Here is a 137,198-nt window from a genome sequence, read left to right on the forward strand (position 1 = left end):
TCATCTTAAATTACAAAGTCTGAATTCAATTTCTGTTATATTTAAGTGTATTTAGCTTAAATAAATTGATTTATCAACTTAAAATTTTTTAGGTAATTAGTTTTCCTCAAATTTTTTGAGTTAAATTAATTTTCTGGTTTTACAGTGTGGAACGTTGAGTTGAACATTTTGTTTTCACTGATTCTAATGTTGGATTTCTCATGAATAGGAAATTAAATATCATTGGAAAATGGGCAAAACCTGAGCATCATCCCATATTTAAGTTTTTTTTCCCTCCTATTGAATGCCATTGTAACTTCTCACTACAATTAGAATCAGTCAACAAATTATCACCAGAATCGCTAAGCACATATAATATTTCAATATAAACACATGTAATGTGTTCCAGTATGTAATTTTCCTTTAGTGCTGCTAGCGAGTAAGGAAAGCTAGTTTAGCATCAATCAAACTGCAAGTCTAAACCATCACATACTCACTTCAATAGACATTGTTTTTCCCAGTACTACTATGTGAACATTATTGAAATTCATTAAAAAATAAATCTGCAAATCAAGTATATTTATGTGCTTATATTCTATACCTATGCCTATACCTATACGCCTATACCTATACGCCTATGCCTATACGCCTATACTCCTACACCTATACGCCTATGCCTATACGCCTATGCCTATACGCCTATACTCCTACACCTATACGCCTACGCCTATACGCCTATGCCTATACACCTATACCTATGCACCTATGCTTATACACCTATACCTATGCACCTATGCTTATACGCCTATACCTATACGCCTATGCCTATACACCTATGCCTATGCGCCTATGCTTATACACCTATGCCTATACGCCTATGCCTATACGCCTATGCCTATACGCCTATGCCTATGCGCCTATGCCTATATGCCTATGCCTATACGTCTATACCTATGCGCCTATGCCTATACGCCTATACGCCTATACTCCTACACCTATACGCCTATGCCTATACACCTATACCTATGCACCTATGCCTATATGCCTATACCTATAGGCCTATGCCTATACACCTATGTCTATGCGCCTATGCCTATACACCTATGCCTATGCGCCTATGCTTATACGCCTATGCCTATACGCCTATGTCTATGCTCTATGCCTATACGCCTATGCCTATGCGCCTATGCCTATATGTCTATACCTATGTGCCTATGCCTATACACCTATACCTATGTGCCTATGCGCCTATGCCTATGCGCCTATGCCTATACGCCTATGCCTATATGCCTATGCCTATATGCCTATGTCTATGCGCCTATGCCTATACGCCTATGCCTATACACCTATACCTATACGCCTATGCCTATATGCCTATGCCTATATGCCTATACGCCTATGCCTATACACCTATACCTATACGCCTATGCTTATGCGCCTATGCCTATACGCCTATGCCTATACACCTATACGCCTATGCCTATACGCCTATGCCTATACGTCTATACCTATACGCCTATGCCTATACACCTATACCTATGTGCCTATGCCTATACGCCTATGCCTATACGTCTATACCTATGCGCCTATGCCTATATGCCTATGCCTATACGCCTATGCCTATACGCCTATGCCTATACGCCTATGCCTATGCGCCTATGCTTATACACCTATGCCTATACGCCTATGCCTATACGCCTATGTCTATGCACCTATGCCTATACGCCTATGCCTATACGCCTATGCCTATACGTCTATGCCTATACGTCTAAACCTATGCGCCTATGCCTATACACCTATACCTATGCGCCTATGATTATATGCCTATGCCTATACGCCTATGCCTATGCGCCTATGCCTATACGCCTATGCCTATACGTCTATGCCTATACGTCTAAACCTATGCGCCTATGCCTATACACCTATACCTATGCGCCTATGATTATATGCCTATGCCTATACGCCTATGCCTATGCGCCTATGCCTATGCACCTATGCCTATACGCCTATACCTATACGCCTATGCCTATGCGCCTATGCTTATACGCCTATGCCTATACGCCTATGCCTATACGCCTATGCCTATACGCCTGTGTCTATGCGCCTATGCCCATACACCTATGCCTATACACCTATGCCTATACGTCTAAACCTATATGCCTATGCCTATGCGCCTATGCCTATGCGCCTATGCCTATACGCCTATGCCTATACGCCTATGCCTATGCGCCTATGCCTATACGCCTATGCCTATACGCCTATGCCTATACGCCTATGCCTATGCGCCTATGCCTATGCGCCTATGCCTATACGCCTATGCCTATACGTCTATACCTATACGCCTATGCCTATACGCCTATGCCTATGCGCCTATGCCTATACGTCTATGCCTATGCGCCTATGCCTATACGCCTATGCCTATACGCCTATGCCTATGCGCCTATGCCTATACGCCTATGCCTATACGTCTATACCTATGCGCCTATGCCTATTCGCCTATGCCTATACGCCTATACTCCTACACCTATACGCCTACGCCTATACGCCTATACCTATACGCCTATGCCTATGCACCTATGCCTATATGCCTATGCCTATGCGCCTATGCCTATACGTCTATACCTATGCGCCTATGCCTATACGCCTATGCCTATACGTCTATACCTATGCGCCTATGCCTATACGCCTATGCCTATGCGCCTATGCCTATGCGCCTATGCCTATACGCCTATGCGCCTATGCGCCTATGTCTATGCGCCTATGCCTATACGCCTATGCCTATACGTCTATACCTATGCGCCTATGCCTATTCGCCTATGCCTATACGCCTATACTCCTACACCTATATGCCTACGCCTATACGCCTATACCTATACGCCTATGCCTATATGCCTATGCCTATGCGCCTATGCCTATTCGCCTATGCCTATACGCCTATACTCCTACACCTATATGCCTACGCCTATACGCCTATACCTATACGCCTATGCCTATACGCCTATGCCTATGCGCCTATGCCTATACGCCTATGCCTATACGCCTATGTCTATGCGCCTATGCCTATATGCCTATGCCTATACGTCTATACCTATGCGCCTATGCCTATTCGCCTATGCCTATACGCCTATACTCCTACACCTATATGCCTACGCCTATACGCCTATACCTATACGCCTATGCCTATACGCCTATGCCTATGCGCCTATGCTTATACACCTATGCCTATACGCCTATGCCTATGCGCCTATGCCTATGCGCCTATGCCTATACGCCTATGCCTATACGCCTATGCCTATACACCTATACCTATGTGCCTATGCCTATACGCCTATTCCTATACGCCTATGCCTATGCGCCTGTGTCTATACGCCTGTGCCTATACGCCTATGCCTATGCGCCTATGCCTATACGCCTATGCCTATACGCCTATGTCTATGCGCCTATGCCTATACGCCTATGCCTATACGTCTATACCTATGCGCCTATGCCTATTCGCCTATGCCTATACGCCTATACTCCTACACCTATACGCCTACGCCTATACGCCTATACCTATACGCCTATGCCTATACGCCTATGCTTATACACCTATGCCTATACGCCTATGCCTATGCGCCTATGCTTATATGCCTATGCCTATGCGCCTATGTCTATACGCCTGTGCCTATACGCCTATGCCTATGCGCCTATGCCTATACGCCTATGTCTATGCGCCTATGCCTATACACCTATGCCTATACGTCTATACCTATGCGCCTATGCCTATTCGCCTATGCCTATACGCCTATACTCCTACACCTATACGCCTACGCCTATACGCCTATACCTATACGCCTATGCCTATACGCCTATGCCTATGCGCCTATGCTTATACACCTATGCCTGTACGCCTATGCCTATACGCCTATGCCTATACGCCTATGCCTATGCTCTATGCCTATGCCTATACGCCTATGGCAATACTCCTATGCCTATGCGCCTATGCCTATACGCCTATGCCTATACGTCTATACCTATGTGCCTATGGCTATACGCCTATGCCTATATGCCTATGCCTATGCGCCTATGCCTATGCGCCTATGCCTATGCGCCTATACACCTATGTCTATGCGCCTATGCCTATACGCCTATGCCTATACATCTATATCTATACGCCTATGCCTATACACCTATACCTATACGCCTATGCCTATGCGCCTATGCTTATACACCTATGCCTGTACGCCTATGCCTATACGCCTATGCCTATACGTCTATACCTATGCGCCTATGCCTATACGCCTATGCCTATGCGCCTATGCGCCTATGCCTATGCTCCTATGCTTATACGCCTATGCCTATGCGCCTATGCCTATGCGCCTATACACCTATGTCTATGCGCCTATGCCTATACGCCTATGCCTATACATCTATATCTATACGCCTATGCCTATACACCTATACCTATACGCCTATGCCTATGCGCCTATGCTTATACACCTATGCCTGTACGCCTATGCCTATACGCCTATGCCTATATGCCTATGCCTATACGTCTATACCTATGCGCCTATGCCTATACGCCTATGCCTATGCGCCTATGCCTATGCTCCTATGCTTATACGCCTATGCCTATACGCCTATGCCTATGTGCCTATGTCTATGCACCTATGCCTATACGCCTATGCCTATTCGCCTATGCCTATACGTCTATACCTATGTGCCTATGCCTATACACCTATACCTATGTGCCTATGTCTATACGCCTATGCCTATATGCCTATGCCTATATTCCTATGCCTATGCGCCTATGCCTATCCGCCTATGCCTATATGCCTATGCCTATACACCTATACGCCCATGCCTATATGCCTATGCCTATGCACCTATGGCTATACGCCTATGCCTATACGCCTGTGCCTATACGCCTATGCCTGTGCGCCTATACACCTATGCCTATGCGCCTATGCCTATGCGCCTATGCCTATGCGCCTATGCCTATGCGCCTATGCCTATGCGCCTATGCCTATACGCCTATGCCTATGCACCTATGCCTATATGCCTATGCCTATACGCCTATGCCTATGCACCTATGCCTATACGCGTATGCCTATACGCCTATGCCTGTGCGCCTATACACCTATGCCTATGCGCCTATGCCTATGCGCCTATGCCTATGCGCCTATGCCTATACGCCTATGCCTATGCACCTATGCCTATATGCCTATGCCTATACGCCGATGCCTATACGCTTATGCCTAGATACCTATACCTATACGCTTATGCCTAGATGCCTATACCTATACGCCTATGCCTATATGTCTATGCCTATACTTAGCAACAGTGTCGTGTGTGATGTGTTTGCCATGTTTCCTGTTCAAGCCCATCACCACCTTGTGACGGCTTCCCGATCCAGCCATGAGAATGATTTCAATACATTCTTCTTTTGTCAAAGGTGTTTTTCAAGGCTATCTGAAAATATATATATACAATATAAACTGTATGTATGAAACATTTCGGAAGACATTTTGCTAAAAAGTGTTAATTTACCCTACGTACGGAGACTTTTGGGACACCGTGTATATGCCCAGGAAGAAAAATGGCTGCTGCTTTTGTTTTTAGCTCATCGACATCCTTTTGAAACGTTAGCCTCAGTGCTCCAGTACAAAACTAAATAAGCAACAAATTACTTATAAGTAGAAAAGAGTGTACATTTCACATTATGTTTTCCGAGTCATGAACATTATTGGTATGGTGAAGACGTTTAGGCTTAGGTAAATCCTCATTAGGGTTTGTGTTAGAGTAGCTGTATTTGTGGAAGTTTGTTGAAGTCAAATTTCATTGATGGTTTTATCCTAACCAGGCTTTTCAATCTAATTTTTGCCCATTCAACATTACCTACAGTACACTCTAGACATATTTAGATGCTGATTCCATTTCCTAGTCTACGGCGTCCATTCTGAAAGACTGTACTGTAACTACAACATCTCGATCTGCCGTGATTTTAATAGGAACGTGATGTATTTAACAAATTGGAGCAGCTTTTGTGTTTCTTTAAATATAGGCACTCTGGTTTTCTTATCTATCCTACTGGATACAATTTGCAGTAATGATGGATTGGTGATTGGTGAAAGAGAGCGAGCAAGGGATATAGAGAGAGGGAGGGAAAGAGAAGTGGGGGGAGGGGGGAGGGGAGAGAGAGAGAGAGACAGAGCTCCTACTCAGGGGAAATCAGTGCTCTGCACTCATAAACAGATTCATCATCAGCATTGACAAGCCATACGCACATAAAGATGAGCTAAAGTGCAGAGAGAGAGAAAGAGAAAGAGAGAGAGAGAGAGAGAGAGAGAGTTGATTGATGTGTTTCATCCTAAATATAAATGCACACAAACATGCTGCTAACAAGCCAGAGTCGCTTATAGCCACCAGCATTAGTGATTCTACATTAGAGCCTATTTAAGGGGTTCAGCCCCACTATGATTGATCTCATCCCCCTTAAAATGTTCAGTCAATCTTTCACTAACTCAATTAAATTCCTATAATTTTGTAATCTCTCTTTCCAGGCGTTAGCGCTGACAAAAGCACTAGTGCAGCATTAAGCAAAACTGTCCTCAGACTCGTTTTTTTTTGTGTGTGCTATTGTGAAAATAAACTGCTGCATGATCTCTGTCTACTCACCGATGGATGTTTCGACGGCGTTTACATGGACTGTGTATGGTGAGTCTTCCCCTGCATGAAGCCTTGATTTGCTAGTCGTAATTTGGAGGTCGCCTTCATTGGTGTTCATATGAGTTTTTTCATGTCACACAGCAAGCTAGAAAAAACTTTAGTAATGTAAAGTCTGAATTACAGGCGTGGTAAAAGTAAGGGTGCGTTCACACTTGGTGCCTTTTCTGATAACACTTTACAAAATAACAGTACATGGATAATCATACCTGAAACAAAGGATTTTAAAAAGGTACAGACACCAGTGTTTTCTTTTTATTTATTTTTTTTTTTATTTTTTTTTTTTTTTTGTTCACAGTTGGGTACTTTGCAAATTTCAGAAACACACCAAATCTTATCTCAAGCACTTTTTCACCAGTCAGGTCAGAATCTGGGGGACAAAGTCAGTGTTTTAATGTTGCAAGGTAACTACGCAATACGATATCCCACTTTAACTGTATCTGCATAGTCACTGCGAGTCACACAAGCAGTTCCTTATGGTTACAGTGTGATTGTAGTTCTCTAAACCTGAGAAAGCTCCCTAAGCTGAGAAGCAAACATCTGGATAGGTCTTCTCTAAAGTTCAATAATAAACAATGAAGCCAACCACCAACCTAAAACATTGAAGGTAAGTGAATAATTATATTATTACAAACATGCTGCATATCTCAATAAGACTTCTAGTACAGGTATAATGTGTTGTTATGATTATAAGCAAAACATTATACCTGTGTACCAACATTGTTATTGTCACCTTACAGTACGAATACTGTAGCATTTAACAAGCTGAAAGCAGTGGGGTGGGTGGGGCTTTGTTACATCTCCACCCCCTGTCAGTGGTCCTGATAGTAGTAGCTGGCACTGTTTGGACATTCTGTGTGTGTGTGTGTGTGTGTGTGTGTGTGTGTGTGTGTGTGTGTGTGTGTGTGTGCATTATTAATAAGGATGAGGCCTTGATGTGAACTGCTTCTCTCTCAGTCTGTTAATGACAGTAAATGAATAGTAATTACAGCCTGTCAGTCAGGCACACACACACACACACACACACACACACACACACACACACACACACACACTGGTAAGAGATAGATATTATCACTGAGTGTTATTAGAGTGTTGTAGCATGTTATTATTGTGTTATAGTGATTAACAATAATGGTTTATGTGTTTTTCTCATATGATCATACTCTAAGTGGAAATAGAATATAATTGTGTGTGTGTGTGTGTGTGTGTGTGTGTGTGTGTATGTGTGTTTACATCTGTCAAAGTGCAGGTACATCACCTCCATCACCTCTGCCCTGTCGGTCGTAAATGTGTACTCCACACTTCTTCTCCTTTCACTCCAGCAGTGAAATATTACAACACAGGTTGCAATTCTCCGTCAGCGGACAAAGATGGAGTAGAAGGAGAACAGGACACAAGATATTAAATAAAATAAATAAAATAAATGAAAAAGGCATAAAACAATGTGGCGGTTCCACTTGGAAACCACATATGTTTTAGCATAGGGCTAACAAATCTGAAATGTCATCCTAGGTCAAAGGGGTGTGAGGAGCTAGTTTGGAGGGCCAGGGCATTGAGGGCTGTAGCACCGAAATTTTTTTTTAGCCCAGAATAATTCTCCACTTGGAGCGGTTTGTCACTACGTAACTAAACGTCAATCAAAGAAGGCAGCAGGGTTGTGATTTTGTATCTTCAGTGAACGGAGGTGAGACCAATCAGACAGGGTTCACAGGAAAATACGTGAAAAAAAATTTGTTTTGTAAATGGTCTGCATTTATGTAGTGAAGTCATGTGGGCCGGGAACCGCCATCGAACCGCCAACCCTACGATTAGTGGACAACCCGCTCTACCACCTGAGCCACAGCCGCAGTATTTGTGTCTTATTGGCTGACAGGTCTCAATTCTGCCAAACAATCAGTACAGGGGGGAAATGGATATACGCCGATTTTAAAAAATCGTTGTTGTTTGTTTTTTTTTAAACCAGTAAAGGTGTTAAAATTGAAACACTCGATAACATCCCCTGATGCTGAGCAGGAAAAAAAGGTGTGTAAATGTCTATACGAGTTCCAAGTTACGTGAACATGATATGAGCAGAGCATAAGGACAGATAACGTGTGACAAATCACGTGTGATAACATTCTCCATTTGAATACATTTAATACATGTGTTTTAATAACATAGACAACATAAAGGCATAATGTAGAATTTGTAAGGTAAAAATATCATATGGAGCAGGGTCTACTGACATCCTGCACAGCCATATTAGACCTGTGCATCCAACAGTGCGGTGAGTGTGAACTGTTTAGATCGGTTTGTGTTTGGGATAGATCAATATAAATAAAACGTTCAATACATATGTGTAATAGTGTTTGATGTTTTTACATTATTTAAGGTTTTTATGCTACACATAATTCAAAAGTATGTACAATTAAAGGTTTAGTATATAATCATAATTTAAGTGATATATGTACACACATAGTAATCATAGGTCAAAATATTGCTAAATTTGGCTGCATTATAAAAGCCAGAAGTGGCACTCAATGAAGAGTCGTTTGGGAGCTGAAAGAGTCGGTTCTTATTGCTGAGCTGAGTCAAATGATCCGGTTCAATAAAAACAGCTGGACTTCCCATCACTACCGCAAAACCCATACAATGATAGCTTATTTGTTTTTCCTCCTTGGCTAGCGACACCAAACTCGCATAGTCTCGTGTTAGATAGTCAAAAAGTTTGAGATTTTATCCGTATGGTATTCCTGCAAACAGTGATAACACCTGAGGCAAGTTCTATGATGAATCCAACTTTTTGTCCAGTTTTCACATTTTTAAAGCAATTAACCCTCACATGCAAGAAAAAAAGAAAAACAGACTGTGTAGAAGTATGTTTTTAAAAGTTTTTTCATGGACAAGAATCTGGGCTCAGATTTTAATCATCAGAAGCCCCGGATGATTAACTGTCCAGCTAACGCCCCTGGTTTGGAGGCCATCTGACAAGCCTAATCAAGACCCAAAGAAAGTATTATTGGAGGGATTCTTAAAAATAGATAGAATTAATAATTTTATTATTGAAAAATAAACTATTTTCTCATTTTTCTAGTATAAATCATGTGAGTAGTGTGTTCACACTGAAAATTCTAACAAGATGAAGCTCTCGTGGTTTTGCGCTCACTTAGAGGGAAGAGTCACTGCAAATCAATACCAAGTTATTCTCCCTGATCACTTTTATCTGATGGTGATGGGAGTGCTCTCTTCCAGGATGGCCCCGCCTCTATCCACAGGGCATGAGGGCTCACTGAATGGTTTGATGAGGATGAGAATAATGTAAACCATATGCCATGACCATCACAGTCACCAGATATGTTGTTCAGAGGCTTAAATTTCCACAGCTACAGTGTTAATGACATAACCATCTGCTATATCCACTCCTTTTTTCCACAATCTTGCACTGCTCAGTAAGTTTCAGTCCGACCCAAATCAAAGCATTCGCGTCGCTCGCTTCGTTCCACAGCTCTTCAAATCATGCATGACCCTGTAGAGATAAAAATCACACTCTCATTGTCCCTAAGACTCTCTTTGATGAGTGCATGTGTTTGTCTCCATCTTAGCCCTTCTTATGATGAGGCCCCCGGGACCCCCTCTTCATCCTCACTCTCAACCCCCCCCCCCCCCCCCCCCCCCCGCCCATACCTCGGTCCCCCACCCACCCACCCCACACCCCATCTCATCACGCTGGGCTCCAGGTGTCTCCTCCGTCCCCCGTCCCAGCTGCTCCAAATGACGCATTCCAGTGCAGCCTAATGACCGTTGGGACACTTGGGACATTGGGCATCTCTCGTCTCAGCCCCTTGTCCTCTTCACTGCCTCCCAGGGGCCCCAGAGCTGACACAGATAAGGCAGGACACTCCAGGTGGTACGAGAGCACGGGGGACTGAAAGTCATGAATACATTAACGGAGTGGGGTAATGAATTCAAATTAAATTATATGTGCCGAGCAGTGTGCAGCAGCAGGGCAAGAGCAGCCGGTGGGATATTTTAGGAGTCGAATAATTATACCTTTCAGCTAAGGATGTTTTTTTTTTTTTTTTTTTTTTTTTTTTTTAATAAATGGATGGTATTGGAGAAATGCATGGCTTTTTTATAGTCAAATGGAGCAAAAAGAAGAAAAAACAACAAACCACCGATGACCTGAGTGTCCTTACTGCAAAGCATTCTGGGTATTGAGCCAAGTGACCTGTCTGAGCTCAGGCTGGGAGATGTGAGGAGGTGAGAGACTCCAGCTGTCTCCATGGGCACTGTAAGCTCAGACCTCAGGGATGGAATTGAGGGGCAAGAGGGGGACGCAGACTTGCCTCGAAGACATGCCAGTCTTTTGATGAAAGGAAATATGGAAAGAGAATGCCTACTTTCTCCTCAGCGCCTGGGGGAAGACAGGCTTGATTGTCTATCTATTGTTCAGCTCATGCCATAAAACAAGCTCATAGGAAAATGCTGCTTGAGTAAACACACTAATATCTCCTAATCGGCCAATGGCTGCCTCTCACAAAGGAAAACAGAATACACTGCAAAATGTGGACATAGAAAGGCAGAGCCAAAACAGTGTGAAAGATGCTTGTTTAAATTATTTGCTACAGATGTTAAAAGCAATAGTTTAATCAAAAGTACAATTTGGCATATTCATCTTACCATAAATGTCAAAGACATGTTTACTGTCTGAAGTAGATTTGTACTGAAGCTAATGATGCTAATAATTATCTAAACATTAAAGTACCACTATTGCTTAAAAACGTCACTAACCCCCATCTCAAAACCGATTTTACGTTTTAAAGAGGTTGATGTACAAATCACAATACTACGCCAAATGATGTCTTTTGAGGCGTGTGATGCAGTCTGTATGATGCGAAACTGGTAGCTTTAATCTTCCATAACCTTTTAGCTACAGTAGTCTCATAGCTCCAGTGCAAAAGAAAGAAACAAACATCAGACACCATTTATGTTGACTATATTTAGTGTAAGAGAAAAGCATGTTCATTTCAAAGAAAGATCTTTGCATGCTTCATACACTACTTTAGACTAATGAATACTGTCAGATGGAAGACAGATGAAGACAATTGAATTATGAGTCTCTGGTATATATTTGAACATGTGATCGAACTTGGAAGGTAAAGTTGAAGATGGTTAAGGTGAGGTGGAGGGGCAGGGTCAAAGCTTGTAGCTTTTCTTACAACTTCATTCATATGAGGTCCAATGTTTCCAAATCATGCTAGAAATTTTGTATGAAATGAGGTTTATTATTCTTCAGTAATTACCAGCTCACAGCTTTTCATCATCAAAAAGATCTCTCTCTCTGCCTCTCTCTCTCTCTCTCTCTCTCTCTCTCTCTCTGACTTTATATGCAGTTAATTTGCTTTGGCATTGTGCTGCATTAGTCTTTGGTGCGTAGCTCTTTAATCAGACAGAGAACCCGAGATTTGCTCTAGATGTGAGAAATGAACGGGAGGGGGATCTGTCACGCCGTAATTTTCTGTTGCAAAGGCGTAATGTGAAAATGACAAGAGCAATCAGAAATTAATGGACGACAATACACAGGCAGCACGCGCAGACACAGTCTTAATTACAAATGCTGAAAGCCAATTAATCCGGTGCCACGGTGCTTTCTGTTTTCCGGTCTGATTTGGCGAGATGCAGAGATGCAGCGATATGACAGTGCAATGAAGAAAGTCAGAGAGAGAAAGATACAGCGGGGGTAAACATCAAATCTAAACAGCCTAAAGCTTCACCCTTCCGTGCTTTGTTTCTCTCTCTCTCTCTCTCTCTCTTTTCTCAATGCTCCACATCTCTTAGTTTTCACACCCTCCCGTATGTCTGCTGTGTTCTCCTTCTGTCATCTTCTACCCTCTCTCTTCCCCTCCCCTCGCTCCCTCTTAGGCCTCTCTTCTCCTTTTTCGCTCTGTTATCTTGTTGAACAGCTCATACCCCCTGCCTCCTGCTCAGTGGAATTACAAGGATTAGGGCCTTCTCCCCAGACGGCACACTACACACACATACGCACACACAGGGTGCAGCCTTGGCCTCTGGCTGCTTTACACAGCTTGCCTGCAGAACAACAATAACACGACCCTGCTCTTTCGTCCTTGCGCTCTCTCTCTCTCTCTCTCTCTCTCTCTCTCTCTCTCTCTCTTCCGCTCTCCTCTTTCCCCCTCATTTTGTCTCTGCCTCTCTGCCCTTTGACTCTGGCTGGACAACATAAGCAGGCAGTCAATAAATCAAACCCAGGACGAGCGGTGATGGAGATTAATGCACTCTGCGTCACAGTAGCTACGTGACCCGTGTAGGTATTAAACTGTAATAACCAAACCATCACTAAGCAGTTGCTCAGGTGGGTCATTAAAGAAGCAGTTAGGTCAAGAATTAAATCTTTGCTTCACCCCAAGCATAACCAATCAGGCAGAGCATGTCTGATGTCTGGAATATGTTTCTTTAGTTTTGCACTGGAGCACTGAGGCTAATTCTCATCTTAAAAGACAACTGATATTTCTGTGATTTTATGATATTGAGCCTCTGTCAACATGGCAGCTACAATATTAGATTTATATATGCTTAAGCAACTTCTCAGACATATTCAGTGGAATGTAAATAAAAATGTTTTTAACCAAATAATAATAATAATAATAATGCACATATTTATACATAAATACAATGTATTTCATATAGTTTTCTACATAATAATAACAATAATATGCAAATTAACCTTAAACATTGGAAGTGATTTCAACTTAATGATGGCTGAAACTACTGTTTATTTGAAAATTCAGATTTATTTGTATTTATTATTATTATTATTATTATTATTATTATTATTATAACTACTACTACTACTGTCGCTTTCTGAAACGCAAGCTAATTTTACAACTGACAAAAACTGAAAACTGAGAAAACTGAAAGAAAAAAAACAAAACCTAACTAGAGCCCTTACTGGAGGCAAAGAAAGGTAAAGTATTGGGAGAACAGAAAAGTTTTCAGCTCGGCTTTAAAAGAGAAGCCCTGTGATTGAGGTTGTGTGTTCCAAAGATTAGGTGCTAAAACACTAAAGACCAGCCTCCTATAGAGGACAGTCTAAACTCCGGGACAGCTCAAAGTCCAATATCAGAAGTCCTGAGAGTACATTAGTGACTAAATGATGTCTGTTAGCAAGATAAGATTTTAACCAGGCACGACCTAATCCTATAACCCCAATAGCTAAGAGACTTGTAATGAGTATTTCGTGATTCACTGCATCAAAGGCAGCACTGAGACCATGGAGTACAAAGCTACGTCAGTTTGATGTAGTGTTCAGAAGCCAGACTGAAAAGGTACGAAAGGTTTAGTATTATTTAGGAAGGTTGGTAAGTATGGGGCTACAACCTTGTCCAAGATTAGAAATTATTTCACAGATTTTTTTCACAGGACGCAGAGTCAGTATCATATTTCGTAAGAACGGGTGTGATAGTTGTGGTTTTCAGAGCAGTACAAGCATAACCTGCATTAAGTGACATGTTAATGAGATGACAGATGGGTGTGGAGATGATGGACAGACACTTCTTAAGAGGACATGTGTGGCCAGGATCAAACAGACAGGAAGATTTAGAGGTAAGGTCAGAGATGGCGCTTTTCTCAGTAAGAGAGGAAAAGCTTTTCATTCATTCGGCAAAATGACATCACAGTAATCTCATCAACTAATATGAAGGGTGTTATTGTAAACAATAGCAAGTCCACCTTTTTCCTTCAACCTGGGCTTCACTAGATAAATACAGAGTGTCCCAAAAATCTCCATACATAGGGGACTATATTTGCCAGCACTACGTCGGTTGTGCCTTCGTCAGTGGATGTTCGAGGACGTCCGTGTCTCGGTCGGTCCGCAACACTTCCAGTCTTTTTGAATTCGCTAATAAGTTTAGCAACACTGTCGTGTATGAAGTGCTCACCATGTTTCCTGTTAAAGTCCATCACAACCTTGAGACAGCTTCCCGATCCAGCCATGAGAATGATTTCAATACGTTCTCCTTTTGCCCCAGACGTTCTTAAAGCCTATCTGGAAAATATATATAATATAAACTAATTATGAAACATTTTGGAAGACATTTTGGTTAAAAAAAAAAAAAAAAAGTGTTACATTCCTCTACGTATGGAGGCTCTTGGGACACCCTGTATACCCACAGTGTCAGAGCGTTGAGATGTATATCCTAGTAAACAATTCTCACTGATTATAAAATACTACTAATGACTTATGAAGCACTGAATGGTCTTGCACCGCAGTACCTAACTGACATTTTGGTCAATTATGATCCGTCATATCTGTTTCCTAAGGTGTTTTATCAGTACCTAGAATAATGAAGACTACAGCAAGAGATAGAGCTTTTTCCTACAGAGCCCCTCATTATTTATTTATTTATTTATTCCTTATAACATGTTCCCAGTGAAGACAATATGAAGGTGAAATATTATGACTCCCACCAACTAAATGATTAAGACACATCACGTTTTGTAATTCCCAGACGTTCTCAAAAATGTCGCGATTGCCACACAGAGACAAAGAAATATGGTGTGTATTGACAGTGAGGACAACAATAAAGCAACAACATCATGTAAAAATGACAAAGTGCGGGACTAACGTGATCTGCCCACTCTTGAGTTCATCAAAAAAACAATTTGCTATTTTTGACAGGACATTTTTCAGAGGTAATATAAAGACAGAAGAACTGACACTCTTAATACAGATGAAAATGAATCTGATCTCCATAGAAAAGTGTAGGAAATTGAACACGTAGGCAATGTCTTAGGATTTCATTCAGTCTAATACAACCGAAGTCAGTATCAATGCTAGGCCCGGCCATCACATCTATTAACGTCAGTCCTATGAATTGTTACAAGTTTGTAAATGTGAGATGGAAATAAACCAACTTACAGGACCCAAATTTAGCCTTTTTGTTACTTGTGATAAGCAACATCTGTGGAAGCCAACACACTAAATGTGCAGTTGCTGTACATTCAATTTGTTTTTATTTTATTAAAGGGTGTATAAACTTTGCACTTAATTGTACAGCCATATATGTTTACATATATCCAATACAATGCCTCAAATGCAGTTACAGCCACTGAAGCTCACAAAAATTCATTACTTTAATTACCAAAAACAATTTGCCCAGATTTCATATTAATGAATTCGTATAAATGAATCTTTTTTTCAGAGTCCAAGTTGGCGTGCGCTACGAGTTTACCGTTGTGCAGCTGCATTTGTTGTCATGTTTATTTTTAGAGCGTGGAGGATGCAGAAATTGTGAAAGCCTCAAAATGCCCAGCACTAAACAATAAGCACCATATGGACGACTTAATCTAACGTATGAAATGCACGCAGACACTTCCCTTTATCTCAGCACACACAACCACATCGTAGCACATACGCCATTGGTGTAAATTTGGTGTGTGTGTGTGTGTGTGTGTGTGTGTGCAGAAAGGGTTGGGGCAAAGATTAGAAGGTGCGAGACAGCAGATGGTTACGTCTAAAAAAGCGCAGAGTGGTTTGAGCGTGTGCGGTGGGGGATTAGGGGCAAAATATTTCAAGATGAGGCAGAAATATTAATAAGCATCCAAAGGCCCTAGTGTCTTTTAATATGTCAATAAGGAACAAGTGAAACAGTCGCCGTCTTTACACGACAGACTCACACATACAGTATATGCAGCATGTGATCTTTTTTTTTTTTTTTTTTTAACCACAATTCAACTCATTTGCATAATTTTTTTTAAAGGCGTGTGTTATAGTAGTATTAAAACCTGATTAGAATAAATTCCAAATGAGAGGACATATACAGCCGTCTGAGTCACATTCAGCCTTTTCATTCTTTTCTGACAAATCTGACAAATGACCCAATTCTCATATATATATATATATATATATATATATATATATATATATATATATATATATATATATATATATATATATATATTTCAGAGTGTATATAATACCATCCATATACAGTAACTCAGTGCTGTTGATTTGTTTGGACAATATATATCACAATATAGCACAATAAACACAGACTTGTAACTTGTATGATGGAAGCTCCGCATTAACAAATTGTAAGTATTGGTATGATGAGGTCTTCTTTAAGGAGATATTTAGCATTTTAGCAAGGAGCCTCCAGTGTCAGAGCTTTTTACCAGTCAGAAGTAAAGCTGTTCTTTAGGGAAAGTCTTCAGGACAGACCAGTAACAGTAACAACCCATGCTTTATTATTTGTCTTATTAATTTCAAGATAGAGGGGGAAAAAGAGGCTGCTGAGAGAACAACTATTTATTGCTGTTATATAATAATTAACTTGTTTTGCAGTACTTCAAGCCATGTGGCTTTATTGTCAGCTCACCAGTTTGTACAATACACAGTCAAATGAAACAACAGTCCTCCAGGACCACGGTGCTACATAAAACGACGCAGGACTACAAGAGACTACACAGAAATAAATAAGACATAAAGTGCACATGCAAAATGTGTGCAAACAGCACAAGACAGTACAGTAACTGCTAAAACACTTGTTTTATATGTAACTATAAAAAGTTAGTACTTTTTTAAAAAAGTATTAAATATAATTTTTGAATTAATAACAAAACAAGTTATCATTGGCACACTGCTTTGGGGTGGGCTCACACCACCTCATGGTCGAACAGTTTCCTTTAACATAATGTTTCGTAATCTTCAATGAAAGTCCAACTTTCTGGTTTAATTTGCTTTTAAAACTTGGCACTACACTGCGCTAAGAAAAAAGTGATTCAGATTGTCCAAACTGGCCTCCTTACTCTTACATCAACAAACTGAGGTTTGGTTTGTGTTTATAGATTACACACAGTCATACTGGATCTTAAACCACATAAAAAAAATACCTGCTCATTTATCTATAGAAAAGCTTTTAAAAGAGACCTTGATTGTTTGTAACCTACAAGAGCCATGTCTTGGTTGATTGACAACATTTGGGGTAAATGGAAGATGATTACATTTGTGTAAATTTGATTACTATTTATTTATTTATTTTCCAAATTAAGCTCCTGTTCAAATGATAATGAGAATAGCCAAGTCAGTTTAAAAAAAAAAAAAATGACTGGCCTTTATGGTTGGAAAAGACTTGTGGTTCCATTTCCATCACTTGCTCGTGCTTATATTACTAGAAGATATTATTGTGAAATCTAAAGCACAGTCTTGGTCAATAGGACAGAACCTTGCTAAATAGTGAACAGACCATGCCTCGCCATGTCGTGATTCATCTCTGCTTTAAGCAGAATGGAAGTTTTCCAGTTTAGCAGTCAGCCGCCTCCGAGTCGTGAATCCCTGACCATATGGAGGAGTTTTGTCCTGTCTTTGGCACAGATGGCTTCCAGAGCGGTCACAATGCCACTGCGCCTATTGTTTTTCCATCTCACCCTTAATAAGGTGGCAGCAATAATAAAGGACAAAAAGCGAGAGAAATGAGCTGTCCTAGATTGGCACCCAGAAGGACCTTTTCCGAAGAGAAAGCATCCAGAACGGTAATGAACGATATGATAATGAATGACTAATTATGCCCTGCGTTGGCTGTGGAGGGACGCACCCTCGACCTGCTTCTGACAGACTGTCATCAAATCCCTGAAGGGCTTATCAAAACCTGACCCTGAAATCTGTCCATCCTCCACATCACACACTTCCAGACATGTAGGCGTCCAGTAGGTGCATGTGGACATGATGACATTCGGGTTAGTGTCACCTCACTGTTGGACCTCATAATCAAGTAAAGAGGAAGGAATGTAAGAGAGGGAGGGAGGGAGGGGAGCGGTTGCTGGGATACAGCTGGCTGTTGTTACACAAGCGTAATATGCGTACATGTGTTGCAAAATGAGTTATTGCTTTGAGCTAAATGTATTTCCCATTCGAGCATGTCATGCTCCGTCAGCCTTTGGCTCACTGCGTGTTGCCTACGGACACAAATGCACATGTTCTGATTGGCTGGAGTCACCAATGTGATACACTAAATAAGCAGAAAAGCTGCAGAGATACAACTGTCATTCATTATACAAAGCTGAAATGCTCACCGTATTAATTGGGTGGAAATGTTAGTTGATCAAAATGTTTTTAAATTGTACTCAAGGATACATACTGTACCCTGTCCAGGGTGTACCCCGCCTTGTGCCCGATGCTCCCTGGGATAGGCTCCAGGTTTCCCCGTGACCCTGCAGGATAAGCGGTATAGAAGATGGATGGATGGATTTGTTTTTTTGGATTTGTTACTGTATTTCTTAAAGCGACTCGACAAGCCTATTAACGTGACATATTGACAGAACGTTTCAGATTTTATTTCAGAAATAGCTAGTGCAGTCACAGTTGAGGTCATAAGTCTTGGTACATACCCCTTGAAGAATCTGCTAAATATTCATAATAAAAAAGTAAAAGGGATCATAAAAACTGCATTTAGTTGTTTTTTATTTAGTTCTGCCCTGAATGAGCTATTTCGCATAACAGATGTTTACATATAGTCCACAAGATACAATAATAACTGAATTTACACACATGAACCAGTTCAACAGCGGGCGGTTTAACTGCTCAGGACAAACAAGGGACTCATGAAGAACTCTCACAAAACATAAACACACTTGCTAATCATCCAGGTAACGACACACAGGATTAAGAATCGAGTGTAAATACAATTTCTATGATCGCTCTTGCTTGTTTGTTTTTCAATTATTAACATTTTGCCAATTCTGCAAGGCGTATGTAAACTTAAGACCCCAGCCGTATTTGCTGCAGCAGTTATGTAATTACTTCATTTCATCAAGCCAAATGGACCTTCAGTGCAAGTTAGCAAGCTAACTAGCTTATAATTTACACATAGCTAGTTTATTTTTTACAGATGTCGTGGGGAGTTAAGTTTATCATTTGTAATTGTTTTAACTTACAATTTTATTTTTGACAGGAAGAGATGCGAGGGTTAGCTTAAAAAAAAACAAAAAAAAAACCTAACTTCGAATCTCAAAAATAACACGCTATCCATCAAGAGACAAAACATCATGATTTGAGATAACAGTGCTCACATTGTATCTGTTTCTCTTGTGGTCTCTCTCTCTCTCTCTCTCTCTCTCACACACACACACACACACACACTCACTCACTCACACAGTGCATGCTCCTCTCTGGCATATATTATTCATCCATCTGTAGTGCTTTCTAATGTTTCTCCTGCGTCTCCACAGGGAAGCACATCTGGAGCTGCAAGCAGTGCGCAGTGCACACACACACGCACACACACACACACACACACACACACACACACACACACACACACACACACACACACAGAGTTTCTCACTTTATTCTATTCTGCAGGTGGAGGTGAGAGGAGAGGGTGTGATGGATGGGTAGAAGCTCCAGCTGCACTGAGTTGGGGTGTCATGGTGGCATCGCTCCCTCGACAAGAGCTGCACAGCGACAGCCTTTGTTTTAATGGATGATAATTAAAAGAGAGAGAGAGAGAGAGAGAGAGAGAGCGAGAGAGCGAGAGAGAGAGAGAGAGAGAGACAGAGGGAGAGAGAGAGAGAAAGAGAGAAATGCTAGCTCAGGGGAACAACCATTTTGTGATAGTGTGTATGTTATAGCGTGTGTGTGTGTGTGTGTGTGTGTGTGTGTGTGTGTGTGTGTGTGTGTGTGTGTGATAAGGCCTGTCCAGATAGCACTGCCCCCCTGCCTCCAGATGGCCATCTTCCAACAGGTGCTGCAAGGATGGGGGAGGGTGAGAGCTCTGACATCTGCTGCCCACACACTTTACACACTCCCTGTCCTCTCTCTCTCTCTCTGTCTCTCTCTCTCTCTCACACACACACACACACACACACACACACACGCACACACACACACACATCTAAATCTCATTATACAGTCCTACATTTTACAAATTTCGCCCCATACACCTGGTAGCAATGCGGTATAAATATATATATATATCAGTATCAGTGGTATCATTATTAGCACACTTTTCACACCTGCATACTTGTGTATCACGTGTTGCTGCATGACGAGAAGAGACGCTACAGTTCGTGTCCACTTGCGAATCCACACCACACCCTGTTCCTTCCAGATCGGTGCAGTGCCCCAGTCAGGATTTCAGGATTTTGCGATCGCAGAAATGAACGCAAAACCAAGCAAACTCCGCAACATTCGGAGGAGCTCGCAATTTTTTTAATTACCGCAGGTTTAGGCGTCATGTGACATCATCACAACGCACATTCAACCGAAGGCCTCTTCGATTCATGTGCGTCGAACATGAGTACAGCTAGAAGTTCTCATTTACTTACAAACATCACTGCAAAAGACCGTGCAAAACATTTTCGTGCAGTTCAATCAAACCCTGAAATCCTTTACGGACTGACCAGAGACCTGGATTTTCAGTTGGACCCCCTCTGTAATATATTCATGTTTTGAATGCTCACTCATGGGTGATTAACACAACACACATATAGTACAGCTCACTATATGTAGATATACTGTACTGTACCTAATGATCATCATTATAGTACACTTACAGTCCAAATATGGCTACTATTGGCTATGGTGAGATACAGGATTAACCAATCAGAATAGTGCATTTTCACATTTCTATTTGAAAGCCAGCTAGCTACAGTCTGAGCTCAGGAATACTGAGGTGAAAACCGGTGAAGTACTATGGGATTACTGCAGGAGGAAAAACACAAGCATAGATCTGGTGATATAAAATAAAATGTCATTTCATGTATTACTTTAATCTTACTACAATCATTTTCTATGATATGTCATATCATTAAGTGTTATTAATATGGCAGGATTCCTTGATGGTAGATCATGGCTTAAAACTATTTGAAATGATTTCATAGCATCTCTTGCCATCACTGCTGTCTGACATCCACCTATAACGCACGAGCTCATCGCACTTCTCGTTTTCATTGTACAGATCACACGGTCATGTTTTTGTACATATATTTCCTCATCCCTCCTGAAACGAACTCCTGGCTATGCTACTGCAGTGCCTCATGGTAGCACTATGTTGAAATCTGGAAGCAACATTTCAAAAGTGCACAACATCACGCAGTCAGGCGGCAGGGACGGACACGAGTGCAGGTAAACAAAAGCTTTATTTAAAAAGCTTGCAGACAAATCCAAATCGTGAGACAATCTCAGGAACAAAGCACAGGCGAGGGTCAGGCAATTGGCAAACATATAGAGCCGGGTTAACCAGAAACAAGATCAAAATACCAGAGTGTCAGAACACCAGGATACAAGGCTTGGTAACGATTAGCAACAATCACAGAGAACATATAATTGGCAGGTTTGTATGAGGGTGTGTCTCAATCAGCTCCAAAATCCTTCCAGTGCACTGAAACGTTGCATTTAGATTTATATCATTTGGCAGACGCCATTATCCAGATCGACTTCCATTTATCTCATTTATACAACTGAGCAATTGCATGTTAAGGGCCTTGCCAAAGGACCCAACAGTGGTAGCTTGGCAGTGCTAGGGTATGACCTCCTGACCTTCTGATCAGTAACCCAGAGCCTTTAACCACTGAGCCACCACTGCTCCCTAAAAAACCCCTCAATGTACCGCAAAAACCAGGGCGCATCAATGCTCACTGTGTCTTATTTTCGGCAGCCTCTCAGCTTGAAGAAAAATGGCGGACGAACTCTCAGCCAACGTCATCTACAAATGTAAGTAGCTTGTTATCCTTGCTGTAGCTCTCAAATGATTACTTACATACATAGTGATGTCGTCGGAAATCGAGCCATCAGTGACCCAATGTGTAGTGAGCCAGGGTCCTTACCGGTGCCTGAACTCGTGTACACAATATACTGATTCATGACCCAGTCATCACTTATTGTCTTCAAATTATTTAATAATCATTAAAAGGTACCATTGTGTCCTGCGATGGATTGGCACCCTGCCCAGGATGTACCCCGCCTCGTGCCCGATGCTCCCTGGTATAGGCTCCAGGTTTCCCCGTGACCCTGAAAAGGATAAAGCGGTATAGAAGATGGATGGATGGATGGATGGATGCAAGGTACCTCCATCCATCCATGTTCTGTACGGTTTATCCTACACAGGGTCGTAGAGGAACCTGGAGCCTATCCCAGGGAACTCGGTGCACAAGTTGGGGGACACTCTGGATGGGGTCCCAACCCATCGCACGGCACAATCACACACACATTCACAGACTACGGACAATCTGGAAATGCCCACAGCCTAGAGCGCATGTTTTTGGACTGGGGAAGGAAACTGGAGTACATGGAGGAAACCCCCGAAGCACGGGGAGAACGTACAAACTCCTGGCACACGGGGCGGAGGCGGGAATCAACGCCCCCAATGAGGCAAACATGCTAATGTGCGAGGCAAACATGCTAATCACTAAGTCACAGTGCCTTTGGTAAAAAATTCATGCTGGATCAACGGGTAGACCCAAAATCGCATATTAGCATGCTATACAATATGTTAGTACTTAATTAAAAGTGTGACCATATTAGATGAATCATTAGTACTATAGCACTATAATTAATATAATTATAATTATACAGTAATGTATTAATGTAGATTTACTGTAATTATAAGTATTTAGCAACATATTAAAAGTAATATAGCACTAAAGGTGACATTCTATGTAGGATATAGTTTAGTAGTGTGGTGCCATTGTAGTAGTGGTTTAGCAGTAGTTTAGTAGTTTCAGCTGTGTGCAGATTAGGATATAACCTAATTCATACCAGATATACAAATTCACATCAATCCGTACAGCCTCTCATGAAAAACTGCAGATAGAAGAGCGTAACTCGTTATAGTCCTGAATGATTAAGGCTTATTTCTGAGCCCGCTGACATGAAAACCAACCGGACCTGACCATAACTTATGTGTAAGATCCATTAAGATCCTGGGTTCAGTATATAATGTTCAGAGAGGAGGTCGCTCTACCATCTCACCCGAGCCAAACGCAATCACATTGCACAGTGAAACACAATTTACACACACACGCACACACACACACACACACGCGCGCGCGCCTCCATACTCCCTCTAATCAGGGCCCCTTTGTTTCTTCCCAAATTATCTCCCGTTATTATGCATTCTGGTCTCCAGCCTGAGCTTGGATTGTTTAATTGCTTATTCAAGAGAGCTATTTAGGAGACACACTCCACTGATATAGCCACAGTCACACAGGAAAGTGAGTCTCCTCTGATTCGTCTCTAGCTCCTTCTCCAACTTATTGGTAATTACTCGGCAGAGCTCTTGCTTTTCGGCTCTGCTTTGTCATGCTAAGTGAAGTGCTACCCAGCTATAACGTGCTTATTTCCCCCCTTCTCTTTTGTGGAACCGTTTACATCCTGCCTATTTGTCATACAGTAATGAACAGGACAGGGGCAATATTAGTACAGGACACATGGCCACTTTAAATATGGTGTATAGCAACAGAGTTATTTCCAGGCTGTAATGTAATAGCCCTCATTTCATGATACAGTAAAAATGAAAAAAAGCAATATATCATTTTTATTGTTCACAACAACAAGGCTGTATAATGGTTTAACACCTAATGTGGGGATTATTATAAGCATCTCCAGTGGTGCTCCATTACTCAGTCCCCTAGTGTGTTACTAGCTTATTGTGTGTGTGAGGGTGTGTGTGTGTGTGTGATTGCAAGGACTTATTAGGCAGATGACGCGTGCCGTGCTCTGCACTCCTTAACACTATAAGCGTTTGGTTAAATTGGGGAGTGTGTGTTCCTGCTCTCCGCCACACAGCTGTCACTCAGCATATCACACACTCTTGCTAGGGCATAACAGACAAGAACAGAGAGAGCCGACCTTGTATGGATCCATCACTCCATGGCTTTTTTGCCTTTCATTCATTCTTAATTTTCCAGTTGAATCTCCATCTTATTGATACTAGACATTGAGATACTGAGCAAGGGAACTTCTGACTGTAACCATGCTTTCTTTCTCACACCCATACACACGTTGTCATATCTCACAGCGGTGTGTGTGCAGCAGTGGGGGGAGGTTGACAGATGGCATATGGCGTTTATGCATGGGGCAGAGGGATAACGGCTGCTTTTGACGCACCGGCCATGCAGACAGAGATCCATTTAACCAGATCAATAACTCTGGCCGTGGGAAAGCAAGGAAGCTGGTGCGTAAGGTTCCTACTGCCCTCTGCAGCTCACACACACACACACACACACACACACACACACACACACACACACACACACACACTATACCGTGTTATATGGCATTTAGTGTTATCATTAATGAAAGTAGGGTATTGTGACACAAAACCATGATAATAAGTCACATGACCTTACCCCTAGTTTACATTTAATTGTTAGTATCTGTTTAGTTTGTCTTATTTGCTGTATAGTTCTTGTCACGTTGCGGTCCCTTTTTTTTTTTTTTTATATATAGAGCTGTGACTATATCTATCAGGCAAATAAGGAAACCTTACAACTGATGGGAAAGACACAAAAAGAGAGAGAGTCTTGATGGGTGGGGTCTATGTGAGGTCATAAATTTTGGGGTCAAATTGGGTGTAAGAATCAGGTCGGGGGGTCAGACTGAACATTTAATCCTGACCTCTTGACTCCAACCATGCAAACCTCCCACCAGCCTTAGTGCAATATTGATATTACCACCAGTGATGGGGAAGCTACTTTACGATTTAAGCTAGCAATCCCAACTACTCTTTTCCTGAAGCAGCTAGCTAAACTACAAGCTTCTAAGAAATACTTATTTAGAAGTAGCTAAATACTGTACGTTGAAGCTACATTGCCACACTGAGGAAAATCAACTACGTCATTTGCATTTTATTGTACAGCTGCTTTTAAGTTTTTTAGGTTAAACCATACCTGAGGTCGTCTGTCATGCTCGACCGAAAAAGTTACCTATTCATATCATGTTCATGTAACTTATACACACAGTAAAATCCATAGTGTTGAATTAACACCCAGAGTGTGTATATGAGTCCAATGGACTCATATAAACATTGAAGGGTGTGAATTCAACACTGTGGATGTTAAGTCAACACTGGTGATTTTGCTGTGCATATTCACGGACTCATATAGACGTTTACACACCCTGTTTTCCTGCTCAACACGAGAGGATGTTACTGTTTCACTTTCAGCCCCTTTACTGGTTTAAAAAACATTTATTTTCCTCACACTGACTGTGAGCTGGCATTCAGCAGAATTGAGAGACTGTCAGCCAATAGGACACGAGTATTTCCACATATTTCCCTGTAAACCCTGTCTGATTGGTCTCGCCTCCGATCACTGAAGATATAAAATTACAGCACCGCCGTCTTCTTCTACCGCCGTTCTTTAAGTCTAGCATTACGAGCATTCTGGATTACTACCACTCCTCGTCTCTTCTCCAGTGCTTTCTCGATGAGCTTTTTAGCAAAGCATTACATCACCATCAACAGCAACACAGCTTGAAGTTCCTCCTTGTTGTCGTTGCAGTGTGGTTATCAGATTTCAGAAAATAGACTCTGTTTTTAAAACACGATCCTTTAACTGAAGATAAAAAAAAAATCATTCTGTTACCGGGAATCGAGCCTGGGCCGTGGCAGTGAGCGCACCAAATCCTAACCACTGGACCACCAGTTTGGGCTTCTGTTACTGTTCAAAGGTTTGTGTTCCAAGAAGTGCCTGCTACATGTTTTTATCAGCTGAGCAAACATTTTACATTATTACATCATTAAAATCAGACAACAAAGGTCTGGTCCCTTGAAAAAAAGTTCCTGGGACTAATTGTTCCGTGTAATTTAGGTGGAAACGCGGTCATACACTACTACAGACCTATATTTTAAACTCAATATATAATACTAGTGTGTTCATTTATTTGTGATTTAATGTCATGTTGTTTTTTTTAGTAGTATTATTACAAATCAGCTATAAGCGTTTTTGTCAGTCAAGCCGATATTAGACTAAAACTCTTGTCTGACTGACAAGCTATGTGCCCTTTCGAGTCCAAGTTGAAGTTCTTTATTGTCACATGCACACAGAAACAATTCATGCATGACATGTTCTTGCTTTGGTGCCATAGATAATATTATGAAGACAGAACACAAATGCAAAAACTGTAAAGGTTACAGTGCGGTGTCACAGACCGATAGAAATCAAACGAGCTGATAAAGCAATATTTTGACAAAATCATGATCAATCAGCCATGTTATTTTGGGTGAGAATATAACGTATATAACAAGTAATCAGTTTAGCACATTAGTCTTGTGCGTACGCAAATCATCACATACTTACCTCAAACACACAGATATCTATGAAAAATGGACGGAGGGAAGTCTCAGAGCAGTACCGGCACATAGTTTCGTATTATTTCACACAAGCATCATACTCAGGTAGGAGGTATGACCCAAAGATGTTAATTGTACAATAAGATCGGTTTTAAGTTGAGTATTGCATTGTGTTTCATTGCAATGAAATATTCTCTTGCTTATCCTATCTCTTTTTATACTTTGCTTTCTTTCTTATTGTCCTCTCTCTCTCTCTCTCTCTCTCTCTCTATCTATATAAATTAGCATGACCTCCAGCTCCCAGGCCCAGCACAACCTTCCATTTGAACAGACTCCAATAAACAAACAATTAGAAGAAAGAAAGACACATCAGACTTTGTGAAGGCAAAGCGTTTAATTTCTGATTTCACACTCTGCTGGAAGAGACGAGAGGAGGCCAAGCCGAACAGGCACGCACTTTCCCAGCACCCATGTGTGCTGCATTGGTGAGCAGAAAACACACATGCACACAAATTGGAACTTGATTGTCAACCAAAGCATTTCCATCCATCCTTTTACTGTACCACGTATACTACCCAGGGTCACGGGGATCCCAGAGCCAGGAGACTAGGGGCGTAAGGCGGGGGACAGCCTGGACGGCGTGCCAATCCACAGGGCACAATCGCACACACATTCAAAGCATGTCTTTGGACTGGGGAAGGAAACCAGAGTGCCCGGTGGAATCCCCCGGGAAAATATGCAAACCCCACACACACACTGCAGAGGCGGGAATCAATCCCCCAACGCTGGAGGTGTGAGGCAAACACGCTAACCACTACGCCACCAAATCACTTCTAATGACGATCGTGACTTAAAACTTTTCCACAATTCCAAAAATCCTACCATAGTGTGATTCATAGAGATGGCCGCTACAACAGATTTTCTTTTTATACCTCTTAAGCGTCCTTTAGAACATTCCTTCATGGAAAATCACATGCATTTCACATGTGATTAAATCATACGTGTAAAAGTACATTAAAAATATTACTTGTGAAAAAGTCACGTGAAAATAGTCAAATAAGTCAAAATAATAAACGAATCATGTAAAACTCACACGCGAAAACAAATGAGTCAAAATCACACTTAAAATAAATGAATCATGTGACGAAAGACATGTGAAAAAAAAATATATGCGTTGTGAATATCACATGAAAATAAATGAATCGTGTATATAATCGCATTTAAACAAACGAACCATGAGCAAAAAGCAAATAAATTAAGAAAATATGATGTGAAAACAAATGTAGAAATCACGTGTGAAAATACAAAAAAAAAATAATATGGGGGGAAAAAATCACTAGGTAAAGGTCATGTGACCTTTCTGTAAAGCTTTTTATAGATCACAGGGAGTGAGACAATCGACAAAACTAAAGCAGACCAGTATCTTCCTCTCTCCACTGTAAAAGTATATTACAGTCAGGGGATGCCATTCATCTCCCTCACACACCTCACCGTCCACCACAAGCTGACCACACACTCAATTACAATACATTTCAGTCTGTGGCCAAGTGCAGCTATTAAGTTTTAGTGACCACAGCTTTAACAGCGCACTAATGGACGGCAATGTACTGCAAGGGCTTAACCTCATGTATGGACACGCTGCTGCGGTCGAAATCTTGGCCTGCTTCATCCTACACTTGCACCTGTAGCTGGAGCTGGTTTCCCATCCACCTGTTTTATTAGGATTTTGAATTGGTGTATAAGAACACTGAAAATGTCGTTCTGGAAGTATGGATAAAGTAGCACACTAGTGGCATGCTGTACTGTAGAAAGATTTCAACAAATCAATCAGTCGAGTCAATATACTTAACAATTTGCTTATAATAAATCAAAAGAAGGCACTTGGGACACTTTCCTAATACGGATATTTAATCATGTTATTTTTTCCCCCACGTTAACCATAACAAGAGCGCCGTAGTCAAGAAAAATACGTACAACAAGCAGTCTGCTCTGAAGCCAGAAGCCTTGGCTATTTCAAATTTGGCAGAGAGAACAGGAGAATAACTTTAGGATTGTAATCCCAATATACATTATATGGCCAAAAGTATGTGGACAACTGACTGGAACATCCTATTCCTGATTTAGTCTCCCTTTGCTGTTATAATAACCTTCACTTTTCTGCAAGGTCTTTCCACTAAATTTTGAAAGGTGGATGTGGGGATTTGCCCATTCAGCAACAAGAGAATTAGTGAGGACAGGCAGTGATATCAGGTGAGGAGGCCTGGGATGCATCCCAGTTTATCCAAAGGTGCTCAGTGGGGCTGAGGTCAGTGTTCTGTGCAGGCACCTCAGGTTCTTCTAGTCTAATATTGGCAAACAATGTCCTCATGGAGCTCAGTTTGTGCGAAGGGGCATTGTCATGCTGGAACAGGTTTGGGCCAGATTTCCAGTGAAGGGGAATTGTAATGCTACAGCATACAAAGACATTCTATACAATTGTCTGCTTCAACTATTTTTGCGGAAGAACCATATATGGGTGTGATGGTCAGGTGTCCACACACTTTTGACCATATAGTGTAAAATGGACACATCCACTGTGGTACACCCTCAATGCGCCGTGTACTACTGTATTTGTTTATCCTTATCACCTGTGCATAGTTAATGCTGGAGTTTACAGCATATTTCAGCTGTGCGTTTAGTTTTGTCATGCCTTTTTTCTTTTCTTTTTTTTTTTTTCCGTCTGGCAAGTTTATTGTTTTCTCAAACTATTTGAACGTGACAATTTTGTATTTTGTGTTATATTTTTATTTTCACAGGCATGATTAACCTTGTTTCTTTAGTCCAAGCAGGTAGTGCTGGTGATTTTTTAGAGGTCAAAGCACCTCATGCTAGTGTCTTTAAAGGAATACTGTTTATTTATGGCGAACCCATTTGATTACATAGTGAAGCTCTATAAAATATATATACTCGTATATAATTATTTTCATGATTCGTTTTGTCGAACTTTTAAAATACACATATTTCTGTACAATAACAGTTGTTTTTTTTCTAAATATGTAATTACTGAAATGGAATTTGTGTTGTTATATTACAGTAAGAATTAATATAATGACAATTCATTATTAAAATGTAAATTACTGTAACATAATAGGAGTTGTCCAATTTCCTGAAAGGTTAATTACTGTAATGTCAATTTACCATCTGGTAAATTACTGTAATTTAACAGTTTTGTACTACCGCTGCTGCCAGTCTATTGACTTTTTTTTTTTTTTTTTTTCTTAACAAGATATTTTTAACAGTGTACTCTTGTACATTAGTTCAGACATTAGCTTGGATTCATTCATGCGTTTTTCTTTAAACATTTTATCCTAGTAAGAGGTCAACCTAACCCAGATGAAACCCAAAAGGGCATGGGAAGAACATGCAAAACTCCACACATATATTAACCCAAGTGCAGGCATATACCAGGTACCATGGAGGTGCAAGGTGACAACACTACCCGCTGTGTACCTAAGACAAATTTAAACGGGCGACCAATTGAAGGAAAAACCAACATAGAGTGTTGTCATAAGATGTTGGACCATAACGTGCCACCAGAACAACTCTGCAAGTCTCTAGAGCTGTTGTATTCTTCCAAAGAATATTCCCTCACTTTGTGTTCTAAAAGCTCGGTCTAACACAACATTCTAAATCTCCCATAGGTGTAAAACTGGTCTGAGATCCAGTGATTGTGAAGGTCATGCCATCTGATTTTCATCATTTTCCTCCTCTTTAAACCGTTCACTGTGTACTCATGCCCATTTTTCATCAAAGCATAAAGGTGATTAGTCAGAATGTATTGATTTGTAGTAACTCTTCCCTCTAAGAGGACAAGTAGTCATAAACCATGCCAGCAAAATAACCCCCTGAATCCTCAGGTCACATGACCTTCACAGGTCAACTGAGCATCACCATTACAACATACTGGGCAGGGGTCAGGGAGACTCGGAAAAAGCAGCTGAAACACCAGTTATGATCCAGAAATGCATGTGTGCGTGCGTGCGTGCGCGCGCGCGCACACACACACACACACACACACACACACACACACACACACACACACATACATATAGTAACAGCCAATCCCTTTGTGCTGGTAATTGTATTGTTCTGGAGGCCGTGTGACATCTGCCAGCACTGAGCCATTTGCCCCCTGCTGTTTCTCTCTCTCTCTCTCTCTCTCTCTCTCTCTCTCTCTCTCTCTCTCTCTCTCTCTCTCACACACACACACACACACACACAAATAAAGAAGCCCAATCAGACAGGCTGGGTTCTATAGAACATCATTTCCCCCCTCTGCAGTCACACACTGCTATAAATAGCACACAACCTGAACCTTATCACATTAACACTGAAACCACAAAGAAAAGCTGAAACCCCACACATACACTGCATAATAATAATAATAATAATAATAATAATAATAATAATAATTATTATTATTATTATTATTATTATTATTATTATTATTATTATTGCTGTTGTTATCCTGTTCTGCCATCTATGTTAATTGTGCAAACATGGCAGTCAAAAAAGTTGTTAATATTTATATCAATAAAGCATTTGCTGAATTATTTAAAATGATGGAGCGATATAGAAAGAGACAGAGAGAGAAAAAGAAAGAGAGCATGAGAACACACATTTGCATAAACTTGCGCACAGTGCATTTGTCTAATCATGACAGTCCTGTCAGGACAGATCTGTGCGCAAAGCTCAGATTCTCGAAGTCTGGCGCTGCAGGCGAGGACGACCTCAGGCGTTACCCTTCGACCCCAAGCTGCTGCCACGCGTCATGCCGCTCTGAACAATCTTGTTAGTGGGCTACTCTGCGCCGCAATGAAACCACTGACCTCATTAAAGGCCCCATCAAAGTTCTGTTTAGGCCTCGCTCACAAACACCACATTAGCGACAAGCAAGACAGCGAGAGAGACGCATAAAAGCGTTACAGGAAACCCCAATGAGTGACTCCATCAGTGCTGAGAAATGACCAATAAGATATTAAATTGGTTTAGTGATCAAAGGATGGTTGTAATATCTACCTTCGATAGATATTGACCAAGCAATTGTCAGAGAGCGACAAAAGCATGAAAGCAAGCCCAAGCTGGATGTACGCAAAATGACGTAATAAATAACATAAAATTTTTACAGAATTCCTGTAGTATCATCGTAACAGTGTGTATACTAGGCTAAGGCAGAAGAAAAAGACTACAGTAGATCAGGCTGAGACATGTTTTCACTAAATCTTGTTCTCACGGATTTTTGATTTTCACTTTAAAAATTATACAACTCCTTTTTGCGTCTGTCAGCAAATCCCTGCTCGGGATGTCTTAAACCTTTACGCACTACGCATTCTACCTTTCAGCATGCCTCCATTCATGTTCACCCATAACATACACTTTAGGTCCATTGACAATGGGATGTCCAGGTTTAGATAAGCCACACTGGGAATAGCTTTAGCGTATTAGCATCTACACCGCAAAAACGACACCACAGTAAGTGGACATACCTCAAAAATAGTCAAATTTATCGAATATTTCTTAAAATAAGATCGCAATAAACCAAATATAAGATTATTCAACCTATCTCAAGCCATTTGTACTCATTTCAAGCTTGACATAGATTTGTTCTAATTTTACTCATTTACTCATATTTCTAGAAAGAAGCAAAATGCTCTGCCAATAGAACAAAAGAACAACAAGCTTGAAATGAGTAATAATGTCTAGGAATAGGTTTAATGATCTTATGTTTGGGTTATTGTAATCTTATAATAAGAAATACTAGCTAGATTTCACTACATTCAACATATTTTCACTTGCTATGATGATTTATTATTCATTGTTTCAGTGTAAACTCTGGATTATGTTATTATAATCATCTACTTGCTGAAAAAATTCCTGTTCTCGGAACATTTTCACTCTTCCTCGATTCACATCTGTCCTTTTCGTCCTCTAAGAAAGGCGCTACGGTATGTAAAGGAGCGGTTTGTAATTATTTGTGCCTTTGGCTGCCTGCAAGGCAAATCGCAATTGCAATTAAAACATTGACAAGTCTCCTCCTTCTCCCCAGATGACCCAACCCCCATCGAGTTAACTACATATGCCTTTTGAGTTGTCTTTTATAAACAATGAAAAGCTGAGCGCCTCTCGTTCGGTAAGGGCATGGACTATTTCTGGGCTGGGAATAATGTAATAAAAACCCCAAACCAAAGTAAATAATGAGCTCTACTGCACAGCCATTTTGCAAAGCCAGTTTTTCTACCTATCTCTGAATCGGTCATTCTTGATTTAATGATACAAAATCACACCGTTAAACTTTTGCTTCATAGCAAATATATTTAACGTTTGAATGAAATGTTACAGGAAAGTCTGTATGTCAGTAAAGAAAGCAGAATACTACATCATGAAGTCTGCCGGGTTTTGCTGCAAAAATATTAAGTGTGACAGTCTTCTCCAGAAGAACCGCGTCTGGTTCTGTAAGCTCAGTAAAACTTGCACCTCGATTCCTTATAAAACTGCGCAAATTGTACCTGAGAGTACTTTTATTTTTTAAAATCATCACACCAAATATTGACTTTGTTTCATTTATTACTCTTTACCTCTCTTGATAGTAATTTTTTAACGTAGAAACATTTCAGATCATTATTTTTGAAGGCTTTCGCACAGTGCTGCATATCGTTAATGTAGATCGTTCAAAATATCTCCACTACCTCTGTGTTTTATTAGAGATGATGCTGATTAGATAAGCAGTGAGATAATGTACAGCTATCTTGCTTTATTATGCGGAACATTATACTGTACGTGTCCTTCTCAAATAAGAAGAATGCTATAGAGGCTATAAAGTGACCTGTTGTAGTCTTAAGATAAAATACGTAACGGAACTGTGGCTTTAACTCAGAGGGAAAACGCTACACCGAGTGTAACAAGTGTATGCAAACAGCACAAGAGACAAAAAGCCAATGCTGAATGCTCTTACTTCAGTCCTCCCATGCTAATTAAAGCACTCTGATGGAATATCTATCAGCTTGTCACCGAGAGTGCTTCTCTTAATCTGCTCCCAAACTTCACGGCTTAAAGAGCACAGCTAATTAACCACACGCCAAAACAGGAATACATTTCAATATTGATTCCTCTGCCTCCCTGGTGCATCGAGTATGATTATGAATATTTTAAAAGCACATTTAAGTCGCAGGAGACACGGAGCTTCAGAGAGAGAGCGTCCTCCACGTCCAGCCTAAGGCTAATGACCCCGGCCTCTTCCAGCAAAAGCGGGCTTCATGTTTTGAAGAAAGTCAATAGCGCAGGTGCCCCGTCAGCAACGTTAAAGCGTGTACAGACACCACGGGAACGGAGCGGGAGAAAAATAATTAATTACGGGTACCTAACAATCCTTCGTGCGGTTTAGTGGGGCGCTGGGCCACTCGACTTGAAATGCGAAGTATTAATGAACGTGTACACAAGACGAATTCTGAAACCCTTCCTGCTCTGCAGCATCGACGACAAATTTACAACTCAAGTGCTCAAAATCTACCTTTCCTCTAAGCAAATTACTGAAACGTTGGCAAAAGAAAATGTCAAAATCTCATGAGGTGCCAAAAGCTGTTTTCATATTGATTTAGCTTGTAAATTCTTCTCTTGTTTGTTTTGTTTTTTTTGAGACTTTTTCTAAATGGTTCTTCTTAGTTCATTTTTACCCATGTACATTTAGTTATATTGATGTATGTTTATGTCTACTATGAACTGTAAGCTAATCTTGGGATTGACTTTTTCATCTTAAAAAAAAGAAAAGAAATCTTAATACTGTAATGTTTAGACATTTGATATACTATGAAGAAAATAGGAAAAACCTTAGGACACCTTAGAACACATGGATTCAACAGAAAGGGCATTTCAGATAGATTGACAACTAACATTCATGAATAAAGATCTGTCACTCTTTCATTCTCTTTCTCTATCTGGGTTATCTGTCGCTTCATGGTGGTTCAGTGTCTTTTCTGCATCATGGCTGAGCCACTCTCCCTGAGCACCGAGACAACATATGGTGCTGTCTATCAGTGAATACACCACCAGAACAGCGTGACAGTCTCACAGAGAGAGAGAGAGAGAGAGAGAGAGAGAGAGAGAGAGAGAGAGAGAGAGAGAGAGAGCATGAGTAAGAGATGAGAAAGTGCGGGAAAAGCATGACAGACACATGCCAAGCTGAGAAAAGCAGAGGAGAGCATGAACAGGAAGGATGAAAAGCTGCAGGGAGTAGGGATGAAAGAGAACTGATTTCAGACAGGAAGTGTGACCTAGGAGATTTACTTATGACCATGGCACATAACCAGGTCCTAAACCACATCATCACTGGCATCATTGTCCTGTGAGCGTGGAGGAACATTATCAGGCGCATGCTCATCCAAAATTAAATCAGAACTGCTGTGTAACAGGACGACTGGATTGAATAAAAGAATCTAAGTCGCACCATCTGGAAGCAGCTCTGTCATGTTGTGAGGTATAAAAGCCTGAACCGTTCCCCAAAATAAATGAACAAATAAGCAAATAAACAAAAGAGAATGAGGCTCAGCTTTTATGCAGCGACCTGCTAGCAGTGGGTCTGATTAGGAAGGGAAGGTCTTGATTGTCTCTCCGCTCACTCATTTCCGCAGCCTTCGGAGAGCGCTGAAAGGGAACGGGGCGGATCGATAACTCATTAGAGAGAGACCATCAGCAGAGCCGGCGTGTGCTGAGAACTCAGTCTGCTGAGGCAGAAGACATAGACTAGAGCAGCGCTGGAAGATAGAGAAAGTTTCCCTCACGTTCACAAACCCCTGGTCTCAAAACATGATCTCAGAAGAATTGCAATGAGCTACAGCTATTTTGTTGACTTTACTAGGAAAGACATGACACAAGCCCTCTAAATTATCCCGTAGTCCTGACCTTAATATACTAAATGGAAGTCTTATAGAGTTGGGCATAAGTCTTTTTCTTTAGCCTTTTCCAAGTACCATCATCATTAATGGCTGATGATTTAAGGATGATCTGTTGGACTGCGTGAGTTGAATGAGTTGGATGTTTATGAGAAGGCATCTAGCACTCAAATGCAGTTTTATGATTGCCCTCAAGGTAAAGTTACCACAGAAATCCTGTCACTGGCTCATCTTACAAAGTAAAGATTATGAAGATTTATGACTATGACTTCTCAGAAATCCACTACTATAATTAGTAGTGAAGATCATAATGATTTATGAATATGACAGATTCTCCTGTCAGAAATCCTGTCAGCATAGACAAGTATTATCAGTATATAAACATTTATAAAGAAGACATTAAATCTTACAAACCTTGACAGTTAACTCATGCCAGTGAGCTCCTGTTAGCCTGCTTGCTAGCTACCATTAGTAGCAAAGATCAAACAGATCATATGGATTACTATAAATAGCAATACCATTGGCTGTAAAATCTCTCAGAAATCCTGTCAGAATAGTTGTGTTAACTAGCTATAGCTAGTGTTAGCAGTATATATCATAATATTTATAAATAATCTCATAAATCCTGAGAATTGACTCATGTCAGCTAAATCTTCTTAGCCAGCTAGCTACCATTAGTAGTGAAGATCATACAAATATGTCTATATCAGATTAGCTTAGGTAGTAGGTAGGTAGTGTTGATAGTATATAGGGTGTAATAAATCATTGAAAGTTAACTCATGCGGGTGCTAACTCTGTAAATGTAGCCTACATGTGAGTATATGAAAGGCAACACTTTCCTTTAAAGACCAAGACTGTGATTTAGCGACTCAAAGACACAGCTCAAGTTGTCTGTGATCTCCTGGCAGATCTCATTCTTTCTTGTTCTCTTTGAGTTAATTTTTTAACATCACAACAGAAACTATACACACAAATACAAGCACAATCATGACAAAACTTGCTCTCCATCATATTTCCCACCTGTTGTTTAGACTAGTGCATATAAATATATGTCTCTCACCATTTTCATCATCTGCCATTTTTAGGTGATAAACACATACCGTCTCCTGTCTTTGATTCCCAAACGGAGTTGAACCCATGGTGTTTGGGAAGTTTGTGAGTGAAAATGTCAGTCTTATTGCAATTGTAATTGTGATCAGTTGCAAATGTGGCATATTATACACCCACCCACCCGATATCTATATGGTCTTATAGCCTTAAATACAGATTGTTGAGGGTGCTCGGTATTGTAGCCCGCACATTATATCTAAGTAGTGAATAATAATACTAAAAAAAAAAAAAAAAAAAAAAAAAAAACATGCTATGTTTGATAAACATAAAAGGCAAGTTGGAAAGTATCAGATCAAACGGTTAAGGAGGTACGGCCAAGGCAGTGTTTATGCAAAGCGCCAAATAGGAAGCGAACAAGTTGTCTTCATGATACATAACCATTCTGAGACTTTCCTTCTCGCCACTCAATCAGCACTCCTTAGCCAATCACTCCCTGTGATTAACACATCATGTCACATTCCCTGATCGACCAAATCCTGCTTGGCTCTGTTTTGAAATCCTGTGAGATTTTCACATCACACCTGCTAAGCATGATTCATCACTGATTCGAGACCAGACTGCATCAGCTGAACACCAGAATGGAGTTGCATATGTGGTTCACACACTGTGGTCCCAGCGGGCATGGGGTCTGTGCATTGATACCCTCCACATGGCTGCCCGTGTGTGGCACTAACGTCTGGGCAATTTCCTGCTTAACTGCCCTGGTTAGACGGCTAATTTCTGACCCTGCCAAGGATTTGCTGGCAAAGTTCGCGAACCCATGGCTGGAAACAGGAGATCGTGCTTTTATGAGAAAACTTTTTTCTATTTTTAAACTTTTTTTAAAAAAAAAAAATACAAACTAGGGATGTAACACGATAGTACTATCTGCATTCGTATATGTTTAGCGCTCTCAATATTCATATCTGTATGCGGAATTAAGCTGGAAGTGGGTGTGGTCTAAAACATGTCTGCTGGGAAAAGAACTACAAATGGTGTAGCTTTACTGAACTCTTGAACGTCTGCAATTCCTTAACTTCAACTAAATCACTTGAGTTAACAATTGCAATGCGGAACTTTCTGAAAAAAATAGAAATAGTGCATCTTCAATTCGTATCTGCATTTGTGTCAGTTTAGAACACGTGATCTGTTCATTCAGAATAATGCATTCGTATTCAGTTACATCTCTAATATGAACTAAAGGTTCATGACATTTTAAGTCCCACAGCTTATACCAGTGCGAGTAGTGTAACCCAAAACCAAGTGTACAAGCGAATCAGAATTCAATGTAAACATACAGCTTAGCAGATTTCCTCAGGTGTACTCCTGTGGTCTGAACTCACAACCTTCTGTTCACAAGTAAAGAACTATAGCTATTCATCGACTACTGCCACTATGGAATGTATAAACACCAACATTTGTTCTCCAGAAGAAAGAAGACACTTAAATCAAGTGTCATTTTCAGCCACAGACACCAACACACACTAACACAATAACTTCTAACCCAATGTCACAACTAAAGAACCCAATACACCGAAAGAGACAATTTTCTATGAATACAAATATGAAGTGGTAAAAAAAACAAAAACGTAGATTTTTCTCACAACAGCATCAATATGTGACACAGAATCATTTATACATTGCTCTTACATGCTTGTACATTCACATACATTCATAATGACCATATATAATTCTCTCCCCATGCCACCTAAAAGGAAAGCCCTGTAACAGAGGGCAAAGGCAGGGTCTCCTCCATCTTCAAGATACGCGTGTCCAGCATCGCTAGCATATGCTACTGAATAGCTAGCGTCTGGAGCCTGCTCTGGTTTCCTAGCAGCAGTACGTTGCCTCATGCCGTGCCTTGATGATCGCTTATCCCCCTGCCACCACACATATGCTTGGGACACAGAGCAGTTGGACATGGCCGTGGGCTAAAGTGGGTCAGCCCACCACAGATGGAGCCAAACCCCAGTGGGTCATCATCAGCTGAACACAAAAATAACACCACCAAGCTGCTGCCTATTTGAAACTTCACAGAAAGCATCTGCTCTCCTTCGCGAAAATATATAAATACAACATGTTAAAAAAATTCCAATCTGGGTCATGGAGCTCAAAGCGAAGCCTCACAAGGCTCCCAAATGAAACGGATGTCTGTATCTCTTAAATAATGCCCATGATATGCCTTTGTCAGATGCTATTCCTGGTACTGATGTAGCTGCTCCACTTAGAGATAAACAAACCATGTAATTCACTTGAGGGTTATGCTTTATTCAAAAGTTCTCCGCATGTCGGTCCCTCCTGTGGTTTTAGCACTTTGGCAACATTTAGAGAACATGACAGGATTATCCGTAGAAAAAGACACGTATCCTTTCTGAGTACTGAGAGCTTTGTAATTATCTCAGAAGCAATGCCATTTGCAACGATAGGAAGCGTTTGGGATTTTCCTGGAACAGGAAACATGTGCATCCCTCATGGTAAACATTTTAATTAGCAGCATCACCAGTGTGGTAGAAAAAAAAACAAACAAACCCCAATACATTCAATGATTTAGAAAGAGCTGTGGAAGTCTTGGAAGTCTAAAGAGTAAAGAAGGCCAGAGAAAACCTTGAATGATCTCTGATGAGGATATCTCCACAATTATGCTGGCCTTGTCTTCTGAGTCCAATCATTTTGTAGAAGAAATGTTGCAACATTATTGGGAATTCCTTCGCTGTCTGTTGACTCCTTCCACATTTCAGCCCAAAAACTGACACAGACCTTTAAGGCTTCAGCTTCACTTCAGATAAGAATCCTTTAGCAAACTCAATTCGGTCCAGATCTGTCATCGCCTCCCGTTCATTCGGCGTGTGCATCAGTATGCATGGCACGAGTCTGACATGTGTTTCCTACGCTGCTGCATTTCTTGGAAAGAAGTCAAGTTTGCAGCTGCACCGCCGAATAATTCATAGCCCCCCCCCCCCCCCCCTCCGCACCTGGGAGGAGCTACAGGTAGTTGATGAAGTGGCAGTGCCAAGCATCCCAACTGGCGAAGACAATGCGCAGCTGGCGGGAGTCAGCTCGGCCAGATGCCACCACCACCACTGTGCCATGTGTTCTGAGCAGGGCAAAGAAGGGTGGGGGGTGCTAGGCGGGGATGAGGAGCGTGCCAAGAAATTCTGATCTGGTGCCAACCCAATGCGTTCTGGCACACGGTTCGATTTCTGAGCCATACTAGTAGCATGGTGGTATATAAAATGAGGTATCTCCGATCACTCTCTTTGTCTCAGTGCTGTTCCTATAATCCTGTGCCAAACTACCAGAAAGTTGGCATCCATTGTTTTACCTTCTGAAAGATCATCCAGGCTTAGAACGTCAACACGGCAGATACCCATCGGTCGGCGGGACTATAGCCGGGCTGGACAGCTTCCCATCACACATCCGCCGCGATCCTTTTTGGTTATTGTATTCCCTTTTTCCGTGAGGCTTTTGCCAAGAACATGACTGAAGCCCATGAGTGCAAGTGCTAACCATGTCACAGAGACTTGGTCACATTCCAAATAGTCCTCAGGAAAAACAAGAATCACATATTACGCGCTGAGGTTCGGCTGGATAGCACGCCATTAGCATCATACTCACAATTAAAGGCACAGCAAAAGCGTTTTCTAGTGGGCATTCTCTCTTCTTTGTGTGAGAACGGACCGCTCAGTGACGATGCTACTCCTCAAACTGGAGGGGAGATACTGAGACAAAGCTTCCAGTTTGCAGGAACATGCCATCCTCGTTTGCGACGGAGGGGTTTAGGGAAGGGAAAACTTTTTGAACGAGTGCCATCTCTGCGCAGTCCTTATCAGAGGCCCGCGACTGCCAGCTGGTGGCTGAATGTGCCCGTGCTGTGAGCCGCTGCCAAAAGCAGGAGGCTCGCACCGAGGCTGGCTAACAACAGCCTGTTGGCACAACACATGTTTAGGTGCCAATCCACCAATTTAACTGTGCCGTCTGGCCACCTACATATGTCTACTCTTGCCTCATTTGTTTGTTTTTTTTTTAGTATGTTGCCTTGAATAAAACAAAGACAGAAAAGTGTTAGTATAAACATTGGTTCATTTAACTTTGGGTTTGGTTCGTGTTCCTGGCTACACCAGTCTCCAATCTTCTTCACGCATGCCTGCTTATTTGGTTAGTTATTGGCTGAGGGGAAGGATCCAAGGTTAAAATGCATCATGACTTGAACGATAACGTCTTTATCAGTAATACATTGCTATCTCTCACCACCATAATGAATCGTTTTAAATTATACACGATAATATTTTGGTACAGTGTCGGAACAGTCACTTTACCACTTCATCTTGGCAGTATTACAAAAAGAACATAAAAAGTCACCATTCAGTGGCCTTGCACACTTTTTTTTGTTTACACTTGGGAAATACTGTACTTACTTAAAAAGAAACATAAACACACACACACACACACACACACACTCAAGGACACAAAAACACTCAGAGACCAGCCATTTATGTCAAAATTACAGCTACATATATTATCTATACTGCGATGGATTGGCACCCTGTCCAGGGTGTACCCCGCCTTGTGCCCGATGCTCTCTGGGATAGGCTCCATGTTCCCCGTGAGCCTGAAGGAAGGGTAAGCAGTATAGAAGATGGATGGATGGATATTACCTATACTGGCCTTGACAGAGCTACTAGATCTAAGTCTTTTATGTAGTCGATGCACGGCGGCTTCTTTTCGACTAAATACAACCTAATAATCTATTACCCAAACAAACCACGTACCAAAAAACATGCCAGCAGGTGCATCGGCTACCTGCAGCTAACAAATATATTGATGTTCATATATTGATATGAAAAATGAGTCTTCTGAACAAATAATAAATAAAAATTAATAAAACATAAATAAAGTCGAGTTCCTGCCGTAAATAAGTGTTAAAAACACAAGTATAACTACTGACACATTAGTAGTCTAATAACATTCTCTAAGAGTGCTCTCATGAGCTGTTCCAAACATCTGTGGTAGTTGTTGCGCACATGCGCAGAAGTTTTCGCTTAAATACATGTAGCTTATTCACATGTAACGTTTAATATTAACAACACTGTGACGTTTCCAGTACATACAAATGGCTCACAATCAATTTTCAATCAATAAAACTTCACTCCAACAAAAAAAAGTACGGGCAAACAGCGATTGGTGTATTTCCGTATCCGAAGGTTCCTCCCAGGCTTGGTTTCCACCCGGAACATTAAAGAGCCGTACACGGTCGTGAATGTCTTTCAGGTAAGCGCAGGTTAATGTTAGTTTTTCAGAGTGTTCGAGTCTCAGCTAATTCTTCGCATTTAATTTTCTAATGCGAATGTAACATTAAATGCTAAAGATAAACTTTTTTTTTTTTGCAGATAGATGAATGAATTCTCAGTAATATTTTATGCGGAATTTATTTCTCCTGTGTTACTTCTATAAGGTTCGTGTGTAATGTATTTCCTCTGCTTCGTTCCTCGTCCGACTTTTTGGAAAATAGACCGCATGTGGAACACACATAAATCATGCGCATTGTAAATTATAATAAAAATATAATTCTAAATATAAATAGAGTTATAAAAAAGAAAGAAATCTTGTTAATAGAAGAAAACGAGCATTATTAATGAAAGATTGCTAATAATTGTTTATAATTTAGCTAGATAACACCCAGCAGATTGACTTTTGTCGTTACTGATATATTTCAAATAATATTACATTTTAATTAAAAATAAAAAAAAGTATTGCTCAAATTGTGCTTAATGTTAATACAGAGTTTTGTTTTTCCTGCTTAGCTTCTGTGATTAAGGAGGGTTCTCGTATTGTGACTCTAATAAGGACCTTCCATCATGTTGTGTGTTTCCATGATGGCTGTGTGGAGATCCTTTCAGAACTGTTTACACTACAAACCCTGTAGATGTTCACTTAAATGGCTGATGGGAAACATAGTCCATAGAACCTGGACGTCCTCTGGTCCCCTAACATCCAGATCACGAGAAAGGGTCACCCCTGTTTTCACCAAAGCCTTGGCTTATGAAGACAAAGTGGCTATTATAGATAAGGACAGGAACCACAGCTATAACTGTTTGTACCACAGTAGTAGAGGCCTAGCAGCACAGATACACCAAGCATTAGCCTGCCACTCAGGAGATCTACAGGGCAAGCGCATTTCCTTTCTGTGTGCCAACGATGCTTCCTACACGGTGGCTCAGTGGGCGACGTGGATGTGTGGTGGCACAGCCGTGCCGCTCTACAGAAAGCACCCAGTTGCTGAGCTCGAGTATGTCATCTCAGATTCTCAGAGCTCACTGTTGCTGGCTGGGAAGCCTTACACTGCCATGCTGGAGCCTCTAGCACAGAAACTGGGGCTGCCATGTTTGCATCTCCCTCACACTTCCAGCTTGGACGCACTGCACGCAGCAGAGCCACAAAGCCAGTCTGAAGAGCTGATTTCTGATTGGGCAGAGAGGCCAGCCATGATTATTTACACCAGCGGAACGACAGGAAGACCGAAAGGAGTCCTGCACACACACGGCAGCCTGCTGGCGATGGTAAGAGACTGGTATATTTAAGCGTGTCTACACTTACAGGTGAATCCAATCCAAGAAGAAAGCTGAGCAGATGTACTTCTGAAACATTAAATGATTTGAGATACCTAAAGGCACCTAGATGAGAAGTTCAGGGTTAAAAGATGGCCAGAAAGTAAATATATAAAATTTGTATTTTTTATAAAAAACACATGAAAGACAACCTTTCAGGCAAGGTTTAACATCATGAAAACTACATCTTTAATGCATGTTTGTGTGCAGTGATGTGAAGAGAAAGAACATGACATTCTGGCTTCAAGATGGAGCTCGGTTTTAGCGGCTTTAGTGTTTTTATGACATGCTTTTGTCCATTTTTATGGTTAACAGAGTGTCATAGAGTGTGAGAAGCCACATAAGCAAGTCTGTGAGGCCTACTTACAGATGAGGTCGTACAAATCTGCAAAATGTTGATCATTTAAAAAAAAAAAAAAAAAAACCCAAGCGTGATCGTTACAGTTGCATTTAGTTGTTTATTTAGTTCTGCCCTGAAGAAGCTATTTCACATAACAGATGTTTACATATAGTCCACAAGACACAATAATAACTGAATTTACACAAATGAACCAGTTCAAAAGTTTACATACGCTTGATTTTTAATCCCGTGTGTCGTTACCTGGATGATCAGCGACTGTGTTTATGTTCTGTGAGAGTTGTTCACGAGTCCCTTGTTTGTCCTGAGCAGTTAAACTGATCACTGTTCTTCAGAGAAATCCTCCAGGTCCTGCACGTTCTGTACTTTTCCAGCATCTTCTGCATATTTGACCTCTTTCCAGCAGTCTCTATATGATGTTGAGATCCATCTTTTCACACTGAGGACGACTGAGAGACTCGTACACGACTATTACAAAAGGTGCGAACGTTCACTGACGCGCAAGAAGGCGACACGATACATTAAGAGCCGGGGGGTGTAAACTTTTGTACTAAAGGCAGTACTAAACAAACAAAAAATAGATCTTTAAACAAAATAATGTCAATTTACACTGATCATCCTGTTCAAAAGTTTACACCCCCACATGGCAGTCCTGACATTTAAACTCATAAAGTTTAGTCACTGGTACAGAACTTTATTCTTTGCAGTGATAATATAGCAGACCAATTCACAGCCATTTCTCAGAAATATTTAATGGTGATTTTGATAGATCGATAGATCAAAGAAATTTGGCACATCATACTTTAAAAAACAACAAAAAAAAACTGTTTATAGTTACATTTAAAGTTGTGGAACTTCTGTGAGACAAGTTATCACGTAATTACCGCTGCTATAAACAGTTTGCTCTCTCACCAGCCTCTCTCTCTCTCTCTCTCTCTCTCTCTCTCTCTCTCTCTCTCTCTCTCTCTCTCACTCACATAAAGTTAATAAGACACAGCTTGTCATGTTTCTGAGAAAGCTCAAAGTCCTCTGTCCTGAAAACCCCCTCGTGGCAGAAACTTACTGACTGTTACAAAGTGACACCTGAGACTTCTTCCATAAACGTTAAATAAACAGAAAACTTTTCCATAACAATGAATATAGTTTCTTACATAATATAATCTTTCTTAAACATCACCTTTAAAAAAAATCTGTTTATTATTAGTTTTAGATCATTTGGCAAGTCTGCCGTACAAATCTGGGTGAATGAGTTACTATAGAAACGATAAATAATTAGAACAAATGTTACATATAGTATAAACCTTTGATTACATTTTCAGCCAGCATTATTGTCAGAGCTGCAGTTATAGGAAATTAATCACCTTCTGACCAATCAGATTCGAGAATTCAAGAGCACTGTGGTATATCTTACTTGGCACTTTCATAATTAAAATATATTATAATAGATATTTTATATATATATATATATATATATATATATATATATATATATATATATATATATATATATATAAAATATGTTTTTTATTCAAACAAATTCTTCAATTAAGCCTACAATCTGCTTGAATTAGATTCCATAGGATGCTATTATAAAGTTTAAGAAGGTACAGTTATGTTTATTCATCTTTTTACTTCAAAAAACATTTCCTCAAGAAAAATGTCCCATCTTTTATTCCTAAGTGCTGCAGCGTAGACATTAAGGCTCTTGTTGTGTGTGATTAAAGATAGCTGTAATGGCCAGACGTGTAGCGTGAAGAGAACGCAAACACTCAGGAAAGTCGGCGTGAGAAAGGGAGTAAGAGAATTCTTCTCTCTACTGATCCGGAGGCCTAGTTTCTTCAGAGAAAAAGAGATGAGAATCGGTTTGTCTATTAGCTCTCCTTTTTTTCTTTCATTTCTTTTTCATCTGCCAGACTGAACAGTTTTTAGTGAATCTGGGCCGCCATGCAAAGCTGATCTGGTCTTACTCATGTTTGGGTGCACATAGTTTTGTTTTCATGCTGTCTCTTGAGGTTGCTGTCCTTGGTGCTGAACTAGCACTGAGTCTGAAACAGCTGTGGCTCTTTGGCCATCCTAGGATGGCCACTCCATCTGGTCCTTACCACAAAACCTTAGTGTAATCAATTGGAGGAAAATAACTTTTACACGATCACTCTTGAAATGTGCACAGTAGTGTCTGATTTAAAAATTTTTTTTGTTGTTTCTCTTCAGTTTTGCTTTGGAGTTATGAGGCAAATGAAGAACATGACTCAGACTTTCAGTCATTGTGATTTAAGACACTGTATGACTTGCTGTAATCTATAGACACGAACAAACCTGTCATGTTGTCCGTGCATATTTGTATTCATTTTTTTGAACTGTTGTTTTATGTTCCTTTAGTGCACGTTAAGCGCGTTCAATACTTTTGAATACTCACCTGCTGCTTCTTTGGTTAACAGATTCATACATTTCCCACAATGCTGAATGACTATCTGCTGATAGTGCTACCAGTGGCATTTAGCCCTCACTTCATCGCTATCTAAAGAGTATTAAACAGAAGCTCTTTCGGTTTTTAGTCTGTCCAGCACAGGCGCGTAACCTTGCCTGGGCATTGGGGACTGTAGCCCTGAAGAGTTTTTCTTTAGCGTTGAATAATCCTCCACTTGGAGCGGTTTGTCACTACGTAACTGATCGTCAGTCAAAGAAGACGGCGGTGCTGTAATTTTGTATCTTCACTGAACGGAGGCGAGACCAATCAGACAGGTTTTACAGTGAAATACATGGAAATACTCGTGTCTTATTGGCTGACAGCTCTCACTTCTGCCAAATACTAGCTCACATTAGTGTGAGGGGAAAATGGATACATGATGTTTTTAAAAATGTTTAACCAGTAATGGTTTTGAAACTGAAACACTAACATCCTCTGATGCTGAGCAGGAAAACAAGGTGTGTAAATGTCTATACGAGATCCAAGTTACATGAACATGATATGAGCGGAGCATAAGGACAGATAATGTACTTTGCATGGCTCTGTAGCAGCTAAACCCATACACTGATAGCTTAGTTGTGCTTCCTCTTGACTAGCGACACCAAACTAGCCTAGTTTCATGTTAGATAGCCAAAGAGTTTTATATTTTATCATTCTGGTAGTCCTGAAAATGTTACATCCGAGACAAGTGTTATGATAATTCCAATTTTTTGTCCAATTTTCACATTTTTTTCAAAGCAATTAGCCCTCGCATGCAAGAAAAAATGCATGGAAACGGTCTATGTAAAAGCTTAATAAGAATCTGGGCTAAGCCCTGGATGATTAACAGTCCAGCTAACGCCCTTGGTCCAGCTCTCTCACCTCCTCATTTGTACACTAATCTGTTTGAGCAAGGTTCACCTTGTAGCTGTGTTGCTTTCTGGAACTTTGAATCCAATGTGTTTGGTTTTTTTTTTTCCGTCTCCAGCACTCCTACATGGGATTTCTCATTAATACGGCATCGAACGTCACTGGGGAAATAGGGAATGAGAAGCAAATCTCTTGTGCTGTTAAAATGAAGCTAACTTGAAAAACTGACTGTTATCCCTCAAGTTTGAGATGGATGAAAGAGCAGTGTAACTGCACTAGCAATGTCTTGCTGTGACCTTAGAGTGGCACGTGACCGCTAACTTCTCACACTAATGATGAGAATACAGCGCCAACTAATAAACTAGTAAAAGAGTGACTAAGCACATCACAAATATTATAATATAGACATATTCAGGGTGGAGATTTTTTGTAATGAGTTCAGGTCAACCCCTGAATTATGTACAACTGTACAAAGGATTTATATTTGCATTTGAAGAATGACGGTGAAATTGCAGTTGCGTATAAAGATGCTGAGCTGTGAGGTGCGAGTGAAGCCAGTCTCTCAGACCACGTCCACTGCATCAGCAGCCTGCATGACCTGTGTCACTCTGTAGCTGCCTGATGATCATCAGTGTCTTTGTGTCACTCGTATATCAGTCCTCGGGCATGTGGTGGACACGCAGGTCACTATTTATTCACACTGTTTATACCGGCTAACCCATGTCTCTGTGTGGAGTTTTAGTGCTGAAAGAAAACCAGTGGCAGGTCATGCGGTGGGCACTGCCATTATTAATCACATTTGACACGCTTCTTGAGGTAACCTACACTTCTATGAAAAGCATAATATAAAGAAACCTCAATCAAGACGTTTAATATCCCATTCCCCTGCCATTCCTTTATTCTCTCGCTCTTTTCAATAGTGTGATACATGCTTATTCAATTTTGTTCAAATAGACCGCTTTTATATGAGACATTTCCACAAAGACGTCATGTGTGAATGAGCTGAAGGCCATAGTGGGGCAGGAAATAGGAGGCAATTAAACAAACGACAATACAGTAACACAACAACCTCTCTCTCTGTCTCTCTCTCTTTCTGGACCTCTGTCTCTCTCTCTCTGTCTCTCTCTGTCTCTCTCTCTCTCTGTCTCTCTCTCTTTCTGGACCTCTCTCTCTCTGTCTCTGTCTCTCTCTCTGTCTGTGTCTCTCTCTCTCTCTGTCTCTGTCTCTCTCTCTTTCTGGATCTCTCTCTCTCTGTCTCTCTCTCTCTCTGTCTCTCTCTCTTTCTGGACCTCTCTCTCTCTGTCTCTCTCTCTGTCTCTCTCTCTCTCTGTCTCTCTCTCTGTCTCTCTCTCTCTCTGTCTCTCTCTCTCTCTGTCTCTCTCTCTGTCTCTCTCTCTCTCTGTCTCTCTCTCTCTGTCTCTCTCTCTCTCTCTGTCTCTTTCTCTCTCTGGACCTCTCTCTCTCTCTCTCTCTCTCTCTCTCTCTCTCTCTGTCTCTTTCCCTCTCTGTCTCTCTCTCTCTGTCTCTCTCTCTCTCTCTCTCTCTCTCTCTCTCTCTGTCTCTCTCTCTCTCTCTCTCTCTCCCTCTCTCCCTCTCTCTGTCTCTCTCTCTCTCTCTCTCTCTCTCTCTCTCTCTCTCTCTGGACCTCTCTCTCTCGCTCCCTGCCCCCCCCCCTCCCTCTCTCTCTCTCTCTCTCTCTCTCTCTCTCTCTCTCTCTCTCTCTCTCTCTCTCTCTCTCTGGACCTCACTCTCTCGCTCCCTGCCCCCCTCCCTCCCTCCCTCTCTCTCTCTCTCTCTCTCTCTCTCTCTCTCTCTCTCTCTCTCTCTCTCTCTCTCTCTCTCTCTCTCTCTCTCTCTCTCTCTCTGGACCTCTCTCTCTCGCTCCCTGCCCCCCCCCTCTCTCTCTCTCAGGTCCAGGCCCTGGTGAGTGAATGGGCTTGGAGCAGAGATGATGTGATTCTGCACACATTGCCCCTCCATCACGTGCATGGCATTGTGAATACGCTCATGTGCCCGCTGTGGGTGGGGGCCACCTGCATCATGCTGCCGGACTTCAGCCCTGAGAAGGTAGAGTACAATATATTAATGATTGTACCGCTCCATATTGTGAATTGTGATCTTCCCTATGACGTATCCAAAGATCCTCTGTGTACAGTCGATGTCCGTTAGATTAGCCTGCACTATCTATTTTGACCATTTATAGTAATGTATGAATGGCAGGATATATCCAAACGCATGTTTGGCATTGCTCCGAGTGATCAAATTGATCAGATCACGTAGCCTTCTGTCATATCAGAATTCTCACAAGCCAATGTAGTCATAAGGATTATGCCAGATAATGTGAAGCTATGCAAAATAATAGCACCTCATTAATGAACCACTAACTGCTTTCCAGAAAGGTGTTACACCTTCTTCAGTGGGACTGACGGGCAGAGAAACCACGCCTCCTTGATAGACCCTAAAACAGTGGTCACCAATCTTTTTAAGCTCAAGATCCCTGACCTCAGCCTTGGTGAAAGGCAAGATCGACTTAATGAAGTGTTGAGAGAAAAAGGCAGCCCAGATTGTACTTCCAACTCGATGGTATTTATTTAGGCTAATTGTATTTGAATGACATGAAATGCTTTGGTCCAATGTTCCAGAACTTCCACCACACACCAGCTATAATTGGAGAGGAGAAAGTGATGTAGCAAATTCAGGGATGGAGATTATTAGGGGGCCATGATAGAGAAGGGCCAATGGGGGAATTTTGCCAGGGCACCGGGGTTATACCCCTAATCTTTTAGGATAAGTCTCTTGGGATTTTTAATGACCACAGAGAGTCAGGACCTCTGTTTAATGTCTCATCCGAAGGACGGTGCTGTTTTTATAGTATAGAGTCCCCGTCACTGTACTGGGGTATTAGGCCCAACACAGTCCACAGGGCGAGCGCCACCTGCTGGCCTCACTAATACCACTTCCAGCAGTAACCTTAGTTTTCCCCAGGAATTCTCCCATTCAGGTCCTGGCCAGGCTCAACCCTGCTTAGCTTCAATGGGAAAACAAAATTCTAAGTCAGTGCAATTAAGCCTGTGTGTGCCAAACTACAAAGCCTGTGAGTGCTTTGTAGTTTGGCTCATAGCTACAGACAGCCAGTCTGAGGCAGTCTCTGAGGTGTCTGTCAGTAAGGCAGCTCCTGTACTTTGATTTGATTATTTTCATTTGTGAAAATGCCATTTTACCGAGGAAAATGGATCCAAAGTAGGCACTCACTTTGAGTGCACATGTGGTGAGGAGAGGAAACTTCTCTCTGCTCCCCAAAAGTCACTTCCCCTTGATCTGGCTTTCAGCTCATTTTGCGAACCAGCCATCTCCATGTCGGCTCCACTCACATTCGTCTCAAACCCGTTCCTGCCCATTGATGTAGCAGCAAGTACCTTCCATGACGTCTGACTGACAAAAATGCTGATTGAACTCTGTCGCTACTTTGTCCAGGTGTCTTTGATGGCCTGTAACATTTTCTTCAGGTTGGGAAAGTGTGTCATCCTTCCGTTCTTTAGATGTGTGATCCAAACACCGAACTTTGCCTTGAAGGCATTCACTGCGCTTATCATGTGGGGCAGGTGTGGGTCTTTTCCCTGGAACTCCTTGCTGAGTGAGTTCAGTTTTGCCATTAGATCTGTCAGAAATCTCGGGTCCAGTGCAAAAGAGCGAGGAAATCCTCCTTTGTTGCAGAATCTTGGAAAGCCACAGACTGAGCTGTGTCCATCACGTCCAGGGGTTCATCGAACTGTAGTGAAAAATATTCACAGACTGACATATCCCTTAACACTTGTCGATGCACGTGCGGATTTGATGTCTTTGTTTTTGAAGCCGTTGAAAGGCTTCTTGTGTTTAACCAAAAGCTGCCTTAGATGAAATGATACTTCAGTAGCAGCCTTATTTTGAGCGGAAGGTTTTTTCCGAAGCGACCGTTGGGCCTTCAACTCCGATTTCAACTTGTCAGCTTTCCTAGCATGGATTGCACTCTTTGGTGGGTAGCTGTCTTTCAATTTCTGGTGGTTGGCATTGTGGTGCTGCTCCAGATTTCCTCTTTTAGACAGTGCTTGTGTTTGGTGGCACAACATACATACACGCTTGTCTTTTTTCGACGTTTAGGACATTTAACGTACCGGGACTTTTCTCTTATCTCTTTGGTCACTTTAAAGAAGCACCTGCTATGCTGAAAAAAATACAACAGCTGGCTTAAGAGAAAGAAAGAGAGGTGCTTGCAAAACTGAACATTAATCAGGGATAATGTAGTTGTGTATTTATTTTTCTATTATTTTTGGGAGCTACAGGGAAAGTCTTAAAGATCTACCAGTTGATCATGATTGACAGGTTGATGACCCCTGCCCTAAAAAGCATCAAGACCTTGGCCCCTTCACTAGGCCTTAATAGTACAAAGGCAACGTGTTCTTCACTAGACCTAACGGGTACAAACGCCTCATATGCCATTGCCAGATCTTCCTGCAGTTCTCGCCTGATTTCCCACTGGAGCTAAGCAGGGTTGAGCCTGGCCAGTACCTGGATGGGAGACCTCCTGGGGAAATCTTAGATTGCTGCTAGAAGTAGTATTAGTGTGGCCAGCAGAGGGCGCTCACTCTGTGGTCTGTGTGATGCCTGGTACCCCAGTATAGTGACGGGGACACTATTGCTAATACTGTCAAAACAGCACTGTCTTTCAGATGTTAAAGTGAGGTCCTGAATCTCTGTGGTCATCAAAAATCCCTGGACGCTTATTGTAAAAGAGTAGGAGTATACTCGGGTGTCCTGGCAAAATTCCCCCATTGGCCCTTCTCTATCATGGCCCCCTAATAATCCCCATGCCTGAATTGGCTACATCACTCTCCTCTCCTCTCCTCTGAACTAATAGCTGGTGTGTGGTGGGCGTTCTGGCGCACTATGGTGGTTGAGGAGATTCCCCCGACCCGTACTATGTAAAGCGCTTTGAGTGTCTAGAAAAGCGCTATATAAATGTAACTCAACTCTTTCACCGGTTGTAACAATTACAACGGTCATGCCTCCTTTACTGGGCTCGACAGGGACTAAACCCACACCACTTCACTGGCTCTGATGGGACTAATGCAGTCCCTCCTTTGCTAAGATTCGCAGGTACATAGTCCATACCTCCTTGACCAGGTCTTCTCTGCACAGAGAAACATGGAACACATGCTTCACACTCATAGAATCCCATGAGCAGCTTTCTGTCTAAACAGGTGTTGATTCATTGTTTTTTTATAACAGCGTAGTAGTTATAGGAAAGTATTTCCAGCTGCAAGGCCACTCGCATCGGTTCTATAGTAACTTACTCATGGACTTGTTTGGCGGAGCTCTACAGTACATGAATTTTCTGTGTAATAACGTTTATGTAACATTTCTGGATGGCGTCTAAAGCTGTTGCCTTGAGTTCTTAATAATGGAGGGCCTGATGGTTTCTCAGTAACATGACAAGTTGCATTGTTTTGGCTTATTAAGTTCAAAAGAGGAGAAGGAGTGTCTGTGTATAACTACCGGAAGATAAGTGATGAGAAGAACGAACATGTACAGTGGTGCCCAAAAGTTTGTATACCCCTTGCAGAATCTTAATACTGTTAACAAAATAAGAGGGATCATAAAAATCCCATGTTTTTTTTATTATTTTTATTATTATTTAGTTCTGTCCTGAATAAGCTATTTCACATAACACATGTTTACATATAGTCTACAAGTCAAGATAATAGCTGAATTTGTGAAAATTACCCCGTTCAAAAGTTGGATGATCTGTGTCAATTGTTAATATTTTGTCTTCTGGGAGACTGGACACTGCTCATCCTGTTCAAAAGTTTACATCCCCCCGGCTCTTAATGTATCGTGTCGCCTCCTGGAGCGTCAGTGAATGTTTGCACCTTTTGTAATAGTCGTGTACGAGTCCCTCAGTCGTCCTCAGTGTGAAAAGATGGATCTCGACATCATATAGTCACTGTTGGGGTCACATATGCAGAAGAAAATAACTCAACACACAGCCATTAATGTCTAAACCGCTGGCAACAAAAGTGAGTACACCCCTAAGTGAAAATGTCCAAATTGGGCCCAAAGTGTCAGTATTTTGTGTGGCCACCATTATTTTCCAGCACTGCCTTAACCCTCTTGGGCATGGAGTTCACCAGAGCTTCACAGGTTGCCACTGGAGTCCTCTTCCACTCCTCCATGATGACATCACGGAGCTGGTGGATGTTAGAGACCTTGTGCTCCTCCACCTTCCGTTTGAGGATGCCCCACAGATGCTCAATAGGGTTTAGGTCTGGACATTTTCACTTAGGGGTGTACTCGCGTTTGTTGCCAGCGGTTTAGACATTAATGGCTGTGTGTTGAGTTATTTTGAGGGGACAGCAAATTTACACTGTTACACAAGCTGTACACTCACTACTTTACATTGTAGCAAAGTGTCATTTCTTCAGTGCTGTCACATGAAAAGGTATAATCAAATATTTACAAAAATGTGAGGGGTGTACTCACTTTTGTGACATTCTGTGTGTGTGTGCATGTATGTATGTATATCTATGTACATATATATATATATATATATATATATATATATATATATATATATATATATATATATATATATATATAATGTGTATGTATGTATGTATATGTGTATATGTGTGTGTGTATGTATGTATATATTTTACTTGACCCCGTATGTTTATTCTCAGTTTGTGGTCTGTTCTCATTCTGGTGTGTTATCAAAAATTCTTGACTGTAGTTTCAGCAGTTGTTTCAGCTTTGAATGTACTTATAAAATACCCGTATTACATTTATCCCTTTCATTTATTGTTCTTTACGTGTGATGATTAAGCACCTCAGGTTTGTGATCTCTAAGGGCTCTATAGGGCCGTGTTTTTGAGCCAGTGTGTGGTGTGTAGCGTAGGGAAGAGGTGGTGACGGTGGTGTGTGTTCAGCCTTATCGGGAAGTTGTCACAGGGCCGCGCTAATTGTAGCCACGTCGCCGCTCTGCCACCACTGTAGGCGTCGGTGGCAGCGACCAGGAGCTGACAGGATATGTGTGTGTGTGTGCGCGTAAGAGAACGAGACTAGACTGTCACACCAAAGCGTTGGAGTGCGCGTGATGGATTGCCCCGTGCGGCTTTGTATCCGAGTGTTGCAGACTCGCTAGAGGATCAATCGATGCGCTGACGTTGAAGGATGATCGGGCGGCTCTGGAAGAGGAGGAGGTTTAAAGGTCCTGTGGATTTTAATGGGAGTCAAGGTGCTGCGTGACAGCAAAGGGTGGAGAGGACACCGTCAAAACAACAGCAGCACCTTCACGCCAAGAAGTCTACATTCTCTTTACTGATATGACCTTGTGAGCCAAAGACAATGAAGTTTCAGTTTACGAAAAAACATCAGTGCTTTTTATTATTTATTTTTTTTACTTTTGTTCTCTGGCTTTATTATTTACAACATGAGGCTTCAGAAATTTTTAATGAAGCAGAAAAATCGATCCGTGCAGCGCTTTTGTTTTTCTGAGCTGTTTGACTGATTAGGATGCAATTTTGCTTCCTGCTCAAGTGGAAAATACACCGAGATTTAGGGATGAATGGGTTTGTTTTTCCCCTCAGTACCGGGAGTGTGTAGTCAGAAAGACAGAGCTTTACAGGATCTATATATTAAATATTAAACCTGCGGATTTTCTTGGATTTTAATTGAGTGTTTCTCATGATATCGCATGACATTTCTACTTTATCAATTAAACATAAGCTACAAAGGCTGTGCACGTGGAAGAAAAAAAAAAGTCAACATTAAGAAATAAACCGGTGAAAATAAGGTGCTAAGAGCAGTGTGTCGCAGGTTTAAGGAAAAGTGCAAAGCTTGCCAGCACAGCTATAAATACAGAAATAAAATCCGGTACAAATATTATAGATTTGCTCGCCTCTGCTGATGAAATTCGGCAGCGTCCGTGACGGTAATATTGTGTGAGCGCTGAATATATCTATTGTGCATTCAGAAAACTGCTTATCTAGTTTAATGCGGAATTTGAAGTGACACATTGGATCTTGAAGGATTACTGCAGTGTTTTGCAAACTAGTGTCTATTTGCCACGTCTGCACTCAGTGTGAGATTTCCACAAACAATAATGTAAATTTCTTTGTACTAAGAAAAAGAGCCAAGTTGGTTATAATGGAAGTCTAAGGGCAGTTGGTGAATTCCGCTAATTAACTTGAATTCCGACTCATTTACAGCCGTTATACTAACAATAAAGGTAAAAGTAATTCTAAACTTTTTTGCCTATAGTTCGGAGGTATCCGTGTGCCGTCAGCCTGAAGCTCAGGTACGTCCCTGTTTGCAGTCCCCTCTGAAACTATTGGAACGTCATTTGTTCGTGCTCTACACGAGACATTCGGGTTTGAGATCAAAAGGCGGATTTCAGCTTTTATTTCCTGGTCTTTACATCTAGATGTGTTAAACAGCTTAAAACATAGAACCCTTTTGTATCGGTCCACCCAATTTGTAGGTGAGCAAAAATATAGGAACCGATCAGTTTTGAAGTAAATTAAAGTACTGTCGTGATCATAAATTCACAAACCATTTTGGGAGAATCTGCAAAATGTTAATAATTGAAAAATAAGAGGAAACATGAAAATTGCAGTTAGTTTTTTTTATTTAGTTCTGCCCTGAATAAGCTGTTTCACATAACAGAAATTTACATATACTCCACGAGACATAATAACTGACTGAATTTACACAAATGAACCAGTTCAAAAGTTTACACACACTTGATTATTAATCCCGTGTGTCGTTACCTGGATGATCAGCGACTGTGTTTATGTTCTGTGAGAGTTGTTCACGAGTCCCTTGTTTGTCCTGAGCAGTTAAACTGCCCGCTGTTCTTCAGAGAAATCCTCCAGGTCCTGCACGTTCTGTACTTTTCCAGCATCTTCTGCATATTTGACCTCTTTCCAGCAGTCTCTATATGATGTCGAGATCCATCTTTTCACACTGAGGACGACTGAGGGACTCGTACACGACTATTACAAAAGGTGCGAACGTTCACTGACGCACAAGAAGATAACACGCTACATTAAGAATCGGGGCTGGGGGGGCGTGTAAACTTTTGAACAGGATGATCGGTATAAATTGTTATTAGTTTGTCTTCTGGGAAACATGTAGACATCTTATGTCGCTTCTGAAAAGCAGTACTAAATCGGGGGGGAGCTCTAATTAACAATTTACACAAATCTTCCTGTTCAAAAATTTACACCCCCCACCCCGGCTCTTAATGTGTCATGTTGTCTTCTTTGTTTGCACCTTTTGCATCATTTTGTTCATTCACTTTATTATTGTAGCACCCATGAGACGCAAACTAAGGCTGGCATTGAACAAGGAAGCTTAAAGTCCTTCAACGTTGAATCTTGAATTAATGAAAGCATTCTACAAAAACAAGATTGCTTGTTGAGTGAATTCAGCGTCTGCCCATAGATTTGAATCGTGAGCAAGTTTCACGTAAACAGGCTTTCGGTTTGTTTGTTTTTCTTTACAGGCAAGTGTATCGAAATTCTTGTTCATGGTAATCAAACCTGCGCTCCAGAAGCGGTAGGTTAAAAAAAAAACGGCACAAAAAAAACCCACTGGAGTATTCCTTTAAGACCTAACACATTTCTGCTTGAATAACTTTTTTTTTTTTTTTTTTTTGAGACAGGAAAATGCTTCAGATTCCACTTTAAAACTAGAGAAGCTGAGCTTTCTGATTGTGAGGACCGAGCTGGATTTGTGGGAAGAACACTGCAGTGTTGCTGATGTATATATTTAAAGTGTAAGACTGATGTATAGTGTTCTATAGGAACGGCTCGTTATTGTTTGAAGGTGAATCAGTGGTGACGTTTATAGTTCATAGTTTTGAGAAGGACATGCGATACACCTTCAAATTTGTCTGCGTTAAACATTGCCGTATATCATAAAACGTCCGGTCTAGGCGATTTCTATCGTTATGGATATTTCGCGTGAACACGGTTATGTTGATAAATAATGTAGACAGTGAGGAAATCTATTAACCCTGAGAAATGGATGGAGAGAGACGAAGACGAGGTGAGACGAGAGGAGAGAAGAAGTTGGGAATCAGTTACAGCTAATAAAAGAGTGTGTGCTGTCTTAGAGAGAGAAAGGGAGAGAGTGTGTGTGTTTGTGTGTGTGTGTGGAGGGGGGGTGAGACAGAGAGACTGATAAGAGAGCGGAGGCACTGAAGCAGGAAATAATGAAATGGAGAGAGTGAGGAGGAGGGAAGGCTGGAAGAAGGCAGCATCCTTTGTGGTGCGGGGGGAGGGGGGGGGGGTGTTGGGGTGGTGGAGGAGGAGAATCTGTCGTTCACCTTCAATTAATTCACACTTTTCTCCCACAGCGGCGTGGAGGTGCAGCCAGCCGTGCAGCCTCGCTCTGCGACCGACTATGTGTGTGTGAGTGAGTGTGCCTGTGAGAGAGAAAGAGAGAGAAACAACAAAGTCTAGATATAAATGCAGATCGTATTTGATGTCTGGATGTTATTTGTTACTGTAGCTTGTGTGTGTTTTGTTGAATTTATACATGCGTGCTTGTTACCAGTTATCCATCACTTATATGATGAAAGTTCATGATTATTATCATTTAAACGAGATTGTTATGCCCACACTGCACCTGTTCGTTCGGTCCTGATTGGATGACAATGATCGCATCAGAATAAATCATGTGATCAACTTTGTGTCTCTTTGCCTGTGTCGTACTATCACGTCAGCCTGGCTTGTTAGTGTGCTCTCCTTTTTTGTGAGTTTCTTACTGGACATGTATTTATTATTATTATTATTATTATTGGAATATATATCTAAATGGGCATGCATCTCTGTCACACCTAACTCTATCCTAACCCTAATACATACAGCGCATTGCATAAGCCACATTAAAGCCTAGGATTGAAATGGACTTAATTGGCATTATGTTTTGATAAACACACGTGCAAAATATTTTATTGTGACGGAAATCAATTTGTTGGTTGCGTAGGTATTCACCCCCTGGGTGAATGCTTGGTATAACCACCTCTGGCTGTAGTTCCAGCTGCAACTGCAAAGGTCTTCTGGGATATCTGCCTATCACCTATAAAAATCAGGGTCCTGATGGTTTTACCTGTTCTTCTTGGCAGTTGCTCAAGCTCTGTCAGCTGAACAGCAGTTTTCACTTTTTCAAATTGAGCTCTACAGGTTTTCTTCTAGGATTTGTATCTTTATATGGCTCTATTCGTCTCGCCCTCAGCCTTGACCAGTTTCGCAGTCCCTGCTGAAAAGCATCCCTATAACACGATGCTACCGGCACCATGCTTTACTATGCCGATGTTGTTCTCGGGGTGCTGAGCAGCTTTGAGTTTCTGCCAAATGCACTGCGTTGTGCTAAAGTCAGAACGTCTACTTTAGGTCTCATCAGACCAGAGAACCTTTTCACACGTGTTGGCTGAGATTCCAACATGTGATATGTGTGAGTTTTCAGCCTTTCAACAGTGGCTTTCTTCTTACCACTCTTCCATAAAACCCAGCTTTGTGGAGTCTCCAGACTATGGCTGTCTCGTCTACAGCTTCTCCCGTCTGAGTCGCGGATCTTCCTTTCTACCCTCGGCCTTTTGGTTGCTTCTCTGAATGATCATCTGTTTACCCAGACGCTGACTTTTGGTGAACGGTTTCCTCTAGACAGGAGTCACAGATGTTTTACATTCTTTGCACTTTTTAATAATAGATTTAATGGTGTTTCACAGGGTTTATTTATTTATTTATTTTGAAAATATAACCTGTTAATTTAGGAATTCAGGGGGTTTCACAGCAACAATACTTTTGCAGTCACAACATTTTTTTATTTATGAATAATTTTGCAAACTATATTTTTCTCTATCCGCTTTCATTATTTAATGGTTAATTTTGATCATATTTATTTATTTAATTGATAATATTAATATGGCAGTAATATTTCATTATTATTTATTATCGAATCATTAATTATTAATTCATTGTAAGCTATTTGTTGTAGAGTCATGACATATAATCCTAATTAAGGCTACAACACTACAAAATGTGGAAAAAGTTTAAGAAGGTGCGAATTCTTATACAAGTTACTGTATACTATATTCTGCCTACACTCTCTCTCTCTCTCTCTCTCGCTCTGTCTGTCTGTGTCTCTCTCTCTTTCTCTCTCAGGTCTGGGAGCAGTTGCTGAGTTCCCAGTCTCCAGCGGTGACCGTGTTCATGGCCGTCCCCACCATATACTCTAAACTGATCCAGCACTATGACCAGCACCTCACACATCCACATGTACAGGACTTCATCAGAGCTGTGTGTAAAGAGAGGATCCGGTAATGCCCAGTAATGCTCAACATAAAAACACACACACACTCCTGTAACAGTTAATAGTCTGCAGCTGTCTCCAGATTACACGATGTACCCCTTTAAACTGTGTCGCCTTTTTTTTTGGGGGGGGGGGGGCAATATGCAGGTTGATTTGGTGTATAAGTGGAGTTACTCTATTTTACATAACATTTACACTACCCTTATAATGGTGCATCAGCACCCTTTACTGGTGTAGCCTTGTTTAGTTTTTGTCCTGTTAGTGTTGGTAGCGTGCAGGGCTGAAAGGAATATTAGTATTATAACTTCTCACAACCTTACCCAAAGCATGTTAGTGTTTATTTTTAAAAAGGGTCAATTACAGTTCTATTAAAGCTTAGCTAAATTATCACATGTACCTCTCTTTGCTATATCGAGGGGTGAGGAAGCATTGCAACTGACTACATATAAATATACAGATTCTATAAATAAACTGACATTGTAAATATACTGTAAGGAGGGCGCACGGTGGCTTAGTGGTTAGCACGTTCGCCTCACACCTCCAGGGTCGGGGGTTCGATTCGATTCGCACGTTCTCCCCGTGCCGCGGGGGTTTCCTCCGGGTACTCCGGTTTCCTCCCCCAGTCCAAAGACATCCAAAGACATGCCAATGCTGATTGTCTAAAGTGTCCGTAGTGTATGAATGGGTGTGTGAGTGTGCGATGGACTGGCACCCTGTCCAGGGTGTACCCCGCTGTCCAGGTTTCCCCTGAAAAGGATAAGCGGTATAGAAGATGGATGGATGGATGGATATACTGTAAATGTGTGTTCCCTTTTAAAAAAAATCCTGATTCAATAATGCAAATGCTATATTTATCAGTAATTACTGTATATCAGTATTGACTGAGCGCAGGTCAGTTATAAACAGTCTGATCCGGATGAAAGCGTTCAGGAAATTGATATTGATTTGTATTATATTTATCTTTACCAGGTCCATCCGGTTCTTGTGCCGGTTAATTTATGGTGCTGCTGCTCTTCCCCCTAAACCCTGAGCTGCACTGCCAAAGTATAACCTATGTGTAGGAAACACTGCGATAAGATAATACGATAACAGTAATACCTATGGTAATGGAATATAATAACTACTTAAAAGCTTGGCCCCCGGGCAGAAATGATTGTTTTGGCCCGTTTACGTTTTCGAAACACTTTCTGTAAAATACATGCATTTATAGTTGTGATAACCAGCAATAAAAAAGACCAAGGTGTTGTCCAAGGTTTTCACTGTACATTTAGTTCATTAATCTTATGATGTAAACGGTCATGATGGACATCCAGTTACGATTAAAGATTGCATAAACTGTTGGCCTTTAAAGAGCAGTCCCCAAACATCTTCTAAGCACATTAGTAAACTCTCTTTCTTTCTCAGTGGGTCAAGTAGCTTCCATCTGAACTCAAGAATAACGATTTTTTTTTTTATTATTATTTTTATTCCAACTCATTTTATTCCATGTTTTGATGCAAGATCCATTTTTTTATTGCACTAAAAGTCCAAAATGATTACTCACAAAAAAAAAAAAAAGAAGAATGCTTTCTTGGACCAAAGACTAAAATCAATAAGAAAGTTGATGATGCAGCCAAACCGCTTGAATGATGATTATTTTGTTTAAAGATTTGTTCTCGGTGCAGCTGCAACCCTCCAGTCACACTAGCGCGCAATAAACTGCTCTTTTTGCTCCCCCTTCGTCTTTAATGGGATTTAATATTGAATTAGCACTCGGATCAAATCCCAGTTAGAATTCTCTAAATAAACAGCCTGTGCTGCAGGATTTGGACCGAGGAATTTACTGAAGACATTATCTGGATATTTGTGGCTTTACCGTGTCGTAACCTATTTGCATAATTTTCAAGAAATCGCTAGTTGTCGCTGTGTTGCAGACTTGTACAGATTATATGATTTAGTCCATTGCTGGTATTCACTTCAATTCGATTTTATTTGTATAGCGCTTTTAACAGCGGACATTGTCTCAAAGCAGCTTTACAGAAATATATGAACACAGGAAACAGATTTTAAGTGTGTGGATTTGTCCCTATTGAGCGAGCCATTGGCGAAGGAAAACCCCCGAAGATGATATGAGGAAGAAACCTTGAGAGGAACCAGACTCGGAAGGGAACCCGTCGTCATCTGGGTAACACCGGATAGTGTGAACGTAAAGGGAAGTTCATTATGGTTTGAAAGCGTAAAAAGATCCATCCATTTCTAGTCCATCTTTCAGTGGCTGGACTAGACGATTCCTTATTTCATACCACAGTGCTGTTGAATGCTTTATTCATACTTCTGACAGCAGTTCCAGCTGGAATTTAAATTACAGGTTTATTTTAATATGCTTGTTCTAATACATTACTAACTACTCATACTGCTACTTCTACAGTACTAACTACTACTCATAAATCTTATATGATGTACAGTGAGGGAAAGAAGTATTTGATCCCCTGCTGATTTTGTACGTTTGCCCACTGACAAAGAAATGATCAGTCTATAATTTTAATGGTAGATTTATTTGAACAGTGAGAGACAGAATAACAACAACAACAAAAAAAAAATCCAGAAAAACGCACGTCAAAAATGTTATAAATTGATTTCTGTTCAAATAAATTCTCACTGTTCGAATAAACCTACCATTAAAATTATAGACTGATCATTTCTTTGTCAGTGGGCAAACGTACAAAATCAGCAGGGGATCAAATACTTCTTTCCCTCACTGTACGCTGTTCATAATCTAAACTAAGTAAATAATCTAAGCGTAATCTAAATAATAATAAAAGCAGGTTGCTTTGTTTTATTATTTTTTTGAAAGAAAAGAAAAAGTATCATCGTCAATATGGTGAAGTATTTTGTAAGGAGACATTAAATGAACCTTTATGGAAGGAGTCTGCAGTGTCGATGCTTTGTACCAGTCAGTACGTTTCCTCACATGGGAGAGTTTTCAAGCACAGTCTGGTTTCTGGGTAACGTGCATTTTTCCGTCTTATTAACCATTAAAAATAAAAAAGATGCCGCTGAGGGGATGACTGTTACAACTTTTATAACTGTTGTCTGAAGGACTTTCTAACAACATTCAATTTAACTATGAATGGTTAAAAGTGCGGAATGCCTTACATTAAAATATTACAAATGTAAGAATTGTAAATTGCTGTGCTATAAGAGGAATCAAACACTTGCTGACTTAATTTTTATTTATAATAATAATAATAATAATAATAATAATAATTATTATTATTATTGGGGGGGCATGGTGGGTTATTGGTCAACACATTTGCCTCGCATCTGTGCGGTTGTTGGGGTTCGAATCCTGCCACCACCCTGTGTGCGCAGAGTTTGCATATGTCCCTCATGCTTTGGGGGTTTACTCCGGGTACTCCGGTTTTCTTCCCCCAGGCCAATAACATGTGCTGTAGGCTGATTGGCATTTCCAAATTGACTGTAGTGTGTGTGTGATTGTGCCCTGTGACGGGTTAGCACTAGCATGTCCCCCGCCTTGTGCCCGAGTTCCCTGGGATTGGCTCCAGGCTCCCCGCGACCCTGTGTAGGATAAGCGGTATAGAAAATGGATTGACGGATGGATTATTATTATTATTATTATTATTATTATTATTACATTTCTTACTTAATGGCTCACTACAGTCAGATACAATGGAAAATGCTCCAATATTACATATCTGTGAGTGGCAAAAGTATGTGAACCTTAAGTGGTCTTAAATTTCCTCCTTTTGTATACAATCTGTCGGACTGTGGATTGGTGGAGTCCAAACTCTTTTTCTGAGGTCCTCAGAAATCTCCTTTATTCATGCCATGATCAGATTTTGATATATCCCTGTTATTTAATAAAAAAGAATAGGGTGCTCACTCACACCTGCTTATCATCCCATTGATTGAAAACACCTGACTCTAATTTCCCCTTCAAACTAACTGCTAATCTTAGAGGTTCACATACTTTTGCCACTCACAGATATGTAATATTGGCTCATTTTCCTCAATAAATAAATGACAAAGTATAATATTTTTGTCTCATTTGTTTAATTAGGTTCTCTTTGTCTACTTTTAGGGCTTGTGTGAAAATCTGATTATGTTTTAGGTCATATTTATGCAGATGTATAGGAAATTCTAAAGGGTTCACTAACTTTCAAGCACCACTATGCTGTAATTTCTACATTACACTGGACACTAATACGCTATAAGGCTTTTGTTCCTGAAAGAGAGTAAACCCATCTGAAGATGTGTCACAGTACAGTACTCTGTGTACGTTGTCTTGAAAGCTTGTTTACGTTACTTCTCATCGCAGGTTGATGGTGTCGGGTTCGGCCGCTCTCCCCCAGCCCGTTCTGAAGCGTTGGAGAGAGGTCACGGATCATGTACTGCTGGAGCGCTACGGCATGACTGAGATTGGCATGGCACTGTCCAACCCGCTGAATGGACCACGAATCCCCGGTAATCATAACACTCCAGACCTTAAAGAAATAGTTTGGCCAAGATTAAAATGGACGGGGGTTACATTTAATTTCGTTACTAGGCTTATGATTTTACTTTCACAACTGTAACATTTCTAAAATATTATAAAATTTGTAAAAAAAAAAAATAAATAATTATAATAATAAAAATTAGAAAATTTGTAAAAAATTATATATATATATATATATATATATATATATATATATATATATATATATATATATAAAATTTGTAAATAAAAAAATGGAAAATTTGTAATAAATAAATAAATAATAAAATAAATAATAATAAAAGTTAAAATTTCAGATTTTTTTAACTTTTTATTATTTATTTATTTATTTATTTATTTATTTATTTATTTTTGACAAATTTAAAAAAAAAAAAATTCCTAACACACTTAACTAGAACCATATTTCACCGTACGGTTTCTTTCACCGTATGACCCCCTGTTATTACACACGTTGGTGTTTATCGTAATAATTTCGACACACAGAAAAACGGTGGGCGAATTAATGTATTTTTGTTCGCGACTGTACATTAGCTTTGTTACTCCAGAGCACGTCTAAAGACTCGAGCTAAGCTGTGTAGATTTCATTATCATTTCATTTTTGTCTTGTTCCTCTAATTGATAGACTCTGCCCTGGTGTATTTATTATAATGATAACTCCTTTAATAACTCATTGTTATAACCGCCACTTTTTTTTTGTTAGTTTGAGGGTTGTTTTTTTTTTTGTTTCCTGACGTTTTTTGGCAAGTGCAGTCTACAAATAACAGTAATTCCTCACGGGTTGATTGTACGCTGCGCTGCAGTGTCGTGCGTCAAGCTCCTGTTTCAAAGTTCTTTGTCTGACTTTCTTGGTTCTTTTGGTTCCAAACAAATGAGACGCGCTGTTCTTTTGAACAACGCTTGACTCTGACAAAGGCATGACAGCCAAAATAACAGAACGCTTCCCAAAGCCTTCTGGGATTCTAGAGGTCTCTTTTTCTCATTGATGTAGATCAAGACAGAATTGGGTGCTTCTGCTTGTTCTGCACTCGACGCTATCAAAGCAGTTAAGTGGGTTGTGTGGCATCTAGCTAGTTTTTTTTTTGTTGTTGTTGTTTTTTTTTGCCAATAAGCTTCAAAGCGGCTGCTGTCGTAGGTGATGTTGAAGCATAGCCATGCTTGTGTAAACCGCTGATGCTAATTCTCCAAAGTGGTAATTAGGAGCGAGGCATTCGGTTACCGCTGCTGCTGATGTCTCAGTATTAAATAGGTTAAACAAATGTCAATAACACCACTAACAAAGAACTGAGTGTTACACACATAACAGACTAAAACTATACACAACTGTTTGTCCAATTATATAAGACTGAAAAGAACCCAATATATATATATATATATATATATATATATATATATATATATATATATATATATATATATATATATATATATATATATATATATATAATATATATATATATAATATATATAATATATATAATATATATATTTATAATAATAATATAAAGTTAAAAGTTAGTTTTTATGGATGCACAAAAAGCACTGAATTAAACTCCAGTCCTAAATGAATAATAAAAACACACTTTCACTGCACCGTGTGGTTTCTGGTCCTCACTGCCTTTAGACATATTATTTTACTTTTGATCATAGTGTTTTAATGGGACATTACAGATCTAACTCGCACGTACAGACGCCGTGCATCACCGCGCGTGAGGAGCAACACGGCCTGGTTACTAACAGATCACGTCCCTTATAATAAAGAACAGGAGTTACACTGATGCAGCATATAATGACAATAAACTTAAATTCAACGAAACTTTTTAAGCAACCCGTGACGTCATCACTGTCGTGCTCGTGCTACGCAAACTATAAAGTTTATAAGTCTTCTCCGCGGTGTTTATTATGAAATGCTCTCCTGCCTCGGAGGACTTGGAGGTCGCACACTTCCTTCCTCAGTCACGTGATGATTTCGGCTCGGTCTGATGAGGACGGGTCATGTTGGGAATAAAAGATAACGCTGATATAAACAGTAAACTGAAGAAGGTCAGCGTCGGTGACTCTGGGTATCTGCTAACGTTAACGGCGTCGCATTAGGTGTGTATGACGTCATGCACCGATGACTAGGAAGCGGCTTATACTTCCGGTTAGTAAAAAACCGCTCGTGTTCCTTTTGAGATGATGTGACCTTTCTAAAATCCACACACTGGACAGTAGAGTACACAGTGCATAGTGTAAGTGAACAGTACTTCATTTGGGACACAGCTTTAGTATTTACTCTCCGAAGCGTGTTTTCTGAAGAGAAGTAGCGTAATGAGGAAATCTCCCCCGTGCCGTGCGCAGACCGACTAATCCGTAATGAGATTCGCCGACACCGATTTTCATAATCGATTATTATCGACTTTATCGATTAGGTGTTGCAGCTCTAGATATGATTGATTGATATGCAGATTTTTTTTACTCTTGATTCCGTCATCTAAAGCAACCACTTGCGTTTTCTACTCGGACAGACCATCATCAAACTGGTGTGTTAATTTTTCACACAGACTGAAATAAGTTGTCTCTCAAGGTTCTATTCTAGGCCGTGTATAATCTACCTTATTGTTCTACCTGTAGACTTTAAGTAGAAAAGAGTTGAGAACATGGCAAGCAAAATGCTTACATGAAAACGAGAAATAAAACCTCTCTCTCTCCTTGCTCTCTCCTTCTGTCTCTGTGCTCTCTCCTTCTGTCTCTGTGCTCTCTCCTTCTGTCTCTGTGCTCTCTCTGTCTGTCTCTGTGCTCTCTCTGTCTGTCTCTGTGCTCTCTCCTTCTGTCTCTGTGCTCTCTCCTTCTGTCTCTGTGCTCTCTCTGTCTGTCTCTGTGCTCTCTCTGTCTGTCTCTGTGCTCTCTCTGTCTGTCTCTGTGCTCTCTCTGTCTGTCTCTGTGCTCTCTCTGTCTGTCTCTGTGCTCTCCTTCTGTCTCTGTGCTCTCTCCTTCTGTCTCTGTGCTCTCTCCTTCTGTCTCTGTGCTCTCTCCTTCTGTCTCTGTGCTCTCTCCTTCTGTCTCTGTGCTCTCTCCTTCTGTCTCTGTGCTCTCTCCTTCTGTCTCTGTGCTCTCTCTGTCTGTCTCTGTGCTCTCTCTGTCTGTCTCTGTGCTCTCTGTCTGTCTCTGTGCTCTCTGTCTGTCTCTGTGCTCTCTCCTTCTGTCTCTGTGCTCTCTCCTTCTGTCTCTGTGCTCTCTCCTTCTGTCTCTGTGCTCTCTCCTTCTGTCTCTGTGCTCTCTCCTTCTGTCTCTGTGCTCTCTCCTTCTGTCTCTGTGCTCTCTCTGTCTGTCTCTGTGCTCTCTCTGTCTGTCTCTGTGCTCTCTGTCTGTCTCTGTGCTCTCTGTCTGTCTCTGTGCTCTCTCCTTCTGTCTCTGTGCTCTCTCCTTCTGTCTCTGTGCTCTCTCCTTCTGTCTCTGTGCTCTCTCTGTCTGTCTCTGTGCTCTCTGTCTGTCTCTGTGCTCTCTGTCTGTCTCTGTGCTCTCTCCTTCTGTCTCTGTGCTCTCTGTCTGTCTCTGTGCTCTCTCCTTCTGTCTCTGTGCTCTCCTTCTGTCTCTGTGCTCTCTCCTTCTGTCTCTGTGCTCTCCTTCTGTCTCTGTGCTCTCTCCTTCTGTCTCTGTGCTCTCTCCTTCTGTCTCTGTGCTCTCTCTGTCTGTCTCTGTGCTCTCTCCTTCTGTCTCTGTGCTCTCCTTCTGTCTCTGTGCTCTCTCCTTCTGTCTCTGTGCTCTCTCCTTCTGTCTCTGTGCTCTCTCCTTCTGTCTCTGTGCTCTCCTTCTGTCTCTGTGCTCTCTCCTTCTGTCTCTGTGCTCTCTGTCTGTCTCTGTGCTCTCTGTCTGTCTCTGTGCTCTCTCCTTCTGTCTCTGTGCTCTCTCCTTCTGTCTCTGTGCTCTCTCCTTCTGTCTCTGTGCTCTCTCTGTCTGTCTCTGTGCTCTCTCCTTCTGTCTCTGTGCTCTCTCCTTCTGTCTCTGTGCTCTCTCCTTCTGTCTCTGTGCTCTCCTTCTGTCTCTGTGCTCTCTCTGTCTGTCTCTGTGCTCTCTGTCTCTCTGTCTCTGTGCTCTCTCCTTCTGTCTCTGTGCTCTCTCTGTCTGTCTCTGTGCTCTCTCTGTCTGTCTCTGTGCTCTCTCCTTCTGTCTCTGTGCTCTCTCCTTCTGTCTCTGTGCTCTCTCCTTCTGTCTCTCTGCTCTCTCCTTCTGTCTCTGTGCTCTCTCCTTCTGTCTCTGTGCTCTCTCTGTCTGTCTCTGTGCTCTCTCTGTCTGTCTCTGTGCTCTCTCCGTCTGTCTCTGTGCTCTCTCCTTCTGTCTCTGTGCTCTCTCCTTCTGTCTCTGTGCTCTCTCCTTCTGTCTCTCTGCTCTCTCCTTCTGTCTCTGTGCTCTCTCCTTCTGTCTCTGTGCTCTCTCTGTCTGTCTCTGTGCTCTCTGTCTCTCTGTCTCTGTGCTCTCTCCTTCTGTCTCTGTGCTCTCTGTCTGTCTCTGTGCTCTCCTTCTGTCTCTGTGCTCTCCTTCTGTCTCTGTGCTCTCCTTCTGTCTCTGTGCTCTCTCTGTCTGTCTCTGTGCTCTCTCCTTCTGTCTCTGTGCTCTCTCCTTCTGTCTCTCTGCTCTCTGTCTCTCTGTCTCTGTGCTCTCTCTGTCTGTCTCTGTGCTCTCTGTCTGTCTCTGTGCTCTCTCCTTCTGTCTCTGTGCTCTCTCCTTCTGTCTCTGTGCTCTCTCCTTCTGTCTCTGTGCTCTCTCCTTCTGTCTCTGTGCTCTCTCCTTCTGTCTCTGTGCTCTCTCCTTCTGTCTCTGTGCTCTCTCCCTGTGCTCTCTCTTTCTGTCTCTGTGCTCTCTGTCTCTCTGTCTCTGTGCTCTCTCCTTCTGTCTCTGTGCTCTCTGTCTCTCTGTCTCTGCGCTCTCTCTGTCTGTCTCTCTGTCATTCTCTTTCTGTTAAGCCCAAGGATTTACAACGTGTTTTTCTTATATTGCTGCTAGATTCTATAGTAGGAAGGATAGGAATAGGAAAATAATAGGAATGCCAGCTGTATAGGAGACTTTAAATTCAGATTCAACAAAAAGAAGAGAAAGGTGTTTTGTATGGCCTATTAGTTGTTATTGGATTAAAAAAAAAAAAAGTAATTGTCGATTTATTATTTAAAATTGATCGGTAATCAGTAAAGATGAAAATGTTTAGCCTGCAGTCACTGCACTTCCTATATGGATTATAGCAGGAACTTGTTTTAAAACACAGAAAGGTAATCACAACAAGGAGTTATTTAGTGCTTATCATCAGTCCACATTAACCTGTGATTAAATTTTCTTTGCTTGTTTATACCATCCTCGCTTTATACCTTTTCACTGCTGTTCTCTCTCTCTCTCTCTCTCTCTCTCTCTCTCTCTCTCTCTCTCTCTCTCTCTCTCTCTCTCTCTCTCTCTCTCTCTCTCTCTCTCTCTCTCTCTCTCTCTCTCTCTCTCTCTCTCTCTCTCTCTCTCTCCCCCTCACTTTCCTTCCCTGCCCTTTACACCCCATGGACATCTTTGACTGCAGGAGTGTATGAGCAGCTTTGAATAAAACATGTGTTTTATTCACACACACACACACACACACACACAGACATTCCTATACTCATGCTATACAGACATGGGATGGGGATATGACGGTATGATATCCATGTTGTTTTGCTCACACACTGCGAGTCTCACCAGTGCATTTCTAACACTGACCCACTCCAACACTCGATTGTTAAACTCCGAGGTTCTTTTGCTCATGTGACGCTACTCTTTTGCTGCCAGGTTCTCAATGCTAAATATTGTGATCGATTATCATCAGAGATTTGTAAATTACCAGTGGTGTATGGTGGCTTAGTGGTTATCACACTTGCCTCGCACCTCTGTGTTGGCGTTTTGCATGTTCTCCTCGTGCTTTGGGGGTTTCCTCGGGTTTCCTCCTCCAGTCCAAAGACGTGCTGTAGACTGATGGGCATCTCTAAATTGTCCGTCGTGTGTGTATGGGTGTGTGTGTGTGATTGTAGCCCCGTGATGGGTTGGCACCCCATTCAAGGTGTCCCTCGCCATATGCCCGGAGTCTCCTGGGATAGGCTCCAGGCTCCTCCGTGACCCTGTGTAGGATCCGCGGTACAGAAAATGGATGGATGGACGTACTTGCTGTGTATGCTCCGTTTCTGTATTTTGGGAATTTTCCCTCAGCAGAATTGTTCTCAAGACCTCTTCTAGTGCCTCAAAACCCCCCAGACCGGCTCCGATCAATTATTGCGTTTCCATTTCTGCGCTGCAACTGCACTCCTGAGATAACGTCTGTCCCACTGTAGGGCAGCGTAACTGCAGTCATTTAAAGGTCTTTAAAGAATAATTGCATGTGTTCTTCCCGGAAAAAGGCAATCCCATAATTCAGAGGCGCAAAGCTATGTAAAACATGACACTGTCTCCGAGCGAGGAATGAAAAACGTGAATCTATAATATATACACTGTGACAAGCCTCAGACTGCTGCTCTGACATGAGCATTTCATATCAGTGCATGTACACGTTCAGCCTATAGAATCCGGGTGTATTAGGATCAGCTTTTATTACAGTTGTTGCAGACAGCAATATTTAAGAAGCTGTCAGTTAATATTACATCGTCAATTTTTCACCGTGTTTCAAAGTCAAATAACAAGCAGCGCACATGAAACCGACCACTTCTAACTTCTTATGACTTTAAGCACGCAGACAGCAGAATGTAAACTTTATATCACTGATTTTCATTAGAGCGGCCAGTCCATCTACGTTTTATTTTCCCCCATTGTCAAACAGTATGTGATTGCACCTTCCAGATAATCTCTCGCTCTCTCTCTCTCTCTCTCTCCCTCTCTCTCACCCTCTGTCTCTCTCTCTCGCTCTCTCTCTCTCACCCTCTGTCTCTCTCCCTCTTACTCTCTCTCTCTCTCCCTCTCTCTCCCTCTCTCACCCTCTTACTCTCTCTCCCTCTCTCTCTCTCACCCTCTGTCTCGCTCTCTCCCTCTCTCTCTCCCTCTCTCTCCCTCTCTCTCGCTCTCTCTCGCTCTCTCTCCCTCTCTCCCTCTGTCTCTCTCCCTCTTACTCTCTCTCTCCCTCTCTCCCTCTTACTCTCTCTCCCTCTTACTCTCTCTCTCACCCTCTTACTCTCTCTCTCACCCTCTTACTCTCTCTCTCACCCTCTTACTCTCTCTCCCTCTCTCTCCCTCTTACTCTCTCTCTCACCCTCTTACTCTCTCTCCCTCTCTCACCCTCTTACTCTCTCTCTCTCTCTCTCCCTCTCTCTCCCTCTCTCACCCTCTTACTCTCTCTCTCTCTCTCTCCCTCTCTCTCCCTCTCTCCCTCTTACTCTCTCTCTCTCTCCCTCTTACTCTCCCTCTCTCCCTCTTACTCTCTCTCCCTCTCTCTCCCTCTTACTCACTCTCTCTCCCTCTCTCTACCTCTTACTCTCTCTCTCCCTCTCTCACCCTCTTACTCTCCCTCTCTCCCTCTTACTCTCTCTCCCTCTCTCTTTCTCTCCCTCTTACTCTCTCTCCCTCTCTCTCCCTCTCTCTCCCTCTCTCTACCTCTTACTCTCTCTCTCTCCCTCTCTCACCCTCTTACTCTCCCTCTCTCCCTCTTACTCTCTCTCTCTCTCTTTCTCTCCCTCTCTCTCCCTCTCTCACCCTCTTACTCTCTCTCTCTCTCTCCCTTTCTCTCCCTCTTACTCTCTCTCTCTCTCTCCCTCTCTCTCCCTCTCTCACCCTCTTACTCTCTCTCTCTCTCCCTCTTACTCTCTCTCTCATCCTCTCTCTCCCTCTCTCTCCCTCTTACTCTCTCTCCCTCTCTCACCCTCTTACTCTCTCTCTCTCTCCCTCTCTCTCCCTCTCTTGCCCTCTTACACTCTCTCTCTCCCTCTTACTCTCTCTCTCATCCTCTCTCTCCCTCTCTCTCCCTCTTACTCTCTCTCCCTCTCTCTCCCTCTTACTCTCTCTCCCTCTCTCTCCCTCTTACTCTCTCTCTCACCCTCTTACTCTCTCTCCCTCTTACTCCCTCTCTCACCCTCTCTCTCATCCTCTTACTCTCTCTCTCTCCCTCTTACTCTCTCTCCCTCTTACTCCCTCACTCTCTCTCTCTCCCTCTCTCTCCCTCTCTCTCCCTCTTACTCTCTCTCTCACCCTCTTACTCTCTCTCCCTCTTACTCCCTCTCTCACCCTCTCTCTCATCCTCTTACTCTCTCTCTCTCCCTCTTACTCTCTCTCCCTCTTACTCCCTCACTCTCTCTCTCTCCCTCTCTCTCCCTCTCTCACCCTCTTACTCTCTCTCCCTCTTACTCCCTCACTCTCTCTCTTACTCTCTCTCTTATTCTCTTAGCCTCTCTCTCTTACTCTCTTTCTCTCTCTTACTCTCTCTCTCTTTCTCTCTCTGCCCCCCACCCCCCGCTCGCACACGTGCGCACACACAAAATTACTATCTGTCCTACTATTTGGTCTTTGCCCTTTGTGGTTTATTAGTAACCTGACAGTGTTCTCGTCTTAATAACTTTGAGAGAGGAACGACAGACACGATTACCGATTGTTTTATTTGATACGTTTTTTTAAAAATATTTCATTCTAAACATCCGTGCATATATTTTTCTAATAAAACCTTTCTAACCTTTAGATACTCAGCCACATTCAGTATACGTGTTGAAGGATAATTAGCTAGGTGGTGCAGTATAGTTTCATATGAGTTTTACTGCATCATAGCTGTGTAAAGACAGTGATGGAAAACCTGCAGTAAAAAGAATCGCTTAATAGAATAAAAAATAATCTCCATCGCAGGCATCCTTTAGTATTTCAGTGTGTCAGCGTTGGATGCAGATCTTAACTTATAAACACTCATAAACAGAGTGCATTAAATGCAACACCATCCGAAAAAAAAAAAAAGTTTGGGGGCGAGATTGCTTTAGTGCAACTCTAAAGGGATTCTGGAAACTCGATGATGGAGAAGAGCGAACGGCTTTTATTCCCTCATCATAGCCGGGACTCTGAGGATGAGGACACGTCAGCCATGATCCCAGAAACAACACATCATCCCTACATGAGAGAGGGAAGGGAGAGCGGGGTGGTGGTGGTGGTGGTGGTGGTGGTGGTGGTGGGGGCGGGGTTTGTTACATGCCAGAAGATTAGACGGAGAGTTAAGGAAAGCTGCTAAAGCTCACTTCAGTAAATTTGGCTCATAAAATCGACCACTGATGAATTGAACGTAGACATTTATCAGACGTGACGAGTAAAAAAAAAAAAACAGTAGCCCTTATAGTACTCAAAATGTTTATTAACCAGATCACACACTCGGACGACTCCTAATCGGAGGCATTAAAGTATGATGCGCTGCAGTTCGTTTGTTTGCGCTCGACACCAAAGACGTTTGGGTTCGAGAATAAAAGACGGGTACGATATGAGACGAGGGTTTAGGATTTCAGCCTTTATTTCCTGGTATTTACATCTACAGCCCCGATTCGGAAAAAAAAAGTTGGGACACTGTGTTAAATGTAAATAAAAACAGAATGCAAATCTCATGAACCCATATGTTATTCACAATGGAACATAGAAAACGTATGAAAAAAATAAGGTCATTGTGAATTTCATGGTAATTGTGTGTGTGTGTGTGTGTGTGTGTGTGTGTCTGTTTTTTTTTTTTTTCTTTTTTTTTCAGGTGCAGTTGGAGCTCCGCTCCCTGGTGTTGAAGTGCGAATCGTCATGACAAACATAAGCAACACTATCATCGCCGAGGGCGACAGCAAGCACACACGGGTACTTCATTAACTCTCTTTCCCATAATGCACTTCACTATCCACACTAACGCTGACTGTGTGTGTGTGTGTGTGTGTAGGTAAAGCCTGGGCTGGAGGGGCGGGAGGGTGAGCTGCAGGTTCGAGGCTCCTCTGTGTTTCAGGAATACTGGAATAAACCACAGGAGACTGAGGACAGCTTCACTGAAGATGGCTGGTTCAAAACTGGTACTTGCTCCCCCCCCACACACACACACACACACACACACACACACACACACACACACACACACACACTAACTGATCATATATTGAATTAATAATGAATCCATATAAGGTTGAAGTGTAAATGTGTTTACAGTTAGAGACAGGGATGTACAGTTAGGTTCAGAATTATTGGCACCCTTTTTAAAAAGTTCTTTGATCTGATTTTTTAAAAAATTTTTGCACATCTATACATTCATGCATGCATTAAACCTGCATGCTTAATGGCTGGAGCCAGGGTTAAGGTTTATGGAAAATGAAGCATGTGTTCCTTCCAAACGTGAGAATCTAGTACTCGCTTTAAAAGTCAACTGATTTTTATGTAGAACACTACGATTATTTTTGAGCCATGTTTGGATATGTTAAACCTTAGAGGCCGGGGTTAGGGTTAGGGTCGCACAAACAAGAGCACGCACTGCTTCTACACTTACGATTCTAGCAGAAAACAATGCAAATAGTTTCAGAAGCCAGTTGTTTTTCTGTTAGACTACTTTTTTATTTATTTATTTTTTAAATAAAATTTTGCACGTATTACATCTTCGGTATACAGTTGTGCTCAGTAATTTACATACCCCTTGCAGAATCTGCAAAATGTTAGAGGGATCATTAAAATTGCATTTTGTTTTTTATTTAGTTCTGCCCTGAATAAGCTATTTCACAATAACAGATGTTTACGTATACTCCACCAGACACGCTAACTGAACTTACACACATGAACCAGTTCAGAAGTTTTCATACCTTTTGATTCTTAATCCCGTGTGTCGTTACCTGGATGATCAGCGACTGTGTTTATGTTCTGTGAGAGTTGTTCACGAGTCCCTTGTTCGTCCTGAGCAGTTAAACTGCCCGCTGTTCTTCAGAGAAATCCTCCAGGTCCTGCACGTTCTGTACTTTTCCAGCATCTTCTGCATATTTGACCTCTTTCCAGCAGTCTCTATATGATGTCGAGATCCATCTTTTCACACTGAGGACGACTGAGGGACTCGTACACGACTATTACAAAAGGTGCGAACGTTCACTGACGCTCCAGGAGGCGAGACGTGTGTAGCTCCTGAATGCCGGTACTAAATGGAAAAAATTTGACAACTATTGTCCTGTTCAGAAGTTTACACCCCCTGACTCTTAATGTATCATGTTGCGTTCTTGGACAATTTTATAATCCTTCTTTTTTTAAAAAAATAATAATTATTAGCATTTTGCAGATTCAGCAAAGGGCGTGTAATTTTATAAGTACAAGTGTATGCTTTACTGTGCCACATTCAACCATGTCCTACCTTCCTGATTTAGAGGATTTCGAGCTAAAATATTTTCCTTGTCTTCGTCACTATTTGAGTCACACTTCAGTCCTCTCAAATCCTTTATCACAGCCCTGATTGTAATTCACGCTCATTTTAAGTGCTTACTTTTGATTGATTTATTTTGCTTATTTTTATATTTGTTACCTCTCACTTATGTAGGTCAACAACCCTCTGTCTCTTGTGTTGAAAGCGCTTAGTTTTTTTTTCTAATGATCATTATGACACAGTTTTTGACATGTAGGCAACCTCATATTTGGACAAAGGCATCAAGGTGTTATTGAAGAATGAGAGATATTTAAAAAAAAAAAAAAAAACAGTTTTGGAAATTATTATATATAAAAAAAAAGGTCTTATAAGAATTATTTACTGTTACAAAAGTAGTTTCTTTTACTGTCTGAGAGGAAAAGGTTCATATTTGGGTGCAATGTTTATCACATACAATTACATGCGGACATTCTTTTTGAAGGGTGCCAATAATTTTGCATTTGACTAACATGATATGGAGGATAGAGACACTGTGGAGAGGTGTGTGTGTGTGTGTGTGTAATTGGCTGAGGGGCTGTGAGGACAGAGCCGCAGTGTGTATGCGCTGCTGTCACACTCCATTACACACAGCCACGCTATAATGAGTCACAGTGCAATCAGCTCCCTCCAGACTGTGTGTGTGCGTGTGCGTGCGTGCGTGCGCGCATCCTTCATGCTAGTTCCATCCTCCAGTCAAAATTCAGGCTTGTGCATGTTAGTGTTAAAACCGTGGGGAAAGTAAGAGAGACTGAACGGTGAGGCTGTCCCGACTGCCTCTCCATGCCCTGTGTGCTCTGACTCTATGTGGGTTGTGCTCAAAGTGTTTAATGGTGCAAAATATTCCCTGTTTCAGAGTTCAGCTGGTGATTACGGGCTCAGAGTGATGATTAAGTCAGCTAAAGTGTGGCAGAGAAATGACTGATATTACAGGCTGTCCGCATATGTATTACATGGATACAGTAGGCTCCACATATTTGAGTCTGTTTTCAATAACTGGTTTTATTTTATCAGGCGTCAAAAAAAACAAACAAAAAAAACAAACGAAGTCAGAATTGCAAATATTTTCCAAGCGTAATTCTTCAGTAGTATAAGTGGAATAAAATGGGCTCTTATTATTTGAACATAACAAAGGAACATGGCGATCGAGTCAATATCAAATATTAACCTGGTGATTTATTTAAAAGAAACAAGACGCTCGAGTAAGAAAGACACGCCGATTTCGGTTCTTATGCCGCGGCATGCGCCAGCATCAGAACAGGACTCCTAAACACAGATGCTGTGTCCCAATTCACCTACCGTCCAGACTAAATAGTATCCAAGATTAGGGCTGCTCGATTATAGCGAAAATCATAATCGGGATTATTTTGTTCGATAATGAGATCACAATTATTAAACACGATTACTCAGTGACTTTGGAAACATCGTACACTTTTTTGGGGGGGTAAAAACTTTTTCTATTGTATTTTTAAGAGTGGATTTCCTTGAAAATGATTCAACTGGGGGAAAAAATATGTAAAAGAAAATTAAATCAATTTTGGAATTTTCATGGAACTCAAAAATCCAGTATCTCAAAAATAAAGAATTTATAATACAGAAATGTCGACCTTGTGGAAAGTATGCTCCTTTTGCATGAATTACTGTATCAATGTGGCGTGGCACGGAGGCGATCAGCCTGGGGCACTGCTGAGGTGTTCTGGAAGCCCAGGTTGCTTTGATAGCGGCCTTCAGCTCGCCTGTATTGTTGGGTCTGCCGTCTCTCATAGAGTCTCTATGGGGTTCCGGTCAGGCGAGATGCCTGGCCAATCAAGCACAGTAACACCACGGTCAGCAAACCAGTTACTAGTAGTTTTGGCACTGTGGGCAGGTGCCGAGTCCTGCTGGAAAAGGAAATCAGCATCTCCATAAAGCTTGGATGGAAGCATGAAGTGCTCTAAAATCTCCTGTTAGACGCTGCATCGACTCTCGACTCGAGAAAACACAGTGGACCAACACCAGCAGATGACCTGGCAACCCAAATCATCACTGACTGTGGAGACTTCACACTGGACTTCAAGTAACTTGGATTCTGTTCCTCTCCACTCTTCCTCCAGACTCGGGGACCTTGATTTCCAAATGAAATGCAACATTGACTTTCATCTTCCCCGTGATTGTGCTTGTGTGTACTGAACCAGACCGAGAGGATTAAAGCCTCAGGAAACCTTTGCAGGTGTTTTGAGTTAGTTATCTGATTAGAGATCTTCTCAGGTCGACATTCCTGTATTATTAATTCTTTATTCTAATATTTTGAGATACTGGATTTTTGATATCCCTGAGCTGTACGCCGTAATCATCGAGATTTAAAACAAAAAAAAGGTTCGAAATATTTCACTTTATGTGTAATGAATCTAGAATATATGGAAGTTCCACTTTTTAAATTAAATTACGGGAAAAAAATGAACTTTTCCACGATATTCACATTTTTTGAGATGCACCTGTATGTATGTATGTATGTATGTATGTATGTATATATGTATATATGTATGTATGTATGTATGTATGTATGTATGTATATATGTATATATGTATGTATGTATGTATATATGTATATATGTATATATGTATGTATGTATATATGTATATATGTATGTATGTATGTATATATATGTATGTATGTATATATGTATATATGTATGTATATATGTATATATGTATGTATATATGTATATATGTATGTATATATGTATATATGTATGTATATATGTATGTATGTATATATGTATATATGTATGTATATATGTATGTATGTATATATGTATATATGTATGTATATATGTATATATGTATGTATATATGTATGTATGTATATATGTATATATGTATATATGTATGTATATATGTATGTATGTATGTATGTATGTATATATGTATGTATATATGTATGTATATATGTATGTATATATGTATATATGTATGTATATATGTATGTATATATGTATGTATATATGTATGTATATATGTATGTATATATGTATGTATATATGTATGTATATATGTATATATGTATGTATGTATGTATGTATGTATATGCACTTCCACAACCAACTGAAAACTACTAAACATTTATTCAATATATAAAAATGATAAATTAGCCCAAAATAAATCATATCAAATATGTTGTAGCTGCACTGCCATATTCAACGTTTTGGTAAACTATATTCAACATATTCCAGTCAGTTACTGGTTTTCATGTGCTCATTATGTGCCATATAAATCTGGGGAACATCGGAACATAGACACGCTCCCACAGACTCCACCATGCTACAAATCTTGCACGTCAGTTCTTTTTGTTCCGCATCAGACTCCTGGAAACCAAATTGTTTCCAAACCGCTGAAATGGTATAACCTTTCCCGTCGACCGAAGGCTCCGTTTCTGTCATCTCGGCTCAAGCTAAACTAAAAAGGCCGCAGCCTGGCGGGAGTGCGTTCGACCTTTTCAGGGAGGGGCGACACCGCACCGCTGTAAAGAAAAATGGCGTGCGGTTTTTTTTTAAAAAAAAAAACACCAACCGAGAACATTGTGAAATGGAATGCGGCGCAATGATCGTTTTATCTCGATTATTCAGTTTCCATACTCGTCAGAGTCCGTAATTGAAATCGAAAATTCGATTCATCGCACAGCCCTGTCCGAGATTAGAACGAGTGTGTCCCTAATCACAAAAGGTACTCGGATGGTCTAAATTCTCCAGTAGATTGGATCCATGGACACTTTTTTTTTTTCCAGCTAATGTTGCGCAGAACTCCTTGCACGAGGGAGGAGTTTTGTGACTGTCCGCGTCACCGAATTCAGCCTGAAAACATGGCGGATGAGCATAGCATCATTCGGTATTTAAGTATAAGAACATAAATGTTAAGCACTAAATAGAAATGAAAATAAACCAAGGGAATGGTAAAAGAATACTGAATGGAGAAAATCTGAAATGCAACAAGGAGTTTGTTCACGGTGACCGCGTGCGTAACTAGGCAACAACGTCCTCTTCCGTTACGTGCTCGTATATCCCAGTACTTGCATACTCGTTTGCTACACACTCAGAAGTACGTACTTTTTCTTCACAGGAAGAGTACATACTTTTAGTGAACAGTAGAGGTAGGCGAATTGAGATGCAAGAAGTCTTTTGTTCTGAGACATCCCCCGTCAAAAATATCACAAGAATGCTTGCGTTTGAGGAATACCTGCAAACTCACTCATACCACCTCCAACTCCCGGTCAGTGTAGCTCTGCTACTGTATCTTTCCAATCTGTTGAACGTCACACCACAGACATGTTTGTTTTCACAGGCACACATGATCTGTTAGTGTCGCTCTCATCCACAGCACAGAGAACGTCTGTCTGTCTGTCGCAGGATACCGGGTGTGCTCTTTTAATCTTTTGGTTGTGGTGTGACCTATTAGAGCCAATCAGAGTGTCTTATTTACTTTTATTCATTGAGCAGACGCTTTTATCCAAAGCGGCTTACAAATGTGGAAATACATGCAAAGCGCTATATCAAGCGGAGAACAATACAGGAAGTGCTACCGTACGAGATCTTTAAGTGAGTTCTAGAGAAGCAAAGTGCGCAGCGTGGAGGTGTAAGAACCAGAGTAAGTGGTTATTTATTTATTTATTTTTTACGATGATGTGGGGTTGGCATTTTAGGGGTTAGTTACGTGCTCATGGAAGAGGTGGGTCTTTTAGCTGTTTTTGTTTGTTTGTTTGTTTGTTTGTTTTTTTGTTGTTATTGTACATTTTTTTTTCCATTTTAATTTATTTATTCATTTTCATATGATTCATTTACATGTGATTCATTTACATGTGATTCATATTCATGTGATTCATTTACTGATTTGCTTCTCTTTAAATCCAGTTTTAGACTGTGAAGCTGTTTTTTGAGGATAGTGACAGGTTCTGCGGTCCAGATTGAGGTTGGGAGTTCATTCCACCACTGAGGTGCAGTTAGTGGGAAGGTTCTGGAAAGGGACCTTGAGCCACGCTGAGTAGGTACCACTCAGATTGCGTGAGGGAACGTAAGTCTTCAGGAGAGTGTTGAGGTAGGAGGGTGCTGTTCCAGACAAGGTGCTGTACGTGAGCATCAAGGCCTTGAATTTGATCCGGGTGGGTAGAGGAACCCAGAGGAGGGAGATGAGAAAACTTTAGAAAACTGCGAGTGTGTTTTATTTGTCTCCGATTCGAATGTTAAAGTGCGTCCAAATCTTCCGTGATAAAGTCTCTGACTCTCACCTCAAACCTTGTCAAGTTCAGTTCGGTGTCTGCCATTTCTGACACCGTATGTGTGCTTTCACACTTATTATTCCATTCGGCAAGTCAGAATCGGAGTGATCGGCTTCCGTTTAGCGCATAATTAAACAAACCAATTATAGGTTGGAAAAAGTGTCAACTCTTTAGTTTATTCCACAGAAATATGACGAGAGGAAGAAGGTAAACAAGCCATCGCACGTAGAAATCATAAGCATCACTCGAACATCACGGATAACACGGCGCCAGCGCTAAATCGATGATCAGACAGTTAAGTGAATAACTATTTAAAAACGTTTTTTGTGTATCACATCGTTGTTTATTTTCCTTTACTTTTTTTTTTTTGTTCAATAGTCCAAAAATCCGGAATCTGCATCACGTTTCTGCACCGTAGCAGTTAGCATTTACAATAAACACCGCACACGACCCAAAATCCATGCAACGTTTGTTTCACTTCCTGGGTCAGTTCGGCGTCAAAACACGTTCCCGGTGCAGTCGGGTTTATTTGGAGCCAGTTCAAGAGCGTCGGAGTAAAGCTCTCACCGCGTTGAAGAAGAAAACACACCAGGGTTCAGTTCAAACCTTTACAAATAATCACTGTATGTGTTACACCCCGAGACCCCCTCCCCCCCCAAAACAAAATATTCTTTGAATGTCTAAAAGCATGAAAAGGATGAAAAGGAAAGGAATTTCTTTCACTCAACCCACTGAGTAGCAATGTGTCAAAGGGTTAATCGGGTTTGATTGCAGTGAATATTCTCACCAAGGCTCCCGCATCACTTCTCCTCTCCTGTCTCTGCAGTCTGAAATATAACACCCTCCCCTGCAAATCTGCTCCCATTCTCACCCTTTTTCTCTGCCTTCCAGCCTGGTTACAGGGAGAGAGCGAGAGCGAGCGAGCACACTGAGCAGTTAATAAAATGATCATGAAAGTTATGGCGCAAAGGATCATGATTTATTATTTTTCAGGTAAAACAGATTTCAGATTTTTATTTTTATTTTTTTTTTCAAATGGGTATAGGGTCCCGTCAGGCTTCGAATGCTTTTGGTCTTCTTATAATGCTTCTAAGAGCTCCAATGCACAATGTCTGTTGCGTTCAAAAAGCATTTCTATTTATTGATGTTCAGAACCGTAGTATTAGAGTAAGATTGTATCGTTTTATGAATATAGCTATTATATTGGTTATACATAGGGGATATAATACAATATATTCTCTATTCATCAGTTTTTACACATATAGTATAAAATTCACCATGTCTCATGGAGAGAGAGGGAGATGTAGTGGAATAGAGAGGCAAAGTTAGAGAGAGAATGATACAGATGAAAGCGAGAGGCTGAGAGAAATGCGATCAATAAGACTTGTGCGTGCCCGCCTCTGTCTTTAATAGTGTGCGGGCGGCCACTGGCTCTGACTGGCACCTCCATAGACAATCTGTCACTCTGTTGAGCGCTCACTTTTCGCCACACTCGTTCGTTATCATCGATTTTCCATGTGTTCTTTAGCGTCGTCCTGTCTCTCATTTTCTTTCTCAGTGTTTCAGTCTCTTTCTGTTTCTTCTTGTCCTTTAATGCTGACTTCTGAGTCACGCACGCCGCAAGTGAATTCGCAATCCGACTCATTTTTCAATAAGGAGTCGTATATAACCGAGCGAGGCTTTGTGAGGTCGCAAGTGCCGAGAGGCTGACTAGTGTCAGGGTGAAAAAGGTTCGATTTTATGCAAATTACAAGCAATAGCCATGTAGTGCTGACCAATCGGGTATTCGTACCAAGTCGCTGTTGTCCAACTGTATGGAAAATTCTAGCACTTTCTAGCACGCCTAATTGTATGCCTGTGAAGTGAAAAAGAAATGTTGCTCAGGAGAAGGTCTCGGAGAATGTTGCCAGTCGTAGTGAAATGAAAGTCAGTAGGTGCCTTAGATTGAAAAATGAGAAACATTTCAAATAGCAAGCAGTAGACTCGGGCGATAATAGAAATAATCACCTGTCAATAGTTTCATTGTTGTTACACTGTGAACATTCATCTTTCACTCTATTTGCCTTCCAGTAGCCAATCAGAGCAAGCCTGTGGGTACGTCATACGCTGGGTGTATTGGTGCGTTCGAGTCATTTCGGAAATATCATATTTACGAGCTGAATGCACATGAACGCCAGCATAAAGTTGTCATTACAGGCGGGGAAAATCATAACTGGGTTTTCTTTGATCTCAGGGTTTCTGTCAGTAAGAAAACACGGAGGATTACGATGTCTATAATTGACGGTAAATTTGTTGAAATTGATTATTTACTCGTCTCAGTAAATGTGGTTGGTATATACAGGAAGTTATTGAAAGCAAACAAAATGGTTAACATTTAAACACCTATAGAGAGAAATGGTTTCATTCGCGACGTTGCACGGGGTGTTTTGTGTATAGATTGAAAATTTTTACGATAGCATCGTACAATTACGATATAATGTATAATGACAAAGTTTACAGTGGCTTCATGAATTGACTTGAACACACCCGATGTCATAATTACGACTTCCCAACTCGTAAGTACGAACTTCCCAATAGGATTTGATGGCACAGAAAGTATGGGTACACAATCCTAGGCTACGTGTAAAAATGGAGAGGAGGCGGAGCTTAATACACATGTCTAGTCTAGCACAAAAATCTATTACTGAAACCTTAAATGCAGGCTGTTGCTGTTTCGTTCATATAGATGTTTATTTTATTTCATGTTTTTATGTAATGTGTAAGGGTTTAACACGACAAATGACATTTTCGTTACAATAAAGTGAGTCATGGGTCATATTCATACTCGTGAGTCCAGAAGATATGTCAGTATTTATGAGGGGAACATTATGCATATTTAGGGACTGGCTAAGCACCTGCTTAAGTCAATTTTCTGGACGCGTCATTTAGATTATGTAAATCACGTGCGTGTAGTTCATGCCTCCGAGGTTCCTAGATTTGTCTTGAGTAGAAGTGTCTGAGACGGCGTTTCTCAGCAGCTTTTAGACTACCACCTTTAAACACAAGCACTTGCCTTTAAGCCTGAAAAATATCCACGATAGAAATTGGGGACTGACGAAGGAAATTTCTGTTGTCACATGTAATGATATTGAAGAGAGAAGAATTTGAATAAACATAGGAGTCGAGTATATAGCCGATATATTGCTGCATGAATAGTAAGTGTTCTTATCACATTAATCACTGCACATTTGGTTCAATTTAGCACAGTGGCCTCCACCCTCATTATAGAGACACGTTTAAAATAGCACTTGATCCGGTTACGTTTCATTGCGTCGATTAGATTTTTTTTTTATTTATTTTATTTTTGATTATTCTATTTATGTGTACAGGACGTAGGCTATGTTTTTAATCACGCTTTAAATTTCAAGTCGTCAAATTATAAGATAATGTTGCTGTATTATTGTAAATTCAACATGCTCTTCTGTAAAGAAATTGTGCCGACAGTTTAACTTTATCAATAAAAACTCAAGGAAAGTAATGCCCCTGATTATGATGCTGTGTCTTCCACATTTCTGTAATATTTTATCTAATAATGTCATTTTTTCTCTACCATAAGTCTATAGAAACTTGCTTTTATTTTATTTTTTTTTAAGAGGTCAGAATAAATGTATAATCCTTTACTTTTGTCCTTGTTAAATGATATAATGTATATATGTATATTGTATTTTCACTTCAAAGCGTAGAAAATCTAGAAAATCCCTACATCGTGTACTATATGACTAATAGAATAGACGCCATTTGGTGAAGAGATATCTTGTGTTGTCTTATTGTTAGCTTTTTTGAGTTTTGTACCATGTAGCTTCTGAGCTTCAAATGAAAAATGTATTATTTATTATTGATTGTCTGTATATATATATATATATATATATAATATATATATATATATATATATATATATATATATATATATATATATATATATATATATCTCACACACAGAGAGAGAGAAAGAGATAAAGGAAAAAAGAAGAAAGTGTGAGCTACAGAAACCGAGAGATCATGGGTAGAGAAGGAGGAAGAGCCCCTTTCCCGGAATGAATAACGCGCCGGGAAACAATAAATAAATAAATATATAAGCAAGGGGAGGGAGGGCGCAGAGGAAAAGCATTAGCAATTTTCCAAATGCTGCTCGCGCATACTTATGAATAATGGAGGCATGCTAAAAGTTGGCCGCGCTCGACCAAGCACTGCCTGGGGAGTGCGCATTAGACCGAGGGCTCATAAATAACCGCTGTGGATGAAGAGCGGAGGAGCGAGGAGGGGAAGGGAGGGAAGGATGTTAACTAGCTGCACCACCACTCCTCTCTCCTCTCTGAGTGGAGGTCAGACAGTGGCATTGGGGGAGTGCCGGAGACAGATGGGCTCAGATTATCGACCGTAGTGTGTGTCCTGTTCTTCTGCTCACGCTGGTTTTTAGTAGTAGTAGTAACAATATTGTCCCCATGGGGAAACGTGGATTTTCCGTGGCTTGTGCTCGTGTGGTGTTGAACAAAAGACCACAAACCACAGATCACAGATAAGAAGATTAACAGGAATAATGGCCAAAAAGATCACATGCTAAGACGTACGATATAAAAGCACACCAGTCTCGGTATATTGCACTTAACGCAAGTCATAGCTTTCTACCACTGTTGGGGGACTATACTTATTTTCTAGACTGTTTATTCTCTCAAGTATGAGAAACAATTCTCGCCATCTTTCTACTCTAGTTACGGTCACAATGCGTAGCGTGTGAAGCTAGAAACTTGGTCCCAAATACAGATGAGGTCATGAGTTTACATATGCCTTGCAGAATCTGCGAAATGTTAATTATTTTATTTAATTTTTTAAGTAAAAGAAGCTGTTTCACATAACAGATGTTTACATTGTCTGCAAGATTCCATAATGACTGAATTTACACACGGACCAGTTCAAAAGTTTACACACACTTGATTATTAATCCCGTGTGTCGTCACCTGGATGATCGTCGACTGTGTTTATGTTCTGTGAGAGTTGTTCACGAGTCCCTTGTTTGTCCTGAGCAGTTAAACTGCCCGCTGTTCTTCAGAGAAATCCTCCAGGTCCTGCAGATTCTTTACTTTTCCAGCAAATTCAGTTATTATTGTGTCTTGTGAACTATATGTAAACATCTGTTATGTGAAATAGCTTCTTCAGGACAGAACTAAATAAAAAAAAAAAAACAATTAAATGTAGTTTTTATGATCCCTCTTACTTTTTTATTTATTAACATTTTGTAAACTTATGACCTCAACTGTATCATGGGGGGTAAGCCAAGGGTCATCAAACTAAATATTGGCTTTGTTTCATTTATTACTGTTTGTTTATTATATTTTTGCACATTATAGTATTTTTTCAAATGTAGAAGCATTTAATTTCTTTATTTTTGAAGGCATCTTTGCTGTACAGCGTTTCTCTGCACATGCCCAAGGCTTTTGAACAGTACTGTATGTGAAATCCTCACATGCCCCTTCATTGATCTAAGCCGAACATCAAATGTGTCCTGTAAAGGCCCGATTCTGAGCATCACACTGATATAATGATTGCATTATGACTTGGATGTTAAAATCAAAAGGAAGAAATTCTGGACTCTATCTTCCCTGGCAAATTACACTTTCCAAAAGCAGTTTTACTGCTCAGTAACAGCTGAAATTAAATTGAGTGCATATAAATGTAGTTTCAGTTCTAGGTAAATTACACTATAGCTTTACTGCTAATGTCGGCCAACGCTCATGCCACTCTCGGAATGTCTCACTGTGAGGAAATGCCTCTAATTAAACATAATACTCGCGAGTTCACCACAGTCGTTTATTTCAGCTTGCACTCGGGTTAGAACAGCCGCCAAGAGGCTAAACTTATTCAGAGTAATTCCGATTAAATTCACTTTCCCTCTCTAAAGAACATCTAACATCAGGCATGTTCTCCTGCACTGCGTGTCTGATGTCCTGAGTTTTTCCTCATCTCCAACCTTTCAACCACGACTTGGCATCCAGTCACTTTATATTTTGTGGAGCTGTGTAGTAAATTTCGTAACAGGTCTGAAGTTTTTTTGACATGTCAAGCTGCCCCGTGTGCTCTGTTGCTATGAGTATCCATTTCCCGCAGCCACCCCGCAGCCACCCTGCAGCGACGCTCCGTGCTTCCTGGTGAAGTGTTCATACCGTAACCCCTCAGGCTTTCATTCTGGCTTACCTTTAAATTTCCCTAAGAATCATTATAATCATAATTTTGGATGGAAGACTCCTGAGTCCAGTCCCTAGGTTCAGTATTGACATTATGCTTGACAATGTCAAAATGTCAATGACTTTTGACCTTTATTATGCAACTCTTGTGTACAATGCCACCTTCAGTTCCATAGTAGTGAGGAAAACCTGACTGATCTTTAACATAACTGATGCTATTTATTTTATCTCTGGCATTCCATCCAGGATGTATTCCCTCCTCATTCCCAGTGTTCCCAGGATAGGCTCTGTGACCCTGACCAGGATAAACAGACACTAAAGATGAATGAATGGGTTTGAATGAAGTTAAACTGGAGGCTTGCCTTACATGCTAGCTACATTATCCTTGTATAAATCTAAAGCAACCCATCAGACACCAAATTGGCATTTGGCTGATTGACTACATTTGAGTTATGTAGAAAATCCAGTTTACGAACCGTTCTTTTAAGAATGGAAGGAACCCTTTACAGATTTCTGTTCACACCATTCTCTCCCTCTAGCCATTCAATCCCCCCCGACCCCAAAATTACACCACCCATGGGGCACCTTTTAATCAAGGCAACATCTTCATTCACCCTCTTTTCTCGGATGGTTGCTACTCCACCTTTCCAGTCCACAACCCTACCATCTGCTCATGCAAATTCAAACTCGGCTCCAGTTTTGAGATCGAAAGCCATCGCTGGTCTTACACGATCGAATAGTTCAGCTGCGAAGTCATGTCGCATCGATACCAGATAGTCCGGGCTGTATCCAGTCCGTAACAAAAATCCATATATTGTTCTTATTTGTCTAGCCTTGAAGCGTGATTAAGAGTAGAGCGCACTCAACCAGGGACAAGGAAGCACTTCAGGATGGACTGTAGTGGTTTTATTGGCGTAAATCAAATCACACTTCCCCTCGGGTATACTCAAACTCCACAGACCTCCTCTCCATCCTGCCACCTCAGCTCCAGAGTGTGCGATGAAGGAAAGTGAGATTCGGTTGGTCCGCTGTTTTTTGTTTTTTTTTCTCTTCTTTTTCTTTTTTTTCTCTTTCCTTTGTGGTTTTTTCACTTTACTCTGGCTAGAGGGATTGTTTGGGTTGCTAAATCTTGGCACACAAAATGCTACGCTGCTAACATAGAAAGGTTTGTTTGGAAGGGTCTGGCTGTTTGAACACATGCTGTATTGTTGTAGAATTGTGTGTACACATGTAGCACAATGAAAGTTTGACTTTCACTGCCTCACAGTGCAACACAGTTTTTGTGCTTTCACACCTACCTTGTTTGGTATGAACAAAACACATGTTCTCTTTGCTTTGTTTCGACCAAAATGTGAACAGTCCATCTGTAGTCTGGTGCACACAAATCAAGAAGGAAAAGACTCCCGCTCTGCCAAAAAAAATCAGGGGGTCCAAAATAAGGAAACATTGCGGTTCTCCTTTCTGGTTATAGAATTTACTGCACTGCTGTTAAGATTATATTTGTAAGAATAAGACGCTTCATTTTTCATGATCATGTTCACCTTATATAATTTCGAGCTGTGTTTTAAACCTGGTCACGTAATGGGACCGTCAAACCTTTCAAAGTAGTCTGTTTTGGATATTAGGAACAAAAGAAGACTAAAGGTCACATCAGACATGCAGTGGTGACTGTGCCATGGCCAGCACTGGCTTATGCTGACAGCAGTGGGCAGTCGGGGTCGGATATGGAGCGAGGCTTTGTGTGACACCAGTGCGTGGCTCAGTGCCACTCATATATTAAGACTGACGAAGCAGCGCCTCCGTTACAGCCCACTCACACATACATTCAGCTAGAAAAACCGAGGGGCCGAACACTCCGACTAGATGACCCACTCTCCTTAGAGTTTACTTTTTCTCTTTTCGGAGAATATTTTTTCACTTGAATGTTCACGTGATGGTTTTGTTGGATTGAACCGCTTGCTGCTCCACCTGTGTCACTTTGCCTGCCCACACCATCTCTTTAGAAATGAGTGAATATATGACTGCTGCCTCCTGTGTGGAAAAATTCCACACACTCCCAGATTGTTAGATGTTGTGCGACTGAGAGGTTTAGCTAGTTGTAGGAATTGAACACGGATCGAACGGAATTGTTTTACAAGAATGTGTTTTATTTAAAGACCTGCTTGTTCCGCTTCTGATTAACTGGTGTAGATGATGCCGATTTCACTAAGAAAATATTGAATCGCATTTCTTAAATACGGGCGCACGGTGGCTTAGTGGCTAGCACGTTCGCCTCACACCTCCAGGGTCGGGGGTTCGATTCCAACCGTGGCCCTGTGTGTGCGGAGTTTGCATGTTCTCCCCGTGCTGCGGGGGTTTCCTGCGGGTACTCCGGTTTCCTCCCCCAGTCCAAAGACATGCATGGTAGGATGATTAGCATGTCCAAAGTGTCCGTAGTGTATGAATGGGTGTGTGAGTGTGTATGTGATTGTGTCCTGCGATGGATTGGCACCCTGTCCAGCGTGTACCCCGGCTTGTGCCCGATGCTCCCTGGGATAGACTCCAGGTTTCCCCGTGACCCTGAAAAGGATAAAGCGGTATAGAAGATGGATGGATGGATGGATAATTAAAAACATAATTCTCAAATCATGTTCTTTCCCAGAAATACTGAAAGTTACATCTTTAGCTAACGTTACGTGATAATCAGGCTGCTTTAAATGACGATTCTAACCGCGGCTCTGACAGTAGTTCTGGCTGCAAGTCAAATCACAGCTTTGTATTAATGTGCTCATTCTAACGTGCTATCATTTCTATAACATAGCTAAATCACAGACTTGTATGGCAGACATTCCACATAATCTAAGACTAATACACAGATTCAAAATGTATTATTTTGCGAAGAAAGATGTGTCCTTTGTTAATGCGGTGAAGCATTCGGTAAGGAGACGTTTATTTTATATTTACGGAAGGAGTTTCTAGCGTGAGGGTTTTATAACAGCTGTTCCTTTAAGCTTTCTATAACGGGAGAGTGTCCAGGATAGAGAAATTTGTGCTTTCTGGTTTCTCAGTATCATGACAAGCTGCATTTTTCGGTCTTGTCTTTTTAACTTCACGAGAGAGAGAGAAAAAGAGAGGCTGGTGTGGAAACAACTCTTTATAGCTGCTGGAACTTGTTCTGCAGACATGCTATAATGTTAAATGAAGCCAAAAAAAGGCTAACAAGGCATCATTTTTTTTAATAAATAAAATTGTTAGCATTGGCAAATCGCTGTGGTGTAAGAAGATAAAACACTTACATAATAAACTTTGGGATTGTAGCAGTTTTCCTCTTTGCATCGTATCAAATCACCCTGTCGTTGATTATTTTTCTAGAACAGCACACCCTGCCGTGTTTTATCCCTCACATAGTGCAAGTGCAAAATGATCATTCAGTTATCAGTAATCGAATGAATCAACTTCACACTGAAGTAAATTTTTTTTGTGGCATGTTTTTTGAGAATATTCGTTTTAGCTGTTTTGATGACCTTAGAATTTTTAATATTTATTTTTTGCACGTCGGCTTAGTGGATAGCATTGTTGGCTCACATCTCCAGGGTTGAGGGTTTGAATCCTGACTCCGCCCTGTGTGCACAGAGTTTGCGTGTACTCCCTGTGCTTCGAGGGTTTCCTCTGGGTACTCTGGTTTCTTCATCCGGTCCAAAAACATGCGCTGTAGGCTGATTGTCATTTCCAAATTGTCTGTCGTGTATGAACGCGTGTGCATTTGTGCCCTGCGCTGGGTTGGCACCTCGTCCAGGGTGTCCCCTGCCTTGTGGTATGAATTCCCTGAGATAGGCTCCAGGCTCCCCCGTGACCCTGCGTAGGATGAGCGTTACAGAAAATGAATGGCTGGATGGATGGATTTTTCTTTGAATGAATCTGATGTATCATATAGAATGTAGAACAGTGGTCAGAAATGTCTTTCCTGCAGCAAATCCTTAAAGCTGACCTGGATTCATGTCTTTCATTAAGGATACCCGGAGCTGAGATTCATGGGAGAGCAGACTTTCGGCGCAGTCCTATCTTGAGGTTTCTCAGCGAACACAGTGCCACTACTTCAGTTATTAGCATAAAGCAGTTACATTGTATTAGACAAATTAGTTCGCTCAGCAGAGTGCAGATCTCTTTCATGTAGGGTATTAATTACGAACTCCAAAAAAAAAAAAACAGTGACAAAAAGAGAGCAAATGTTCTAGAAGATAAATATGATCAGAACTGCGATTTTAGTCGGCGCTCGTCACGTATTCATCCTCATTAGCTTCTCCAGCGAGTTGCCTGCGTCTGAGCGCTGACATTAATATTCATGTGTATATGTACGTGCTTCACACGCTTTACTGCTCCTTCAGAGGGATCAATCAGCAGCATCTTCATTCATCTAGACAAGATAAGCTCATTTTAAGCTCTGCTCATGTTTAAGTGTGTACTATTACTTTAAAACTCTTTTGATGTGATGTCGGGTTTAAACCGTCACTTAAATCGGAAGTTCTTTCATGATATTACGCTGTTCTCCGGTCAGGTCTTTTTAATAATCTAAAACCACATCCTGTATGTAAATCCACACCGTATCCACTGTTCCGTTCCTGTGAAACGTTACTTTGATGAGTTGGATTCTTTTTAAATTATACTAGATACACACCTCTAAGATAGACAGGCATCACCTCCAGGGTGATTACCGAAGACGAAGGAACGAAACAATGACGTACCAAATATCTAAATATTTAAAAAATATTTCAATTATATTGAAATGTGTTCCCTTTCACTCAACTAATACTAGTATAGCACTCTTAACCAGGCTTAATTAAATAACAAGTCACTAACAACCGTACAATATTACTTACATTGATCTGTAATGTCGTGTTTGTCACTCCTTTGCAACAGTGTAGTAGTGTGAACAAAGAACCAGTGGTCTGAGCGGCTGGGAGAATGTCTTAACTGCATTTCAGACCCTGATTTGTTTGAACGATTACGAGGCAAATTATTCCTCACACCAGAACACAAGTTGAGCAGTCGTCACTAACCCTGTACCTGGAGATCTACCTTCCTGAAGACAACTATAATCATGCCCACCTGACAATCTAATCATTGCCTTAAGAAGTTAAGAAACCTGCAGGAAGGTAGATCTCAAGGAAGAGGCTTGTTGACCACTGCTCTAGAACAGTGTGATCATTTTCACTGTTGTAACACTTTTGGAACCTTCTCATCAAATGAAGGGATGTAGTGAATGCCAGAATATAGATTCAGAATATAGATCAACTAATTGAGGAAGGAATTCAGTGCTCAATGCTTTTTTAAATACTATTTTTATATTTATTTAAAGCCACGTTCCGCATTCGATTATCTGAGATCGTGCGCTCTGTTTTGGATAAGTGGCCGTTCGTATACTGTAAGCGAAGGATGTGTCATTTACACCATACTTGATTTTCATATATTTAATTACGTATCGGTTTTTTAGTTGTGCTCGTAAAATATTATGCTATGTGCAGTTAATTACTTTTCGAGTGGTAGTGGAGTCCCTCACTTTTTAGTTGGTACAGAATACCATTAATTCTGTTTAAAAGTGACCCATCTAGTGAATAGGGGTATAGTTTGGGACAAACCCATTACAGAATGATGATGCTAAGCTATATAATTAAGTGTGTGTGGTTTGAAACACGTCCACTCTGGATTTGAGGTTGGTGATGGTGTCCATGTGGCCTACGTGTATTGTGAATAAGGCAGATGGTTTGGGATACGATTGACCTAGTGTTACTACATAAGGAATGCATGGTTTGGGACACATCCACAGTGGACTGTGTATAGCGTGATGTGTGTGATTATGTTTACGTTGCCTACATATTGAATAAGGCAGATGGTTTGGGACAGAGACGCATGTAACTGTTGATGATGAGACATTTGTGATGGCGTTCAGGTAGTCTATATGCTGTAGTAAATATGGTTTGTGGTTTGGGACACATCCACAGTGTACTGTGCTTGGAGAGGCATTCGCAATTGCATTTATGTTGCCTATAGAAGGAAAAGGCATGTGGTCTAGAACACATCCACAATGGGCTGAGGATAGACAGAAGTTTAAATTGGTGTTTACATGGCCTCTTAAAAAAAATTACATGTAATGAATAGGGCATATGGTTTGGGACACCTCCATAGTAGTCCGATAATGGTGAGACATTTGTGGTGGGGTGTGTGCAGAAGCTGCAATAAAACACACGGTCTGTGTATTGAGACAGACTAAGTTGTTTACTTGAATCACAGTTCCTATATTCGTATTCACTACATAGTGCACTTGATTCTTAAATGGAGGGAATGGTGAGTTGGGTGCCGTTTGCTACACAGATGCACTCTGTTATTTATGTCCAAATGCATAATGTGTAGTGCACTCATGAAATGGTCTTAGAACTAGAATAGAATAAAATCGATTTATTTTATGAACTTACTCCTTTTATGAAATATTCAAATATTTGTCTGCTTCAATATCTGAATATGTGAACATGTACAAAATCTTTTTGGCTGGTTGTTTTGCTTTGTTTTGTTTTTTTTAGAGCTTTCTGCTACAATTAAAAAAATATATATATATATGTATATATATATATATATATATATATATATATATATATATATATATATATATATACATATATATATATATATATATAAATTGTCATTAGATTCAAGTAGATTTTTTTTTTTTTTTTTTAACAGAGTGTACGGTCTACCTAATAAATAGAGTGTGGATTGGAACACATCCATGATACACTGGTCATGGTCAGTCTTTTAGGATGGTGTTTATGTGGCTTATTTAGTAATGGTGTTCTTTATTTTGGGACACTTCAGTGCCTACCTAGAATTCTAGAAGTAGTTCTCTGTATATGCCCTTACAGAGAGTATGCTGTCTTTCTCTCTCTCTCACACACACACACACTCTAGTGGCATTGTAACACCTAGAAGAACAGCATAGCAGCTTGTCAGAGCAATGTGTGTGTGCACTGATGTGTAAGAGTGCTGGACTTGGAACATGGCCTCTGTTACACCGCCCTTTTCCAGAACTGTCAACTCGCCCACTTCCTGAGCTCGAAGCAAAATGGCCTGTTTTTGTTTGTATGCATGCTAGCACATACCCTTAGAATTCCATATTTAGGATTCCCTACCCTTTAGCATTCCATACACTTTAGTATTCTGTACATGTTAGTATTCTGTACACTACACTGTTCCATACACTTAAAAATTCCGTACACTTCACTGTTCTGTACGCTTTAGTATTCCGTGCACTTAAGTATTCTGTACACTTCACTGTATGGAGTAATATGGAATACTGAAGTATACGAGTATTGAAGTGTGTGGAATATTAAAATGTACAGATTATTGAAGTGTGCAGAATATTGAAGTATTCAATACACTTTAGTATTCCGTGCACTTCACTGTTTCGTACACTTTAGTATTCCGTACACTTCACTGCTCCGAACACTTTAATATTCCGTACACTTCACTGTTTCCTACACTTTAGTATTCTGTATACTTTAGTATTCCGTACACTTCACTGTTCCGTACACTTTAGTATTCTGTATACTTTAGTATTCCATACACTTCACTGTTCCATACACTTCACTGTTTCGTACACTTTAATATTCCGTACAATTTAGTATTCCGTACACTTTAATATTCCGTACACTTTAATATTCCGTACACTTTAATATTCCGTACACTTTAATATTCCATACACTTTAGTATTCCGTATACTTCACTGTTCCGTACACTTTAGTATTCCGTACACTTTAGTATTCCGTACACTTTAGTATTCCGTACACTTTAGTATTCCGTATACTTCACTGTTCCGTACACTTTAATATTCCGTACACTTTAGTATTCCGTACACTTTAGTATTCCGTACACTTTAGTATTCCGTATACTTCACTGTTCCGTACACTTTAATATTCCATACACTTTAGTATTCCGTACACTTTAGTATTCCGTATACTTTAATATTCCGTACACTTTAGTATTCCGTACACTTTAATATTCCGTACACTTTAGTATTCCGTACACTTTAGTATTCCGTACACTTTAGTATTCCGTATACTTTAATATTCCGTACACTTTAGTATTCCGTACACTTTAATATTCCGTACACTTTAGTATTCCGTACACTTTAATATTCCGTACACTTTAGTATTCCGTATACTTCACTGTTCCGTACACTTTAATATTCCATACACTTTAGTATTCCGTACACTTTAGTATTCCGTACACTTTAGTATTCCGTATACTTTAATATTCCGTACACTTTAGTATTCCGTACACTTTAATATTCCGTACACTTTAGTATTCCGTACACTTTAATATTCCGTACACTTTAGTATTCCGTATACTTCACTGTTCCGTACACTTTAGTATTCCGTACACTTTAGTATTCCGTACACTTTAGTATTCCGTACACTTTAATATTCCGTACACTTTAGTATTCCGTACACTTCACTGCTCCGAACACTTTAATATTCCGTACACTTCACTGTTTCCTACACTTTAGTATTCTGTATACTTTAGTATTCCGTACACTTCACTGTTCCGTACACTTTAGTATTCTGTATACTTTAGTATTCCATACACTTCACTGTTCCATACACTTCACTGTTTCGTACACTTTAATATTCCGTACAATTTAGTATTCCGTACACTTTAATATTCCGTACACTTTAATATTCCGTACACTTTAATATTCCGTACACTTTAGTATTCCGTACACTTTAATATTCCATACACTTTAGTATTCCGTATACTTCACTGTTCCGTACACTTTAGTATTCCATACACTTTAATATTCCGTACACTTTAATATTCCGTACACTTTAGTATTCCGTACACTTTAGTATTCCGTACACTTTAATATTCCGTATACTTTAGTATTCCGTACACTTTAGTATTCCGTACACTTTAGTATTCCGTACACTTTAGTATTCCGTACACTTTAATATTCCGTACACTTTAGTATTCCGTATACTTCACTGTTCCGTACACTTTAGTATTCCGTACACTTTAATATTCCGTACACTTTAATATTCCGTACACTTTAGTATTCCGTACACTTTAGTATTCCGTACACTTTAATATTCCGTACACTTTAGTATTCCGTATACTTCACTGTTCCGTACACTTTAGTATTCCGTATACTTCACTGTTCCGTACACTTTAATATTCCGTACACTTTAGTATTCCGTACACTTTAATATTCCGTACACTTTAGTATTCCGTATACTTCACTGTTCCGTACACTTTAGTATTCCGTACACTTTAATATTCCGTACACTTTAATATTCCGTACACTTTAGTATTCCGTACACTTTAGTATTCCGTACACTTTAGTATTCCGTACACTTTAATATTCCGTACACTTTAATATTCCGTACACTTTAGTATTCCGTACACTTTAGTATTCCGTATACTTCACTGTTCCGTACACTTTAGTATTCCGTACACTTTAATATTCCGTACACTTTAATATTCCGTACACTTTAGTATTCCGTATACTTCACTGTTCCGTACACTTTAGTATTCCGTACACTTTAATATTCCGTACACTTTAATATTCCGTACACTTTAGTATTCCGTACACTTTAGTATTCCGTACACTTTAATATTCCGTACACTTTAGTATTCCGTATACTTCACTGTTCCGTACACTTTAGTATTCCGTATACTTCACTGTTCCGTACACTTTAATATTCCGTACACTTTAGTATTCCGTACACTTTAATATTCCGTACACTTTAGTATTCCGTATACTTCACTGTTCCGTACACTTTAGTATTCCGTACACTTTAATATTCCGTACACTTTAATATTCCGTACACTTTAGTATTCCGTACACTTTAGTATTCCGTACACTTTAATATTCCATACACTTTAGTATTCCGTACACTTTAGTATTCCGTACACTTTAGTATTCCGTACACTTTAGTATTCCGTATACTTTAATATTCCGTACACTTTAGTATTCCGTACACTTTAATATTCCGTACACTTTAGTATTCCGTACACTTTAATATTCCGTACACTTTAGTATTCCGTATACTTCACTGTTCCGTACACTTTAATATTCCGTACACTTTAGTATTCCGTACACTTTAGTATTCCGTATACTTCACTGTTCCGTACACTTTAGTATTCCGTACACTTTAGTATTCCGTACACTTTAGTATTCCGTACACTTCACTGCTCCGAACACTTTAATATTCCATACACTTTAGTATTCCGTATACTTCACTGTTCCGTACACTTTAATATTCCGTACACTTTAATATTCCGTACACTTTAGTATTCCGTACACTTTAGTATTCCGTACACTTTAGTATTCCGTACACTTTAGTATTCCGTATACTTCACTGTTCCGTACACTTTAATATTCCATACACTTTAGTATTCCGTACACTTTAGTATTCCGTATACTTTAATATTCCGTACACTTTAGTATTCCGTACACTTTAATATTCCGTACACTTTAGTATTCCGTACACTTTAGTATTCCGTATACTTTAATATTCCGTACACTTTAGTATTCCGTACACTTTAATATTCCGTACACTTTAGTATTCCGTACACTTTAATATTCCGTACACTTTAGTATTCCGTATACTTCACTGTTCCGTACACTTTAATATTCCATACACTTTAGTATTCCGTACACTTTAGTATTCCGTACACTTTAGTATTCCGTATACTTTAATATTCCGTACACTTTAGTATTCCGTACACTTTAATATTCCGTACACTTTAGTATTCCGTACACTTTAATATTCCGTACACTTTAGTATTCCGTATACTTCACTGTTCCGTACACTTTAGTATTCCGTACACTTTAGTATTCCGTACACTTTAGTATTCCGTACACTTTAATATTCCGTACACTTTAGTATTCCGTACACTTCACTGCTCCGAACACTTTAATATTCCGTACACTTCACTGTTTCCTACACTTTAGTATTCTGTATACTTTAGTATTCCGTACACTTCACTGTTCCGTACACTTTAGTATTCTGTATACTTTAGTATTCCATACACTTCACTGTTCCATACACTTCACTGTTTCGTACACTTTAATATTCCGTACAATTTAGTATTCCGTACACTTTAATATTCCGTACACTTTAATATTCCGTACACTTTAATATTCCGTACACTTTAGTATTCCGTACACTTTAATATTCCATACACTTTAGTATTCCGTATACTTCACTGTTCCGTACACTTTAGTATTCCGTACACTTTAATATTCCGTACACTTTAGTATTCCGTACACTTTAGTATTCCGTATACTTTAGTATTCCGTACACTTTAGTATTCCGTACACTTTAGTATTCCGTACACTTTAATATTCCGTACACTTTAGTATTCCGTATACTTCACTGTTCCGTACACTTTAGTATTCCGTACACTTTAATATTCCGTACACTTTAATATTCCGTACACTTTAGTATTCCGTACACTTTAGTATTCCGTACACTTTAGTATTCCGTATACTTCACTGTTCCGTACACTTTAGTATTCCGTATACTTCACTGTTCCGTACACTTTAATATTCCGTACACTTTAGTATTCCGTACACTTTAATATTCCGTACACTTTAGTATTCCGTATACTTCACTGTTCCGTACACTTTAGTATTCCGTACACTTTAATATTCCGTACACTTTAGTATTCCGTACACTTTAGTATTCCGTACACTTTAGTATTCCGTACACTTTAATATTCCGTACACTTTAATATTCCGTACACTTTAGTATTCCGTACACTTTAGTATTCCGTACACTTTAATATTCCGTACACTTTAGTATTCCGTATACTTCACTGTTCCGTACACTTTAGTATTCCGTACACTTTAATATTCCGTACACTTTAATATTCCGTACACTTTAGTATTCCGTATACTTCACTGTTCCGTACACTTTAGTATTCCGTACACTTTAATATTCCGTACACTTTAATATTCCGTACACTTTAGTATTCCGTACACTTTAGTATTCCGTACACTTTAATATTCCGTACACTTTAGTATTCCGTATACTTCACTGTTCCGTACACTTTAGTATTCCGTATACTTCACTGTTCCGTACACTTTAATATTCCGTACACTTTAGTATTCCGTACACTTTAATATTCCGTACACTTTAGTATTCCGTATACTTCACTGTTCCGTACACTTTAGTATTCCGTACACTTTAATATTCCGTACACTTTAATATTCCGTACACTTTAGTATTCCGTACACTTTAGTATTCCGTACACTTTAATATTCCATACACTTTAGTATTCCGTACACTTTAGTATTCCGTACACTTTAGTATTCCGTACACTTTAGTATTCCGTACACTTTAGTATTCCGTACACTTTAATATTCCGTACACTTTAGTATTCCGTACACTTTAATATTCCGTACACTTTAGTATTCCGTATACTTCACTGTTCCGTACACTTTAATATTCCGTACACTTTAGTATTCCGTACACTTTAATATTCCGTACACTTTAGTATTCCGTATACTTCACTGTTCCGTACACTTTAGTATTCCGTACACTTTAGTATTCCGTACACTTTAGTATTCCGTACACTTCACTGCTCCGAACACTTTAATATTCCGTACACTTCACTGTTTCCTACACTTTAGTATTCTGTATACTTTAGTATTCCGTACACTTCACTGTTCCGTACACTTTAGTATTCTGTATACTTTAGTATTCCATACACTTCACTGTTCCATACACTTCACTGTTTCGTACACTTTAATATTCCGTACACTTTAGTATTCCGTATACTTCACTGTTCCGTACACTTTAGTATTCCGTACACTTTAATATTCCGTACACTTTAATATTCCGTACACTTTAGTATTCCGTACACTTTAGTATTCCGTACACTTTAATATTCCGTACACTTTAGTATTCCGTATACTTTAGTATTCCGTACACTTTAGTATTCCGTACACTTTAGTATTCCGTACACTTTAATATTCCGTACACTTTAATATTCCGTACACTTTAGTATTCCGTATACTTCACTGTTCCGTACACTTTAATATTCCATACACTTTAGTATTCCGTACACTTTAGTATTCCGTACACTTTAGTATTCCGTATACTTTAATATTCCGTACACTTTAGTATTCCGTACACTTTAATATTCCGTACACTTTAGTATTCCGTACACTTTAATATTCCGTACACTTTAGTATTCCGTATACTTCACTGTTCCGTACACTTTAATATTCCGTACACTTTAGTATTCCGTACACTTTAATATTCCGTACACTTTAGTATTCCGTATACTTCACTGTTCCGTACACTTTAGTATTCCGTACACTTTAGTATTCCGTACACTTTAATATTCCGTACACTTTAGTATTCCGTACACTTCACTGCTCCGAACACTTTAATATTCCGTACACTTCACTGTTTCCTACACTTTAGTATTCTGTATACTTTAGTATTCCGTACACTTCACTGTTCCGTACACTTTAGTATTCTGTATACTTTAGTATTCCATACACTTCACTGTTCCATACACTTCACTGTTTCGTACACTTTAATATTCCGTACAATTTAGTATTCCGTACACTTTAATATTCCGTACACTTTAATATTCCGTACACTTTAGTATTCCGTACACTTTAATATTCCATACACTTTAGTATTCCGTATACTTCACTGTTCCGTACACTTTAATATTCCGTACACTTTAATATTCCGTACACTTTAGTATTCCGTACACTTTAGTATTCCGTACACTTTAATATTCCGTACACTTTAGTATTCCGTACACTTTAGTATTCCGTACACTTTAGTATTCCGTACACTTTAATATTCCGTACACTTTAGTATTCCGTACACTTTAGTATTCCGTATACTTCACTGTTCCGTACACTTTAATATTCCGTACACTTTAATATTCCGTACACTTTAGTATTCCGTACACTTTAATATTCCGTACACTTTAGTATTCCGTATACTTCACTGTTCCGTACACTTTAGTATTCCGTACACTTTAGTATTCCGTACACTTTAGTATTCCGTACACTTTAATATTCCGTACACTTTAGTATTCTGTACACTTCACTGCTCCGAACACTTTAATATTCCGTACACTTCACTGTTTCCTACACTTTAGTATTCTGTATACTTTAGTATTCCGTACACTTCACTGTTCCGTACACTTTAGTATTCTGTATACTTTAGTATTCCATACACTTCACTGTTCCATACACTTCACTGTTTCGTACACTTTAATATTCCGTACAATTTAGTATTCCGTACACTTTAATATTCCGTACACTTTAATATTCCGTACACTTTAATATTCCGTACACTTTAGTATTCCGTACACTTTAATATTCCATACACTTTAGTATTCCGTATACTTCACTGTTCCGTACACTTTAGTATTCCGTACACTTTAATATTCCGTACACTTTAGTATTCCGTACACTTTAGTATTCCGTACACTTTAGTATTCCGTACACTTTAATATTCCGTACACTTTAGTATTCCGTACACTTTAGTATTCCGTACACTTTAGTATTCCGTATACTTCACTGTTCCGTACACTTTAATATTCCGTACACTTTAGTATTCCGTACACTTTAATATTCCGTACACTTTAGTATTCCGTATACTTCACTGTTCCGTACACTTTAGTATTCCGTACACTTTAGTATTCCGTACACTTTAGTATTCCGTACACTTTAATATTCCGTACACTTTAGTATTCTGTACACTTCACTGCTCCGAACACTTTAATATTCCGTACACTTCACTGTTTCCTACACTTTAGTATTCTGTATACTTTAATATTCCGTACACTTTAGTATTCCGTATACTTCACTGTTTCGTACACTTTAGTATTCTGTACACTTTAGTATTCCGTACACTTTAATATTCCGTACACTTTAGTATTCCGTATACTTCACTGTTCCGTACACTTTAGTATTCTGTACACTTCACTGCTCCGAACACTTTAATATTCCGTACACTTCACTGTTTCCTACACTTTAGTATTCTGTATACTTTAATATTCCGTACACTTTAGTATTCCGTATACTTCACTGTTTCGTACACTTTAGTATTCTGTACACTTTAGTATTCCGTACACTTTAATATTCCGTACACTTCACTGTTCTATGCTCTTTAATATTCCGTACACTTTAATATTCCATACACTTTAGTATTTTGTTCATATTCTTGTTCTTGGCTGATGGGAGCGGAACCCGCTGTGGTTTTCTGGTTGTAGCCCATCCGCCTCAAGGTTCGATGTTTTATGCATCCTGAGATGCTCTTCTGCTCACCGCGGTTGTAAAAGAGTGATTATTTGAGAAACTATAAACTTCCTGTCAGTTCAAACCTTTTTTTCTGACCTCTCTTATCAACAAGGAGTTCCACCCACAGAAATATTGTTTGAAATGTTTTTCGCACCATTCTGCGTAAGACTGTTGTGTGAAAATCCCATAATAATTCGTATTATTATTCAAATTTGTCTGCATTTGATCATTTTTCATGTGCTGAGATGTCATTCTTGCACGGTAGAGGCATGTAGGGTTACTACACATACAATGTGCCTGGTCATTTCTGTCTTTTACATTTCATGGGATGTACTCGATAGCATCAAAATACCTTAGTGCGTTTGTCGCCGTGTGTGACTCGAGCCATCGCTTTAACAAATTTTGGTTGCATGTGTTGAACTTTCGCTCTGTTGTGTTCTGTGTCGCTTCGCTTTCAGCGTCTGACATCTTTCCTTTAAACACGTCAGACTGGCGGGAGGGGAAAAAAACAGGGCCGCCTGTGCAATAAGGCTTCTTATCATTTTAATTAGGAAAGTTGTTGGAGCGTATCGCCTTCCACCATGACAACAGCAGAGACGGAGAGACGCACAACCACCGCCTGCCTGTAACACAACTCCCATCAACCTCCTTTCAACTAATCAGAGCCGAGTCTCCATCCCACCTCCTGCTCTCCACGCTGCGCCCATGTTTCTGTCTTTTGAAGAAACACACACACACACACACACACACACGCCCAGTGTCAGAATGTTGAAAAAGAGGCATGACCTGCAGGTTTCAAACTTCCTATGACCTTTGCTTCCTCCACAGAGCCATTATGGATCTCTTAATATTCTGAAAAGCCTCATAAATGCATGGCCACGCTTCACACACTTCACACTTACATACACAGACGCACACATTTAGGCGGCTTATCTTCCCCCGTGTAAAACAGGCTCTCGTTCCCCCGTTTCCCTTCCTTCAGAAGGGAATTATGAGAGTGTGACCGAATGATGCCATGCTTCGTTTAGGTGTGGTATTTAAACAAGACAAGGGAAGGGGGGGTGGTGTGTGTGTGTGTGTGTGTGTGTGTGTGTGTGTGGGGTGGGTGGGTGGGGGGGTCACTATTATAGCACATTCTCCTCTAGCCCATTCCCTCACTCACTCACTCCGTGCTTTCCACCCTGTCTCTGTCTATAGCTCTCTCTATTTGTCTCAAGATGCTCCCTTCCTCTTGTTCTATCTCTCTCACGTCTCCCTTTCTGTTCTCTCATTTTGTCTAGATTAGTTCTGTCCATCTCGCTCTCCTCGCTCTGTCTCGTTCCTTCGATTCTTTCTTACCGTGGCTTCCTGTCTCCGTCTGTCCCCGTTCTCTTTTTTTCCTCCTTCAGTTGATCTCTCTCTCTCTCTCTTTTTATTCTCTTGTACTCTTATCTTTCTATCTTCCTCTTGACGTTTCCTCTTCTTCCTCTTCTTCTTTGTCTTCCTGTCACCACCTGTCTCTTTTTTTTTTCTCCTCCCATATTTTCCCCTTTCTCTCGTTTTTCTCCCCCGTCTTCTTACAGCAGCTTCCTCTTTCTGTTCTGTGTGTGTCGTCCCGCTCGCTATTCTCTTTCACTCTCCCTTTCTCTGCCTTTCGCTGTCTCTCTCGATTCTGTCGCTGTCTCTCTCCTTTTTGCTTGATCTTTATTTTTACACACACACACAAGCACGCACACAGTCATCTAACCCCCCCCCTCCCCACCCCCCCACCCCTGCCCCCTGCGAGCCTATCAGAGAGGAGCAGCGGTGTGTGAAGAAATTCCCAATATCTAAATTTACACACTGTATCAATCTTGTTTAATAGACTGGAAAGCTTATTGCTGCGCACGGAGCGGCGAGAGGGCCGGCCGTGATAAATTGTGTCGGCGCGGCGACAGCCGCCCGTGATGTATAATGAAATATTTATGATTTATCCCGGCTAATAAACTGAAATGAAGAGCATGATGTATGGGAACAGATGGGCCCTCTATTGACGCCGGGCTTCTCAGCAGAGAGGAAGAGAGCACAGGGGGAAGGAGGGAGGAAGGAGAGAGGGACAATTTATTGAGTATGAGCTAGAGGAGAAGTGTTTTTTTTTTTTTGTTGTTGTTTTTTTTTTTTGCGAAAGAAAAAAGAATGGAGGGGAAAAAAGGGTAGGAAGAAAAGGTGCGAGGTAGTAGACAGTGGGAAGATGGATGTAGTCAGAGGGGCTGAAGTGATCATGTTGTACAGACACGGGCCGTTCAGTGTGATTGATGCAGTAGAGGTATTTCTGAAGTGTCTTTACCATGTTGGTACAGTATCTCAGCCCTTACTGACACTTGTGACTTTTCCACTTGTGGACTGAAATCCTAAACTGAGGAAAAACATACGTTTCAGTGCATGACCTGAGAGCGCTCGGGTTTCACCTGAGCTGAGGAGGCGTGGTCTCTGACCCTGTCAGTCCAAGTAAAGGAGGCGTGGCCTCACAGTCCTCACGGTACTTAAAGTCCCCGTGAAGTGTCTTGAAACGTGCAGCGACATTCGATGTGTTGACTTCATTTCCACTGAGACGGAAAGTCAGGGCGGGACATATCGAGTGTCGCCGCCCCTTTTTAAACAGCCAATAGAGTTAAGCTTACCTCACAGCCCACGCTAAGCCGTTTTTCGACAGTCAGTACCATGGATTTTTATCATGTTGGAGGCGGGACACTGCAGATTCTAGAGAGCATTTGATTGGACCGAAAATCTGATGAGAAACTGAAGTGCAGAATGATGTCATCAAAATGTTTCATCCGTATTAATGGTAGAGAGAGACCGGACATTTTGAATGAATATATCTATATCTTCTAAATGTACATTTCGTCATTGTTTTGGAGCGCACTAGCTTATAGATAACCTTAAGGCAAACATATTCATACTAGAAGCCACAAAACGTCGATTTTAATTTCACGGGGACTTTAAAATGAACCTGTTTGCACAAAACTGACTTGTGTCACATCACATAGCTTTACATATAGTATGGCTGAATTGTTGATTCCTGTAAAGACACACACTGGGTCGAATTCCTTTACAAATCGCATTCAGGTTTGAATTACTTGAAACGTTTAGTATCTTTTTTTTTTTTTTGTGTGTGTGTACATTTAATCATTTTCTTGTTAATGAAGATGAATATTATTTTACAATTCATAGCAGACTTGGAATCTTCAACCATCTTCAACTCGTCCTCATGCACTTGTTTTGAATCTTGTTTTTGGGTTTAGTTTTTTTTTTTTTTTTTTTTTTATTATTATTATTATTATTATTATTATTTAAGCTCCTCCCACATACTGTTAGGCAGCATCATAAATAGTTTCCTGTTCACTATATTTACATGCATGATATTGTTTTAAACCAAAGATCGTGTGCTGTATGAGCAGCGTTTGATATTGCGCCGCATCTAAAAAGTTGGAAATCATCGACCACATACTGATATCGCACCTGTTTGGTACCTAATGAGCAAAATAATAATAGAAATATGTGGAACATATGGTATGCCTATATCCCATGTATGTATTTTTTTTTTTTTTTAGGTTAGAAAATGTGTTTCGATATATGTTTTATTCAACTAAAAGTACAAGACGGGATCTTAAACATTACAAACAATATGTTTTGTTTGTTTGTTTGTTGTTTATTTGTTTTGAAAATGTTATATTTGTTCGTACAGGCTGCTACACACCTCTAAGACAGCGAATCCTAGTTGTAGTTAAAAAGCAGCAGTTTGGGTGGACACTCGTCTCCCTCACACAGCTGATCTCTTAACTGCAGGCAGGTCTGAGCTGCAGCAGGTGTGAGCTGATTGGCTGAAGTGCCTCTTCCTGTGTGTGTTGATGTGTAGATGCTTCAGGCTGTTTGGTGAGGCTTTATGAGCACTGTGACTCATCGCCTACTGAACATCTCTAACCAGTCACCACCTGCCAGTCTCTCTCATATATATACACACACACACACACACACACACACACACACACACACACACACACACACACACACACACACACACACACAGAGCGAAAGACATAGAGAGTCTCACACCACCACAGCTGGGGCCTGCAGCTTGTAATGATCTCCACTACACTCAGCACCTCTCTCTCTCCCGCTCTTCCTTTCTTTCACTCTCTTTTCCTTTCATACCTCTCCCTTTTCTTCTCTTTTCCTCTCTCTCTATCGGATTCCCCTCTTTCCACATTCTCTCTCTTAATATATCTCATTTTTCTCTTTCCCTCACGCCCTCTATTTCCACATAGTTTCCTGTCTTTCTCTCTCTCTCATTTACTCTCTCTTTTTTTCTCCCCCTCTCTCGCTCTCATTTTTCCTCTCCTCTCCTCTCTCTCTTCCCTCCACAGTGACCCATTTTTTCTCCTCATCATTGCGCTGTCCCACCTGAGCCCCCTCATCATTCAGTGAGTGCTCTTCTCACCTGTCTCTCTCCCTCACTCTCTCTCTCTCTCTCCCTCACTCTCTCTCTCTCTCTCTCGGTCTCTCTGTCTCTCTCTCTCTCTCTCTCTCTCTCTCTCTCTCTCTCTCTCTCTCTCTCTGTCTCTCTCTCTGTCTCTCTCTCGCCACAGTCCCCTGCACTGTGAAAGGAGAGGAAATAGGTGTTACACTTTCTTTCGTTAGTGTGTGATGGGTTTTCTGCTGCCTGAGTGCCTCCTTTTGCCAGCCTTACAGTATTGTGTGTGTGTGTGTGTGTGTGTGTGTGTGTGTGTGTGTGTGTGTGTGTGTGTGTGTGTGTGTGTGTGTGTGTGTGTGTAAAAGAGAATAATTAAGGAGTTTCCAGTTGACTAGCTCTACATGATCCCGACTGGTTCAGGATTTTCCACAAATCTTATTAAAGTCACCCCAAAGGATTTCCTTCATATTGATTTTGATCGAGGTCATTTTGTATGCGTATATATATTGACGTACAGTCAGCTCCAGAATTATTGGCACCCTTGGTAAAGATGGGTAAAATAAGGTTATTTTAAAAAAAAGTCTTTGGTTGATCAACTCAAGCTCTAACCTCAAGTAAAATTCTTAAACCTAACATGCGCTGCATTTGTTTTGCATATCATTTTTTTCAGTTGTGGACATGAACGATGCATAAATTCCACTGAAATCATACAACCACACTTTGTACACTTTATTTTAAAATCATAATCTACATACATTGTGTACTGAGTGCCTCATGTCACATTTTTATTGACCTGGGTTGTAATTACAGCTGCTCCACTGTCGTCAATGTTTCATTGACACAGTTCTACATTCTGCCATTTTTAAATATTATTATTATCAGTAGTAGTAGGAGGAGGAGGAGGAGGAGGAAGAGGAGGAGTGGTAGTATTAAAGTGACGTATGCTGTCATGCCGGTGGAGCTCTCTCTCTCTTGTATAATGTGTGATGGGGTTTACAAGTAAGTCGGGTATGTGCTTTAACCATTGCTTTTACAATATATTACAGTGGTGCTTGAAAGTTTGTGAACCATTTAGAATGTTCTCTATATCTGTGGCCTGTGGTTTTATATATATATATATATTTATATATATATATATATATATATATATATATATATATATATACACGTGTGTGTGTGTGTATATATATATATATATATATATATATATATATATATATATATATATATATATATATATATATATATATATATATATATATATATATATATATACACGTGTGTGTGTATATATATATATATATATATATATATATATACACGTGTGTGTGTATATATATATATACACGTGTGTGTGTGTGTGTATATATATATATATATATATATATATATATATATATATATATATATATATATATATATATACATACACATGTATATATATATATATATGTATATATATATATATATATATATATATATATATATATATATATATATATATATATATATATATATATATATATATATATATATATATATATACATACACATGTATATAAACCACCCTTGGTAAATATGAGCAAAGAAGGCTGTGAAAAATTGTCTTTATTGTTTAACCTCTTGATATTTTGTTCAAAAATTTCACAAAAATACTCTGCTCTCATGGCTATCAAACACAACACAGGTTTATCCAAAAAAAAATCTTTGTTCAATATAGGTGTGCAACCATTATTGGCACCCCTATGAATTCATATGAGAAAAATACATTTGAGGTATAGTCCCATTGATATTTTAATTGTTTTAGTACACTTAGGTGACTAGGAACAGGAAATTGTTCAACCATGACTTCCTGTTTCACAGGGGTATAAATATGAGGTAACACATAGGCCAAATTCCCTTAGTGATTCATCACAATGGGTAAGACCAAGGAATATAGCAGTGATGTGCGGCAAAAGGTTGTTGAGCTTCATAAAATGGGAAGTGGCTGTAAGAAAATAGCAAAAGCAGTGAAAATGGCCATTTCACCATCAGGGCAATGATTAAGAAGTTCCAGTCGACTGGAAATGTTATGAATCAACCTGGAATTGGACGCGTGTCTGTATCGTCTCAACGCACTGTGAAGAGGACGGTTCGAGCACCCAAAAAAAATCTCAGAACTGTAGAAGTTCGTTGCGTCTTGGGGTCAGAAAGTCTCCAAAACTACAATCTGAAGTCACCCAGTTTCAATGACCCACTTTCTCTTGAGATTTAGTTCACAGACATTCAGAGATCCATAATTCAGAATTCACTGGTATAATTCAGAGTTTATCGTTCCATCAATGAAAGCAAGTCGTCCCAGCCCAGATACAGCAAAACAGGCCCAAACCATGAAACTACCACCGCCATGTTTCACAGCTGGGATAAGGTTCTTATCCCAACTGTGAACCAAGGTTGTGCTGAGCCAGTTTTTCAACTTGGAGTTTTAAACTCGAACTGTCTGCTGTGGTTGTGCATACTGGTTGCTATAGTTCCGCAGCTCATACTGTACTTGTGTTTAATAATCTTGATCCATGTGCCACTTTTTATCCCTCTATGGTAATGAAGGCAACATGAAATATTTTGGCTTGCTGCAGCAAAAATCCATGCTTCACCAAGGGGGAAGGGCCTAATGCTAACCAATAGAAATGCAAAAACTGGTCACTGGCAGCCAATTTGATTCAGCATCATATTTTGTCTAGTAAACATTGACTCTTTAACTAATCTTCCAGTCATTAATCATCACAATACAAAAATGAATCCATGTTTATTGGTAAGACAACTTTATATCAGAAATATATAAATGTATGTTAGAAAATTCTGAAATTGTGCATGTTGCCCTGAGGCAACAACGCACCATAATGTAATCACACTAGGCCATAAAGAAAACAATAGGTGGTTATATAAATATTGGTTTAGCAAGCAACACAGTTTGAAGTAATCAATTTAAAAATACTGTAATATGCTATATATACTGTATATTTTAAGGGGGCATGGTGGCTTAGTGGTTAGCATGTTTGCCTCACACCGTTGGGGTTGGGTTTGCATGTTCTCCCCATGCTCCGGGTACTCCAGTTTCCTCCCCCAGTCCAAAGACATGCGCTGAAGTCTGACCGGTATCTCTAAATTGCCTGTAGTGTGTGTGTGTGTGCGCGCGATTGTGCCCTGCGGTGGGTTGGCACCCCATCCAGAGTGTCTCTCCCCTTGTGCCCCGAGTGCCCTGGGACAGACTCCAGGCTTCCCGCGACCGTACAGCGGTACAGAAGATGGATGGATGTTAAAATGATTACATTATTCTATTATAAGAGAAATCTCTCTTTGATCTACTGAAATTCAGTGAAGTGAAAAGCAGGTATCACTCCCGGTGGATGGTAGTGAGGATGAGTTGGTATTTAGTGATGAGGAAGATGATGAGCAACCCTACATGGAGAAAGAGAGTGAGGCTGAAGACGAGGGTGAAGACGAAGGTACAGTGCTCGTATCAAATCTACAGGGAGAAAGTGAAAGGGAGGGTGAGGATGATTAAACATTGCATTTGTAATACATTTCTTTTACATCTTGCTTCATATGCGTGCATAAGTTTTTGCCTATGCAGATGGATGTGTTAAAAATATTTTCCTTTTTGTCTATTAGAACATCAGTTGTTTCGATATGAGCACTTGTCCTTCTTAAGGGTCTCTGCATTAGCCGCAAGCCGAAACTGACTCGCACTGACCTCACTCTGACACACTGTTGAGTACAGAAACATTTCCGAGCTGAAAAATGTTTAAAGTTTTAGATCGAGACTCATTCGACTGTAGTGTGAATTGTAGTGTTTAAACTGTGCGCGAAAGTTAGCGGTTGTTGATTTTCCTCCGATGTCATAAGTATGAATTCGAATGAAAATTGTACCCAGTGTAGCATCCGCTATAAGCACACAGTGATTCAGACATCCATCATCGGCTTGTTTACCTCCAGTCTGTGATGGAATTGCTATAGATTTGATAAGTATACATCTTTTGTTTAACATATTTACTTAAACATGTTGACAGTATAGCTAATATAGATTAAGGGTTCTGTGTTGCAATTTAGTTTTCATTGAAAAGCCTAAACAAGTATAACACATTTGTCGTAACTGTGACAAACACTAAACACAGTGTTTTTTTATTTGGAGTGACTATTTAAAAAAATGACAACCTGGTAATGTTTACAAGCCGCTTTTGGTGTCACGGACTACAGTCGCACGTTGTATAAGAATTATTTACAAGTGAGTTGAGATCAGCACTGTCAGCTGATGACAAAGTTCTGGTAGTGTCAGGATTTTTTATTAATAACTCAGAGTGTGAGCACTGCTACAGTACGACACTCGTCTAAACGCCACCAGTGGAAGGATGCTGGTTTTAGAATTGAATTATAGGATTATATGAAAGTCACAGCGCCGCTACAACTACTTTAGTGTCAATGGTTCAACTTGAAGGAAGCATGCTAATGGACCTCTGGTTGAAGATTGCCAGAGGATCATTAGAGGATCGTATAATCCGATATGAACATATTAGTGCATAGACTGTTAGAATTCAGCCAAGATTTTATTTGTCTCATCTGGGTACAGTAAATAGTAATCTTTAAGACATCTGTAAAGTGGATTAGAGTGGCCACTCTTACTACAAATCTTGGAGCATAATATCTGCATATAGTGGATGTACACTCACTGTCCACTTTATTTGGAACACCTGAACATTCATGCAGTTATCCAATCAGCCAATCATATGACAGCAGCACAATGCATAAAATCGTGTAGATACAGGTCAAGCGCTTCAGGTAACGTTCACATCAAACAACAGAAATGGGAAATATTTCCGAAAATGCTGATCTCCTGGGTGTCATGCCCTACCAGTCTTTAGATTTTACACAGAATGGTGTGAAGGCCTCAGCTTTCTGTTCTTGGCGGCGTGGAATCTGATCTGGTCTTCTGCTTCTAGCCTATCCACCTCAGGGTACGAAATTTTTTGTGCATGCTGAAATGCTTTTCTGCTCACCGCGGTTGTAAAGACCGTTTGTATGAGTTACTATATCCTTCGATTCAATTCATTTTTATTTTAACAATGTACATTGTCTCAAAGCAGCTTTACAGAAATATACAAACACAGGACACAGATTTTAAGTGTGTGAATTTATCCCTATTGCGCAAGCCGGTGGCGTTATGAGGAAAGAAACCTTGAGAGGAACCAGACTCATCTGGGTAACACCGGATAGTGTGAAAGTAAAGGGAAGTTTATTATGGTTTTTATATGAAGTGTGTTTTGTTGAACTAGTCCACTGTTCACTAAAGGAGACCCGAGTGCAAAACTGTATGTGGTCATTGCAGTCCTAAGGCCATCGCAGCAACCGTAGTCCCAGCAACCACAGCGGGAACGTCCATGTGGAACTGAGGTCCAAAGCAATGTTTTTATTTGTGTCTGTTGTGTGTGAAAATCCCAGGAGATCATCAGTTTCTGAAATACTCATACCAGCCCTTCTGGTACCAATATGCATGCCACGATTAAAGTCACACAGATCACACTTTTTTCCCCATTCTGATGTTTGATGCGAACTAAAGCTCTTGACCCGTATCGGCAAGATTTTTTTTGCATCATGTTGATGATTGGCTGATTAGATAAATGCATGAATGTGCAGGTATACAGATGTTCCTAATAAAGTGCATGGGGAGTGTGTAGTGAACGTTGTTAATCATAATATGTGGCAACTAAAGTTGGCCTTCTGTTTTCTTTTGTGTTTTCTTTAGGGGACACCGCGGTCTACAAAGATGGAGTCTACTGGATCATGGGACGCACTTCTGTAGACATCATAAAGAGCGGCGGCTACAAGATCAGCGCTCTAGATGTGGAGCGCCACCTGCTGGCCCACCCTGACATCACAGGTACATGGAAGGAAAGGCGTAACATGCAGTTGGTGTGGTAAAAAGAAGATAGTGGGCTCAAGGCAGTGAAACTCTCACACTGGTTGTACTATAAGAAGTAACCTGTATCTTTTAGAGCAGCCAATGACTGAATTCATAAGTGCATGTTAGAACAGATACGCTTTTTCTTTCAATTTGTCAGATGTGGCTGTAATCGGGGTGCGGGACTCCACCTGGGGGCAGAAGGTTGTAGCGGTTGTGCAGATGAAGAATGGGAAGACTATCAGTCTTCCTGAGCTGAAGGCCTGGGCCAGGTATCTCCTTAATGAAACATCACCTACCCTTTACTAAGCCCACCCCATACAACACCCCATGTGCTGTATGAGATACCGTTTATAGAAAAGTGGACAAATGATCCTTGGTAGTATTGCGCATCCCCGTAGTTCTGGTATCTTTAGAAATATGATGGGGTGTGCTATTGGATGCCATTTCTTGAGTTCAATTAAAACACAGATATCTTCTCAGTTGTAAAACTAGCATCTCCCTTTCGTATTCTCCTTGGATCGGCATCATTATATTACCTACTGTCTATATTTCATGCATGTATCCAATTGTATGATTACGACTTATCTTACTGTCTAAATAAATAATGAAAGATATTTCCAGCAGTTCCTAGGCAAGTTAACTAGCCTAGCTTATCCAGGGGAGTATCGCTGCTAATACGCTAGCTACAGTTTTACAATTTCAGTAACGTTACGGTAGTAGAAAAAATGTCTGAGTGGAGAAGAAAAAGCAAGCAATAAGGTCTGGAGACATAGAATGTTTAAGCAAGATGCAAAACCATTACTTTCCAGAGCATTACAAATGAGGAGCAGCGTTTTTCTTCCTCGCTTGTATTCAGACTGTCTCCGTTAACGCAGAGATTTATTTACATTGCCTTGGGAATGTAGCGAATGCTTTGTAGAAGTATTTAAGATCATAGCTAGGAATTAACGTGCTGCCATGTTCTGTAGGAGTTACAGCGTAAATGGTGCTACAGAAAGCACAGAATCACTGCACCGAGGGGTCCAAGCGTCATCACTTTCTGTACCGGAGTTTAATATTCATTCTCCTGCTAGTTTTGTGACTATGGATTGGTTGAAACTGGGGAATTTGTGCATCGTTCCATGAATGAACTCTACTTTATTTATTAATTTTAGTCATTTGTCAATTCTCAGTACGTTTAGCTACCATGGGCGTTAGCTGGACTGTGAACCATCGGGGCTGAGCCCAGATTCGTCTCCATCAAAAATCTTTTTTAAATGTACTTATAAACTGACATTCGTGCTTTTTTTTCTGCATGTGATGGCTAATTGCTTAAAAAATGCTAAAATTGCACAAAAAGTTGGATTTTTGGCATCATAAATTACCTGGGGTGTTATCACTGTTCGAGACTACAGGCTAGTTTGGTGTCGCTAGTCAAGAGGAGGCACAACTAAGCTATCAGTGTATGGGTTTAGCTGCTATAGAACCATGTAAAGTACGTTATCTGTCCTTATGCTCCGCTCATATCATGTTCATGTAACTCATATAGACTCACTGCTCAGCATCAGAGGATGTTAGTGCTTCAGTTTCAACCCCTTTAGTGGTAAATAAATAAATAAATAAATAAATAAAAATAGGCAAATATCCATTTTCCCCCTCTACTAACTAACTGATTGTGTGAGCTAGCGTTTCGCAGCATTGAGACCTGTCGGCCAATAGGATACAACTATTTCCATGTATTTTCCTGTACAAAATTACAACACCGCCATCTTCTTTTACGGACGTTCGGTTACGTAGTGACAAACCGCTACAAGTGGAGATTTATCCAGGGCTAAAGGAAAAAATCTTCACATTCCCCGGCCAGGTTTCGCCCCTGGTAGATACCCGTCCTCGATCACGTGTCGGCCACCGATCGCTGAAGGTAAAGGCTAGCCCATACTTTCTCCCAGTCACGTGAAGCTAACCACTTCGTCTTTTCGAGTTGCTGCTAATGCTGTCTCACGAAGCAGATTAAACACACTCTGAGGAAAGCGCTAACTGCTCTCTTCCGTGTACTCGAGCTCACAGATGCCTGTGGTTTGCCTCTGTAGCTAGTGTAGTGTTCTATTGAAAAAATGTGATAATCTGTCACTTTGTCAGAGATTTGTGTAGCGGTTTAGAGGTAGGTGAACGCTGGTCTGTTTTTTGCTTTGTGGGCAAGCGTTAGTGTTTTAAATCTGACGTGTGGGAAATCGGAGGGAACGCGGTAGTGACGTGGTGTGGGAGAACCTGCTGCATTCTGGATCAGTTTCACGGGGCAGCTTGGCATACAGGGGCAGGTCTGCCAGGGACCAGTTGCAGTAATTGAGTCTTGAGATGACAAGGGACTGAACAAGCACCTGAGTGGCCCCGGGGATAGAAATAACCGGATCTTCCTGATGTAAAGGAGAATCCTGCATAAGTAGAGAAGGATAGTTGGTTGTCCAGATCAACCCCAAAGTTGCCTGCAGTGTCCGATGGTGTGTTCTGACTGTTGCGTCCTTGAACACCGTGTCTGGAAAACATTGTTTCATCTGAGAAACCCTGCTCGTCAGTATTATAACCCAAATCCACATTCTTCCTAAACCCATCTTCTCTCTAGGAAGTTCTCCAAACACTGTATGCATTTGTTAACTTTCTTTCTCATGCTCCAAATACTCAATCTCAATCTGTCAGCTGATGAAACACGTCGATGATGAAATGTGTTTATTTCGACGTATGCAGCACGGAGTTAAAACAGCGTACGGAGTGTGCTGTGGAGTGAGTGCGTGTGCTGAGGTGCGCAGGCTTGCGTCAGAGCATGGAGCGTGTTGAATCACGCAGCAGGCTGACGGTCCCTCCGGGCCGCTGCCAAATCGATGTGGATGTTCAAGAACACAGCTTTGTGAGCGAGTACACTTTTTTCTTCTTTTTTTTTCTTTTCCTCCCACTCACACGCATCCACAGCTACCCGTATACGTCGGGGCAGCCGTGTGCCGATAGAGTCGGGGCAGCGATGAACGAAGGGATGCAGCCAAAATGGCTCTCTGCTCACAAACACTGCATAGGGCACGAGCTGCTGTTTTTTTTCCACCCTGTATAGTGCACATTTCATCACATAGTAAGGCCTGGCAACACAGGATGGGTTCCTTCTGTTTAATTCCTTATCTTCTATGATTTTACTCACTTTTACTGTGCCCCTGAAACAAAACTCTTCCAAATGATACAACAGGAATGAATCAAATGATCTCTCTCTCTCTCTCTCTCTCTCTCTCTCTCTCTCTCTCTCTCTCTCTCACTGTATCTCTCTCTCTCGCTGTCTCTCTCTCACTGTCTCTCTCACTCTCTCTCTCACTCGCTCTCTCTCACTTGCTCTCTCTAGCTATCTCTCTCTCCCTCTTGCTCTCTCTCTCGCTATCTCTCTCTCTCGCTATCTCTCTCTCGTGCTCTCTCGCTATCTCTCTCACTTGCGCTCTCTCTCTCTTGCTATCTCTCTCTCTTGCTCTCTCGCTTGCTCTCTCTCTAGCTCTCGCTCTCTCTCTCTCTCTCTCTCGCTCTCTCTCTCTCCATGCATCATTTTATTTATGTATTTTTTTTTCTTGCATATTTTAGTGAGTCTGAATGCTCCATATGGTTTTGTGGTCTTAGTGCCACGTCTATGTTTTATTGCTTGTACGTGCATGTGTGTGCGCTTGTTTGTTGGCATGAGTGTATACGCTTGAGAAACTGTAGTGTTGACCTGTCCTTGCTCCTGCCAGCATAGCCTGAGGTAGTGCATTACACACACACACACACACACACACACACACACACACACACACACCTTAATGAGGTACTTTTACGCAATGTGTATTACTGCAGCTCTCTCGGTTCTGAAGGGTGTTTGTGTTAGTATCGTTATGTATATTTTATTTATTTATTTATTTTGGCTATCAAAGGTATAACGGGGGGAAATTAAAAAATTTTTGAAAGTTTGCGATTTCATTATTTAATGCTTTGGGAAAGATTCAAATGTATATTTTTTTTTAAGTATTAATTTAGCTGAAACTGCATTTAACGTTAATGAAATTCACATTTAAATGTGAGTTAAATTGAGGTGAGGGTGAGCCTCTTGCTGTCGGTCTGACGTACACTGAGGTGAATCGATATGGGGGAAATATAATCAAAAGGTGCTGGAGAATAGCCAATACTTACACATGATGCTGCGAAACTTCCGTGATTTCCAAAATGTCGCAATTGGGACGTTTTTTTTCTTGCTGAGGAATTGGACCGTTTTTGCATATGTGTGCTTTTTGTGTGTATATATTCAGTAATTAATGTAAGACACTGAGAAGGGGGTAAAACTGTGTTTAAGTTGCGGACAGCTGCAGACACCCTGGAAATAAGGCTTCACCTGACCACAGCTCTAAGGTTAAACGAATGGTTTAGTAAGTAAGTAAATAAATAAATAAATGAAGATGGTTTCCGCTGTACCATAAATTCCATTTGATCAGCAGCAAAGTGTGATTGCTTCTGAGGTTTTGTCGTGTGAATCAATAAACCGCAACAATACAGAACAAAAAAAAAAATCTTTTATAACTTGCTTGTACTTAATATTTCCTGATAATGCTGAATTGTGGAAATCACTGGTAGTCTGTTTTTTTGTTTTTGTTTTTGTTTTTTTGTTTTTGGCAAAGCACCCAATACATCTGGTAAATTTCCATTCCACCTATATCCTCTCTCACACACACACACACACACCACACACCACACAAAACATACTGTGAACGTTTTGTTGTTGCTTTGAATCAGAGTTCTACTCTCCAACAGCTGCTTGAAATGTCTTCATTACTGTAACGTATGCGTATGGTGTGCATATGCTCTTATGCATACAAAGCTGCGTAGTCTATGTGAGTGCTCTACACACAGAAAGGCCTGAATATATATCTAATTTTCTGTTTTCTTACTTTACACATACACACAGAATGCTCATTCCTCAGTGCCCCAACTCCAGCTGTCATTTCTCATATTTGTCAGTCTTTATATGGTATTTGCAACAGAGAGAAGATATGATGAGCCCCAACACACACCATAATACACACACACACACACTTTAATACACACACACAGATGAAGTACAACAACAAAACAGACATTGAGACTAACATGTGTGAAAGGTAAATTGATTGTTTGCGTAGAGAACAGAAGAGACAAAAAAAAGAAACGCAGACAGACGCTGTGCTGGAAGGGACGTGCGCCGAAGAAACGGAACACAACAAAAAGTGTGAGATGTTTAAAAAATAAAAAAGGCTCCAGGACTTACCATAACAACCATGCCTTCACAAAGTCTACACATTTAATTAACTCAGTGCTCGGCTCGGGGTTTTATTTATTTATTTATTTTTATTTTTTTTTGTTATTTTCTTTTCATGCTAATTTTATTGTTTATGGAATTAATTGAATTGTACATGTCTTGAAGCGATCTGAAATACAGCACGCAAAAGCTGGGTGTGAAGATATGGGGATGTGCTGAGAATAAATTCTCATTCCACATTAGTTTTTGGCGGATAAGCTCCAGTTCTCCAGCAGTCATGTCTTCTGTTTGTCTGTTCGTCCATTTGTCATTATAGTTACACACTAACACCCTAATCGTTGTGAGGACCTTCCCCTGACATAATTAATCATGCAGATAATTAATGACCCCCCCCCCCCCCCACACACACACACACACACACACGCACACACACACACACACACAGTTATCTATAACTTTGTTAGATATCATACGTGTTGGATTTTGTTTTCTATTGTTTCTTCTTACAGGGTACATTTCATTTATTTAAAGCCATGGGGGGTGCAAACATTTGCACTCGCCTGTAATATATTGTATCATATTGCAAACATAATGTGTAGTGATGCAATTGCAGTATAATGTTTTATACTGTGTGGCTCTCTTATAGTTATAGAGATTCAGAATAGTTTTAGATGGGGGGGTATAATACAATTTAGTGAATAGAAAATTCCATATAAACAGTATGACGAGTTTGTTTTTTATCTTTCAGAGAGCACATGGCCTCGTACACAATCCCCACTGGGCTGATTGTGGTGGAGGAGATGCCTAGGAACCAGATGGGGAAAGTGAATAAGAGAGACCTGCTGCGCCAGTTCTTCCCCCACTGACAGTCTTCTCCATTCTCCACTCCTCCACCCTACCCGCTGACCTGGGGTCAGTGCTGTGGGTTTGTGTTACACGGTGGAAGTCTTGGGTGGCTGATCCAGGATCAGGTCATGAAGAGGAACACCAGCGGATTCAGCGAAGCTCCAGGTTTACCCTAATCTCTGGTGATCAGAGGGAACTGTGCACACATCACCTGTACACCTGCTTAATTCTGTCTGTCAAGTAAAGCAGCACTCTTGGCTCTCAGCTCCTGTAAGGAAGGATTATTAACATGACTGAAGAATTTAAAGATTCAAGTCACTGTAGGTTGGTTTATTTTAGTAATTATTAAGTAAAATATTAATCATTTCTTCCTTTGAATTTTTAATAGTGCATCTTTTAAACATTAAACGAATTGCATAATGTTGTTTGTTGCCTAGCAGCGTTAGCCAGCCAGGCGAATAGAGCATAAGGGCAACTCATTAAGGTAGAGGTGTGTGTGTGTGGGGGGGGGGGGGGGGGTACAAGGAGAGAGAAAGAGAGATGCAGCTGCTATGACGACAGAGCTCTAAAATAAAATCGTTATTAATTGTTTGTTAATTGTTATTGTGATTCTCTTGTAGTGCTGATGTATTGTAGAAATAGCATTATTGTCATTTGTAATGTTCAACCTTCATCAGTTTGGTTTAAATCAGTCACAATGTGGACCAATAACATAACAAATAATGCCATATTTGGCTTCATTCGCGTCTGAGGTGGCCTACACCTCCCCAGAATGCTTTGCTGTAAGGGAAGACGTACAACCCCGATTCCAAAAAAAAAAGTTGGGACGCTGTGTAAAATGTAAGTAAAAACAGAATGCAATGATTTGCAAATCTCATAAACCCAAATGTTATTCACAACAGAGCATAGAAAACATAAATGTTTAAACTGAGGAAATGAACCATTTTAAGGAAAAAAGAAGGTAATTTTGAATTTGATGGTCGCAACACGTCTCATAAAAGTCGAGACGGGGGCAACAAAGGCTGGAAAAGTAAGCGTTACTAAAAAGAAACAGCTGGAGGTTAATTGGCAACAGGTCAGTAGCATGATTGGGTATAAAAAGAGGATCTTAGAGAGGCGGAATCTTTCAGAAGTAAAGATGGGCAGAGGTTCACCAATCTGCGAAAAACTGCATCTACAATTTGTGTAACAATTTCAGAGTAATGTTCCTCAAACTAAAATTGCGAAGACTATGAATATCTCATCATCTACAGTACATAATATCATCAAAAGCTTCAGAGACTCTGAAGAAATCTCTGTGTGCAAGGGACAAGGGTGAAAATCAACATTGCATGCCCGTGATCTTCGGGCCCTGAGGTGGCACTGCATTAAAAACAGACATGATTCTGTAATGGAAATCACTGCATGGGCTCAGAAACACCTCCAGAACTCATCGTCTGTGAACACAGTTCACCGTGCCATCCACAAATGCTGGTTAAAGCTGGTTACCGTCATATTCTCTGGGCCAAAGCTCATTTAAAATGGACTGAGGCAAAGTGGAAAACTGTTCTGTGGTCAGACGATTCAAAATTTGAAATTCTTTTTGGACACCATGGACGCCGCGTCCTCTAAACTAAAGAGGACGAAAGAGGAGAGGAACCGTCCGGCTTTTTATCAGCACTCAATTCAAAAGTCTGCATCTCTGATGGTAAGAGAGTGCATTAGTGCCTATGGAATGGGCAGCTGGAACATCTGGAAAGGCACCATCAATTCTGAAAGATATTTACAGGTTTTAGAGCAACATAGACTCCCATCCAGACAGCATCATTTTCAGGGAAGGCATATTGCAGCCAGGCAATGCTAAACCACATTCTGCATCTTTTACAACAGCATGTCTTCGTAGTAGAAAAGTCTGTGTGCTGAACTGGAGCGCACAGGAGAGAATAGAGAAAGCATAGAAGTGTGAGAGAGATTTTTTTTTTTTTAAATTGAATTAAAAAATTCATTTAAAAAGTGTACGGACAATCTATAATTGTATGTTATATATATTAAGTTACCAAATGATCAGGTTCACAACATGCCACTTTTGAAAGTTTACAATTACTGACATTAAACCATTTTTGGTGATGTAGGTGATAGAAATGGCAGTTACCATTAATATCTAACATTAATATCTAATAAAAGATTCAAATAAAAGCTTTTTTTTTCCATTTTATGTTAAATAAATAATATAATAAATCATGAAACGTGATCAAACTAGAGTAGAACCTTTTTTATATCTAGATTTTAGTGTCATGTGACCGTATTTACATCACATGCCTCGCAAAAAAATATAATATCGTAAAATATCGGCAAAGCAGGAGATGAGAACGTTTCTCAGCTTCACCCTGGAACGTAATGTGATGTCTATATTTAATAGGAAGTTGCACCACAGTAAAAGGATGATTCCAGAAGGACACTGCTGTCCTCTATTCCTATAAGACAAATAAAGGACGTCTCCAGGGCCGTTTTTTTTATTCTTTTTTTTTTTAGAGAATCTTCAGTTCAGTGTTCAGTCTTCCCCTTGAGACTTCATACAAGCAGTCTGCAAGTTAGTTCCTCAGGTCAGATCAGTGGGTGTGTGTGTTACTCATTTTACCCTCTTTGTGTCCCTATTTTGAAAATATGACCACTCTGACATTGTCTAGAAATTGTACCCCACGAGGTACTTTTTAATACACAAAATCGAGTTCTCGCTCAAAAAGGCTAAATAATTCCTATGGGAAATTTAACTTGGGGGGGGGGTTGAGTTTAGGCGTCGTTTGAACTATTTAGCTATAGTAAGATAAGTCAATATCACCATCACATTATAGGTTGGTGTATCATTAGCATTCTGTTGAGTGTAAAAGCTCTGCAGTTCCATTACAGTGTATAGTTTCTGTTGTAATGAGTCACCTCAATTTGTAAGTGATAGTGCGATTGGCAGCACAGAATGGCACCAAGGACACTCCACTGTTGAACAGGGAGTGAGTGAATGGAGGCAGCCATGCAGAAGACATCGAGGGAGACAGTGGTTATCTGTTTTTCTCCCTATCTCTCTGTGTCTCATTCTCTGGCTGCAGTCACCAGAGAGCTGATTAAGAGAGTAGGACTATCGATCTCGGTGTGGTGTGAAAGGCTGAGGTGTGCTGAGGCATAGATGCTTGTGGACAGGTTTGGGCAGGCAGGTAAAAGTCCCTCAAAGCTCCACTTGCCCACAAACTTCCCTCTGCACCCTAAACATGTTTTTTATCCTGTTTCCATGTAGCTTCCAGAACCCGCCCACTACCCTCCATCTACCCCCTAAACCTGTCCACAAACTTATCTACCCCAACTTATTCCACAACTGAAAAGCCACTTTCCCCCAAACCAACTCCCAAAATCTCCACTTCCTCTTATAATCTGCCCCCAGACCTACACCTGCCCACCCAAACCTCTGCTGCATCCTTAAATCTGTTCCCAACCCTCCACCTTCTGCCTAAACCTGCTATCAAACCTCTGCTTGCCCCTCCTGTGCCCACACCTAAAATTGCCCTGAACTTCTATAATGCCAAAACCTTTCCTCTTACCTGTTCCTGCATGCCAAACCTGCCCCAAACCTTCACCTGCCTTGAACCTACCTTTGAACACCAACTTCTCCCAAACCTTCCCCCAAGCCTTCACATGCAACCACGAATCACCATTTCTCCCCAAACCTGCCTCCAAACTGAAAACTTCCGACTTCCCCCAAGCCTCCCCTTGCCCAGTTTCCACTTATTCCCAAACCGCCATCTCCCCCAAAACCTACCTCCAACTCTCCACCCACTCCTCCCAAATCTTCAGGCAAGTTTATTGGTAATGAGGATGTGTGCGCTTGAGTGTGTGTTCATGTGCATGTATGTGTGTGTGTGTGTGTGTGTGTGTGTGTGTGGTTTGGGGCTTTACTCCCCAGGGCTCTGAGATGATGGAGTGTGTGCAGCGTCAGTCAGACACTCCTGGCATAAACACACCCACCCACACAAACACACACACACTGCCTCGCCTGCCTGCCTACTGAAGCGTGTGTGAATCTGTCTGCAGATGGACGCTTATTGGGCCCCAGGGTCCTGTGGAGAGAAGGGCAAATGTTATACCGGACTTGTCCAACACACACACAATTCAAAAACTCGGGCAAGTGCCAGAGCATTCTGAAGCTGATTGGCTGCGTGTTGACATGTCGAAAGTGGCCGTGTGCTATTAATTCAGCAGTTGTGTTTGGGTGAGTGAGCAGTGTTTTAACTCTACACTCCTGTTCAATTTGCCCTCACACCCCCCCCCCCCCTTAACCCCCCCCCCCACACACACACACACACACACACACACACACACACACACCAAACACAACCCCCCCTTCGCCGCAGTCTCTCGTAGAGTTCTTCCGTCTCAGTTCCATGTCACATGAAAGCGACTTGCTCTGAGTGATCCAGTGAGGGGATGATATCAGCGTGTCTTTGAACTTTTGAAGTGAAGGTGTGACATGAAGACACGGCAGGAGCAAAGGAACAGAATGTAACAGCAGTTAAGGACGAGCAGAAAGAAAAGGAAATCGCCTCAGAACACACAATGAACACACACGCAATTACAGAACACACAAAACGTGTAAAAGCACACTGCTGTAGCTTGAGGGACTCCGAGAGAGCTGTGTGATGTGACAGCTCTCAGAAAGTACAGGACCTCAGAGGCAACAACTTGCCTTTTCACGGGCCTCAGTGCTTTCCAGCTAAAAGGCATGTTCCCTTTTTTTTTTTTAACTCCTTTATACACCTCATTCTCTGGTTTGTCTTTCTGTTTGACCCTGTTTTTCTCTCATTCAACATCCTTTTTTTTGTTGTTGTTTGTTTTTACCAGTGTGTGTGGACACCTACCTGTCCATCACACCCAAACGCACAATTGTACAGAATGTCTTGTATAGAATCACACAGTCACCTACAGGGTTTAGCGATTTGGTGATCGTAGAAATGAACACAAAATCAAGGAAACTCTGCAATATTCGCTTCTTTTTTTTTCGATTTTTGAAAAGATTCGGACCAAGACGCATCATGTGACTTCATCGCGATGCTCCTTCAGCCAAAGCCACGTGCAGCGAACATGAGTACGGCTGAAAGGTCTCATTTTTATCACCAAACATCACCGTGAAAGAGCGTGCAAAACAATTTCGTGCCGTTGCGATTTCGCCAAGTCAAGTCGTTTTCCACAGCAACAAGAAAAAAACTCCACAAATTGCATCTCAAATTTTGAAAAAAGCTGCAGCAAAATCCAGCATTATTGGCCACAACAATCAGAAAAAAAAACTCTGCGAAATGATAAATGGTCTTCACTTATTTTTAACCTTAGCAGTCCTACAAAGCACTTTACACAGTCACACTCACACACCAATGGTTGCAGAGCTGCTAACTTGCCATCAGGAGCAACTTGGGGTTCAGTGTCTTGCCCAAGGACACTTCGGCATGTGGAGTCACATGGGCTGGGAATCGAACCGCCGACCCTACGATTAGTGAACAACCCACTCCACCACCTGAGACACAGCCGCCCAAAATCCTGTACAGACTGATTACAATTTCCTTTCACTGGAACTAAGAGGCCCAAACCCTGTGCACAAAGCGAGCTCCATGGTTTGTCAGGATTTGGTGTGGAAGGACTTGTATGGCCTGCACAGATCCCTGAGCTCAACCCCCGCTGAACACTTTGGGATGAACTGGAACACTGACTGTGTGCCAAGCCTCCCTAATGGCCAATCACCACAACCACACTCCAAAATCTGTTCTTCCCAGACAAGTGGAGATTATTATAACAGCAAATGGGGACTCACGCCTATGGGTGTGATTGGTCAGGTGTCCACATTCTTTTGACCATGTAGTGTAGCTTAAATGATGAGACCGTGCACAATATTGCCAAGTGATCACAATACACTACGTCTTAATCATCACACTTTTGCCTAAAACTGAGTCAAGTCAGTCATGTGAAACAGATTCGTTTGTGTGGTTTCTGCACTGTTATGAACAAGTATCAAAGGCATCACAGAGCTAAAACTGTAGTAGACATCTTTAAGCTAGAATCACCAGTGGGTGTCTTTTGAAGTGACCATGTGATAAATTAGCCAGGCAAGATGCACAATGCTAAGCTGGAGCACAAGCGCCATTACTGTTTAGCTTTGTTAGCAAATTTCACACACAAATACGTCTCGCTGATTTGACGATATTTTGGGATATTTTGGGTAAATAGTTCGTTTGTGGTGACCAATTGTGCTTCTCGATTGTTCATATGTAAATCTCGAGCAGCGGTGATGGACGCTGCGAAGTCTGAAAATGCCGCATCACAATATTTGGGTTTTTGCTAATAAAGTGCTATCCAAAAAAAAAAAAAAAAAAAAGGTAAATGACCTCTGACTTTTCAGACCAAACCCTCTGGTTGTAATGAAGGTTTTATTTTTTTACCATCTATACGATCCATTATTTACCATGAAAAAATAAACAGCTGGTTAAAATGATATATATTTGTTACTTAGCAACTACATGAGTAATAATATATAGTTGGTTAGTGTTATTAAAAGTATTTATGGTACCTGTGATAGCAGTGTGTTGGTATTAAATCATTTAAGTCCAAACTGTATGATTTAACAGTGCTAAGGGAAACATATTTGAAAGCTCAGCCCAGCGAATAGCGTTATTTATTGCACTTTTATTAGTATGATCCTCATGCACTCATTTGCATGTCACCTCTCATCTCTTCTGTTGTCGTGATTGCTGTGATCTATTTTTATTGATGGGCCAAGGCCATCGCACTAAACTCCTCACTGCCACGACGATCAATATTAAATTATCATGTCCCAGCACTCATAACTCGGTGCGCTAGACAATAGACAGAGACAGGGTCATGGGAGAATAAATAGCAAGCAGAGTGGCTAATGATCCATCATCCCAGACGAGCTCCGACACCCTGGAGCTTCACCCGCTGACAGCACCATTAATAAATGCGGCTCGGAGCACGATCGATCGCTCTGATGGATGATCACAGCCACAAATACTATAAAACACCTGGCCATCAATCCAGAGAGGGCAGCCCATCCACAGCACATATACACCCCAGTGTACCTTACACACCACACACAACATCATATATAACCAGCTACAGATACTAGGTCAAGGGGGAGTGATAAAGCCAAAAATTGATATAATTAGCATTTTCAAATTTATTGGACGATCTCTGCGAGAAAAATAAAATAAAATTGGGTGTTTAATCAGTGTCACTCAGTTGATAGATGGCATTAGTATGTGGTAATGCTAAACATGTTGATCTAATCTAGAAGCCATTTGTGGATGTCCAAGTCCATTAGTCCTGGTTAAATGAACATTATTTAACTGAAAGACACTCATTCACTCATTCATTCATCTTCAGTAAGCGCTTTATTCTAGTCAGGGTCAGAGTGGATACGGAGTCTATCCCAGGAACACTGTGTGCAAGGTGGTAATACACACACACACACACACACACACACACATATATTCGCACACACGTATTCACACCTAGGAGCAATTTATTTTGGCCAGTCCAACTACCGGCATGTTTTTGGCAAGGGGGAAGGTAGGGCTGTAGGACTCAAGTCCAGTCTTGGAATTGAGAGATTTTCTGTACTGATTTGGACTTGTCTTGGATTTATTGGTATATGTACCTGGACTTTTCTCCATTTTGGGCATTGGTCTCACTAAATATGGACTTGGTCTCGTGTTGTCTTTTCTTTTTCTTTTTTCTTTTTCCACATGCGCAAAGTTTGCAAAAAGGAATTCCCACTTCTGGAAAACATAGCCTAATCATTGGCGCAATACTCGAATGGAGCGGAGTTGAAGTAAAGGCTTGGCCTTGATAAGTATTTGATGGTTTCTGGTCTTGATATTGTCTTGGCCTTGACCCCCTGAAGATTCGGTCTTGTCCTGGTCTTGGGCGTAATAAACATCGAATTGCGAACCCCGGAGCTGTTAGGTGGCAACGCTACCAGCTGCACCACCATGCTGCCCTAACTGAAAGACAAAACAGTAACCTTTTTTATGAGACTGACTTGACACTTGACAAGGCTAATTAGCGACAAGCAATAGTGTTTTTATTGGTTTAGCTATGTTTTATGTAGTAAAAGTGTCACAGAACATTTATTGGTTGTTTGGGGTTCCTTTTAGCCCTCTTTTTTTCTTCTCTTTGGTTAAACTGCATCTAACCCATGGGTGTCCAATCTGATCTGCAAAGGGCCAGTGTGGGTGCAGGTTTTCATTCCAACCAAGCAGGAGATACACCTGTTTCCACCTGTTTAATCAGCTTGGCTTACAATAGACTCAGATGTGGCTTCTGCTTAATTGGAATGTCAACCTGCACCCACACCGGCCCTTTCTGGATAAGTTTGGACACCCCTGATCTAACCATTTACAAAACGTCTTACCCCACTTCAGGAAACAATCACATTTTTACAAGGTTTGGTTGCTGAAACAGGATTCAGGGTTCAGCATAGAATTAGCAAATACACAAAATGTAGTTAACTAGCATCGATGCTTATGTCACGGGGATATCAGGGACATTATAATGTTTAACTTTTTTCTTTTTTTAAATAAATTTTCTTTCTATCTCTGATTTGCGTAGCAGGATTGTATACTTGGTCAGCCAATATTACAATATCTTTTTTTTTTCTTTTTTTTTTTTTTAATAGAATGAATGAAAGATTTTTGTTCCCATAATTGTCTGGAAATCTGGATGATGCAACTTCTTGTTAAACATATGACTTGTGGAATATACCGAAAAACTGTTCACAGGGGTGAAGTCAGTGGAAAATCTTTCATTTTTCATAACCTATAATGAAATAATGAGCTTTCTGAAGTATTTCAATGATTATATTTTAAGGTAAAGTGTAGCTGTAGTGGATTCCGACAGGCAAAAATGCTGTTCTCTAAGAGCTATGGAAGTTATTTGTCGTGAAGGAGACTTTACCTATGTTTAAAATGTCTTTTTCCTTTTTCTTGGCATATTTGTATTTGTATGTGTAGTATCAGTAGGACACAAATGGCTCCCAGATGGATGAATCACCCTATAAATGAGTCCTAAAGCTCTCACCCGTAAATGCCACATGCTGTGACCATATACACCGATATGTAGGGTACAATGGTATGATGAGAAATTTCTACGGGATCATCTGCTGTTTCCCAACCACATCTTTAAACCTGCTGTGAAACAGCTGGACAGTTAGCTAGGTTCTGGCGTGAAACCTCACTCACTGGCATCCTTTACAGAGGTGTACATGTGTGCTGTGTGTCTCTTTTTGAAATGAATATGTCAAATGTACAGTATGAAATATAATGTTTGTCTACATGTACTTTTAGGAGAGGTACGTCTTTGCTTTTTTTGCAGCATAAAGTGTGTGATCGATAATATAGAGTGTGATGTACAGTAAGACATGCGGGCGAGTGCGAGAGTCAGCGCGCCCCCCTCAAATCCTGCAATAAGTCGTATTGATTATTGACCAGCTCAACAACTGAAGCTGCTTATATTTATCTGCCTCATCTCTCTCTCTCACACACACACACACACACACTTTCTGCTCTCTTACTCAGCACTGGATCCTCACACACGTCTCGGCTCACTGTGGAGTGTGATGTCCTGTACATTGATCGCTATATGCGTCCTCGTCCGGATTGATCGAGACTCTCAGTGTGCGTGCGACGGATCGTGGTGCCAGCAACTCACTCCTACATGACTCTATTGCAGAGTTACACACACACACACACACACACACACATGCACACACCCCCCTGCAGTGAGAACAAATAGAGCTGTTCTGTTTCTGTACACTGGGCCATCTGTACTTCAGTATGCACTGAATTCTACACTGACAACCATTCTTTTTTTATATTTTACTGTTTAATACACAAGGAAATCACAGAAATTGAAGTGTTTTCGTCACTCATCGACATGCCGCTCTGTGGGGAAACGGAATGTGTTAATGTAGCACTATGTGTGCAAAGAGCTTGCTTCCATACACTGATGCTTCCATTTTAGCCAAAGCTGAGCAGCTGTAATTACTACACAACTGAATAAAAACATGACACAAGACAGAGTTTCGCTGGTAATACACTTGTGGTAGTATTACGATTACGTAACTGTAGGTTACATAATCATGACATCTTTGTGGGTTACTTTTAAACAAAAGAACCCATGTCACACCCCTCTTCATCTCCCTCCAGTGGGTTCCTGTAGCCGCCCGTATCATATTCAAGGCCTTGATGCTCACCTACAAGACCTTGTCTGGAACAGCACCCTCCTACCTCAACTCTCTCCTGAAGGCTTACGTTCCCTCACGCAATCTGCGATCAATCAACGGCCGACGCTTAGTAGTACCTACTCAGCGTGGCTCAAGGTCCCTTTCCAGAATCTTCACACTAACTGTTCCTCAGTGGTGGAATGAACTCCCAACCTCAATCCGCACCACGGAATCTCTCACCATCTTCAAAAAACAGCTAAAGACCCACCTCTTCCGTGAACACCTAACCAACCCCTAAAATGCCAACCCCACATTATTAAAAAAAATGAATTACACTGCCTCTGGCTCTTACACCTCTACTCTATACACTTTGCTTCTCTCGAACTCAATTATAATTCTTGCATGGTAGAACTACTTGTAATGTTCTCCACTCGATATATCGCTTTGCTTGTATTTCTTCGTTTGGATAAAAGCATCTGCTACATGAATAACTGTAAACAAAGTTCACCGAGTATGGAAAATGGCATTGTGTGAAACCGCATGTGAATGTTAGCAGTTACACTCCAGCAAAAGACAAACTTGGGTATCATTACATGATTTTTACCCTGATTTTATGTAGGATTCTCTGCTGTCGGCTTTAGTCTGCAAATCAACAAGTCTCATTCCTCACGATCACGTTCAGCCCACTCGTGCGAGTCCGAGTGCGTCATCACGTAAGACGTAACAGTAGCGAGTAAACACAGCGTGCCTAAATCATTCCACTCTCGCCTCGAATTACAGTGCATTACAAACAGCTCATAGAAAATAGTAGCAGACCTTCCATCAAAAGTCACACCTCCTACATGATCCTTCTGCAGCATGACTGATACCGATCATTTTATTCTCATTTCTATCGACACTTCCGCACGATAAATGCATGTACACTCTCCACAACCTCCTGATCTTTTGAGGATAATTTCTAAAAGAATCATTCTATTAAACACTGTCATTAACGACACGCCTCATGTTGAACTTCACTTGTTTTCAATCCCGGCTAATCAGAGGCAGCACATAAATATCACTCAGGCGGAGCCGTTCTAGCTGACAGCTTCCTTAATGTGCTTCTGTGTGTGCGATCCTTGATGCGGTCCTCTGTGTTCTCCTCTCACTCCCGATTTTGCCCCGGTGTTTGGAGTAAGACTCTCACCTGTATATGCTGGACATTTTCGAAATTTTCAGCGCACTTCAAACATTCTGAACATTCGAACATGTGCACAAAACTGAAGTGGGGAAGGTTGTAGTTATAGTTATAGGTGTCCTGAGAAGTGGTTGTGGCTTTATTTTATTGGAAACCATTTACATCAAATGAGAAAAGGCTTGGATCTTGATCACTTAAATTAAACACCTCTAGCATACAACATATGGTTGATCTGGTTTACCCTCAAAGTGCACATTGCCTTAATAAAACAACGCTTAGGCTGCATCCCAAATCGCATACCATGACAGAACCTACTGCGTTCATTTCAGTACCTACTGCTCGGCTGTTGATACAGTACGTACTGACCAGTAGAAGTGTTAAGCGTGAATACCGACCAGATGTACTACATAGCACTGATTCTGACCGCTCTTCCACGCCACTCCCATTGCCTTATGGGATATCGCAGTATCCACAATGTCCAGTGGTTGCATACTGCAGAACCTCAGCAGAAGCCGCAGGTCATCCGGGTATTTCTCACCTACTGTTTTATGAATACTGAGAATTGCCATTCAACTGAATTCAGTTACATTCTTGATTTTGATCGATCAGAAGACGATGATTCATTTTCTATCAGAGTTCTATATTAATGTTCTAATATATAATTGTTTCTATAGTAGCAACTCACACAGGGCTTCACATCTAAGCAATTTTGTGCTTTCTGTGACGAAGTATTTTATTTAGCATTCTCAGAGTCTCCAGTGTCAGTGCTAACAATCAGAGGTAACGCTGAAACTTAAAGTTATATGACAAGCTGATTTTTTTTTCCCCCTTTTGTCTCGTTAACTTTAAGAGAGACTGGTAAAGGAAAGAGCGCTACTATAGCATATATGATAACAGGAACTTGTTTCGCAGACATTCCATCGCGTTAAATGTAACTATAAACGGATGAAAAGTACGACATGTCCTTCTTTAATTGGGAAAAAAAATCTTTAGGGTTTATGAATCGCTGTTGTATAAGAGGAATAAAACACTTCAGGATGTGCTGTTAGTGAAAAGTAATCAACTTCGGGGTAGTAACGTTAACTGTTTTGCACCAGGCTGTCTCTACTACACTACTCCATTGTTGATTATATTCCTATAGCAGTTTTATTTCATCGATAAAACGTAAGAATAAACATTCTTATTTTATCTTCTTGTGGTGCCATTCCTCACACAGGGCCCCAGGATGTATGTGCTGCACTGAATAACCATAACCACAGATAACCAGTCTAAAATGACTGTAATGACCTGAACGTAGAAGATATGATCTAATGATCTGTGTATATTAACACTACAGAGCCAGGAATCTACAGTAACAAGCAAACGATATAAAGCATGTAGAGATGTAGTAGGTCTAATTGAAGTCTGCTTGATAATTTTTACACCCTCTGTAGTGAGTCAGTGTGTTTCATAACTCAGCCAGCAACTCTCAACACATGTAATTACACGACTGACATTTCAACCAGAGTGTCCATGTTTCACTTCAGCCTAGTAACACACACACACACACAACAAACTACCATTTCCAACCCTAGCACTAGAGTTAAAGATGAAAAAAAGGAAGAGATGTCGGGTGGAGAGGATCGATAAGAGGTAGCATGCATTCTAATGCCTCCTTAATGGGCTGGAGTATTAATTATTCAGCGAAGGCCATTTTAGCTGCTCATTAAAGTGGCAGCTGGGTGGAGAAATATGCGCCATTGTACGACATGTCCAGGGTCATTACCGAGCTTGCCGTCTACACACACACACACACACACACACACACACATTGAGCCAGATCATTTTTATCTGCAACCTCTTCTACTCTGCATCTGTATGTGTGTATGTATCCTGGCTCTCTGAATGCGGCCCATCATCGCGTTCCTCTCACCCCATCCATCAACCCTCGACTCATGTTTAATGCGGGAGAATTAAAATTCCCCTGCATGCCCGTGGTGGTTCCATGTAAACCCCTTCCCCTTGTGACGGGATTCCTAATGACACCACGGCAGCCTGGCCTACTAAATGGCTATGACTTGATTTATTTCTCCGTCTATTACCACCATGCTGACATACACACACACACACATACACACACACACTGCAGTAGGATGCCAGTGGCAGGGAGCATCTGCTGGAGGAAGCCCCTGCCATGCAGTGTTAGAATCGCACAGGCCTCGAAGGAGCAGTGTGGCCAAGCAGAAAACACGCCCTGGGTATGTTTTCTCTCGTATACATACATACTTTGCTTTGTTTTTATAAGCTACATTAATGTTGTAGTGCCTTTAAAAATGGCACTTCTAATGGCACTAATGTAGTCTAGTTTAGTTTTTATCCTGTTATTGTTGTCACTGTTTTGTTTCTTGAACTGACGCCCTTTGCTAAACCCCTCTGTCAGGCCTGGAAAATATCTGTCAAGTACAGCCCCACTTCTGAAAAAGTTGGGACAGTATGGAAAATTCGAATAAAAACAAAGAGGTGTGGTGTGTAAATGTATTTTGACTTGTATTTAAACAAAAAACATATAAAGACAAGGTATTTGATGTTTTACCTGATCAACTGCATAGTTTTTTAAATTGATGCATGAAACACATTCCAAAAAAGTTGGGACAGGGGTAATTTAGGACTAATAGCGATGCGACGAGTTGAAATAAGAAGGTGATGTGAAACAGGCGAGGCGATCGGCTAATCATGGTATATAAGGAGACTCCAAAAAAGGCCTAGTCCTTCGAGAGCAAGGACGGGTCGAGGCGCGCCAATCTGCCAACAGATGGGTCAGCGAATAATCCGACGCTTTGAGAACAACATTCCTCAAAAACAAATCAGTATAATTTTGTGCATTTCACCTTCTACACTGCACAATATAATTAAAAGATTCAAGGAATCCGGTCAAATCACGATGCATAAAGGGCAAGGCCGAAAACCACTTCTGAATGTATGTGATCTCCGATCCCTCAGACGTCACTGTCTTAAAAACCGTCATGAGTCTGTAACGGATCTCCTGACATGGGCTCGTACAAGGTGAATTGAATTTTCAAATGACTCGTTTTGTTTGTTTTCTTGCATTTTCCATACTGTCCCAACCTTTGCGGTATTGGGGTTGTATACTCTGAAGCTTCCAGGTTGGTTCACATGGAACAAAATACACATTTTCCAGATTGTTGCGGGTTGCAAACAATGCTCTGTGGTTGGCTGTTTGTACAGTTAAATGTCCGTTCTGTGAAACTAGGTGGCTCTTGGAAACTTTTATTGCAGAAATGCACTACATTCTGTTCCTGGAGACTTTAGCACCAACCATAATCGTGTCCACCTGCCCAGCTAATCATTGCCATAAGAAGTTCTTGATCAACTAAAACAGGTGTGTTAGATTTTGGTTGGAGATGAAACCTGCAGGAAGGAAGATCTCCAGGAACATGGTTGTTGACCCATGCTCTAGAATGCCTAGATAGCTATAAATTGGGCTTTGCGAGACTCATTCCATTAGACAGTGATAATAATACTTTCCAATACCACAGCTACTGGATTTATTTAGTGATTCGATCTTATGTTAGTTTGAATTGACCACAACCTACGATCCGTTCTACTGTAGCATGCCTACAATAAAAATACTAACCAATGACCATATCACACACTATCAGATCATCAATTCACAGCACCATGAAGTCCAGCCTGTGATCATTCCTGATCATGTTAACACAGGATATCCCATGAAATGCATGTTTTCTGGGTGTACGTCAGATATATTGTGTCTATGGCTGAACAGTTGGTTAACTTTACAATAACCACATGCTTGAAGCATTATCACTGATTGATGAAAGAACTGAAAAACTAAGATTTGATCTACACAAAAGGCAACATAATGGAGACCTGTTGATGGAACGTCCCATAGGACTTGAGGGTTTAGTGGAGTTTGAGGGTTTGAACAGTAGTCATGATGTAGCGCACTCTGGTCAAGATTTAGTCAATATAAATAAGTGTGTTTGTATATTTGTTCGACTTCAAAGTGCCATGACCCCAAGCAGCTACTATTTGGACACTTCAATCCCCTGGGTTTAGGCTGCTTAAATCTCTTCAGTTCACGTAAGATTGCCGTTTGTCTATAATGGCTATATCAGTCAGTGCAGCAATGGCTCGGTCACTGCAGTGTGTGTGTGTGTGTGTGTGTGTGTGTGTGAAATCCAACGCTGGAGAGAAAGGATCTGGGGGGGTTATGGAAAGCGGCAGGTGTGATTGTTTGATTTTGAAAATGTTTTGGTTTTCACATCCTCCATATAGAATGGGCAATAGAATCTCTCTCTCTCTCTCTCTCTCTCTCTCTCTCTCTCTCTCTCTCTCTCTCTCTCTCTCTCTCTCGCTCTCTCTCACTCTCTCGCTGTGGTCTGTGGCCTAGTGAAGTATTTTATCATTCCATTCGTGGAGTGTGAGTTCAGTGGGCCAGGCGGCAGTGCCAGGGCTGATGAATGGGGTGGCCAGTGATGTGCAGCCACCTCAGGGGGGCCAAACGAGACAGCTATTTAGTGCCTGAACAAGACACATCGCTTTTCTTTTTATTGTTTCCAAACTGCACAGAGGGAGATAAAACCGAGCCGGGCCAATCAGAGCGGAAAAGAGAAGAGGAATATCGTGAGGAGGAACCTCAGATAGAGGCAGAATTCTCACTGTGGGACAATATCCATGTATACAGAAAAAGAGAGTGAGAGAGAGATCAGATGCTGAAGTGTGTCACTGCTTTGGCTCTCATTACAGTGTCATGCATAAACTATCCCACTGTGTGAACCCCTCCATTCACCTGGACACCATTCACTGAAAGGGCAAGGTTTCCTCGAATAAGAAAATGAATGTTGACTTGATGTGTTGTCTATATTCAGTAGTGAAAGTGGAGAGACGTGAACTCGACACTGCAGGTCAGTACACTAGTAGGCAGACATTGGATATGTCAATTGTTATCCAGGGGTTATAGTGCCTAATTATCCAGACACCAAAACAGGATATCAAAATGTGTCAAATTGGGTACATTTGTGACCGGATTTGTTGATCCACAACATGGCAGATTACAGTATTTTCATACTATCCATGCAATCTGAACTTTGGGGCTTAATTATCCTTTTGAATATATAACCAGCCATTGGTCTTTACACATAGTAAACGTCTACATCACATATTATTCAGTGAGCACAAAGATGTGGGGAAAGTACTGTTCAGATGGGATAAGATTACCAGATATATATCTCTTCACTTCTCAGAGGACATCTGTAGTACATCTTATGACTTATGACAAATTATCCTGGCATAAATGATCTTCATGATGTATGCATGGTCTTTACACCAAATGTTCTGTGTGTACTACATACACTTAATATCTTTAAAGTGTACTGATTACGTTGGCCTTTATTATAACTGCTTGCTTAAAGGGCTTTCGGCTGTACAAGTTATGTTCCCATAACATATACTGTATGTAAGCTATCCCTGTGCTAGAGACACAATAACTTGCCTAAAACCCCTAGAAGTGTCGCTTTTCTGACAAGAGTTGGCAGAAAAGAACGCTTTCTGGAGCGTCTCCAATTCTTTTACTCATAGAATACAATGGAAGCTAAGTAAAAGAAGGCGTAATCTCGGGCATGGAAATGCACACTCTATACAAATCACTGACATGATGGACTCGGCTGGGACTAAAATCCCAGAGATAACACTGTTATTAAGTACATTACTCCACATCCCCACTTAAAACTAATCCGGTCAGAACAGGGCTGAAGACATCTTTGCCAACGTTAATGGGAGGGAAAGATTTCAGTCAGAGTGAATTATTTGATTAGGTCTTTTTAAGGATATAGGAAAGACAACTATTGTGGTTGTATACAAGATGTCAAACTTAATATAAATAAAGACCATAAATATAGACCAAAGAAGGTCCGTCCATTTTCTGTATTGCTTATCCTACACATGGTAACGGGGGAGCCTAGAGCCTATCCCAGGGCACAAGGCAGGGGACCCCCTGGATGGGTAAAGGGTTTACACACACCCATTCCCACACTACAGATAATTTGGAAATGCCAATCAGCCTACAATGCTTTGGACTGGTGGAGGAAACTCCCGATGTGCACTCAGGGAAGAGGTGGGAATTGAACTCCCAACTCTGGATGTATGAGGCAAGCATGCTAACCACTAAGCCACCTTTCCCCCCAATAATGGAAGTCTTTGGCTCCATGTGAATGAGACATGCTCTGTCTCTGCCAATTCTCGTGAAAAAGCCGCGGTCTGTGTTTTGAAGGAGGTGTGGCCTCTGCCGCACCTCCTTCAGCAGAAAGCACCGAAACTGACAGCTACTTTACACCAAATATTGCTAACTGTGCTCTTAAACTATACGCTCACACCAAGACATCTTGAGCAGGAGTCAACGTGAACGACAGTCAAGTGAGAGTCTGTGATTTTCCAGACAGCAAACACTGATAATATAACGGGACATCGTAATGCCAGCTATGTTAACAGTGGAGGACTCTAGGGTGGTTTTGTGAACGGGTGTGTTATAAATGGCTCTATGAACAACAGCAAGGCAGGAAGCCTCTGCTTTCAAAATGAGGTGCTTATCTCTCGAAAAAGACAAAGAAAGCTGTATCGATCCACAAAAGAATGACGACAAAAGGCCCTCCTCAGACATAAACACAAAGAGAAAAGTCTTGCAGGATACACAGAGGATGAAATACAGAGTTATAGATTTCCAAGAAAGCTGAATTATTGAGTAAAGGAGAAAAATGAGAGCGAGAAAGACATAGTAATGGGGTGGGAGAGAGGAGAGGAAGGAGGGAACGAGGGAGGGTGGGTGGTCAAGATATGTGTGAGGAGAGAGACAGGAAAAAGACGGAGACTGCCCGTGTCCTCGCTTCTCCTCTGGAGCCGACGAACATATGTGGCCTGACAAGCTGACATTGCCGGTGGAGTGAGCAGAGTCTGTGTGTGTGTGTGTGTGTGTGTGTGTGTGTGTGTGTGTGTGTGTGTTTCTTGATGTCCACCGCACTGACAGCCGATAGAGAAGATTAGCTTCACACTG

At 40.7% G+C, this 137,198-nt stretch overlaps 1 protein-coding gene across 2 annotated transcripts; it reads left to right on the top strand.

Annotated features, from left to right (window-relative positions):
• The first annotated feature begins 42,166 nt into the window (after positions 1–42,166).
• Positions 42,167–119,297, top strand: acsf3 (acyl-CoA synthetase family member 3). Of its 2 annotated transcripts, XM_047151652.2 has the most exons (10): positions 42,167–42,256; positions 42,790–43,545; positions 49,179–49,334; positions 59,474–59,628; positions 63,940–64,085; positions 73,790–73,887; positions 73,967–74,093; positions 112,433–112,567; positions 112,749–112,860; positions 118,609–119,297. In XM_047151652.2, the coding sequence occupies exons 2-10, from the start codon at positions 42,844–42,846 to the stop codon at positions 118,724–118,726; spliced, it is 1,749 nt and encodes a 582-aa protein (XP_047007608.1). In that variant the 5' UTR covers positions 42,167–42,256; positions 42,790–42,843; the 3' UTR covers positions 118,727–119,297. The 2 variants fall into 2 exon arrangements, with proteins under 2 accessions (XP_047007608.1, XP_047007609.1); XM_047151653.2 differs by lacking the exon at positions 49,179–49,334.
• Positions 119,298–137,198: the final 17,901 nt, after the last annotated feature.

The sequence above is a fragment of the Ictalurus punctatus genome, chromosome 27 (assembly GCF_001660625.3).
Source record: "Ictalurus punctatus breed USDA103 chromosome 27, Coco_2.0, whole genome shotgun sequence".
Classification (NCBI taxonomy): domain Eukaryota; kingdom Metazoa; phylum Chordata; class Actinopteri; order Siluriformes; family Ictaluridae; genus Ictalurus; species Ictalurus punctatus.

Bases quoted from the DNA above. Each gene is read 5' to 3' on its own strand.
- acsf3 (XM_047151652.2), top strand. From the start codon at position 42,844: ATGTTGTGTGTTTCCATGATGGCTGTGTGGAGATCCTTTCAGAACTGT. The intron at 43,546-49,178 runs GTAAGAGACTGG...TCTCTCTCTCAG, and splicing joins ACGGCAGCCTGCTGGCGATG to GTCCAGGCCCTGGTGAGTGA. The intron at 74,094-112,432 runs GTACTTGCTCCC...TGTTTTCTTTAG, and splicing joins AGATGGCTGGTTCAAAACTG to GGGACACCGCGGTCTACAAA.